General features: G+C 40.5%; 1 protein-coding gene across 3 annotated transcripts; it reads right to left on the bottom strand.

Moving 5' to 3' along the window:
• Window positions 1-55,328: 55,328 nt before the first annotated feature.
• On the bottom strand, window positions 55,329-136,838 carry nfasca (neurofascin homolog (chicken) a). 3 transcript variants are annotated; one of them, XM_070837712.1, is made up of 32 exons: window positions 136,796-136,838; window positions 117,417-117,478; window positions 109,627-109,800; window positions 104,776-104,793; window positions 102,984-103,089; window positions 98,072-98,268; window positions 97,612-97,734; window positions 95,675-95,845; window positions 95,258-95,305; window positions 91,744-91,855; window positions 91,428-91,612; window positions 91,216-91,347; window positions 90,612-90,755; window positions 90,097-90,208; window positions 89,759-89,925; window positions 88,952-89,099; window positions 86,783-86,907; window positions 85,975-86,019; window positions 85,348-85,449; window positions 84,578-84,775; window positions 84,173-84,243; window positions 83,787-84,009; window positions 83,411-83,526; window positions 83,073-83,283; window positions 82,653-82,775; window positions 82,362-82,535; window positions 80,626-80,652; window positions 76,308-76,430; window positions 72,693-72,842; window positions 71,009-71,137; window positions 68,716-68,785; window positions 55,329-60,172 (listed from the first exon to the last, which is right to left on the bottom strand). In XM_070837712.1, exons 3-32 carry the CDS (start codon window positions 109,718-109,720, stop codon window positions 59,944-59,946), a joined length of 3,873 nt encoding a protein of 1,290 aa, XP_070693813.1. In that variant the 5' UTR covers window positions 109,721-109,800; window positions 117,417-117,478; window positions 136,796-136,838; the 3' UTR covers window positions 55,329-59,943. The 3 variants fall into 3 exon arrangements, with proteins under 3 accessions (XP_070693813.1, XP_070693821.1, XP_070693830.1); XM_070837720.1 differs by lacking the exons at window positions 72,693-72,842; window positions 76,308-76,430; window positions 80,626-80,652; XM_070837729.1 differs by lacking the exons at window positions 72,693-72,842; window positions 76,308-76,430; window positions 80,626-80,652; window positions 95,258-95,305.
• Between the last annotated feature and the right edge of the window lie 374 nt (window positions 136,839-137,212).

Here is a 137,212-nt window from a genome sequence, read left to right as displayed (position 1 = left end):
AAAGCAAGAGTTTTCCCAAAGTACACCTGGTTCTTAAAATCCTCACCATCTATCATAAAGTGCAATCTTGCTAGCTTGTACTTTGCTACTTTTTTTGTCATATCAGGCTTCTTTACAATCAGACTGGGTCACAAGAGAACCAGGCAACATCATTGCGCCTGTGTTAATGTTGCCAGTAACTATCACCTTTCATTTCTACAATTCATCATCCTGCCTCGACAGTATGTCATGCTATAACTATATAAACTATAAAACGCTGCCAAACTCCAACTCTAAGCTCATAACATCTCTCTCCATGTCCTCTGCTGCTTTGCATCTGTGTTCGGTTTATTACAGTGATTGTTTTTGTCGAGGCTCTGCCAACTCCCTGACAAGTCGGCGGCTGCAAAATGCGTATGTGATATCTTACTGATCTGTTCACTGAAATCATACGTGTGAATAATTCAATTAAGGATAAGAGCATTTACATAAAGTGGGTGTGATAAAGGAACGTCCATGATGAGTTAATGATTTCTAGACTGTGTAGATCTAGACGGCGATAAAGAATAAAATACAACCACTGTTAACATTTTAGATTCCACTGATGGTAGTTAAAAGGAACAACGTGGTAGTCAGTTTAGAGATGATTAAACTACAGTGCATCTACACATGACTTTATTACAGTAGGTGTAAAACTAAGTGGTGATCAAACTAAAGCATCAAATAAACTGCCTCATAAAACAAGAGTTTTTTACATATGTCATTTCTGTTTTTACAGTAATTGACGATAAAATAACATGTGTTTAGTCTTTAAACAGTCTTTCAACATACAACTATGCAGCTGAGTATTTAAAGCAGCACATGTATGCTCTCAGTAAGCCCCGTACAGTACAGACCTAAGTCCAGTGGAGTCGTACCAGCCTTGTCTGACGATGCCAGTGCGGTGCATCAGAACAAAGATGATGCGCACAAAATGAAGCATGACAACAACTGTTCAGAACCTGGAGCTTTTTGCCATCGCTGCTGTAGACCTCGCACTGCGGCAGAGGGCGACAGCAGGAGGAAAGTTAAAACGTTCAGCTTTAAAGCCTGGGGTAATTACTACTGGTTAGCTCAAGTTCCTCTGTGGGGTGAATCCCAAGGTGAACCAAGTTTGATAAATCTCTTGGAAAAAAGAAAAAAGAACGCTGGGAACACCAGTCAGGCTACTCATGATAACACTAAATCTGACATCCCGTTGGTACGTTCATACTTTACTATTAAAACAATATATAAGACATGTTGTAAATACACTAATGTAAATATAGTAAGTGCAGGACCCACTAGAGCAGTAGTTTAGGAAAGTGAGACTATGCAATTGTTATATGATTAATATATCCCATTAAATATGTAGTGCACATGTGCACTATAAGTAGAAGGAAAAGGTGTCACTGCAAGTAAGCGCACAACCTTCATTATCACAGCGTCAGTGCAGGCACATGATGTGATTAGTGAGCAATGACCTGATCTCACAACTCAAACCTTTTAGTGTCACAAGTCCAGACTCATTTATTTAGTCTTAAGAGTCCACATGAGTGGATTATATTATAATGGCTCTGAATCTAGCCGTGTCCCCATACAGTGGATAACACAAGTAGGGACCCAGAGGTTATGACAGTGATCAGAGTGTTATAGTGATACTATCATAAAAAGATTATTAAAGTGATAAATTCTTATGGTGATAAAGAAAAAAAAACTATTATAGCGTTAATGTTAAATAAAGTATCGGACATCACATGGGAAAATAGTTCATCACACAGTAGCATCATCAAATATTAAGAATCCAATATTGAGGACACACATGGAGGAACAGTGATGGATAATACTGAATCATCACCTGCTCATCTTCTTATTCTTAACCTTTATACTGACTTAAATTATAGTTAAATAAATGATTAGTAATTTTGCAGTGGTCTTCCTGTCCAGGACCTCCACACACACACACACACACACACTCAAAGACTCCCTGTGGCTCCTTTTTGGAAACCATAACTCAGACTGGTTCAGTTCCCTGAAGAGCTACAGCACAAACCCTCATTATCCACATTCACTTCAGCAGCACAGTATCCTGAAATGCTCCCAGCGCCCATATGCAGCTTTAACTGGTGAATAATTCTCTTGTATGGATGTCACACCAGCCTGGTTATCTTAACATGCTACACAGGTACTGCCTTCTATTACACAACAAGTACAGCTGTGTTTAAGCCAACATGGAAACAGTTACTGTGGTGTGTTGGACACATTCAGCCAGCCCCACCGTGCCTGATTCAACAACACGGTGTGTGGTTCATTCACCACACAAGCAGCCTGCACACATTAAGGACCGACAGAGCTGAAATGGAAGTAAAATAGATGCTGCTTGTTAGATCCACCTCGGACGGGCTACAGCAAAGCTCCACAGTCCTGCTCTGGGCTGCACGTCTGCAGAAATGCAAGCGGACGCTGAAGTGGCGGATTTAATGGGAACTTTGGCGCATCGTCCACCAGCTTCCACGGGAGAAAAGCGCGTTTTCTCCAGTTAGCTGTCGGTGTTCTGGGGCAGTCCGAGCTGCACTTGTGCTACTGCGTCAAAAAAACACACACACACATACAGACACAGACACACAGACACACACAGTAAGAAGCGGGATCACCGCTCACTCTGTGCGCTGTGAGCCCGCTCCTGCAGCCGGGACCAGCTCTCAGCATCATCCCGAAAAGCCGCATGTGCCGCTAGATTTTCCAGCGCATAGTGCGCAGCTGGAGAGCGGGACACGTAGGGACTAAGACGAGGGGGGGAAGGTGGAGGTGTCTGCTGGGAGCTCTGGGTTTGTTTACCTGCCTGAGATGCGGATAGTCTTCTCCCCGGGCAGCGGCGATGCGGAGCCGCGGATGATGACGCGCAGATGAAGCCAACGCGGTGTTTGAGAGGGACGAGGGAAGAGGGAAGAGGCGCCCCGGGCTCCTTTCACATGCAGCTTTGTTACTCTCCGTCTCTCCTCCTCCTCCTCTGGATGCTCCGTCCTCTCCTCTCCTCCTCTACGATACGAAATGTTGGTCGAGCAGCATTCAAGGACGGACCAGCTTCTCTCTCTCTCTCTCTCTCTCTCTCTCTCTCTCTCCGTCTCTCTAATTTCTTCCTCTCCTCCTCATCTCTGCTTTCTTTCCATCACCTTCTGGTCTCCTTTCATCACTGTCAAGCGCGCGAAAATACATTAAATTCACTTCCGGTGTCCTTATTACATAATTAAACTCCTCCCGATCATTAGTCAGTCTGTTCATTTGGAAAATTCCAGCTAGCATAACTTAGAGTATTAGTATTTTTTAAAGCTACGACTACGTGTAATGTGAAAATGAAAATGGTGACAAGCCCATAAACAATTGCCTATTGGTGTTTTATGTAGCACTTTGAGATTTGCTCATGTCAAGTGCACTACAAATAAAATGCATCATTATTATCATTAATTATCCTTATAATTCTTCACTCTTTTAGCCAATAGTCTTGTTGTGATGCCTGCTAACACAGTGTATACTCTATTACATGACATATTGTTACTTATTGTTTCTTAATTGTGCGAATTTTATTTTCTTTGTCATGTCACCATTGTCATATGTATGCCGACTGTATTCATTGAAATTTTGAATATAAGATAAGATAAACCTTTATTCATCCCACATTGGGGAAATTTGCAAACTTGCAGCAGCAAATAACAAGAACAACAGTGCAAAGATAAGTTAAACAGCAGGTGCCTATATAAGTAGAATATTATATATATATATATATATGCCAGCTGTGTGTGTCCCGCATTTTATTTTGGAGGTTGTCTTCCCCTGGATTAATGCAGCTTTAGGGAGGAATGTCAGAGGATCACTTCTATAATGTGCATTTTCAATATGAAATCTATACCTGTCAATACAGAGGCACATCACAACAATGAAAAGTTCCCCACCAGTTTCTACAATCAATAAGCCACACCCAAACCAGTGATATTCCTCGGATCCCAGTGGTAGCCCATCTGCCACTACAGTAAATATTTAACAACAGTGTTTCAGGTATCGATATGCAACATGCTTGAGTTTAAGTTCAAGTCCATCAACCTTATTTAAAGATGGATAAAGCATAAGCATAATAAAGTATAATAAAAACATTTCGATTGCCCCCTCCATGTTAACGAATAGGACATGGGCCAAAATAAAAAGTCAAAATACACAATAACTTTTCCCCAAAGATGCTTTCTGGTTGCTTTGAATTAGTTATTTGATGCTATAAAATGGGAGTGAAATATCATGGTCAGGTGGGTGTATTTGGAGCCCAAGTCTGACCCCAAACGATGTCACCAACACATGATGGCAGCGACCGTATCCAAGATATTTTAGCTGCATTTTTGCACGGTAGGAGGAAGCAGAGACACGGCGTCCATCTTTATATACAGTCAATGACCCATAAATAAGGGTGCAGCGAGGTCTTTTCAGTGATGTATTCCTTCTCACTGTGAAGTAATACTGGCAGCATTGTTTTGACATCCAATACTCATTCCATCCATTCATTATCTACACCGCTTATCCTCACAGGATCGTATGGGGGCTGGAGCCAATCGCAGCTGCCACTGGGCTACAGGTGGGGCACCAACCACCATTCACACTCACATTCACACCTACGGCCAATTGAGAGTCACCAGTTAACCGAACTGGGAGGAAGCCCGAGAATCCACACAAGCGCAGGAAGAACATGCAACATGTGACAGTGCTGAACACTGCACTGTGTTATGTTTGTATATTTTCCCCAATTTGAAATTGTTGTGAACAGCAAGTTAAAAAATTGTTTGCTACTTCTTTGCTTATGCCAGGACTATCGCACCGCTGTCTTCACATCTGTCTTCACATGTCTGCTATGGCATTTTCTTTAAAATAGATTAATAAATGGTCATTTTGTCGCCTCTCAACTCAATCAGTCCAACAATTGTTGTCCATGTGCATGTTTACTCTTTTCCAGTATACACGGTTGTGTTTCCAAATGAGCAAACATTGGGCACAGGGCGCCTCATTACCGTAACTCAAAGAAGGATAAGGCCTCCACCACAGAGCGTCAAAACAAAACCTTTTATTTTGAAGGCAGCATTGAGTAAGTTCCGGTACTTCTCTCGCTCTCCCCGCCAGCTTGACGCAGCATGTCCGCTGTGAGGTAAGCGGCGGGTTGCGTCTCCTTTTGTTGTCGACGCACGGCTGACTGGAAGTGAAGCACAGAGGGGGCAGGTGCTGCTCCCCGCCTCCCTCCACACCCCTGCTCCCCCGGGACCAGTGACGAGAAAGAGACCCCTCTAATTAAAAACTGCATGGAGACAGACTGTAATGAAATCACATCTACATATATCCTACTTCTAACACACACTAATTATATTGTGCTGAAAACTTAACACTTTTCATTTTTTGTTTTACTTTTCATCTTGAATATTCAAACAAAAGATAAAAATAATCCAATCCGAAAATTCACTGGAAAAAAGGGAGGAATAAATCGGCTTAATGAAGTGAGGAAGCAATTCATAATGTAATAAAGTAAGAATAGTAATGATGATAGATTCACTCTTAAAATTCAGTAAAGGGTCTTTGGGTTTATTTTCTATGGACTTAAGGTTTTTAAGATCTTTTTAGAACGTTTCCTTTAAGATTAATTCAAATGTATCAATCGACAAATCAAGAGCCTTCCTGGTTTCACTGTCTTTTACAAAAACAACAGACCTTATTATGAGTAATGACTGTTAATCTGGGTAATTCACTTCTATTCAGTTATCTATATACATGTTGTTGCGGTTTCTTTGGCTATAAGAGATAATGTTAAACATATTTTATTCATTCAGAGATGCTGTTGTAGTCCAAGTCCTTAAATGTGTGGTACCTTACTGAACTGTTCAGACTATAATTCATTAGTCAAGATACGGAGGAAGACCAATAATACCCAGCTCTGTTTCCCTTGTGAGGTCTTCTGTACCAGTTAATATTAAAAGGGGAGAACATGGGAAAACAGACACATTTGACTATGTTTTGGTGCAATATTAAAATATTTTGTTGAGAATCTGGTATGCCTATACATCAACAACGAAGCTGATCATTCACAGGAGAGAAAACTATAATGAATGAAACTGTTGAGTAATGGATAACTGGATAAGTAATTAACAACGATCTGGTTTAAGCATTTCATATTTCACCCTCAGGGTCATTAGAGCAGACCAGACAACATACAAAGTGCCACCAATTAGACAGACAGCATCATCTTAAGACAGCATACAGCAACAGACAGCATGCGGAGCCGGCGCGATCAGGTCCTGGCTAATTGGTAATTACTCAAGTCACAGTGTCACAGGGAAGACTGATATGTGCTTAATTAATCAGCACTCATTCAGTCTTTTTTCGCTGGCTAAATAATGAGTACGGGCTCCTCCCTGCATCCAAAAACACTGGGCTGGTGTGAACACTCCTGCTATGGTGTTGAAACAGTGGAAGAAAGCGGAGAAAATGCAGATTGGGAGAAACCGGCTCAAACTAATTCAGTGTGTCAACTCAGACAGTCAATGTAGTGCACACTGAGCAGCAGACAGAGGCAGCCAGTGGATCTCAGCGTTCAGAGAGGGACTGCATCACAAGGAGGAAAAGGGAATTATTAAATAAAGCATCCCAAGTGTCCCAGTAAGTCACGGCAGTGTGACAGAGAGCCAGCGTGAACAATAGCAGGACCCTGAAACTGAAGCATCCTTCATTTTATTGTTTATACCTGCGCTTTCCCTTCTGTGGCATGCAAACACATCTGCCGTGAAACAGGCCTGTGGAGAAGAAATTCCCATTAAGTTTCTTCAAAATATAAGTAGCCCAGTCCATCAAAGTAAAGCTCACTGAGCTCTTTGTATGGATAAACAGGCTGTCTTTTCTTCATCAGGGTGATGAAGAAGAAGAATTGAGCATAATAATTATACGTGTTGTAATAATTGTATTTTGTACCAGATGGAAACATATAAAAAAAATATCAAATGAACTGGCATAAAATTTTGTGCTGACATTCACGACATGGGATGAATAATGAATACTTTGATGATCCTGTTTTCATCTAATGCCATCATCAGGTTACGAGCCTAATGTGTCTAATTCTTACGTTTAGTCCGTTTTATGACCAAAAAACACTAATCACGCTCTCATCTACCTCGGCCGTCCTCTGTGTTCAGTGCTCACCAGCAAACGTTAACACTCGATATAGTGAAGGAAGATTAGACCTGCGAAACATTAGGATGTTAGCATTGTTACAATTAGCATGTTAGCCTGCTGCTGTTGGTACAGTATTTAGCTCAAAGCTACATTGTCCCTACATACAAGCTCACAGAGTTGCTGGCATGGCTGTAAGAGTCCACCCTTTTTAAAAATTAATTTATTGCAAATTTTACATTTTGCTTCTTGGATGGCAGAGAGAACTGTAAAGCACATCAAAGAGTGCTCCTGTGTATTTTCTAATACATCTGATATAATTTTTTCAGAAAGTTACAGTCATATTACCAAATGTTTTTTATCAAGTCACAGTCACGTTAGGTATAAAATGACAGCGCATGCTCTGAGTGGTTACCATTAAAGATAAGATAAGATAAGAGACACTTTATTGATCCCCCAGTGGGGAAAGCTCACTGTTCTAGCAGCTCAAGAAAAGAAAGAGAAATTAAATAAACATAATATATAAAACATTATATACACAGTAATACAATAATTATAAAGAAGCATTGTGTTGATTATTGCACAGTTGAAATAAAGTGCATCAGTAGCATCAGTCACACTGTGTTGAGTGGTGATTGGAGTTGATGCAGCAGGTTATAATGCAGCATCATACAGTCTGACTGCAGTGGGAATGAAAGACCTGCGGAAGCGCTCCTTCTTACACTTAGGGTTTCGCATTAATTTCTTTGGCTACGTTCCAGGAACTTTCATCTGCCCACTTCTCCTTTTACACTCGCATTTGATGTGAGTGGCATTTTGTTCTGTGAACCAATCCCCTCTGAGCCTCTTAGCTCTTAGATTTACTGATTGTTCAGGTCTCAACTTCCAAAACACCTTGAGAATCTGAAACCATGGTGTAACACACACGCACGCACACACACACACACTCACCCACACACACACACACACACACACACACAAAATGCTTTTTATCACAACCCTCCTCTTCCTTTCCTGCTGCTTTCAATGGTCTCCTCCAGAGTTTCACTGTGTTCAGGGTATTAATGACTAATTAAAGCTCATATCAATTAAAAACAGAATCCAAAAAACAAGGGCTCCAAAAAAAGATACTAACAGGCTCCACTAAATGACCTGATAACTTTAACTTTTAAGGAACACTTAAATGACAACTTGCTCTTCCCGGTCCTTCAGTTCCTTTAAAACAACTTTTATTGGAAGTTCAAAAACCAGACTGATCGATATCTCGGTTAAACAATAGCTTGTTGAGCTCAATTTTTGCCATAACCTACATTTGGAGTGGCCTCACTGTGTATCCTGCATGTTGTTGCCCTTTCCCTGCACATCATGCGGCTTTAAATGGTCCATTTACCCCACTAACATCATCAGAGGTTCATCATGTGATCAGTTCCACCATAAATATGTCACCAGTCTGTCAAAATGATTCAATCATCATGTCAAAGGCTAACCACACAGTGCAACCAAATATACTGTATAAGAGGAACTTATAGCTGGCTGAGGCAACAAGCAGAAACGTGATACAGGAGGGGAGAACAGACAGGTGATGGTATTGTGTGGTTGATAGGAGCAAATGACGAAGACACCTGCATTACTTTGACAACATGTCGCATTTTGAACAAAATGCTGAAAATTAAGTTACACATTCAGCAATTTCAAAAAGGGTACATAAAGAAATGCCAGCTTTAAAGTGGCAGCCAATGCCATGGCAGTCAGTGGCGTGATAACACAACGACACAACGCATTAGCATGCTTTAAACATAGCAGATTATAACCTGTTAAGATGCTGAGCATGTTCAGCATCCTCAGCATGTTAAGCTCTTAAGTAATAACATGCATGAAAAAGTGAATGTTTGTGCGGCTTGCAATGGCAACCACACGGAGTACGGACAAGTGCATATTCAGCAGTAATACCTGCCTACAGAGCCAGTCAAATCTGCCAGTGGGCTCGTTTTTGGACAAGAAAAGATGCTAAAAGTCACCAAATCTAGTAAGAAAGTCACAGCACTGAGAAATCAAACCTGCATGGGTTTATCTGCAAACTGTCAAAACATTTGTTTTCTCACATTATCTATTCCTGAAAACTAATGCATTAACTTTTTATGGTTCTGTTTGGGCAGCTCAAAGCACTCGTTTAAAGTTAGGGAAAGATTGTGGTTTTGGTCCAACAGACAGTCACCGCTGAGCATGAACATGACACTCGAGCATTCAGCCACAAATACCATTATTAGTCATATTCTGTAAATAAATTAAAAGAGTGACTAATTCTGTGCCCTTCACTGGCCCTCCTTTGGGTATTTGGTTACCCCAGACTCATCCCATCACCCCTGTCTGAGTGATTAGTCCCCCCAACACACAACTACCCAAGCACCACTCCACTGTCTGCCCTCTGTGCTCCCTGCTGTCCTATTCATTTTCATTTGGGCTCTGCATGCACACCAATCAGCCAACAGCGTCCACAAATCATCCAACTGTCACGTGTCATCTTCTCCCGGCTGCTTGTAGTGTGTGTGTGTGTGTGTGTGTGTGTGTGTGTGTGTGTGTGTCGCTGGTGTCAGCTATATCAAATGAGGTTTACAAAGAATGATGTGCAGCCCGAGAAAATGAATTGAATATGTTGCCTAATGAAATACCACAGTGACAAATGTATCAAGTGGCCATGATGAAATAAAGTTAGAAGACAGTGGTTTCTTTGTGTGACTCAATACAGAAATGTAATTCATCTTACGTGTTGCATTCTTTCAAGGACAAGAGCAGGGACTCCTATTGGCTGACATTTCAATCAATCAATCAATCAATCTTTATTTATATAACCAATTCATAACAGTGTTATCTCAAGATGTTTTCCATAAAGAGCAGATCTAGACCACATTCTTTAATCAAGAGAGAGACCCAACGATTCAAGAATTTGTTCTGCCAGAGAATGTAATTTACTGACGTTATAAGAATATGACCATTTTAATTGTACCCTGAGCTTTTAATAGCTGAATTTAAATTTGGGAAAGAAAAAAACATATGAAATGTCATTTTAGATTATTGTTAAAATTAGGAGAACCAATCCCACATCATTTGTGTTGCTCATTGTGGTCTGTTGGCAACATCATGGATGAATCAGCTTGAGACAAATCTCATTTCATTTAGGCCGAATAGTTCTCTCCTTCACTCAAACATCAAGATGAATTCTTAGGACATACACTCCCCTCCAAAAGTATTGGAACAGTGAGGCCAGTTCCTTTATTTTTGCTGTAGACTGAAAACATTTGGGTTTGACATCAAAAGATGAATGTGAGACAAGAGATCAACATTTCAGCTTTTATTTCCAGGTATTTACATCTGGATGTGATACACAACTTAGAAGATAACATTATTTGTAGCGGAACACCAAATCTTTAGGCGAGCAAAAGTATTGGAACAGATTTAAAGTACATTAACGTGAAGAGACTTAATATTTAGTTGCAAATCCTTTGCTTGCAATAACTGCATCAAGCCTGTGACCCATTGACATCACCAAACTTTTGCATTCTGCTTTTGTGATGCTTTTCCAGGCTTTCACCGCAGCCTCTTTCAGTTGTGGTTTGTTTAGGGGGGTTTCTCCCTTCAGTCTGCTCTTTAGCAGGTAAAATGCATGCTCTATAGGGTTGAAGTCTGGAGATTGACTTGGCCAGTCTAAAACCTCCCACTTCTTGCCACTGATGAACTCCTTTGTTGTTTTGGCCGTGTGTTTTGAATCATTATCTTGCTGCACCATGAAGGATCTACCAATCAGTTTGGTTGCATCTTTCTTTAAATTGGCAGACAAAATGTCTCTGTAGACTTCTGAGTTCATTTTGCTGCTGCCATCATGTGTTGCATCATCAATGAAGATGAATGAGCCCATCCCAGAAGAAGCCATGCAAGCCCAAGCCATGACATTACCTCCACTGTGTTTCACAGATGAGCTTGTATGTTTGGGATCATGAGCAGATCCTCTCTTTCTCCAAACTTTAGCCTTTCCATCACTTTGGTAAAGGTTCATCTTTGTCTCATCAGTCCATAAAACTTTGTCCCACAATTTTTAGGCTTGTCTCTGGACTTTTTGGCAAATTCCAGCCTGGCCTTCCTATTCTTCTTGCTAATGAGTGGTTTGCATCTTCTGGTGTGACCTCTGTACTTTTGTTCATGAAGTCTTCTGCGAACAGTAGACTGTGACACCTTCTCTCCTGCTCTCTGGAGGTTGATGCTGATGTCAACAGTTGTTTTAGGGTCTTTCTTTACAGCTCTCACAATGTTTCTGTCGTCAACTGCTGCTGTTTTCCTTGGTCTACCCGTTCGACGTCTGTTACTTAGTACACCAGTGGTTTCTTTCTTCTTCAGGACATTCCAAATGGTTGTACTGGCTATGGCCAATGTTTGTGCAATGACTGTGATTGATTTTCCATCTTCTCTCAGCTTCACAATTGCTTGTTTTTCACCCATGGACAGCTCTCTGGTTTTCCTGTTGGTTACGCCTCTAACTATAAATGCAGTCTGCACAGGCAAAACCCAAATCTGAAACTGAACGTAGACATTCAGCGCTATTTATTGTTTGAATAATCAATGTAACAGGACTCAACAGGGCAACAAAACACACCTGTCAGTCACATGTTCCAATACTTTTGCTCACATGAAAAATGGGTGGGTTCAAACAAAAGGTGCTAACTTCTAAGTTGTGTATCAGATCCAGATGTACCTGGAAATAAAAGCTGAAATGTTGATCTCTTGTCTCATATTCATCTTTTGATGTCAAACCCAAATGTTTTCAGTCTACAGCAAAAATAAAGGAATTGGCCTCACTGTTCCAATACTTTTGGAGGGGAGTGTACATAAAACTCTCTGCGACCTGTTGAGGGTCTCCTGGTGTGCTGCATGTTTATGCCCCGTTAAAATTAACATTAAATTTAATGACTGATGATCCATAAGGAAAGCTCTACATGTGACAACGCGTGTGGTTTCATGAACTATAAGTTCCTTTTGCAATAAAGCAACGAAGTTGAGAAATTGCAGGGAAACACTGAAACTGCAGCAAAAATACAGATTAGCTGTTTGTCACACCAAGAGGACAGAAATACCATCAGCCAGCAGCACCACTATGAGGGTTATGGAGGGTAAGGGAGCTGTAAAAAGTCTGGCTTGTGACATGTTTGTTTTGTAACACAACATGGTATTCAAGCCCAGCAGTACTAGAAAAATGTAACAAATTGTAGAATAAGCACATGGGAGTTTTCTCATGTAGTTATGTGGTGTAAAGCTTTCTCTCTGTCTTACTTTCTTGCAAGCCTTGACAGCTGGCCACATAACAGAAGACAAAAGAAGCATCAAAACATTGTGCATTCAAGTGACATATATTTCAAAATGTGACAAATCCCATCTTCTCCCAATGTTCACACTTGTCAGCCCTTCGCTGGTGAATCTTCTGAAAATGTGGAATACTCTAATTTTATGCTCCGAAGGTTTTGTGCTGGGAAAAGCATTAATTTTCACCTACTTGAGTACATTTTAGCACAATAACTACAGGCCAATTCTCTGTTAGGACAATGGGGCACTCATTACAGATCCTTTTCACAGTAATTAATAACATTAATGATGTGTCATTCCAGTTTTCCATAAGCCATCAGTGAGCCAACAGGAACAATACCAGAACCCTGGAGCTGGACCACTTAACTGGAATGCAGCCATTATTATGGTTCATTACACCTGTGCTTTTCCTATGGTTTGTCAAAGTGTGTTCCCTTTTCTCCATTTACAATAAAAAATGTCCCTTTCCATAGCTTTTCTATGCATCTGTTAAGTCAATCTCATATCCAAGGGTGGGTCTCATCACCATCATTGACACCTTGTATTGATTAGATGAGTCCACCATTGGTGATGCTTTACTGTATATCATACTCCCAAGTGGTGAATGACAGACAGGCCAGACTCTGCTCTCCCTTAAGGCCGCGTCCATCTGTTGCTCAGAGCAGCTCGATCAATATGGCTGATGTTAATGATGGCTAAAAGCCTGGCAAGAAACCTGAGAGGCTCCCTTAGCCCAGGGCTAGTGCCGTGACCATGGTGGGCCATCAGTCCTCACATCGTTCGACTGAAGACAGAGTCAGCTACCCTAAACAGGACTGATGGAGGAATAGAAGTGTTGGCTGAGATTCACCCCCAGTTTAATGCTTCTCATGTGATAATCACGCATCACACTTAATGGTTTTACCTGATTGCAATGATTGTGTTCAGAGAAATAAACCTCTACTAAAGTTTTAGTTTTGATTTGTCTGGAATGCAGCCATTATTATGGTTCATTACACCTTTGCTTTTCCTATGGTGTGTTCTAGTAAGAACAGACAAATCAAAACTAAAACTTTCTTAAAAAGCATATTGAAAATCAATAGTGTAATCAAATATGATAAGAACTTACTTGTCTGCTTGTCATCTTTATTTAAGCCAAGACATACTATTCAAAAAGGGCAAAATTCATAATAAATCACTATATTTCTAAGGCAGTAGAGTCCTCGGGGGGTTTGTGTTCATAGATAGAGTTTCTGTCACTCTAATGTAACTATCAGTACAAAGTTTTTAAGTGTGTAAGAAAGGCATTAATACACGCGGGGGCTGTGGGGAAAAAATGACAAGACGCATAGAGTAAGTATCCTTCAAGTAAAGAAATGTAACAGATTTAAATATACATCATGTGAGCACAATAATAGCAAATCAAGGTACTTCAGTTGTAAATGAGTCCTGGGGGTTTTTAGTCAATAAAATGTTGTTTACATTCTGTCTACATTCTGTCTGTCTTGTTTTCAGTTTGAGTCAAATGTTTCTTTGCTAGATTATCGACCAGGTTATATATTGCTGTTTCATAAGATTATGATTTCCCCCTATTGTGTGTGCGAGATGTTTTGGTCTACTGGGGTAGATCAGCTGCTCAATTAGGGAAAGTGAGAACAAGTTTGAGTCCTTCTGTCCTCTTAGCTGGGAGGGGATGGACACTGTTGGGATGTAGGAAGATGGCTAAGATAGTTCTGTTGTAAAGGACATTCTATTAAATTTGGTGCCGTTGTCAGTGTGTGTTGGTGCCCATGGAAAAATTGTGATCAGCTGAAACTGAAAATCTCACAATATTCTGTTAATTATCATGTTTGCTGTTGATATGAGCTCAGTTATGTCACCCTGTACCTGCCAGGTGGTAGGTTCCAATTAGGCAAGGCTGAGATGGCAAAAGGTGCTTCACTCCAGTTGAGGGTAGTGAGGAGTTGGCAGCTTGCGGTGAGGCTGCAGGTCTGAGTTCTTTTGTGTTTCAGCTTAATTTGGTTTTGTTAAAGTTTCATTTTGCCTTTGTTTTAGTAAACTTTTTGTTGCATCTTCTGCTTCTTGAATATCCTTTTTTAAGTTTTTGGTGTCCAATAACATCATCTGCCCTGTATATGGAGAGGGGACACTATATGGTCAAAAACTCAAAGGGGTACCATTTAAGCTGACAATGTATTTTATTGGTGCATAACTTTGGAATGAATTAAATTCACACAAACCATGTGAACAGTGAACATGGGGTCTGTTGAGGCCCCTGAGGGAATGGGGCCCTAGGACAGTTGCTAGGACATGCTCTGCCTGATCCATAAAACAGCCTTGAAGAGAAGCACTAACTTCTTATATCCCTCCATCTCAGTTATCACGGTGTCCTCGCCAAGGTTTAAGTTGTTGATTATATAACAATACTAATGTCAATGAGAAGAGACCTGAAGGTTGGATCAGACTGAGAAGGGATGTGAGAGAGCAGCTTTTGCCCCAGGTCCTGCTTGTTCTGAGAAGTTGTTTTGTAAATTAACATTTGAAGGTTCAATACCCTCAATAGTTCCTTAAATACAGTAAAAAGAACTCTGAAGTGTCCTTAAAAATCTGCCAATACAAATATTTGTGTCATAGCCACAGGCTTTAATTATTTCAATGTAATTTCTCATTAATGACATTTTTCAGTCACTTAGTGTGACTAACAGCTCTAAATACTTTGATACCCACGAGTCTCACAACCAAAATACATGGGGCACAGACGTGACATGTTGTTCCTGCCATAGCATGACCACAGCAGAGTGTGTCCAGTATATTCAACTGAAGCTGCTACACCACAGGCCATGGAAGCCGTGCACACCCACTTGGGCATTGCACTGTTCATCTCTGTCTTTACGTAGCTGGTCTATTTTTATTTTTTTATATGCTCTACGTGGCTCTCAAATAGAACTGTGTAAAAATGAGCACTATCGGTTCCAAAATGATTAAGATAAATACCTCATTGCATCAGAGTCAAAACGATGCAGCAGAACATCCTTGTGGGTGTTGATACATCGCACACTGAAATAAGAATCAGTCAATCAACGTATATCTATGATCATGAAGTTAAAACAATCTAGTTCAATTAGTTCAGTTGTAACTGTGCTTCCAAACTCTGCATAACCAACAGTATTAATCATTATTATATCCTATCAGGTTTGGTGATTGTTTCTTAACAAAATGTCTCTTGGGAGTCATGGCTGGCTTCACTTACTTCCTTACATTTTTATGGCCAAAGGATTGTACGTTTGACTTCTTTTCAAAGAACAAGATATTTCCAGCAGTCCAGCACATCTTTTTTTTTTTTTTTTAAAGAGGATTCAACTGGGAGAGGTTCATGTCCATCTTAACCTTGGAGATGCCCCAACTGTCAGAAAATGAACAGGTTTTACTGACTCACTTCCCAACCCCCGCAAGGCTGAAGGAACCCCTCTTTGTTGAGGACTCATTGAGCATGGCACTCCCAGACAATCATTTCTTTCTTTTCACATATCTGAAACAGCATTCATACCCAGATATATTCAGGAGCACAAAGATCCCACACACACACCCCCCTCCCTGCCTCTATCCAACTGTCTCAGCTCCCTGCTGTCTCAGCATGTTGTAAACAACATACAGGAACAGGCATATGGCTGCCACATCTTCATAAACACATTTTCTCCCGGTCCCCAGAGAGGCTTTCAGCACTTCATCACAATCCTAACCAACTGTCAGGCCTCGTGGCTTCTCTGCAGGGCTGTTTGTGATTCACAGATGTGAAATTCCTTAAATTTGAGATACTTCCTAGCACTCAGCTCCCTTCTCTCTCTCTCTCTCTCTCTCTCTCTCTCTCTCTCTCTGTGTTTTTAAAATCACCTTCTTGTGTGTCTGCTTAGACAGAGGATTTGAGAACGCTCGATCTGTCATGAGTTAACATAGCCTGAAATAATATTCACTGTAAAAAGGCAAATTGACAAGCACATCTGAAAGCCATCCACTGAATGCATGAGCTTTCAGTAACATTGTCTCGGTCCATTCACATTGTAGGAACCTGCTACTGCCAGGTTGCCTATCCCTTCCTTTCTTGCAGCGTGTTTTCCCCCATCTGGTGGGGGTAACTACACAATCACTTCTGTGGTTTTCAGTCTTGTTTGTGTGTGTCTGTTTCAGTCAGGTGTTTGTGTGTGTTTTGGTGGTTGTGCATAACTGGTAACTGTGATAACTGGTGTCAGTCTTTTGGTTCCCTCTGTGGGATATTGAGCCATGTTTTATATGACATGTTTTGTACTATGATGTCTGCCTTTCTAGCAGGTTAAGCACAGCAAATTTGGTCAGAAAAGATCTGGATGGTTCTAAATTGTGCACTTGTGTGTGGAGATGCGAGGGCCCGATCGTTAGTGCTTGCAGCTTTCATTGCTATTGAAGTTTTGTCAATGAAAACGACAATAAATCTGTTCATATTAGACTCGTTCACATTCAATTCGAAGCTCTGTCTTTCTTTTACAAGCCCACCTGAGTTCTTTGATAACTCAGCAACAAATTCTTCACTACATACCTATACCCTTATCCACATATGTCAAACATGTGGCTTGAACAGTTCACTCGTTTCATAGTTGGGTTGTGCTGCACTTGGTCTGAGAGTCCAGCCTACCTTGAATCTCAGCATTCAGCGATGTTAGCTCTTCACTCCTGAATGTTGGGGGCTTTACATGCCAGACAGAATGCTTGTTAACATTAACATATTTTCAGATGTCACATCCACATGTCATATCTACAATATGGGTCTAAAATGTCTTTATTGACCTACAGGTTTAGTTGTCTACATTTTTTAGGGTCATTGTGTAGAAATTTCAAGTCCAGTACTGTTGTCAAAAATGCTTTGGTGGTAGGAAGAGATGTTAATGACATGTATCTTTGTTTTGTGTCATTTGTATTTTTCACTGAAAAGTTGCCAGGGAAGCTGACTGCTGAGATACCAGCTCCCACTTGGCTAAAAGAGAGGAACAATAGTAAAAATCAAAAAAAAATAATAAGAAAATGTTTTTAAAAAAAGCAATCTCCACCTGTTTGTTTGAGAAAGCCTCCGTGTGCTTGAGTTACATTGCTAGCAGGGAGATTTGTTTGCAGCCAGTATTGCTCTTCCCATCTTAGAACGGTCAGCTGCTTTGTTTGTCTGCTTTGGAGATTGGAAAAACACAAAACATGTCATTTTCGCTGCAGGACAGAGAGAGAGGCTGCGGGATAAAACGGGGCCTTGAAGATGAAAGTTAAAATGGGTTTAAAATGGCCAGAAGAAACAAACCAGAGTGTGTTCTGTAGAGCAGAGTGTTTGGACAACAATAAGTGTGTCAGTCATATGTATCCTCAATGTCACTGTCTGCATTGGATAATATTCTTTCTTTCTCTCTCTTCTCTTTGCTGCCCTCCTGGGTTTCTCCCCTCTTAACATCCTCTGATTGTCTGAAGACAATTAGCATTTAGATGAGTTGTCCTGTTAACTCCCCCCACCCATGGGTGTCCAACAACTTGGGATGTTCCTGAGCATAACCCTTCTTGGTAGGTATGAGAATCATTCTGAGTTGGAAAGTGTTGTATTAGTGCTATATCCAAAAGATATAGTGCTGTCTTCAGCTTATGCTTGCTTAGAAACAGTCATCATTCAAGTAGGAGAAGCTGCTTTTGTTATAGACCCACTGTTTCTACAGTGAATTTGGAGTGTTACATTTACCAACAGTAGTTGAGGAGGGTGGGGCTTAGTAAAGGACTAGCAGTGCTGTCTAGCAATAATTTAATGGAAGGGACCCCATTTTGTTTGCATTGTGCACACACAGACAGAAGCATTCAGGCAGCATAATTCACATCCAGCCACTGGTTTCACACTATTGCACTGATTTACATTGATGCACTAAGAAATGTCAAAATGAATTTACAACAACAGTGAAGAAGAAGTCTGCAATTTAATACATACATTAAGTTTGGTGAGAAACACTGAATGCAATCATAAAAGAGAGAAGAAATCTATACGGAGCAGCAGTGCTGGAAGCAAAAATAGTCAGAGGTGTTTGGGGAGGCTATGGAGAGGGACTTTCAGTTGGCTTGAAGGAGGTTTAGGTGATTTGCTAGGGGGTGAGCTCCAGTTATCGGGGTATCACGCTGCTCAGCCTCCCTCAGAAAGTTTTCATCAAGGTGCTGGAAAGTAGGAATACAAACAAAGAGAGTTTTGTGCTCTGCCAGGGGTGTCTTTTGTCACATATTCTGTTAGTGATTTTCATGGATAGAATCGCAATGGCTTCTGTGCTCTTTGCAGATGATGTGATTTTGTTGGCTTCATCAGATCACAATGACCTTCAGCACGCACTGGAACGATATACAGTTGACTGTGAGGCTGTTTGGGATGAAGGTCAGTACCTCCAAGTCTGAGGCCATCCAACAGCAAGAGGTTACAAGTTTGTGTAAAATGAAAATGTGAGATCAACAGGTGGAATGGTGATGCATCAGCAGTAATTCATTGTATGCAGGCATTGTACTGCACTGCTGTAAAAAAGAGCTGAGCCAGAAGGCAAAGTATTTGTTTCTTAGTGTTGAAAAGGAACCATTTAAGGTTTGGTGCTGACTTTGGGAGGTCTCATATTCTGTTTGTGATTTTCAGAGGTTTTCTGGGATTTCAAACTGGTAGGAAATATAAGCATCAACAGGGGGTGCATTCATTAGTAGTTGAAAATTATTTAATTCAAACCAAATTTGCTTTTGATTGTTTTATAACATGAATATTCATCATTATATGACATGAATGTTTAATGTTTGTCTTCATTTTACTTTTTCAAGTAAACCTGGTGACCACTCACGTGTCAATTAATGCATTAACCTTGGCATTTAGCTAATCATACATTTTTTTCCCCATAATTCAATTCATATGATGACTCATCACCAAAATCTGTGTTGTGTTTTAATCATGATATGAATCATAATATGAATCATAACAAAGAGAACAACTCTGAGAACTGGTTAAAATATGTATTAAGTAATTTATCACAGTCACTGCATTACAAAATAGACAAGGACAAACACCTCAAGCTGTTTGTTAAAAAATAAATAAATAAACTCCTGCCAGGGACACCTTAAACAGGAAAAAAAATAAAGTGTTTTATCGATAACAAATGAAGGACCACCTTTCAAGGCTAAAGTGGAGGCAATAGAAAGTTAGTAATGGTGGAGCAGCTGAGGAGAAAACACATCTCAGTCTGACTCCTTGATCAACATTGGCCACATGCTTTTTTGTCTTTTGGATTCAGAGACTGATTTTGTCCCTGTTTTCACTTGCCAGATGGTTTCTGGTCCTTTGCTTCTCATCTTCACCCCTCAGACTAAAGAGATATTGTGCCAAGCCTGAATTTAATTTTGGCCAGATAACAGTGCAATCCACTTTTGCTCTTACTTTCTGCCTCAATCCTCCCAAGTAGCTTTCTGGCATTGCTTTACAATTAGGTTAAGTGGAGTTTGAAAAGCAGCTGACTGATGAGCATTTCTTTGTGCTCTTGAGCTTGGAGAAATCTACAGGGGAGGCTGCCAGTGGAGCAAGACATCAGGCGGTCCAAAATATGTTATGCCTGTTTGTGGATATCAATTATTGATGAATATCAGATTTATCCTGCCCTGCTTGCCTCCTCAGGTGTTTTCCAGAGACCTAGTTATGTATGTAGTGCTACATTGACTCCACAGTAGTTGACATAACTGATAAACTACATTCAAATAAAATTGATTTGATCATAGTTCCTGCTAGATTTTATTAGTTAATTGCAATAGTATGTGGTTTGTATGTAAGGCATAGAGCACATTTTCTTTTCTTTTGTTCTATTTCTCTGTCTGGAGCAGGAGCAAACCACCCTGTCAGCCAAATGGTTCTGTATGTGTCACAGACAAAGTGGCATGTTCCCCCAGTAAACACAAAATTCAACAAAGATTCAGATAAACTGCTGGAGTCAGTTCTGACTCGACTTGTTAAATGTGTGCCAGCCAACAAATTAAAGTTTTTAGTGAGGAGAGAAAAGCAAATGAGGTAGTTGGAAAATGAAAATGCTGTATTCAAAATAGAACTTTTCACACATCTCCTCTGTACCACTAGCATGAGCTTACACCCAACAGACGTTATAATGCTGTGAACAGACAAACTGTAGGACTGAAGAAACCAAGCAAAATAATAATCTATGTAGGTATAAGGCCTTGTATTGTAATACTATCAGAAATGATTTGTCAGGTGATCAAGTTGTGTTTATGACCAGCTTTGTTCCCTCTCTTGTAGAAGAGATCTTGACTAAAATGTTTTACGATCATCAAACATTTTTTTGATATGGTCCAATGTGTCTGGAATAAAATGATGATGATGATGATGATATGATAAATCTCTGAGTGCCTCCCACCTTCTTGTAGTTTGGATTTCTAGCAGCTTTACTCTTTGTTTGAATTTATACAATGACAAGTCAGTGAAAAACTTATATTTGGGATGAAAACAGTTTAGTTGGTGCTAAACAAAGTCAAAAATGAACGCATGACAAAATGATGTATATTTACCAAAATTAACTTCAAACCAATTTCTACACAAATGATTTGAATATTTGAGATTCAGATCATGTTCCCTGAAGAGTTCAATTATGCTGTAAAGTCTAAAGGTTCAATAATGATAATAATAATAACTCTATTTATATAGCGCCTTTCAAAAAGAAGTTACAAAATGCAAATCACCTTAAGAAAATATCACAAATGTTCCTTTTCATTTCACCTGGCTGCAGGTGTTACACTGTAGGGGAAAAGAGATGTTAACAGACTTGTACTGTAGCCTGCATGTCATGTGCAGACAGCGTGATATTGATATATTGACAAGTAAGGAGCACACCGGCATCAAAACAGACCCAAGTCACATTCACAAGTACGTATACGTGCTGTTTATGTGCTGTTAGCTGAGCAGTTAATTAGCTATCCAGCCTGTAAACTAAAGTTAGCAGTCCACTTTTCCTCTGTGAATATTTGTTTGGTGGCTTGTCCAACAAGCTGAGGTGCAGAAAAAAGACGTGTGTTCATGTTTGTAAGTTAGATAAGAAGGAAGCTAATGTGGCTGTTGTTCACACTGGCATTACTGCTGTATGTATAGTTTGATTGGCAGGATCATATTCCAGATTGGTATTCTAATTCATTATTGCCATCATGAAAACTGACTCAAAGGAGAGCACAGGACAAGTGATTTACAGAGGAGATCTGCGCTATAGCGGACAAAAACAATGCCATTTAATTTCCGTTGAACTTCAGGATAAAATGAGTACTGCCATTGTGTTTAAAGAGAGTTCAGTTTTATGGTGATGTTCTAATGTAAGAGTGAAGACACCCTGTCTGTCCATTGACTAGAGTGCATATTGATTTCCTCTAAGGAGCGATAGAGATGGAGACCTCACTCACTTTTGGTCCATGTGCAGATGGTCTGCAGTGTAACCTTATTCTGATTAATACCGCAATGTGACCCCGTCAATCAAATATGCTAATTAAATTGTGACAGAGGTTCTTCCACAAAACTAACACATGGCAGACACTCCACCTCCATCCCTGAGCAACCTCCCCAAATCTTATACTGGATAGGTCTCTGGGGACCAGCCCCATTAAACCCCATTATCTGGACAGAGAGAAGATGAGGGGCACAGGCATTGATCTGTCAGAGCGAGCACATCTTCTAATGTCACGCACAGAAATGGATGAAGTGTGTTAGAGTCACTAATCTATCAGGCAGAAAACTGAGGATTTAGGAAAAGTCATTCATGCTTTTTATCACATCAGCTCAATTCCAACTGGTCCAGAACTAAGAACGACTGTGATCACAAAACACATCACTTTCATCCTTACTGCATCAGCCACCTGCTAACCTAACGATTGATTTCAGGTTTTAGTTGTACATTCTTACGACTGTAAGGAGCCTCAGATCCTAAGATCAGATCTGTCTGCCATTTAGAGATCACGCTTTTGCTGCCATGGCTCTTCGACTTCGGAACAAAACTCAGCGAACCTGAATTACAGCAAAAGTATCTTAATACACTTGAAATTCCCCAAAGAAGAAATCATTTTCTGTTTTCTTGTTTGTGTGACACTTCATCTTCCATGTTTTCTGGTCTCTTTTTTTCTTCCTATTTTTTAAACCATGTATTTATGTAGTTTTTATGTACTTTTCGAGTTAGTCTGAGGTCAGTGTAATCGAGTTTGATTGTTAAGTTGCTTAGTTAAGTAACCATACAAAAATATAAAAGAATAACTCTAATAGATCCAATAAAAACATTGGCTTTGAAGAATATTCTATACAGTCTCGGCACTAAAACATCAAGATCAGACGTGGACTCAAATTTTCCCACATTTCAGGCAAGTGTCTGTGCAAATGAGTCATTTCAGTTATGCCATGACATGTTATTCAATGCCACATGCCACTGTGTGTCAAAGCCACTGTATCTTCCAAGTTCAATGTGCAATACTCCAAAGATCTTCAGTGTAAGACACCAAACCCCATTAGGAGCCCACTGACCAGGTCCAGTCAGCACAGACACACTGTTAGAACATGTTAAATAAGGTGCACAACATGTGAAATAAGTATCAAATAAAGTGCCCCCTGTTCTATATTTATTTTGATCTCGTCCCACATTTGACCTCCAACGCTGTAGCGAGCATGTGATCTATTACGTAATGACACGCTCACCAACCAACAGTCAACCAAAAAGAAAGTCATCAGTTCAAATCTGACTGGACTGATAAGTTGTGTTTTATGTTACCGGAGCAATGCTAACCCGACATGCTTGATATGCAGACAGACCGTAGCCGTCTGCAGAGCAGTGAACCTGAAGCGGCACTTCATGCACTATGCATGCTGACAGTTTTATTGCCACCTACTCTGCAGTCATTGCCTCATCCCATCGCTGTCATTTCTCGCTGATTGGTGGGTGAACATCCATTTATTTTTGTTGATTTGTCAGTGTTATTGTGGTATGATAACAATTACAACAATAACACTAAATAATCCCTTCATTTGGATAGCGTACTTAAAATGCAACAAAGCCTAATTAAAAAGAATGAATAGATGAAACGAGACCTCTACTAAAACAACAGCAAAGTATATTGGCAAAATTGAATAAAACAACTAAATAATAATAATATTGTTTACCATAAGAAAAGCAAATAATAGTATTTGGTATTTCTAATCTGATTTTTGATAAACTCACATTATAAAAGTGACAAGAGTTTGACTTCCTGTCTCTGTCTCTGTCTCTGTCTCTGTCTGTGTGTGCGTGTGAGACTGCGAGAGAGACAGACTAGTGGTGTGTGTAACTGTGTGTGAGACTAAGGGAAAAAAATCAGGGAGAAGGAACAAGGGCGACAGAAGGAGGAGATGAGTTTCAGTGTGTGTTTACCACTGGCTGCTGTGTATAAAGCTGCATTACTCCTCAAGCAAACTGTAACCACCATGTCGTGCAGAATCCAGAACGTGCTTCAATTAAAAGGTTGGTTTTGGGAATACTTTGTTTTTACAGTGTCTTTTTCCTTGTGCAATCCTCAGTATAGGATTTGATAATCTCAGGCCTAAATTAGACTACCACCACCACTACTACTGCTACCTGAACCCCGGATGTTTTGGACCTTGACATAATTTGCCCCCCCGTCTATGTCCATGTTCTTGTCCATGTCCTTTAGAACCAGGTCCATGACGGGCATTCACAGTCCCCAGAGGATAAACCTTTAACCTCCACATACTTTGTTTTAGTTTAGTGTTTTAGGTTCAAATGAAAACATGGATGACTAATGCAGATTCATGTCTGTGTCAGATTTCAGAGGCTTTAAATACTGTTTCAGAAATTTCCACTTTGAGAAGAATTAAACTGTGGAGTAAACTCTAGATATACATCAGTATTATAGCACTACAAATACCAATATTGTGTTTGCAAACACTTGAACAGAGAAACTCTTTAATCTATAGCCACTCTCCAACTTCAGCACCGCTACCTGACTTCACTTCTTACTCTGTGACTGAATGGGACTACAGTATCTTATCTCCCAAATGAGCAACAGCTTCTGAGAGCGTCACATCCTGAGCTCTGGCGGGATGAAAGAAAGGCAGGGCAGAGGCCTGTGGAGGAGCGATGAGGAGAGGGGAGAGTAGGAGAAGAAGTCATCTATGATGAAAGAGAGACCCAACAAGGGGGTGATATTGACGGTTGTTTGGTGCTGGATTGTTCTTTTTTCTTTAAAGGAAGACGTTTCTTTGAACTCTGTACAGCTTAAAAAGGGATGACAGCTTGGTAATGAAAATGTCATTGTCATTATAACATCCAGTTTGACAGTATAGCTCCCTGTAGAGGAGCTGTTGAAGAAATGGATCTCAGAGCTAAACCAGCATTGAAACCTGGTGTTTCTCTATAGATCTAGTGAGAGTTGCTAACTTGACATGTAGATCTAAGATGGGGTATCAAACTGGAGGTACTTCCTCTTAACAGTCACAGTAATATTGAAGACACTGAGTAGAGGTTGGCATCATTTACTTTTGTTCAACGTTAAAGGGGACAGCATGTGTGTTAAACATTTATTAAAATACAATGGGAGAACTCTGCTTATGTTGACCTGCGGATGTCCAGGATCATGTGCCTCACATTGACCAATGATGGCCTGAAAGCTGGGTCGAGTGGTGCGTTTAGCACATAGGTGCGAAACTTAAAGACTCTGGGAAACTTAGCTCAGAAAGGGAGCTCTTGGTCCAAAGGAAAGAACAAAGTTGTAACCCTCACCATTTTGGTGGGGCCCCACAAAAAAGGCTATGGGAGGGCATCGCTGTCAACCCTTGTGAAGCCAGCAGTATCAAAGCTCAAAATTTCTTTGCAGAGAATGTGTTTCCATCTTTAAAAAAAACAATACTTTTTTGCAATTTCGCATAAGGGCAAGAAAAGTTGTTATTACATGACATCCAGGCAGTGATCAAGATTACATCTTAAAATGAATAATGGAATGGAATAATGAAAAAAGTTAAAAGAGAGATCTTTTTTTAATCAGTACAGTGAAGTATTCATCCACGTACTGTCTATCTACATTGATTCAACAGACATCAAGCTTATTTTCAGATGATGTCCAATGCAAAACTTCGGGGCAAGGAACATGTTGTTTCTTTAGGTGCCACCCTTTGCACATATGAACAAGGTGAACTTCATCCAGGGCCAGGGAAGAAAGACAATTGACATGCCTCCTGTCTCCACAGTTATCTACATATCAAAGAGCCCAATTTACAAAAGCTCTGAATGCATTACATACTATGGTTTTGCTATATTTTTCCTAAGCCAACACTTAGGTATGCACTGTACTGTCCACTTGTATGTTATTCATGGTGATGGGGATTTTGGCAAAATAGTTGTGCTTGGGGGACCAACGAAGGAGGTGGAGACAAATCTCTCAGAACATGGAGGAGATGCAAGCCAGGAGCACCGTGCTAATTATTTGTATTGCTGAAAAGACTGTTTTCTATGAGAATAATTTAAGAGGTATGAGAGGGATTCTCATCATTTTCAGTTTTAAGTGGATTGTGACTGAAATTTCTGATTCATGGACAGCCTTCATACATATTTGCTGTAAACAAGCCAAATGAAATCCACAAGAGGGGCTTGTGGAAACACAGCAGGACTTTGATGAGGACATAATACCCCTGCAGCTATGTCTAAAATTATTATTTCTACAATGACTTCACATCATCAGTCAACATGATAGATATATGCATAGGGGCGACATCACACACATTAACATGCATAAATGTATATGACATTGGTTATTCAGTAGTTTCTCTTTACCCTCTAGTGATGTATTAATGGCCCTGAAGATACAGTGGATCTCCTTTTCACTCACAGGAGTGAATTGTGAACAGTAGTGAAGACTTTTAAATAAAGGTATACTTCTAACAAGTCCTCACGGAGAGATGTCAAGGATGATATTCAACACTTCATTGAAGTATGTAACAGTAACAACAGAAACATTTGTTATATATTAAATAATGCTATGATGTAGACATGCCTTCCTGTTTTAGCTTCAGTCCTATGATTTTTACAGGCAGTTTTTACATTTGTATTTCAGATGCCCTCAACCTGGCATTCCACTGGCATAGCTTATGTAATGTTTAAAAAGTTATATATTTTTTGAATCTATATTCTGTTTTTCTTTTCAATAGACCATGGAGGTGATCTTTTGACAGTTTCCCCTTATCGGCCCTTCAACTAAAGATGACCAGTGAGGCAGTGAGGAGTGTGAACTTCTTCTACATCTACATTTACTGCTTTTGTCATGAAAAAGAGAGATGATCTAGTGCACATTTGGCGAGGATATGGACCTTCAGCTCATGGCTGCTGGAATTGGGAGCTACAGTATGTGTCCCCACAGTCAATCTCCAGTTCATCAAATAAACAAAGGCAAAGACCTGATGTAGCACAGTTTGTGTCTGAGTATGGATGGCTTGTTTGCATACCTCCCAGGAAGGTTCCGTCAAGCATTTACAAGCTTAATATTTCTAAGAAACACGAGGGATCCAGGAATGAGGATGAGACATGAGGATGAGTCTTGCTGAGTGCATGGATCTATGGAGGGTTAACCAGTAGAGCAGGTGATAATAAAAAACTTTTTTATTTTCTTCAGTCTATCATCATAATGTACATTATTTACATTTCTTTTCTTTCTTTTTTTTTTACTTTTTATTTATTTGTTTTTTTGCAATAAACAGCAGCAAAAGCAACAAAAAAAAAAAAAAACACAAACAGATGAGGGCCAGGAAAAAATGAATTACATTAAGCCAGGACAAGAGGGTACAGGTACAAAATTTCACATAGAGAACCAAAGATATGATTGCTAAGAGTCTATATGGTTACAGTAGTCCCATTTTTCCCAGTATTTATCCCCCTTCTCCTTCTGGAGTCGAAGTGAGAATGTCATCTTTTCCATTGAGCGGATGGAGTTGATTATATTAATAAGAAGGGCAGTGGTGGGGGGTAACTTCTGAAGCCAGCACTTTGTTATCGCTTTCTTGCTTGCAGCCATAAAGATCTTCAGGAGGTATTTGTCACTTTTACAGAGGTCACTGGGGATTTTGCCCAGGTAGAGGAAAGCAAAAGAAAAGTCTGGTTTTAAGTCCAGAGTCTCTGATATTAAATGCCCCACTCCTCTCCAGAAAGGCTGAATATGTGGACATGACCAAAAGACATGAGCATGGTCTGCTGAGGCCGATCCACACTACAACACAGGGATCCACTTGACTTGGATTTTTGGTAGGGTGTTATAAAAAACCGGATCAGATTTTTCCAACAAAAATCTCTCCAAAAGAAGGAGTTGGTGGTGGAACACTGGGTTAACCAGACTTGATGCCATTCTTCTTCTGCTAATACTATGTTAATTTCTTTTTCCCAACGTTGCTTTATATAGACAGTTGAGTTTTTGTTCATTGAAGTGAGACCCTTATATAGTTTGCCTACAATGGCTTTAGAGTTTTTTAAGTTATATGCATCAATTAGTATGTGTTATTCTTGAGGGTTCAACTGAATCAATGCTCCCTATTTCCTGCAAAAAGAAGTGGCGAATCTGTAGATACCGGTAAAAGTCCTCTTTGCCTAACTCAAATGATTGGCATAAACCCTCAAAAGTATTAAATTTCCCCTTTGTAATCATTTGGCATAGGGACGCGATTCCGCGTTGAGCCCATAGTTTAAATCTATGGTCCTGTGATACCGGGAGGAAGTGCGGGTCATATGCCGGCCAGCTCAACAACCTGATCTCCTTCTGCAGTCCAAATCTCCTGACCACCTGCAACCATGTCCTTATAGAGAAAACAACAAATTGATTATGTAACTGAAATACCTCATTAGTTCTGCTAGGGCATCCCAGTACTGACTGTATGGGTATATCCATTAAAGATAATTCGATGTCTTTCCATTTTGCCACATAGGCTGGGTTGCACCAACATACCAGAGGCCTCAGCTGGGCTGATAGGTAGTAATCTCTAAAACAAGGCAGGGACATGCCCCCCCTCTCCCCAGGCAGCTGTAATGTTGAGTATCTCACTCTGGGTCTTTTATTATTCCAAATGAATCTAGACAGGTGCTTATCCCAGTCCCTAAATTGTTTAAGATGTACCTCTATTGGAAGAGCTGTAAATAAGTATAATAGTCTGGGTAAAATATTCATTTTGATTGTCCTTACTCTGCTGCCAAGGTCAAGGGGGAGCAAGTCCCATCTATCCAGGTCCTCGTATACTTTCCTATTAATGTACTTATAGTTGGTGTCATGCAGCTGTGATGGGTCCTTTGTTAAGAAAATACCCAGGTACCTAATGTGTGGCTGAAGCCAGTCAAATTTATGCTTATCCATAAGTTCCTGTGAGGGGACATAATTAAAACTTGGGTTTTCTGAACATTAAGTACATAGCCAGAGTATCGTCCATATATCTTCAAGAAGTTCATTAACAGTGGGACACCGGATTCAGGTTTTTGGAGTGTTATCAATACATCATCCGCATATAGACAAATTTTGTTTTCAACACTTCCTATATGTATGCCCTCTAGAGCATTATCTTCTTTAATAGCTTGGGCCAATGGTTCGATGAAAAGATTGAAAAGTGATGGGCTGAGTGGACAACCCTGTCTACATCCTCGTTGCAATCTTATCGGATTTGAGAGGCTTCCATTAATTTTAATCCTTACTGTTGGGGAAAAATAGAGAGTTCTTATACATTGTATGAATGATTTACAAAATCCAAATCTGGCCATAACTTCAAATAAGAAATCCCAGCCAACTGAATCAAAGGCCTTCTCAGCATCAAGGAGAGGGCAGAGAGGGCATTACTGTTTCCAGTCGTTTAGCTAATATGGTTGCGTATATTTTGTAGTTAGTGTTTAGGACGCTAATTGGTCTATAGTTTTTACAGTCCATTCTATCTTTGCCCTCCTTAGGTATCACTGAAATAAACGCCTCTTTCCATGATGGTGGGGGGACCCCGTCTTTCAGAGTATAGTTGAATGAATGAAGGGAGTAGTGGTTCTCTCATGGCCTTATACCATTCTGATGGGAATCCATCACAGCCTGTGGATTTATTCACACTGAGACCTGAAATTACATGACCTATTTCTTCTGTTGAGATTTCAGATATAAGTTTTTCATTTTGGATTTTACCAAGACAAGGGAGGTCTAATGAGTTAAGAAAGTCTTGGATTGTTAGTTCGTCTGCCTTATCTTGTTGTGTATATAATGATTTGTAGTATGATACAAAAGCTTCCTGGATTCCTTCCAATCTGGCAGTTATCTTATTTGTTTTAGGGTCTCTAAGTTTATGAATAGAAGATTCTGCTTGTTCTTTCCTAAGTCGCGAGTAATTTGGATGCTTTGGGCCCCGCTTCATGATACCTCTGTTTCATATGTCTAAGCTGTTTTTCAATTTCTTCACTATAGATTTTGTCAAGCTCCTGTTTAACTGGCCTCATTTGTTCAAGTAAAGTAGGGTCCTTATTGATGCTATGAGTTTGCTCCAGTTTCTTTAGTTGATCTTGCAAATCTAGCAGCTTTTTAGCTTTTATCTTTTTCAAACTTGCGGATTTGGATATAGTTTCCCCTCTAAAATAAGCCTTAGCCGCATCCCATAGGATGGCGGGACTGACTTCTCCATTATCATTATATTCCAAATATGTTTTCAATTTGACCCTCATTTCGTTTTTAAATGTGTCACTGTTCAGTAGACCTGTGTTCAATCTCCAAAGTGTTATTTTTGGTCTCTCCTCCAGGTGTAATCTCAGGTTTAGTCCAGAATGATCAGAGATATCCCTCTGTCCAATTTTGCAGCCCTTCACTTTATGATAGTCTTTTTTAAACATGAGGAAATAATAAATTCTTGAGTAAATGTTATGTCTCGCGGAGTAAAAAGTGAAATCTCAATCAGATCGGTGTAAATGCCGCCATATATCAATTAATCCTAATTCCTCCAGTAATCTTTTTACTTGTTTTTCAATAGAATTCCTCTTTCTCAGTCTGTTAGTTGTGTCTAATTTAGGGTTCAAAAGTATGTTAAGGTCCCCTGCACATATAAGGGTACCATATATTTCAGTGGCCATCAGACTGAATATTTTGTTAAAAAAGGTGAAATCACTGCCTGGGGGAGCGTATATGTTGCATAAAGTGACCTCTTTGTGTTCCAATTTGCCCTTTACTAAGACAAATCTACCCTCTTTGTCTTTGTGTTCGGAAATAAGTTCAAAACAGACAGAATTTGAGATCAAAATAGCGGTTCCTCTTTTCTTTCCTGTTCTATCAGAAGAGAAAAAGGAATTTCTGAAGCCCATCTTCTTCAGCTTCTCATGTTCTGCATTGGACAAATGTGTTTCTTGCCAGAACGCCACATGTATTTTTTCCCGTTTTAGCTTGGCAATCAGCTTACTTCTTTTAATGGGACTGTTAACACCATTGACATTCAATGACTGTATATTATAGTTCTGCATATGTAATACACTTCCTGAACATTTCTCCCTGTACCAATAAAATCCCAGGACCAGGCCTCAAATAACAAAAGAAACCAAGTAGAACTTTCACAGAACCTAGAAACAAAACCGTGAGAAAACATAACAGAGCTTCCAAACCAGAGAGTTCCCTGTTATCTCTCTGCGTGGAGGGGGAGATAGCCACAAAGTGGGGCCCCTCAGAGATCCAAAAGAAAAAAGAGGTGGTAAATTGTTAGCATCGGCTCATTATTATATCAATATATATGGGGGGGTGACTTTCGGAGAGCCATTAGATTTATGTTAAGTCAGAAAAGAGGAAAACATGACTGATTCCAATAAGTGTAGGAGACAAAAGACACCACTCATCCATCACTCTGCATCCTCTCCGGTGAGCCTCTGAAATCCTCTAAGCTTCTCCCGTATGTTTTCCTGGTAGTCGTGCGCGCTCCCGGTACGCCGTTTACTCACTGTGGTCCAGGGCAGGAGTTTGCTGATGGTTTCCGCCGTGATGTCCTTGGATCTGCTCGCTGGCACAGGTCCCACGGTGAAGCCCCGCTTTTTTAGATCTGCCGCTGCTTCCTCTGGACTATTGTACGTGACTGTACCCACTGTAAGTGCACGCGCATTCGGGTCAGAGGGGTCTGGAAGCGGATCCCTTTTCCTTTAAGTGCTTGTTTAATCGGGATGTATTCCTTCCTCCTCCGCTGTACAGCTTCAGCATAGTCGTGATCAAAGAACATTTGCCTCTCCTGAACGTGAATCTTTTTCTTCCAAGCAGCTTGTAGGAACTTCTCTTTAACTGTAAACCGTGAGAACCGTACCACCGTCGAGCGGGGTTGGGGGCCCCGGGAGGCGGCGGTGGGCCCAGTGCCCTGTGCGCTCTCTCAATTCCCAGCCTCTTCTCTGTGCATGGACCCAAAATGTCCCCCAGCTCTGACTGGATCAAGTTTTCCACAAAGCACTGCATGGAGGAGCCCTCCGTGTTTTCCGGGATGCCATAAACCCGAATGTTGTTGCGTTGGGAGCGCCCCTCCAAATCGGTGATCTTGGCCTGAAGTGACTTTTGATTATTAAGCAGCTGGATGAGAGTGTCCTTCACTCCAGTATCCCATTTCTCTCTCCCTGCCATGCTCTCCTCCCAAACGTTCGGCGACCTCTTCAATCTTGTCCGTGGCGACTTTGATTTTTTGGTTGATTTCGGTAGTTAGCTCGTCCATGTGGGCTTTCATGTCGTCTCGTAAACTGAGTCGGATCTGCACCAGTTCTTTTTTCATTTCTAATTTAAGGTCCAGCATCCTCACCCACTACCAGGCGAAGAGAAACGAGAGAAGCAGTAAAGGGCCCATCCACTGCGCCGTCGCCATTTTCACTGGTGTTAGCTTTGGTTGGGTCGTCTTCTTTTTGTGTTTCTGGCTCCTCATTACTCCGTGTCATGACTTTCATCTTCTTTTTTACCTTATCCCCGCTCATTATGTTTTATTTCAATCACTTTCAGCCTGTTAAGAAATCGAGTTAAGGTATGCAGGATGCAGGAGCAACTTTCTATGCTGCCATATTCGTCGCAGAGCCACCGGAAGTCCACATTATTTACATTTCTGTCATAATAGATGCATCGATGGGAGACTGTGTGGGGCCCTGACCTATGCATACAAAAATACTTTGGAAGCAGTTGAAACTGTGTATATAGATGGTAAGGTAGTGAATTGAAGCCAGATTTGAAGCCATTCACAAGCCACATCTGTGATTTGCTCTTGGACCATTAGTTTGTCCACTCTGCAGCTGTAAGTGATGCTTCCATCAGTGAGCCAACTGCTTGCAGGAAACGCCAAGGATGATGCCAGGATGGCTCATTTCAGGCCTCTGAAAAGCCTGGCTCGCCTGTTGATGATATTTACCCTGGATATTCTATAACACTTGTGTGTTGCATTTTGGAGGCAGATCCAGTGTTTGTTTTGTGTGATGTTGAGTATTATCATCAGGCATGTACAAAAACCACTGTGCGCTTATTCTTGGGAACTATCTTAGCATTTGAGAACAGCCTTTGTTGCTGGCCTGTGAGCTTAACTCCGAGCCTAACCTACCATGCTAGTTTAACCTCTAGTCACCCACAGCCAAAGCTACCTCACTAACTGTACTATGATGGTTTGGGTTGACTGTTTTTTCTGATCAGGTGTCTTTGAATCTTTGAGATGAGTCCGTCAGTTAGAACAGCTCATCCCTGCTAATGTTACCGTGACCTTAGATGCCACAAGCACCCCGTATAGCTGGTTTTACAGCAGGCCTGTTAAATGATAGCATTCATGATAGTATTCATGCACCTATGCACGGTACAGTAGGTTTCATGCTCAAAGAATGGTTTTGTTTCATGTCTCGACTTTTGTCCATATGCTCTCTTCCTCTCCCTCTTTCTCTCTCTCTCTCTCTCCCTGTCAGAAAAAGTGTTTCAAAGGTTACAGCACTGATGCCCTTCACTCCCTCAACAGTGTCTTTTCCATGGCTCTACTTCTGTGTTTTTGCTATACCAGTGACCACTTGAGCACAAACAAACACAGCATAAGACTTGGTGACGCAACGACTTCCTGCCCTGATGAATTGATGAGTCATCCGAACAAACCATTAAAAAATTGACTGATGCACCGTGAAGTGCAGAATACTGAAGGATTCAGAGAAAGTGTTTGCATCCTCTGAATTCGTGCAAAAGGCAACCAGATTTATCCTATCTTCGAGCTTTGTTGATCCAGTATGTCTTATTTGGTCTTGACACAGACACTTTGAAAACTGCTGCCCCTGAAATAGGACACAGCATGTGTATCTTTGTTTTTTTTTTTTTTTAAATCACTTAGAAAGCTCCCCTAGATTTAAGAACTCAATGTAGGCCATCTTCATTAGGAATTAAAGAGCCAAACAAATACTTAGTGCCATAATCAATCACCCATCTACTGTCAGATATGTCTGTATCCATCCACTCATTTGCACAATGACAACTCTTAACTAGCAGCTAATCCTGTTAGCCCCTTGACCCCTGCAAAGGATACCTCCCCAGGGAAGGTGGACAAACAAGATTCTTTTACTTACAACTGAATGAACTGAGAAATGATGTAAGCTAATTTCTATCTGGGTTCATGCTTGCTTCATATACTAAAAGCCATCTATTTGTATTTTGGAGGAATAATTGGAGGAATAAATCTAATTTAGATTAGGCATTCTCTATAAATACTGCAAGCCAACATTTAGTTACAAAAAGGATGAAACGCTGTCTGTATATGCTTGCATTTCTTTTGTGTGTGTGTGTGTTTGAATCATTCAAGGGACTGCAGTCATATTTGTTTAGACGTCATTGGTCTTTTAGGCATAAGTCCCCCACAGAGTGACTGAAATGTCAAATATTTATTCAAAGGGAAAAGTAAGTGGATGCTGTAAGATGAAGCTGCAGTGGAAATAAATGAATATATTTTTATACTAAATATCAATACAAAGCGGATCTGGAAAACCAGGCTGTAAAGGTGTCTGTTTTCAACTTTTTTCTAAATGCCTAAATGCAACTTACTGTCATATGCTTTCTTTTAGATGTCAATTCCGGTACAGTTCCTATGCTGAATTTTAATGGCTGGACTGTGGTATCTTGGCAGTGATGCAACTTTTCACACATGCTGGGATATTGATAACGTGTTTTTTTAATTTTAAGAATTGTTACAGAGCCTGTTTTAAACTTTGCTCTTGCCTGCGTATTCACCAAGGTTTAAATGTGTCTGAGTTTTGTGGTAATGCTGTGCTATTCTATTGTTATTTGAATTTACTTTTGCTTACTTAAGTTTATACTTAGTTGTTAATTCACATATTTTTTGCAATCAGAGTGAAAACTGTGCTCACCAGTGCCAGAAGATCCCTTGAGTTAAACCCAAAACACCAGCCAGTTCTATTCCTTCTCATGAGCTAACTGAAGGCTGGTCTGTTGTTGGCAAGCAGTCTGATCGGTCTAATCCAACCTAGGAGATTCATCTTAAAATGAAGAACATCCTGGATATACTAGATTTCCCCCCAATGAGCGGTCAGTTCCATGCAAAGCTAACAACAAGCTTTTTTTAATCATCCACCAGGGGAAGCATACAGCTTCACCACTGGTAGCTGGAAGCTTCTATCACACCTCAAGCAAGGTCCACAGTTCAGCTGCAGGGAAGCTGCTCCTTTTCGGAATCAGGGAGCACAGCACTCCCAACATTAAATGCTAAAAAAAAACTTTTTCCTTACTGGGTGCTATGGTCTCAGATCCCCCATCTGAAGTGCTCAAACAAGATTTCAGCAGACTTTCTAAGATTCCTGAATTCCGGTGTCTGCTCCAGCCAGATTCTTTATCAGCTACATTACTGGCTCCAGCTTCATTGCAGAGCGCAAAACATCTGTTTTTATTGACAATTAACATTTGTTCTGGGACTGAGATACACTTTTTAAATGGGACAGATTACATGCAAACTGAACGCATGTTTGCATGTTGTCGGGTAATATTCTTCACAACATTTAGCCCAGCTGTATGATTGTAGCAAACTACAGTGCATCTGTCACAAACTCTTCTTCCCTTCCCTCCCTCCCCCCTGTACCGTTTTACTGAAAACGGTACATGTCACAGCCATAAAGTGCAGACCAGTGGAGATAAGAGAACACGTATGTGGATTCTAAGGTCTCTATCTTGTGAAACGAGTGCTTGCTAGCAGGTAAGAGAAGTGTTTCTCTCTCCCTCCTTTGTCATTTTAACATGGCAGTCAATGAGGCGTTCAGTCGGCACTCCCGTCACTCCGAGGCTTGTACAACGCGCTGCATGCGTTTCTGTGTGTTCCGACCCACATGACTGCGTCCGCAAGGACTTAACCTACATTTTGAGTGATAAATTGTGACTGTGGGTGAAACGGTTCGGCCAAACCAGCGAGTTAAAGAGAAAAGTTTCATGTGATTTTTCCGCTCCTCCACACTCTAGCGATGACGATTCTCCCCATTCACCTCTATAGACTCATAACGCATCACGAGTGTGAATGCTCTGGAGCATTCACACTAACTAGTTTGTTCCACACTGTCTTGTATAATAGACCTCTTGCTGTCCTTGCATTTCTCATATCCCAGTTATCTGGAACTCAAGATCCAATATAACAGCGTTCATAACAAGAAGTCACTGCTCTTAATTAACTGTTCACCCCAAATCCCTGCTCTGTCACCTGTTCCATTTAAGTGTGGCTTTCCAATGAGTCCTTTACTCACAAGGATTTTACCACCGCTAATTGCCTGGATTTATTTATGGGCACTGAGACCTGGCTCACTCCTAATGATTCTGATCCCCTAACTGAAGTTAACCCTGTTAAATATTTTCATGTCTTTCCGCATTTGGGTCCAGGTATTGGCACTGCTGTCACTGTACAGTTGGGACTTACTTTGAGCCAGTTTCCCTCTCTAGAAACCAATGTCTCTTCTAAGCTCAGTATTATTCCCTCTAAAATTCTAAATTATGTTTTGCTCACTTTCAGAACCTGCATCATATAAGTTATTAATTGCTCTGTGGCTACTGGTATCTCTCCTTATTTTAAACAAGTTATTGTAGACTGCTTATACTGTATGGAGGGCTAATCACATTTTGACACACACAATGTGACAAATGACAAAATCCTTGCTGCAGATAAAGGTGAGTGTGCCACAACTGGACTCTCAAGCATTAACCAATATGCATGACACACACAGACGAGTTCAAAAAGTGCTTAATGAAAAGTTCTAGGGAAAAGCACAGCAGAAAAACACTATTGCGAGGAAAACTGCAAATAACAAAAAAGAAAAATCACTCTTGAAGAGGCAAAGTTCAACTAACACAAGAATCCAAAAACACAAAGTACAAAAACAGGAAGTCACAAGACAACATAGACACGAGACAAGACCAAAGTACATAAAACAGAATTTGCGAGACATGACAGAAAGCTCCATTCTGGTCTCCATTCCTAACCCTAACCCTACAGCGTTTGATACAGTAGACCATTCCATCCATCTACAGCATCCTGAGATGTGGGTTGGTCTAAATGAGTCTTCTCTTTCCTTTCAATAGAACCTTTTCTGTTGTAGTTGGAAATTTCCGGTCTTCTGCTGCCTACCTCACTCATAGCATTCCTCAAGGGTCAATCTTGGGTCCATTACTGTTCTCCATTTATATATATATGTTTCCCTTGTGTCAGGTCATTAATCAGCATAATGTACAGTACCATTGTTGTACTGACAACATCCGGTTTTATGTCCCATTACAATCCACTCACCATAGCAAACAAACCCAATTTACCGCCTTTCTTTCTAATATCAATAGCTGGACTTCTCAAAACTTATTCAAAATGAACAATGACAAAACAGAAATTATTTTCTTTGCTGCACCAAATTCTTTCAGTCAGTTAGCCTCCAAATTTGGAGCCCTATCTTATAACGTTGCGCAAACCGCAAGGAATTTGGGTGTATTATTTGATTCTGCCTTCAATTTTGACAAACAAGTGAAGAGAGTTCAGACATGTTTCTTTCAACCTAATTTAAATTGGACCCTTCTCATCCTTTGGGGGGGGGGTTGTCTATGCTTTTTCTATAATGTCCTCTACATAACTTCCCACTCATGTTTCGTAATGTTTTTGTTGTTGAACTTCAAGGTTTGACATGACCAAGCCACTTATCAAAGATCTAATTGCCCCTTATGAGCCCTTACATCAGCGGTTAGTAGCCTTCTAGTGATTCCCAGGACATGATTTGTGACTAAAGGCATTAGAGCTTTTGCAGTGTGGACCCCCAAACTCTGGAATGACTTGCCTGCTGAGATTAGGTTTGAAAAATGTATCACTGCTTTGAATTCTCCTTTTAAAACATTATTTTATTAAATAAATGATTGATTACTGTGTGATTCTTATTTGTTTCTGTTTTCTATTTGATTTTAATGTTGTTTTATTTGTTGTATCTTAGATTTCATACAAACACACTGTATTATTATTATTATTATTATGATAGACGATCAATGTCTAACCAAATCTTCACCACATCATTGTCACATCATTCGTTAATTTTTTCTTCTGCATCCTTCTGTGAGGAGTTCTCCCTGTGCTTGTGTGATGCTCTCCAGGTACTCCAGCTTCCTCCTGGTTGTCTGTCTCTGTGTGTTGGCCCTGTGATTGACTGGTGACCAGTCCAGGGTGTACCCCGCCTCTCGCCCAAAGTCAACTGGGATTGGCTCCAGCCTCCCCACGACCCTGAAGGATAAGCGGTATAGATAATGAAAAATACTATCCCCTGCCAAGATGTCAGGATGGAGAAGTGTATGTATCCATTTCCAGAAGGTTAGGGTCTCCTCATTGCTCCACTCCGATCTGATGCTTTTCTTCTGTCACAATTTTCATCTTTTGCCTCCGATGTCACATGCTTCATGTACGTCATGATGTATTCTGTAAGTCCAAGCCTAGAAGCTTTTTTGTGATAATTCCACTCAAATTCCAAACGTGCATTAAAACAGGTGGATGGAAACTCACCTGTGGTTGCGATAGTTATTTAAATGCATTTGGCTATATCTTTATGAGGCACAGAATATATCAGGACCATTTGTTCTGTAATCTTGGACCGAGTTTCCTCAATTTCTTGTGAGTCACTCAAGGAGGGGTATTGGCATATCTGTTCCACCATGTGTCAACAGCAATAGCAGTCATCATACAAACAATAAATAAACTGCTTGACTTTTGCCCCATCAATTAAGCAGGTTTGTAGGTTTTTGTGGCAATAATTGAATAAAATGAACTCTAAACAAAGAATTTGATGATCAAAGCCATGAACGTTAATTAACATGCCCCCTCGGCCCTCTCTTGACATTCAAACCAAGGCACAGTGACAGCGGCTGTAATGAAACGCACAATGTGAATGATTAATAAAGATCACTTAAAGGCTTCCCCCAATTAATAAAAGATGTGCTTGTTTTAACCTCCACCCCCTGCTGTGCCTTTTCTCCTCCAGCCCCTCCATCCTGTCCCAGCTAGTCAGCCAGTACACGCTGAAATCCCAGCTGGGACTCATTGTTTGGGCTGAGTGTCTGCTCAGTGAGGCACTTCTAGCCATGCAGCGCTGAGGATCTCGACAGAGGATGCAAGGGGGGGTGGGAGGACAAGATGGATGGAGGTGAGAGGAACAGAGGGTAGTGATTTGACTTTTTAAAGACCAGATCCAGCTCATATGTGGCATTAGTTTGGATTCTTTATTGTCAGCAAATACCATGAAAGGACCAAAACCAACCACGTGTGAGTCCATCTCTCAGTACTTTCTTACTTCCCCACCCTGTCTGTGGCTGTTGGCCACAAACTGAAGGGTTCAAACTGAAGATGTAAATCTTTAATAAAAGTTCACTTCTAAAAAAGGCTCAGTGATTTCCTAAAACAGCTTGTCCCTGTGGTTTTAGCAAACTTTTCTCAAACAGGGTAAAATAGTGTGTGTTAATGTTTACCGTTAACACACACACTGTAGTTTATTTTGTAGGAGGAGTGTGTCACCAACAGTGTGGCTCACCCTTTCAATAACTATTAGACAACAGTGGAGCTCTATGGCACAGAGGAACAAGGTGTATCAGGATTTGTTAACACATGATACTTCTAAGTGTTATATATTCAGCACTGAATTGGATCTGCACATGTGATAAGTTGAGAATATGGAGTATTGCTACCCCCCAGTATATATTTCATCAGAAATATTTTAATATTTCAGCATGTCGGTTAAGGAAAATACTGGTTCTTTCAAATACATTGGTTCATTCTGATGATTCATTTGTCATAACTTCAAATTTACAATCATTTATTAGTTCCAGTTCTCAGATGGAAGGAGTTGCTGCTTTTTTGCTAATGTTGTGTGTCTTTTGAAACTGATTTTTTAGTTGTTGGCTTACTATTTTCCTTTGCCTTTTTTGTACACACAGAGGTAGCAACGTAGTCAACGACACTTTGACTAAGCAGTCAAGGCCAAGGCCATGGTCACTAATATGGTCACTAGATTTAAAATTTAGGTGAAGTTATTATTTTAGATTTGTTTTTGTTAGAAAAATGAATTTTCAAGAATTGAATTATACAGAATACAGTATAGAAATATCTACACTGTCTATGGAGTTGGAGTGAACCCTACTGAGTGTATACATAGACTGGATCATCTCTAACCAGCAGCGGTATAGTAAAACTTAATTATTTATAATTTATTTACTTATTTATCAGACCTCAGGAATTGCCTCGAGGGCCCCTGAAGGTCCACTGAGGCCACAAGATGTTTCACTGATTCAGATCTGTTTGGTTTTTCTTGGCTAGATAGGTTATATTTTGTCTCACAAGTATTGATCGTGATTCAATTTTAAACCATCATTAGGAAGTAAAACTCCATCGGAGGGCCTGGTGATGCAAACTTTTGCTCAGCAGCTTTGCAGAAGCAGGTTTTCTTGCAGGTTGTATAACACTTAAGAAAACCGTGAAGTACACTGAAACATTGTCTGTGGTCAGCAGAATGAAATAGAAAGTTATTATTGCAGTTACTGTTCATCGCTATCCCATCTAAAACCATCCACTGGTCCCACATACTGCGGGAGGCAGTGGGAAGGAGGAGGGAGGGACGGGGGATTGGGACAGACTGATGTTGTGGTGTGTGTGTGTCTGTGTGTTGGGGGGGGTATGGGGGGGTTCCCACTCTGTGATATGAGCTAATGGCTCTCCGCTGGCATCTGGCTACTGACGTTACATGCAGCTCATTAAAAAGTCACTGTGTAACCCCTGAGAGAGAACCAGAGAGAGGAGGGAGGGAATGGCATAATGCAGGGTGAAGCATCACACTACGATGACAGCAGCATCACATTAGCTCCATTTCCTTCTACAGTGGGACATTGTCTCACATTGATTTTTGTCACACTGTGTTTTCTGCTGTACCCGGTAGTAAGGATTCTGCTTGTTCTCTCTTACTCGTGTTGCTGGGGACTCACAGGGCCAGACAAGTGCAAGCTGCACTGTGTCACTGGAATCATTAAAGACTTTTTCACTGGTGAATTATAATCAATTATCTATAATTGATTGGCTGGTCAATGGGAGAGGCTCTTCTTAAAGGGCTAAGAGGACTTACAATATAATGGCTGCCTAATGAAAGCAAATGTTTCAACTATATTTACAAAAAAAACCACAAAAAAAAAACATTTAATTAGGAATGGACTAAATGGAAAGTGTAAACATTAAAGAGGAAATTAATTCATGCAAGAGTATGAAGGTAAGACATGTTATTGGCTGCTATTATGGCCCTAAATAGGAGTTCAAATAGAAAAACAAAACATTCAAATGTCAAATCCTTTTCATTTTGTAAACCAAAAAATTTATTCATCATTCAAAGAAATAAAAAAGACCCTAGAGACACACATATTGCCATTTACTTGGTACTCACTCTATTAATGTGTCAGTCCCTAGACCTTAGATGAGGAAAATGTAAATGTAGAAAAAGCAGACAGGGGTAGTGGTGGGGGTGTAGCTACGTGAATGGGTGGAAGAAAGGGAACAGATGGACAATGGACGGGACAACGTTCACAACAAAAGGAAGATCTCAGCATCCATCCAGATTTTTTCAAAGAGATGACAACATGATAAGAGAAAGGATGGAAGCCAAAGCCAAGGGTGTTGAGAGAAAGATGGATGAGAAGAGGATGAGCTGAAGATGATGGATGAGAGAGCTGGAACCTGCTGCCCCAAAAAAAGTGTTAAGATGGCCCATGATGCATAGCTTCTCACCAGAGGCTGGAGAGGTTAAGTGCAGAATGCTGTGGAGCCTCATGGTGACAGAGAGATGAAGTGGTTCACACTTCAGCACAGGTTTCTGAGGTAATTCACATTTCCACCTCACTTACCTCGACTACATCTTCATCAACATATGTATAGACAAATAGTTTGACGCTTCAGTGGAATAGCATGTGGATCTGGAGCTGTAACAGGGCCAGACACAACAGGGGACAGAGTGGATTCCACATCTGACCACAGCGTGGTCCAGCATGGAGGTGACTGCAACAACATAAAAGGATTATGTCCCCTTCTGTGGATAGTACTCAGGCATTCTAAATCTCATTCTTATTCTTAATCTTGTTTGCTTTGCTTTGAGAAAGGGAAAAATACAACAAAGAGAACTGAGAAATATTGGTACTTTCATCTTAATTTGCAGCTTTAACACTCAGTAGAGTGATTAAGTGCATTTCATTTCAAGGTTGAACAACCAGTATGAAACACTGGGCTAAAGACTATACACTAGAACAAATGTATTTCCATCATTTTTCTCTACAAAAATGGGGTTTAAAACAAAGGGAGGTTGTTCAGGGTGGCAGTCACCTTGTTGGTCACTACAATTTCAAACGGCCTTGGCGAGACTGCTCTCACCACAAAAATGGCAGCATAGGTTTTCAGTTTGACAACCTACAACAACCTATTTTTACTTTGTGGTTGTATGAATAACGACTGTTGTCTCCCAGAAGCAAAGGTGGAGTCGAGGAAGTTGTTGTTGGAGGGTAAAACTACAAACTATGGACTTTTTGGCTTGTTCCCATCTGTTGGCAAGCTAACGGCTATCATTCTTAGCATCCCATCCCATTTTTTGCAGCGCAACAGAACAACAACAGTATATTTTCATGTCGAACAACCCTAGGGAGAGTGATAAAAACCAAGCTAAAACAAGAGGGAACCTCATTCACTCGATGGAGAGAGCTCTGGGACTTGAGTGGATTCAAAACCAACATTCAGTTGGCATTCTTTCCACTTGATCAATAAGTAACACAACCTTGTTAATACTACCAGAAGCTTTACTTTTACCTTTGTGTCTATTATTTAATTACTGTCAAGTTAAAGTCATTCAGCAGGCTTACAGTTCTGCACTGGGTTAGCAAGAGGTCAGTACAGGCAAACAAGTCCAAAAGGGCAGAGACAACAAAGCTCACAGATAGAAAGCAGGTCAGAGACCGGAGCAGAAAGAGAGCATGGTGTCACCATGACAGTTCAGAGCGGTTCTTTCACCTCTCTCATGCTGGACTGCGGTTTAAATAGTAGTACTGTATTAATAGTTACTTTTTGTTTGGGTTGAAGCCATTAACAGTAATTGCAGTTGTTTTTGGACCTCACTTCCCAGAGATTTGGTAGTTAGCTTCATCTGAATGTCAATTTTCTTTCTTTTTCTTCGGATTTGCACTTGTTCTTAAAGTGTCGTCATCCGTTGTCAAAAATCTTACTTCCTTTGATCTGCCATAATAACCTAACGCTAGGTGGAGACCAGAGAAAAATTGGTACATCACTACAGACTTTTATTCAAATAAAAACCTTTAATATTATTACTTCTCCTGCATCAGTTCAGGTTCTTTATCACTTATCTACGTGTTATGTTGAAGAAATGTAGCATCTTCATTATATTACCCAGACAACACTTAAAAACAGTAGGCAATTAGCTCGAGACATTCTTTTCTCTTCCTTTTTTTTTTTTTTACTTTCCACGCTTGTAAGAACTCTGCAGACTCACTGGGGATCAAAATTATAGATGCTAATTAATTCTACAGACATTTCAATCCCAATTACAGCAGCAGTTAAAGTGAGACAGTCTGACTTCAGCTTCAGTGCAGCAGTGAAGCAGAATGTCTGCTGTATGTGTCTGCTCAGTCAAAATAAAGATAAACCGAATAAAAGACCTTGAAATACATAAAAAGGAAGGTCATCTTCCTCTCTGTCCGTCTTCTTTCTCGCCTTTCCACCTTTGTCTGGTTCCGTTTCATAATTTACTCTTTGCACTTGGCTTGAGTTTAGAAAAATGAAACTTAAATCAATCACACAGATGCAAAGAAGTAGCAGTGGCTGCCATACAAATAAAACGGAATGAGCAGAAGGTATTAAGACATAGGAATGGTAGATAACTGATACAACTGATCAAGTTTTAACATAACAATGCACATAAGAGACCAAAAATTATTCTATCTGAATCGACACTATGTGAAAATGTGAATTAACGTGCAGCATACATATACTGTTGTCCTTATTCAGTTTACTAGGACCTTGAAAAGCGATGTTAAAGCTGATAATGTACCCCAGAAGTTCTTAAAATGAAACAGCTCGACATCGACTGAATGTGACCTCACCTCCAACTCTACTGAACATCAATTATAATAATATAATCATATATCATTCTCATGTATGCTCAATAAAAAATGTCCAATCTTTAGCATTCTAAGGTAAAATCTTTAATATCCAGGGTTGTAAGTCTAACCACCTTTTACAAGATAAAAGTTCAGTCATGAGGACCCTCGTAGCAAACGCCAAATTAGACTTTGTGGTTTGTCACAATCTGTAAAGTTTTTCAACAAATGAATAGATTACCCACTGTTAGTATGGCAGAGAGTTGTCAAACACTAAAAAATGAGAATTACTTGTTCTTCAAGAAAGCCCATATTACCTGTCATAGCTAGGAAATTAATCATGCAAATGTCATCAGTATTCTATGCGTCAGTCCATCTCATTTCCACCACATACCAGAAACAACAAGGTGAAACAACTTCAAACAACAAATGGCTCGACAATATCGTGCATATGTGTTTGCTTGTTTACTTGTTCAAGGACTTTGCATAAGTTATACGGTGCTTAACATATCTTCGTCTCCAACAAATTAACTGATTTGCAATGAGGATTTACATTCAGTGGTACGGTCTGACTTTACCTCCGCCACATCACTTCTTTTCAATGCAGGAACTAATGTGTCATTTAAAAAGAGGACAAAGAGATGGGGTTAAGAGGGTTGGAGTGAAAATATTAAATGTCAAATAAATAAGTGCATCGTTTTACATACCTTTCCTCAGAATTCAGCCTGACACTTTGGATATCGGATATTCACTGCAATTTGAAATAAAGGTCTGTTTGAAGAGACAGAATCGACTCTGAATCTCGATGAAAAAGAACTTTGTCTCTTAACACAAGTTGTTCTTTGGTTTCTTAAAAGCCTGAACACACTTCTCCAAATGTAAATGAGCAGACATACAGTACAGTACGTTTTCCTGCCTGGCCTGTCTTACCTCTCTCCCCTTGTCTGTGGGCAGACATCTTAAGCAACATAAATAATTTAGTCCTGACAGACTGAGCCTGTGGCGGCTTAGTGCCTTTTAAGGCCTGCTAGGGCTGCCACTGCACCACCTTTAAATAGCTCCCTGCAATGATAAATGAACATTAATGGCATTACATGCGGCGCTGTGAGACGTTTTATTATTCTCCCCCTGACTAATGAACAACACATGACAAATAACACAGATTGATGGCTAAAAGGTGGGCAGCTGTATTCATAACCAGGAAGGAGCTCAAGTCCTGCTAATCAAGTTTGCTAACACATGAAAAAGTGTCTCATTGGGCCAGGATGGAAAGAGATGTAGTGGCCTTGCAACAGATGCATGACACAAGCCAGCTAATTGACTGAAATGAAACAGAGATGGATGATCTGCTGGGTGGAGATTAATAGAAACATTCCACAGATTAAAAAAATGACATGAGATCATGGCAGCAGCAAACAGGAGACACAGACAGGAAAAACTGAGGAGGAAGAAGAGGATGATGAGGCCACTTTTATAAAACCCAATTACTGCCTTTATTAAACTAAAATCCTCAAAGACACACAGATGCTGCCGGTTTGTTCAGGAAGCTAAATAAATCATGATGAATGTGGAATGGAGACGTAAACAAGTTTTATGTTGTCACCACGCTGCTGTTTTTTGCAGCATGGCAGAGCATCCACTTTTTACTGACTTTTATCCATCAACATTATGCGCGGTCACAGAACTGCTCCCAGAACAGCAACACAACACTGATGTAGACATCAGATAGTCAGTCCACTCTTTATGAAAACTTTTCTATCTGAAACAACTTGCTGAAGTCTGTTAACGTTTCCAAGTAACAACTCTGTATAAAATCATTTTCTTGTGGGTCCTAAATATTCCAGTGCTGGTCGGATGGGTCAGTTGCACCACAGACTACTGTTTCCAGTCCTCCCTGTTTTCTGTAGATGGCACAGATTTAAACATGACGTGCCTTGTTCAACCTTTTAATTTCAAATTCTAAAATGTTCCTTCTCACAGAAAAAAACATCTTCTGCTTCACAGAGTCAAAGCAGAAATACATTTGGGATGATGGGCAGAGCTGCTCCCTAACATTTGTCTATGAGAAGCAACAAGTTGAGTTGTGCATTTGGGTCCATGCCAAGTCCAGTCTTAACAACAGTGAAGGACAGGCAGGTACAATGGAGGACCAGGTTCAACGGCTGGGAAATCTCGGGGTAGAATAATCACATGAAATTAGTATTAGTATTACAGAACTGCATTTTTTTTATGATTCCTTATTTGATTTTTTTAATCAACCCAAGCCTTAAGGATAAGGGGGATAGATAATGGATGGATGGATGCATAGATCAATATTTTAGGCTATGCTGAGGTGGACAGAAGTTACTGCTTTTATTGCTGTACTCTATGATGTGAGACGTGATGTTATATCCACTTATAGAAAAACAAAACTGAAGACAGAAAGCATCGTCCCCCCACTGGATTAAATAAACACTAAATAAACTAGTGGCTCAGAAAAAGCTGAATGTTAGCTTACCCTTACACCTTATGGCACTGCTAATTCAATAACAAATAAACACTTTTTTTTCCCATGGTCGAGCGCTAACAAAGGAAACAACAATTGCAGTACAGTAGAATCACAATACATATCTAATTGGTACCCAAATATCGTTTCAGTATCATATCAGCAGGTGAGCATATTGTCTGAGCCCAACCTGAAATACCTGCACTGATCTGTAGAACTGTGTGTCGAATATCAACAGCAGTAAAGTGCATTTGGATTGGCAGCACAGCTTTGTAATGAACAGGTGACTGAATGCAGGAGGTATCAGCAGTTTCCAGAAGTCAATTAATAATATCAGACTAAATCCACTTCCTTGAGTAAATTATATGTATCGTCATGTATTACATTACAAATTGATCCAGGTCCTTTTCTATTCTGCTCTCAATTTCTTTTACTTTTTCCAGAGAAAATACAGAAACTCAAACATTGACGAGTTTTAAAGGGCAAAGATGTAGGTGTATCATTAAGACACCCATCCTTATGGGGTGCCATGCTATTGTTGAAAGAGCCATTATTCAGAAACAGTCTGAAACGCGTCCCATTGGACCGAAAACCTACAGCTACAGTTGTCAGCCCACATCTAACAACTCTGGTAATGGGGGTGCACACCAGCTAATGGATAAGTGGTACAGATAACATGGATGGATGGATGACACTTGACTTTACAATGTGCCACTGCTATTATGATTCACTGACTTTGTTAATGTTGAATGAAAAATCTACCAAACTTAATGTCAGCTGGTTAATTCTCCCTATTTTCTTTTTTGCTTTTGCTTGTTTGCCATCCTCTGCCTAAGGAGAAAATACCGTATGTGTTCTGTTGTGTATTTGGCCGTCATGACTTTGAGAGAGACTGACGTCCTGTCACTGGTCCAGTTGTCCATACTCAAAGTGGATGACCATTTGTTTGAGTTCAGTGGAGCGGAGAGCTCTGCAGGGTCCTATAATTGTGATTTCATGACATTTAATGAAATTCTGAAGCAGCAATGACAATCATTTTGGAGGGCAGGGCCGGAAACACTGAGATACTGAAAGATACCGTGAGAAGGAATATGGTGTAATACCACTCAGAACCATATATATATATATGTATATATGTATGGTTCTGTATATATACACACACATATATATATATATACACACACACACACACACACACACACATATATATATATATATATATATATATATATATATATACACACACACACACACATACCTATATATCTATATATATATATATATATATGAAGCTTTATAACTAGGTTCAGGAACAACAACACCGCCTCATTTTCATACCAAAGTATTTAAGCTCCACATGTCTGATTCTTCCCCCTGGTCATCACTCACCACCACCATGGACCAGGAGCTCTTCCTCAACCCTTCAGGCAGTGATCCCTTGGAAGATCAGCCACCTCCTGAAGTTTCAGAGTCTCCTCCATCCCACCCGCTGGGCTCAGCTGTCCACATTCCATCCTCCAACGACTCCAACGTTGTCGGACCTTCACCCGCCAACACCAGAGGAAGACCCTGGCTTCAGCGTCCAAGAGATGTCGCTCCCTCCAGACGCCTCTCTCCGACCCGCTCAACATCCGGGCACCGGGCACACCTGGCCGCCATTCCGACCGTCACTCACCCACAAACTTTTCCCAGCGGACAGTCGCTCGCCAGAAGCAAGCTGTCAATCCGCGCAGCATCCCTTTCCACCGTTCTGACAATAAGGCAAAACACCATCTAAACAAAACTCTCCCTCCACAAACATCTGGAGCACTTCCGATTCCCAGCGTCGCGTCCGCGGCAACGCCGGTGACGTCATGTCGCATCCCACCCGGGCCGAAGAAGCCTCCACATCAGGTGTCCCCGAGGGCCAGGTCTATCACACCCTACACAAGTTCTTCCTGTTCCAGAGCCTCTTCATCCCTCTGAGCACACAACATGCATCCCTCCATCCCAGCATCCTTCCTCTTCTGTTGCTTTTGCCCTTCCTATCCCTTCTTCCGTCGCCACTTCACTTGTGGCTGCCACCACCACACCAGCCTTCCTTCTCAGCAGCACCAACTGCCCCCCCCCCCCTCCGATGACTTTATCCCTTACATAGGTTTCAGTGGCTACTACGGTGGCAGGTGGTTCTCAGCCCAATGGCCCTCTGAGTCCTCTGCTCTCGCTCCCTCCTCTGCCATCTGTGAAATGTACCCAGTCGTCATAGCAGCCACTCTTTGGGGGCACGAATGGTCAAAAGAACCATTGCCATCCACTATGACATCAGCGCAGACATAGACAGTTTCCTGAACTGCTCAGATTTCACAACTTCAACCCACGTCTACGATCCATCGATTTCCATTTTTCCTCCGACACGCTCGTCTTCAGGCTTAATAGCAGCCTGACTAACTAGTCAAGTGCGCATCAACCCTTCTACCTATTTCAGCTCGACTCTTATCTCAGTCCATATGAACCCATATGAACGACCCGAATGACACCCGAAACGCTCATAAGGATCTCACTATCTGAAGTATTTATTTTGGGGATCTGAATACCTAGACGACAAGAAGAGACGGCTCCCCCACCCAGAGTCTCGACACCCTGGTTCACTCCAGTCTTCATTTTGCCAGCCAACACGCTCCATCTACTTACTCCATCCAACAGACTATCCCTCAACCCTTCATCCCTCAACCCTCCATCCATCCATCCATCCTACCTACTCCAGCTCAGCCGTACTTCCACACCATTTAATAAACCCTTTGAAATCGACAACTTTATTGCCGTGGTCTTTGTTAGTGAATCTAATAATAAACAAATCCACATGTTCAGTAAGCCCACCACTTCACTAACTGCCACTAAAACTGTTGAATGTCACATCTTTCTCTGACTCCTCCAGCTCAGTGCTAAAAATCGACCATAGTGAGGCTCTCAGTCTGTGCAGAATGCCTGTGAATGACTCATACAGACCCTACTGCAGGACACACTAACGAACACACCCATACTGATGCACCTCATTGCAGCTCATCACATTCCAGGTCTCTCCATCTGTCATCTCCATCACTCTGCTTAGATTCACTGCAGAGACTGTGTGCAATAAGCTGAGCTACAGCAAAGGCTGTGCTTTATTTTTCAACCAGTCATGTAGTTTTCAAAGTCACAAGTAACTCCAGTTTGTGTGTGTCTCATGTAATAATTATTTTTTTCTGATATGTACATGTGTGTCTTCATGCATGAGACCTGGTCACCAAAACATTGCTCAATCATGCCACTACTGTTCAAAAACTCTGCAGGGTAAATGCAACATTATTGACGCGTGGCCCCTGACTGTGCCTGAGGAAGCTTCATTTTCTCCGTTCACACTTTAATACAGTGCTTTTGGTGATGGGAGGACAAGGCAGAGAGGAATAATGCACCACATATGATGCTGTCATGGTGATGATATCATTGAAAGGTCAGTCTGCCTTGTGACAGGTTCATTAACTCTTCTCCTCTTCCATGTGCAGGGACTCTGGATGTATCAGGTTTTCTCAGTCTGCTTTTCTGAAAAAGTCACCATCAGACCTACAGTATCGTTCACTGTGGCACACTGAATCACACACTCTGGTTGAATCTGCACACTTCTCCAAACCACACAGAAATCTGTTTGACACGTGTTTTCAGTCAAATGTGTGTGTTATCCAAAAGCCATGTCAGTGAGCTCCAGTGTTGGACTAGACTTGTGTGCATTAGCTTTTCTCAACTCCAGCTCTTAAGTCTCATATAAAAATCCTCATTTTGTTTCAAATGTTGGCAGTGATAATTACATTTGAGTAAGATGCAGACAGCTATTTTTTAAATCAAAAATCAAAACATAATCATAATATTAATGCTCGAGATCGGATGGTAACCAGATGAGCAAACAGCTACCACTTCCTGTTGCCATCTTTGCTTTGACAGGTGAGACAGGTGATCTGGTCATACAACATACTGTATATATACACCCAATATTCTACACACTGACTGGTAGCACCTCAGCCAGAGGCCCCCATAATAAATCAAGCATCTATGCAGGATTCCTAGATGTCATTTTTCTTTTAGAGACCGTCTGGCTGAGGTAAGTTGTTTGGCCTCCAGACAGTGGCCTGTGGAGATAAAGCCAAAATCTGATTTTCATCCCCCCATGGGAAGTTCATTCAATCTTATGACAATGGACCATGTGAGCCTATTCATTCTCAATATGGTTGTCAGTGTTGTATGCAAACCATTGCAGGAGGATGCATTTGCAAAATGAGCAGGTCTGGGTATAAATAATACTTTCAGGACAGGGAAGAGAAGGAGGAGATTTCTGGCAATGAACCCACCCCCTAACCCCATGACTCAAATGAGATTCTGTCTTAAAGAGATTCATATCTGTAAGGAAACTAGGGAGTTGACCTTAGCACTTCACCAGATTAAATCAGAGGTCCCAATGGGGGAGTGTGTGAGTGTGTGTATGTGTGTGTGGTCCCAGAACAGGTAGTTGATTTGATTGGCTAACTGGCACGAGGCCTGTGCTGACTGCAGAGCATCTGTCAGTGTCTATGCTAACATTTCCAGGTGGAGACACTACAGCATCTGTGACCACAAGCAGAAAAGACAAACTGTTTGTCCAGCACTTTGTCTCACATCAGGCTGTGTTATGTTACAGAACACCAGAAGGCCATTTGTATCCCTGTGAGGGACATTGGGCTATTCTTGAGATTTTTCACCTTTATTGGATTACTGTAAAGTAAGGGAGAGACAGGAAGGACGGGGAAAGAGACAAAGTCTGTGGGCCCCTTGCATAGCTGACAAATCACATTGAAATATAAGGGTGGCTCACAGGTGAAGACCAAAATCAACAACGAATCCCAGTAATAAGTATTGTGTATGTATGAAAGCCTGACAAATCTTCTTCCTCTGTTGTCTAAAAATTTAACAATAAGCCACACTGTTGCACTGGATCACATCTTTCTGCATTATCATGAATTCACGCTGTAGTTTATTGTGACTCTATCCCACGTCTTAATGCCCCATATTCTCACTAGAGTACCACGTGTAGATGAATCTGCAACTGAAAATAGTCCCCAATAAATGCACTATTGTCTGTTTGAGTAACATTAGACAAATGACAGATTAGAGTGGTCAGGCAGTGATGAGAGATGGACTAACACATGTTATTAGTTTTGGTGTTTTTGTTACAACACCAGGAGTTCAGTGGAGCGGACACCATACCTTCAAGGTATTTGACACCTAACTATTTTTAGGATCGCCAATGAAGCAAGAGCTACTCCTCACTGGGGATTTCCAAAGTTTCCTTTTTTTTTATTAATAACAATTTTTTCTGAGTTTGTTGTTATATGGAATTAACATCTACACCAGAAGTGGAAAAAATCTTCAACGTCCAAGGTGGATATGTGATGTCCTACATTTGTTTGCATACTGGTAAATTTTTTAATGCAACAAAATACCTTAGAGTACAGCAGATTAGATTTTTATTGCAATTCTGTAAAGAATTATGTTGTGTGATAATCTGGTGACAATGACATTATTAATTAGGTGGTTCCAGTAAATGGAGGGTTTTACTTTAGATTTTAAATTGCTCTCCAGAGATCTGTTGGTACTGACAATAGATTTGATTTCAAGCATTGATTAGGTTGCTATGAGTCCATGACTTGATACACCCCTCTATGGCAAAGCATATAATTTCAGGGAGTTAACTAGGCAGTAGAGCAGCTCTAATTGACTGCACTTTCAGACTGAATACAAAGCAAATGTTCTACCCACGAGTAATTTTTTTTTGTAGGCTCACACTCTCTGTTGTGTTGTGTTCACACACACTGTGTGACTCTGTGTGTGTCTACGAAAGTGGGTAGTACAATAGTGGGTTTATGTGACAGCTCAAACAGACTTAATTTCAGAACTTTCAGGAACACCATTTTTCATGGTAAATGAGTCAAATCAAGTTGAAACATTTCTATTTGCAATTTAAAGTGAAAGCAAACAACTCTTTCAACTTTTGCCTGGTTGAGTTTCCAGTTACTTCAGTTGTTCCACTATCCACCAAGTTAAGTGGTAGTAAGTTGTTACTGACATTGGTGCCATCTACAGGGGGGCATTCAGTTTTATGCCCCCCCAAAGTTACTCCCCAGCTAATTACACCTCACACCACTAAATGATTGTAATGCATATGGTCTAGAGCTACAAACTACAGTCACCAATGGAGCAAGTATCGAATCACGAGGACAAGTCTGACAAATACTAGCCAATATGACCAAATCACAGCAGAGTAGGACTGGAATTCCTGCAAAACCAGTGGGAAAAAAAATGAACCCTCTTGAAAGATTACAAGCAGAAGAAGAGGAAAAACACCATCCTTGCTGTAGAAGGATGTCCACAGAGTTTGTTAGTTAGTAATAAATATGGAAGGGATAATGCCAGACAAGGTGTCCATTATTAGGAATCAACATTTTTGCTTTTATCGAAATATAGCACCCAAAATCCAGAAATAGAAATCATTTTTTGTGACTTTGTCTACGACCAGTCCAGTCAATGATAGGGCCAATCCTAAAAGATATATAGACGATGGACGGATGGACGGACGGACGGACGGATGGTAGAATGCTAGCATTAGCAAAAGCACCACAGTGTCTAAGAACAGCCTCAACAGGGCTGCTACCATGGCTGTAGACTCCTAGGGCTGGGTTATGCTCGACCAGAACTATTTTTTAAGATGTGCTTCTTGACCATGTCAGAATTTAAACACGCTTATACTGTAGTTGTTCTGAATGGCCACACTGGAGGCCACACTTGAGTGAAAAGAGTGATACTGTTTAACCTCTAAAACTTATTCAGACGCTGAACGCAGATGCTGAACGCTGTTCTACTGTATTACTTCACCTAATGTAAATGACTTCGAACTGCTTCTGCATTTGAAAGGTGTCACTCATATAAACTCGTCTTGCTTAATATATCAGTATAAAAAGTTACATTCTAATAGGACAGATTTGTAAAGTTACGTTAATTTGTATAACCATAGCTGAGTGAGTTATGAAAATAACAGCTCCAAGTATCTTTATCAAATCACAGAGCTCCAGATGCAGAGAATGGAAATTCAATACACTCTGAGCCAAAGGCTGAATAGTGTTCTGGCTATCCAGGAGATGATAACAAAATTCATATTTAACTTTGGCATTCACTCTGAATTTCATTAAAGAAATTAATATATGTCATCCTTTTACTAAACTGGGAAACCTGAAGAAGACATTGGTGCTCCCCATTGCCATCTCAGATCACACAGCAATCCTAATTTATTTTTTCAACCTTTGGCACAGTTGCTACAGAAACCTGAGTCTTTTATGTGAGGGGAGATGTCATAATTACCCAACACTTCCTCTGATAGCCGGGCCATGGCTGCTTACTTACTCCCAGTCCACGTATAGGGTTGCTAATGGCTTTTACCCGCTGATGTACGAGACGGCGAACGCAGTCGTCTACGGAGGGCTGAGACATTAATATTTACCAGCCTTGAGGGGGTCAAGGCAGAATGGATCGGGCCATCTTCAATAAAACATGTCACCACCAAAGCGACCACTCCCTCGTGCTCTCTCTCCAGCCCTGTCATACCCACAACAAGATTTACTGTCGGAGTGCATTTTTTTAAATCTTTGAGCTGGTTCTGTGCATGTTGTCTGTGTAAAACAAGTTCAGTGTTCATGGCAGTTTAATGGGAGTGGTGTAATCCACTTTATTCCAGGGAACTGGGGATAAATCAATAGACTATAAACTTCTGGTTTGGTTATTTTGTGGGCTTAAAAATGGCTGTAAAAATGATCAGTGTGGTGTCTGGGGGTGTAAAAGCTTTTAGGCAGAACACCTATGCAAGATATCAAAATTTTATAATGCAGGCTTTTAGACATGCATGCAAGGGTTAAAGCAGTGAGCTTCTGGATTTGTAGATGTGCTTGGCACCAGACATATAAAAGTGCTTGCCATTATCAAAATGTGATGTACTGCACAGGGACGTCTGGTAGAGCAGGTCATGGAGGTATTATCATTGATTTCTACTGGAGATGTGAGCAGATGATGTATAATGTAACAGTATAGTAACTGGAAGAGAGCGAGGTTGACCCTCGCACAGCAGATAAATATGGATGCAGCATCTGTGACATCACCAGTAGGTTTTCTGAAGGGGTGTTTTGATCATCTTTGTCTTCATTGATCAAGAGGGCAGAGGCTGGTTTCGGCTGGGGTGGGAGGAGAGATCTACAACACCGTGCTGCAGTGGTCGCCAAATCAGTTAGTAACATCGAGATAGTGATTGTTGGCTGATTGCAGAATTAGCAAAAGCTGATGCCTGAAGAGTAATTTTAAACAGTGAGATGTATCTATGATGAACAAATGATCAGTCTTCAGACAAACATGTCTGTTGAGATGGAAGCTGCGCATTAAGCATTATAATCAACCTTTCAGAGAAAACCAACAGCTGATGACATCCAAAGTAACTGCTGCAATTATACACAAGGTCAGACAGAACACTTTTCCTGTCCTTAAAACTACAATAAAATGTTGAATATGCTTTGAAAGCATGACTAAAGCTCAGAGATGAAAAGAGAAACAAGCAATCAGGAGGTAGAGAAAAGGAGATAGCTTTACTATAAAGAAGGCGTCGCTAGCAGAAGTTGCAACATCTCATCATACACGCATACATGGTGAATATATTTATGCCATTTTCTGTTGAGTATGTACCTTACAAAAGCTGTTATTTTGCGTGTTGAAGCAAGACTTTGACAAGCTGCTCTGTTACACATGGTAAAAACAAGAAGATGCTTACATGAGAATTTCTTAAAAAAAGCCAGACAGCATGTGATCAATCATTAAAAAAATCCAGTTGCAAATCTTTGTATGTGCACCAGTAAAATTCTAGACTTTGCAGCATTTTGAAATTAAGAAAACACAAAGCTGTAAAACTGCACATTGACACTTTCTTTTTTTCCAAGGAAAGGTGAGCTGAGGCGATGCAGACAGTAGAAAGAAACGCTCGGCTCAGTGCACACCTGAAATCAATGTGCACAAACAAAAGGACAAGAAAAAAAGCACTGTGTATCAGCAAATATGCATAATTCTCTTTTCTTTGTTATACAGCCAGTTTACAATATTCCCCCATCGTGATCCACTCAGGGGAAAAGAGAAAGGCCATGTGGGAAGGGGGGGGTGCAGGTTTCCAGGACAAATCTATAAGAAAACACTTAAATACACAAGTCTAGAGAGAAAGTTTGGACCTAAGTTCCAAACAAATGTTTGATCTCTCAGTGCTTTTTCTTCCTGTTTTCTTCTATTTTCGCACCCGTCTCCTGTTTTTGTCAAGGTGTCTGTGCTCGGTGCTCAAACTAACAACCTCCTGTGGTCAAAGTTAGGGGGAGCATACTGTAAAACAATGGCATCAGAGATAACACCCGACTGATTAAAACTCAGAGGATATTGCCTTGAGTTTTGGCAGAAAGACATAAGGGAAGATGAGTTTCTCAAAGAGGGAATAAGACAGAGATGTTGTGTTTTTGGAGAATCAGACACTTTGTTTTGAAAGGGGTGAGAAATACCAGGCCAGAACTGTTTTTCAAAATGGCCGCCTGTCAACAGGACATAAGCTGTGTTCCATTTTAGGAGCCTTCTCCTTGGAAGACTGCAGTGTAAAAATGTAATAATGTCCATGAGGTCACAAGGTTTGGCTCCTCCAAATGTGCAGAATTACAAGCCATCTTTTGCCCAAATTTGGTCAGTTGCGATGTTGTGAGTTGACTGTGGGCCAAGCTCATGTTTGATTGTGCATTTAGGAGATCCTTGTTGACTTGAAATTGTATCAGATAAAGCAAATATAAAGCCTAGAGGGTTTTTGTTCACAGCCTGAAAATGCACAGACAGAATAATTTGAGCTTTAGTTCTGGTCTGTGTGAGGTTTGGCGAGACGAGCACACTCAACCTTCAGTCCTCTGAGGTGACCCCTGAAATGGAACTATTATGCCACAACAGGCATGTTAGGTGAAAGGCATTATGGGAAGGAGAAGTTAATGCAGTCTCAGAGAGATGACAAAATGTATAACAGTTTAAAGGAGGGGAAATTGTTCCAATACTTCAGCAAATGCATGTTTTTAGGCCTACTAGCAGCATGTGCGTGACAATGCTACAAACAGTATATTGCAGGAGCACTTACATCTTATTTACATCATAGAGAATCTAACCTATTCCTCTTTCACAATATAGAATCCAAACCATCACCAAACAAGTGACTGATAGACTTGCTACAGTACCATGTTTCACAATGTCAAAGTGAAAAGGGCAACATAGAGTGAAGGATGATTCTTGTTACTTTTTCAGAGTGCAAATGTTAGTCAAAGCTTCATTACAAAGGTGCATGACAGACTAAAGATGCACCTGTCGCATTTGCTTGGTGGATACAGATTCGTGACTTTTTGTTTCCTTTTCAGATAAAGCATTTTTCTGGGGAAATCGACTTTTAAATATTTACAAAGATAAGAGATTTTTTCAGGACCTACATGTACAGAATATATGTCAAATAAATGATAAGCAACAACATTAAATTTCTGTGGTGGAAAAGTTATGTTACATAAATCTGAATAACAACACAGAGTAACAATAATACAACATGAGTACGAGAAGAGCAGCACAATGGACAGATAAACATGAGCTTTTTCATGTAAGATGACAGGTTTTTTTGTTGTTATTCTGATTACAGCAGAAAAGCTATCTGCTACAAAAATATCTTGAACATACTGTTGTGTTTAATGCCTCTCATGATGAGCAATAACAGATTCTGGAGACATCTTTATTTTGGCTAATTCTGGTGTGAAACAACAAAATAAGTTGCTCAGAAATGTGTATATAACAATTATTAAATTAAGGACTATTATATTAATACTATCCACATAATGTAATAAATAGAAATATAAAATAAATATTTAAAATACAATGTGAACTCCAGTCACTAACTGCAGTAAAGATCTATTTGATTTAGGGTTTAATAGTGCTGTTGAGTAACAGGTAACTACAGCATGAGTGCCAAAATAATGTGGTCAAACCAATAATCATTGACCGTCAGTCCGTCAGTCTGCTAACAGAATGACTGTGTGACAAATATGGTTGTAGGACAAGTGAAATACTGAACATATGTACTTCTAAAAACTTGTTTTCTTTTTTCATTCTTTCTCTGCAAAAACTAAAAGGTAAGCTGATACATTTCATTTTAAAGGTGGCTGTGAATTGAATGTATATATTTTCATGCTGTAAATCTTGTAATTTAATTCAAGTATTCTATGCGGCCTTAACGCAGTGTTTTTTTCTTTATCATGATTAGCAAATGGACGGAGTTTATAAAAGCTATAAGGAAGGAAAGGTTTAGATCCCTCTGTGAAGGTGAGTTCAGACTAGTCAGGTTGCATAAAAAAGACACAACCACAAAAACTCATGAATTGAGCTGCAGTTGAAAATGTTCAGTTGAAACTGTTTCAACTTGAGCAAAACATTTGTGCCTATTCCGAGGCTTTATGACGCCAATTCATGAACATACAGAGACAGGAGACAAAGCAGAGAGGCCTGGAGGAAAGCTACAGAATAAACTAGATGTTGGTATGTATGGTGTTAGCTAGCTAACGTCTGTGCATTGGCTGTTTAAGGCAAATAAACACAGACTGCAAAGTATTTCAGTGGTGAAATTTATGCACAAAACACAAGGCAAAGATTTAGTCTGAACACACCTTAAAGAGCCTCTCATGCTGCATTCATGTCCAAGAGAACATTATATATCTCAGCTTACAGGAGCTAAAAACTATGTGCAAACTTTTAGGTCGGGATCCCAAACTTCAAGAATCCTGGCGTCACAAGCCTTTCTCACTAGCCTTTCCCATCATAACAGTTCATTATGTGATCATCATGTTGGATTGACGTTGCAATGTTTGGTTTGGTATAAACATATTTTCTGCTCACTTATTCCTTGTCCTTTGTCACAAGAAATAAGAAACCAAAGTCAAAAGTAACACAGAACCATTGGAGCTTAACAGCTCCAAATAAGTCCACCTGTCAACATTTGAACTGTTAACTGACCGTTGTTCCCATTTGACATGAATGCAGCATTAGCCTGCATGCTAACAAGGGAACTCACTGGGTTTGGGGTTTTTCTCAAGCAAATCTAACTTTCTCTCTGTTGCCATCCCATTTCTCTTGCGCTAAGCTACTACCATGCTCCAAAATAATTTTTTTCATCTTTTAAAAAACGGGATTCATCAACAACATACTGTAGTAGAGCTCGTTGCTTGTGACAGAAATAGCTCTTCTTGTGGCGGCCATTTTGAATATCTGCACTGCAACATTGGATTAGAGGTAAGAAAGACATGTCTACCACATCGTACAAGGCAAAGTGAATAAAAGCATGTGATTTAGCCTGAAAGTGGTAAAAAAAGAAACTCAAAATGTGTACTTTTACTGACCAGATTAAACCCAAAATGGTATGGAGGAGGTGATAGTGCATAGTTTTGCAGGGCACTAAAATGTGTGCCAGGACTGTATACAGCACTCATTAAGATTCAATGACTCGTCTACCAGCTGTGGAAAAACTAAAATCTTTCATTGCGTAAATATCAATATGATAAACATATCTGCCGGCATCCTGTTGAGTTTGATGGTTAGAAGCTGATATGTTGCAGGACGGGGCCAGTGTTCGTGTGAGGGACCTCTTGTGTGTACTGTACTGGGATGCTACACGAGGTATGAGGGGTGTATCGGGAAGGAGAGCACGGACACTGAAAATGTTCGGAGCAGAAACGAACCAAAGTAAAATCTCTAAAGAACGCTTGTTGATGTGTCCAAGAGCTGAAAGCTGCCCCGAAGGCACACTTAAAGTCTGTGTGGGTGAAGGGCAGGCAGAACGCAGAGGAAAACCAGCACTGTCCACTTTGTCCAAACGTCACCTCCAAGGGGCCAATTTCTTAGAGTTGGAAACATAAAATAAAGGCTTGTGGTCTAATTCCACTCCCATGTTCCCCTGTTACTTTATCTGCAGAGGAAAGCCTACACAGTCTCCAGACAGGCCCTGCTGCATTTGTTCTGTGTTTAATGTGTTTCATATATTAATATATTCATGTGTTTGTGTTTGTGTCTGGTGTATGGTGTCGTGGTTGGTTGTAACGGCCTCAAATCAGAGGGTGCCACTGAGTTCCCCGTGTGCTGCTACAGTGCTACGCTAGCGAGTAGATGGCATTGACGGGCGAGGTGGCCTCGGAGCTCTCGTTGCCCTCCGTCTCGTCCTTGTCCTTCTTCACCGTGTACTGGCCGATGAAAGAGCCGTCCTCATTGAACTGGCCGTCACCGGCCTCACCGTATTCCCCCAGGCTGTCGTCGCTTTCCTTCACGTTGCCGTCCAGCGACGTCTGGCTGCCCTGCAGAGGCTTGTTGTCCTCGTCGCTGCTACAAAAGTAAATGAGGAGGAGATTGAAGGTTAAAATGAGAGCAGGATGTTGTCACTCAGGGTCAGCAGGAGTTCGGGATCCTGGCATAGGTTAAAAGGGGAAAGTAAGAGGTTATGGGGATTGCAGGTAAAGAAATGATGTTAATTCCATACTTCCAGCTTTTCTGTTCACAACTCTTGGTCAAGTGACTGAATGTTCAGGTCACCTTGTGAGACTAGAATTTTTATTTTTGAAATTCATTTCTTTTCCAGATTTTCCTTAAAGCATGGGTTCGAATATTGCAAATTCTATATTAATACAGTACTCACATGATATTTTTTATTTAGAAGATACACATATAGATCTCCGTGTTTATTCTTCCCAGTCATACACTGTGAGTGATGGGGGCAAAACCCACAGTCTTTGTTCTATGACAAGATACGATCTTAAGATCCACTGAAGCTAATATGGGACTAATATTGGGTCCATCAAATCAAATGAATATTGTCCTCTGTTGTGTGGTGGGTTGCAGGTGTTTTCTTGCAGTCCTAAATTTAAGGGAAATTTAGGAAAGCAACAAACTTGCTCGCATTGGGTTATTTTTTGTCAGTCTAATCTGGCAACACTGACACTGACACCAGGTGGAATTAGTCAGACCCTCAGACACGAGACTGCTGAATCCTCACATTAACTTCAGCTGAACTTCAGGTGGCCTTTTTAGACGAGGGAGAGATTTTGTCCCTCGTCCCTCATAATAAAGTCAAGCTTCAATCATGACCAGCGTGGACAGAAGAAATGATTACATTTCTTTCAATGTACATGTGGCATGTGAGTATTGTAACAAGACAGACATCACAAAATCCAGACCTATCCTTTAATAACATAGCTGCATTTGCCTTTTATGCCAAAGACACTTGTTGATTTATGGGTAAAAGTTGATTTTGCAGAACACTATGCAGTATTTGCCTCTACACTTTTAAAAGCAACCCTGTTTCCCGAAAATTATGTTCATATGAAACTGCTTTGCACTGACATGTTTTATAGGAAATGTAGTTCTGCCTTGAGTAAGCTCTTTCAGCATAACATTGAATGTATTTGCAAACTGTTCCCTGCAAATACAATCTATATTCACTAAGGTCACTGTCAATGTATTTCATTTGTTTTAGCCTCTCCCTAGTCTTAGCCAAACCCTAATCCTAACAACATGGACACAGGACAAGAACTCCAGCCTGTCGGTGCTTGAATTTTCCCTGACAACCTTGCCCTTATGACTGTACGTTGTAAGACCATCACACTTCCTGAACTGGAAATTATACTTATACTGGTGAAAATATTCCAGGCAGTAATTACATTTCCTCCAAAACGTATCAGGCGAAGCGAACAAGTACACAATATTTTGCAAGAAACAGGGGTGATAAAAAGAGATAAATACTGTCCTCAAAAATTCAAATAAGACATTTGCCATCACATGCTAAATGGTGGCCATATTTTGACATGAGACCTAAGCATGAAAACTCCACTGCGCCTCGTTTGTGGAGCTGTGCTTGATCTCAGTTCAGAGCATGGCTACAACTCTGATTTTAAGGGGAAGAGAACTTCATGCACAAGGAGAAAGAGCTACAGACTAGCATTAGCTTTGTTTCTCAGATCAAGCCAGTAGCACAAGAGCAAGAAATGCATGTGAAAAATGCAAAATTGAGATATTTTTCTTTGGAGCTTCTCTTCTCTGATCATGTCAGTGCATTGCCTTTCATGGTTACCAAGCATTCCGTATTCACATTCCCTTGGAGAGGACAGAATCTACATTTTAACTTAAGTACAAATGGACCGCAGCAGACACAGCACAAACAAAACCTGACACAATTCAAATCCAGTAAATTCAACTCTAATTGAACCTAAAATCCTGTATTTATTTTTTCAGTCCACAAAGAAATCATTCAGAGAGCAAGAGACAGTGAGAGAAGCAGATAGAGTGAAACAAAGGACACTGTCATAACGGGCTGACGTGTAATATGGTGAAGTGATGAAAAGATGTTACACATAAGATAAAAAGAGAGGGAGTTGAGGATATGGGAGTGGTGGATAGACGTGAGGGGAAGGGTGTCATCTTTTTATCAATTACAATGCCACATGAGAGGGAGAATCATTGGTGAAAGACATTTAACACTACACAGTGCAGTCTGTAAGTGTGAGGACTGTGACACCGTTTTTGCTGGGTTGGCTCCAGCATGCTGGATGTGAAAGTCTTTGATGGAAAAACATGAACAGTTTAACTCAGGTCTTGTGACTCACTTGGCTAGTCAACAGTGTCTTCGCTGTCTTGCTTCGCTGCTTCAGCTCAATGCTTAAGAGTCAGACAAAAGCAAAAGCATGCTGCATTTCCACTTGGTTCAGTTAATTTGCAGTAGTTTTCAGATATTCATCTTTGAGATTATTGCCTCAACCTCAAATCAATGGAGAACTGAGAGAAAAATCAACAGCGACTTTTGTGGGGAAAAAAATTGTTGTACAAGGTTTATATAGATCATTGGATTATGAAATACCTTGAAATTCAAGTTTAAAGTCAGTACCTCATACTCATTGTTTCCTTTTCACATCCAGTGTGCTGGTTTTCAGAGCCAACACAGCTAAACTGTGTCACTGCGTATCATCATATTTACAGACTACAGCGTAAATGTATTTGTAAAGAAAGAAAAGTGTTGCTCTTAAAAGCGGCCAGAGGGCCAGTAAGTTGTCGATTGAGGTGCGGATGCCCTCATGACTCATCAATACAACAGATGCAGTGAGCAGTAAGGTGAGCAGCACAGCCGCTGGCAGATAGGAAGTGGCTCTATGGATCGATGTCCTTTGAGTGTGCCAGGAGTAAATCAGAAGGACATCTCTTAATGCTCCAGTGCCACTGAAACGTTTCAAGATTACATCTTTAACAGCTAATTAAAGGAATGTGGCCAAGAGGCAGAGTCTTTTTCAAACTGTTTGCCCCAGTCGCATTTGCCAAGCTTGCTTTCATTTGTTGACCATACTGCACCAGCAACTTCAGTGAGCTGGGGGGAGCCTTTTATTTCAGTGACTTCAAAATGTCTTCAGAATGAAAGAGGGCAGAGACGGGAATGATTCAATTATCTGATTAGGTGATTTTTTTTTGAGTAGAAGAGCAAAGGTGGGGGAAGTAACTTAGAAAATGGAAGTGAGTTTCTGATAACCTTCCTTGCATAGCAAAACGTAAACCCGCCCATCTGCAGCATTCACAAAATCTCATGAAAATGACACAGATTAGTATGACTATAGAGTCAAGAAGTCACCTCTCTGTGTTTTCTGTTTTTTTGCTTCAGCTTAACTTGACAGATTTGTACTGGCAACTTTGTGTGACTTTGTTTATATCCAACATCGGATTAACCAAGCTTCGATATAGTTTAATTTGATGGATCAAATGTATTAGGATGTAATGTACAGACGTTTATCAATTCAAATGCACCGCAAATGAGTAACAGCAGATGAAATTTTCTAGAGCAGGATTAAGAGGACTAAGGTGGTGATACAGGGACACTGTTCCTTTCATACCTTTCAAGAGACCTTTGGACGAATGAGGAAAATAAGAGACAAAAAAACACAGACATAGAATGGGGTGAGTAGAACAGAAAGACAGTCATCAGACAGATGGATAACCAGACATGCTAAATAAACAGATACTGAAAAAGGATGTCTAACATTTTCAGTGTAGGGAGATGAGGATCAACATTAGCATTTATCTTTGCTAAGGCTGGAGGCAAGTCATTATAATTCTAATGATATAAAAGAAATCCAAGGGCCATCATTTCTATTAGTTATAATCACTCTAAAATCACTAATTCCTGCTATATTGAAACCTGCGACTTCACTATAGCAAGAGATTGACAGGGCAGGAACACAAGCAGTCAGACAATCAGACAGATTGTAGCAGAGCAGAATTCTAATTACTACAAACATCATGATTTATGTGATAAAATACCACTTTCTTGTCTGGATTGTGAGCAAGCCAACAATTTATCCAGATTATATTATATCACTTTAGGTGGAGGTTAAACTGGATTTATAATCCTTCATTACACAGGAAATCTGTGTCTGCACAGGTCCAAGTTGAAGCACAAAGTAAGTCTTCAAGCTGTGTCGACAGATCGGGTCATAATTTTACTGCTCACCTTTGTTTTCTCTTCCAAATAAATTTGGTTAACCTGAAGGTTTGTTTACAACCTGTATGACATTCGAAGTGCTTGTATTTCCTGCCTCATCTGCTTTTAAGCAATTAGCTTAATTAATTACAGTGCTGATGGCTAACTACGAAAATAAAGGTGTAATAAATCGTACAATACACTAAACTATAACATACCATGTGTTTTTTATGCAGGCTGACAAGTGAAACAATTATCAATCTTAGAAGTTAACTATTGGTATTATAGTTAATGATGTTTACTTCTTACACAGTAACCACTAAAGAGCTACTGAAAGTAGACAGAATGCAAAACAAGATGGAGAAAACAGGAGACGCTATGCACAGAAGAGATATTAAGTATTTTCTACTTTCAAGATTCATGGATCCATGGTCATAGTTATTTCTGATTGGATCTTTGAAGTGTTTTTTAGTCTTTTGTCCTCCAAATCTTCTCCAGTTGTTGCCTAAATCAGTTCCTTAGGGGTGTCAAATTGTGCCAGACATAGATCCTGCCCCCTGCACTCAGTACAACCCAAATTGATTTCCCTTGCCATCTCTCTGCCCATGCACCTGGTGGCGGATGCTTTTTAAATGTCAGCCAGTGGAGGAAAAACAATGCAATTAACCTCTAGAAGGGTGAAAAACATGTTAGTGCTTTAGCTGGAACAAAAAAGGTGCAAGACCTGACATACTGTTCACTCAGGCTGCTTTCTGGGATCACTACGCCTCCTCTTACTGTTGGAGCAGCTGATCCGTTAAGAGCCTGATGTGGTTATGGGGACGACTGCTTCTCTGCTCGTTTATTTACAGGATAAGGTTCGAGACGAGGTCTTCTAAGAAGTCAATACGCGAGGCACAGGCAACACTGCATAATATTACATTACCAGTTGATGTTATGTTAATGTTGCTCCGATGTTGAGCTCAATAAAGAGCAGCTTCAAGCCACAAAATAAAACAATAAATGAAATGCTCAGTGCGTTTTAATTGAGGTTTGCCTCCTAATGTGCTCTTTCCATGTGACTCCATGAGGCTGGCCCAAGGCTGTGATTAACCAGAGGCAGGTTTATATTTAGTCCTGAACCTTTGCACAGCCCCACAGAGCCTCAGAAGCTGCAATACTATGTTCTGGCAGATAATGCATCTTGCCTAGGATATAATTTCCCTTCACCTTGGCCTACCGTGAATTACTGTGTAATAATGTTATTTTCTATCAAGTAGCAAGTATGGAATTTTTAAAAAACAACATTTATCAGCTGGGTGATGGTAGATATTTTATTCTATTATAGAGTATGTCACCATAGTGTAAAATGTTAAAAGTTACACACAGCTCCATTACAAAAAAAAAAAAAATAGTGCTCTATTCGAACAACTGAGGGTCTCTAGCAGTGATCCAGCCAGGCCATCTCATAAAAAAAGAAAAGAAAAATAAATATAGCTGACTGATTAACCCATTGTATCTGTGCATATGTATATAAGTAAACAGAAACACTAAAGGGACAATTTCACAAGTTGTGCTAACTGACCGACACTATAGCTGCATTTATTGTGCGTCTTAAAATGTTTAATGCTCTCTTGTAAGTTTATCGTATTCATTCTGTTTAAGTGTTCAATGGTTTATTATTTTCTAAGTCAAGGTGTCCAGGTGTTCATGTCTATGAAGCGTTGCAATAAACATACACAGTGACTGATGCATGGCTCTATCATTTACTGTAACTCTGTGTGTGTCACTTGAATGTGACACACTCATTCAAGTGATGGAACCAGAACGCTCCGGAGCCAGAGAGCGCTGGCCTTGTTTTCAAATGAACAAGTCTGAAGGTTAGGTTGAAATGGAGATGGAGTTTGGTTGATTATTGGATTGACAGTTTGACACCCATAAAGGAGCCTGGCACTTATCTGGATCCTGTCCATCTCTCTGCTAAACATATTTAATCACTATGATGTCAGATACTTTCTATAAAAATTCTATCACATTGTTCAAATGGTGCTTTAAAACTAAAGCAGGCCAGTTGGACTGATATTGCTGACATCATGAATGAAAACTATGCACTCTTTGTAGACTGACCAAAGAGCCAGCAATGCGTCATTTAAGCAGATTGTCCTGCTTGATCTCTCCAAATAAGCTACACCTTATCCACCCCCCATCCTCCCCAGCTCAGGGGAAACATCTGCTCCCCCCAACATGCACAGGCCAAGAGAGATGCCGTGCCGAAACCAAAGTACCTGTTCTCGTTTTCGTTCCTGTCAGGGACAGATGACCCATTTCAGCGTGGGGGAAAGAGAGGGACGAGACGTAAGGACACAGGGGAGATAGCAAGACAGGAAGTGTAGAGAAAGAAAGAGGAAGGAGGGAGGACAAGCTCCACATGACACATGCATGTAAATCCTTGCATGCACACAAACGCAGATACACATATAGAGCTGAGTGGACTTGAGGGATTAGCACTGGGGATGGAGACTGGGTCAGAATCAAAGTAAAGCAATGACCTTGACTGTAAGAAAGGGGCTGGGTGTTAATGTTAGACTCATTACTGATTCAAAAACACAAAGATCTCACATACTGGAGATGGATTAATCACTCAGAATTAAGCACAACGGCACAGGACAACTCGGGTGATAATAAATGCTGATCACACCTGTTTTAAAAACTGGACACTGATATAGAGCCAACTTTTGAATTTGAATGTTATGAGATGCACTGCTGTGTCAATCAAAGACAGTCATTTCACACTTTTAGAAAAGGCATTTTGCATCAAAGCAGAGCTACATAGTGATAAGATACAGCCTGTGAGTACATTCTCTAGTGCTTTGGATGTGTATAACATAGATAGTCATAGTCTGGATACTATAGAAGATAGCTATGTGGATATGTGTGTGTATATAGAGAGAGAAATAGATATATGGCTCTTCCTGGAGTCATATAGTCTTTTCATCAAAAAGGTCCAATTTAGAGCTTTTTCTCATTGTAGTGTTTACAATTAAAGATAACATTTCAGTGCCACTCGCACACAGCTGAGTTAGAGCATATACATCTTAGATTTAAAAAGCAGGTTAAATTCAACATGTTTTTAGTCAAAGTGGACAGAAAAAGACAGAAAAAGAGTCATTCTTCACAAAGAAGAATGAAGCCACAGAGATCAGTGGGACCTGGAGGGAGCAAAAGACATATCACTTACCAAAAAATCTGTACAGACACTTTCCACAGTAGATAATGTACATGGCAGAATTATGGCCTACTCTATACGTCCAATTATTCTTCTAAAAGTCCACTGCACAACACAACTACTTCACACGTGGCAAGGTTTAAGAGCTGGTGTCCAAATTTACAAAGATGGTGTTTGAGTGGCAATTTGATCATTGGACAGCGGGGTGGCATCGTGTCCCAGTTGCTTGAGCTGGAAAGCTTTAATCTATGCAGCTCTGTCCACAGCCACATTTTCAAATGGGTCCACGAAAGTGTCAGTCGAATAGGAAAAGGATTCTACAAAAAAATTGCATTTGAATGGTTGCTAAGATGTTGGGACAACAAAGGATAGATAGACTATTTTGACAGATACATCTGGTCTTAACAGATTCTAACTCTTTCCTGTTGCCTCCACTGGTATAAATAGTAATATAAAATAGTAAATAGTCAAATTTAGTGCCTTTTTGAAAAGCTTCATTCTGTGGTAGAAAATAGAAGTGCTGAAGACGAAAAGATGTGTTTTCTAAATGTTTCCACATTAGTGTTGGAAAGAGCCCTTTTCACCAACATTCATTACCAATTATAATCACACCTGTGGGACTAATCGATCACGGCTGGCATCTCTGTGCTCAAAAACTCCTTCATAATCGAACCGTTGTCTCATCTGATTTGCATTTCTGAGATGAAAACCCTTCGCATGACTTGCCGGTAACAATGCTGCATCTCGCAACAATAATGGAGGACTTTCTTAACAGACAAAGTCTTTGAGTAAAGACTCTCCTCAAGAGATCTCATATCCGCTACAATATCTAAAGTTAGCTGGAAATGGACACCATCCCAATTAGACAATTCTAAATGAGTTTTTATTTGTCAAAAAGAGCTTGAAGCTTCCCTGCTGTGTCAAGAAATAGCAGGTTGTTGGGATTTAGTTGTTTAAAGGATATAATGTTCAACATGTTCTGTACTGCAGCTGAATTTTATGGTCTCTGCTACGTAGGTTTCATAAAACATACAGATGAGACATGGCAATACTAATGAGCAATTATACAACCTAATCCATTTAGCACATATTCCACAGACCACTAAAGACGTTTCATTTCCAAGGCCAGCATTCACACAAAGCTAGCCACTGATGTAAGGTGGTACAGCTGTAACGCAGGCTGAGGGGAGTCTGTCTGATTATACTTACTGGTAATCAAATGATCCATCCTGATCTTTCTGATCTACTGGGTCCAAGGGGAGATCTTTTTTGTCACGGACTGAGGAGACAAGAACAAAAGAAATATTTTCAGCACTTCACCGAGATCTCCACTGACACGTCATGGTTAGATTTTATAACCAAAACCATCCACAGGTTAAGGGGTTCCTGGAGTTAGTTTCCTCAAGTACGTCTGTTAGTCCTCATCTGGTTATTCCATTAGATATATTCGTATAATATACTGTAGATTTGTATATAGACTTCATTCATTAAAGTGTTAACCAACAGCTAATGCTGTGTCCCAGTTCCACAATTCCATATATATATATATATACAAATGTGTGTATGAATATATATATATATATGTGTGTGTGTGTGTGTGTGTGTGTGTGTGTGAGTGTGTGTATGTACGTATCACTGTGCACTAACAGAAGTGAAATGAAACTTGGAACACAGCACTCTTTTTAAGAGAGTCACAAGCCTGTTTTAGTAGCAGTTGTATAACATTGGGTTGGGCTGTGTCAACTGTGTCAGTGCTTCGGTCAGTACTTCAGTCTGGTATAATCCTTATTTGACTTAGTTCATCGCTGGTTGTTAGTTCTTAACTTTAACATCATTACAATTAGGCACCCACCTAGATACTTTGCAAAACCGGTCACGCAACCACCACCTAGACATTATAGAAACTGCAAAACATTAACATGACTCTAATTTCTGTTTTTTTACAAACCAATGAATTATCAAATACAGAAACTGAGCATCACTGTTGCATAAAGATTGTATAATTATCATCTGAACAAGGACAAGTAGTAATTTTTGCATATCAATAATTGTTGGGGATTACTAAATAGATTGACTGTGACTGTGTGTTAGACAAAATATTCAACAAAATCCATAAACACACAAACTTATATTCTGTTCTGTCAGACATCCTATTTGACATGTAAGTGCATCTTAACCTGGTAAATAGCAGACAATTGCTATTTTTCTTTGGCACTGTGATGACCTGCAGTTTTTATTTTCCAGCTCATTAAAAACAGACACTGACATTTAGAATAATCTGCTGTTTTCCATTTAAGCAGCCACACAGGTTTCTGCACTTCCACAGTTAGAAGAACATTTCTATACATTTTAACAACTTCTATTACTAACCAAACGTTACACTATTAACAGCTGTTTAGCACAGTGGCTAGTAACGGACTAAAGTATGAAACATATATCTTCAAAATTAATGACTAAAGCCTAAATATCACACTAAATATTATAACATATTATGATTTTGAGTTTTTGGATCAATTCAGTAAACTGAATCAATTCACTCGCTCAATTTTGCTCCTGATTAAAGTGCAAACTGCTAAAATTGACTCTGCCAAAGATTCACCACCTTATCGTGGTGAGGGAGTTTGCGTGCCCCTGTAACCCTCTGAGCTGTTGTCAGGGGCATAGCCGAGTGTAGGGTCTCCAAGGAAAAGTGGTTCTAGAGGAGGGACGAGACTGAGAGAGAGATTCAAAAAACCCTGTATGAAGCAGACCCAGAAGAACTGTGTTCCCTATCCCAGGTCAGGGAAACCAGGGACCTCTCCTGGAGCCAGGCATGGGAGTGGAACTATATGGTGAGCATCTGGTATCTGAGCTCAACAAGAAGTAGCAATGTGGAGCAGCTGCACCACATGCTAAGGCGGGTTCCTGGGCGTGCAGACCCAAGGCTTCACAGACTGGCTCTAAGGACATGCAATGTCCACTATCTGGTGGGGAAGGAGCCAGAGGTGCTGCAAGCAGTACGAGCAGTACGAGCTAGATTTAGTTGGGCTGCTGGTGGACACCAGCGGTGAAGAAGGCTGTCAGGCTGAAGGAGGAGGGGTTGGCCCAGGGGTCTCCTTGAGCAGCAGACCGGTACCAGGTCCAGTTAACAAAAGTGAGAGCTGTGTCTGTATTCCGGGCACAAACTCAAGCATGTTCTCTGCCAAGACTGTCCCTTGCCACCAATTCTGTTTGTGAAATTCAAGGACAGGATCTCAAGGCACAGCAAAAGTGAGGAGAGCATCCGTTTTGTGGTGGTCATGACATAGCATTCACATTGTTAAACAATCCACAAGATGCAAGTTTCTGTGTTAAAAACATCAAGTTCACTACTGAAATAAAACTTTTAAATAGAACTTTACAGTGGGAAAAATATTTCAGTGGCTCAACTTTCTACTCCATTGATGTTGTTCCTGTCCAACAGATGGCTCTGTAGGGCTAACATTGGTCGTCTAATGGGTATCAAAGCCATGTCAGGTCTTACCTGGATATTTGCCCCCACGACTCCTCTTAATGAAGCAGACGATGAGGAGGATCAGAATGATGAGGGCGATGGCACACATCAAGCCAATGAACCAGCCTTGAGTGGCTATATCCACCTGGTCTATGTAAGCTGGAGACATAATCACAACACACAAACACAGGGTGGGACAGGAGAAGAGAGAGAAGAGTGGTAACACAGTGAGTCACAGCCAGCACATCATACAATCTGCTTTCATCTCAGAGCGCTCAGCAGAAGTCAACAACTCAGAACCAACATCTCAGTATTTGCTCTCAGACTCATATCCAGGGAGATGTTGTTCAAATAAATACCATCCATAACAATAAGGTGTTTGTCTTCTTTTCCATTACACAGTGTGTGAATTTTAATCAGAATAGCGTGGGCGGTTAATTCCAATACACTCAGACAGATTTCAGCACAACCTGAGAGAACACACATGTTTTGACAGCTGCCAGAAATTGTCACTCTGATAGTTTATAGATATTAGCACTGGATTTGAACAAATGAGGACGGCAACACTTTTAATGTTCAATTACAAATGTGCAGATTCAAATCAAAACTCCAATGATTGATGTCCAATTATAGGAGGTCTCACGTGCCAGAACAGACAAAGAAAGTGAATCTTGTGATAGCAGCAAAGTGTTATTTCTGTTTGCTAGGAATTAGACAGGAAATGGTCCCAATAGCCAGCTAGCTAAAATAGGGTTTTAGCTCATGTAGCTGTGGCCATAGCTGATGGACAACACCTACAGTATAACAATCATCCTACATGTGTGGAACTATCACTGTTAAAGGCAAATTGTTCAGTTACTGATACATCTGATTGATTTTATGTTTAAGTAGTTAGGGTTAAACATAAGGATAAACTATTAAGCATTCAGAGTGCAAAATGTTGGATGTGCATAACAAGCGCTGAATCAGTTAATCTCCAAATTTTTGTCAGATCGTAAAGCAGCTACAAGGAAGCTTTTAAATGGTTATGAAACAGCCTTACTTAACACTGATGCCTCTACATGAAGTACATAAGCAAACAGCTTCTATTAAATTGAGTTCAGCAGGCCAAGTTAGCTTTATACTTCCCGCTGAACAGGGCCAAGATGGGTGCAATGACAGGGAATGTATTTTATGTGCATTCTGTGCAGATCTAGTTCATCACAATCATCTAAATATATTTGTATAAAACAAATGCAGAGCAACTGTCCATCATAATTACCATCTTAAGCTGCACAACAATATATATAACTTACACTCATTATGATACTTATCATGTCCATGCAAACTAACAAAAGAAGATCAAAGAAGAACCTTGACTTTTTTTCTCATCCTGTGAACAATCTGTGGGCATTTACTTGTCAGAACATGTGACGAGGACATTTGAGTTGTGTAGACAGTCACAAGGAGTCTGAATATTCACAAAGTTCCATCTCATCAAAATGTAACTTTCACTTGCACAAGACAGCCAAGTTTGAGTTTGATAACACAGAGGGGTGATGCCTTTTCCCCACTGAGTTTTCCTTTGGAAGAACATACATGGTAACAAAAAACAAACCATAAAAACTCACCCTGCTTTGACTGAGTTACCGTAGATACTATTACTGACAGACTTGCACCCAGAGTAGCCCACCTGGCTGGAAACGGGGTTCCACCTGGCCAGGTGGGGTCTCACCTGCTTTGGTCTTAAAGGTGATAGATTTGCTGCTGATGCTGTTGAGCTCATGGGAGTAAACCCTCAGATGGTACTTGGCGCCTGCGATCAGATCCGCCACTGTAATGGGGGGCTGTTGTTTCACTGGTACAACTTTCATCGTCTCGTCGCCTTGGAGAAACAAGAAAGGGGCCAATCACACTCCAGGGGGTGTGGCCTTTGTTCCACAGAAAATGCTGTGCTTACTAGCAAAGGTCACGGCATCACAATGCTTTGCAGGGAGACTGTTTCCTCTAAGTGATAGCAGGGTTACTGAAGTGAATTGAAACGGATAACAATGCAGTGCCAATCCCCATCGATTCATTAACCTCTTTACAGTATAGAAGCATACACATGATGCACTTTAGAACCATTATACGTAATGTATGAGGTGAAACACTTTGAAGCTCAGGTCAGCTGATGTATTCTGCTTCAGTTTTCCTATTTCATGGCTCCAAGACTACATTTTCTCTCAAGGGAATATAACAAGGGGCAGGTATTCCTTGATGCTAAACTACTATAAAATATACATCTCACATAACTAAACTGCCCCATGAATTCGCTGCTGTGCACCATGTTTCGATCAGGTTGAATTTAAATTGACCAGAAATTGACAGAACTTTCTTTGGTCTTGAGTAACATCAGGGTCTAAGGTGGCAGAGCATTGTTTGTCTCAATTATTCACACTCCCACACTTATCTCCATGAGGTCAAAACAAAAAACAGCGACAACAACCTGTGTCTTTCCAGGGGAAAGATACGTCAGTCGTGACACGGCCGAGCATGACTATAAGCATGGCTCTGAGATTGCAGTGAGAGGAAAGGGCAGCATGAGGTGGTGACATCATGCACCATGCTATCAACCATTTCAACACGTTGATCTCATCCAGCAGAGCTCATTCCTTAAACCAGCCAAACAAAATGCCTAATGCAGACAGAAGAGAAGACATGCCAGTCTATTTTACATATAGCATTATAAGTACAACAGTAAATGTCATTTAAGTACCTTACTAAGACAAAATTCTGCATCTTTAGACCACATACCATCACGCCATCAGTCCCATATGTTGTTATAATGTTTCTGTTGATCAAGTATACAGCACTCGTCTTTGCAGTGACTTACAATCTGCAGTATTTGCTGTAGCTTCAGGGATCAACACAAGTGACTACACCTAACCATTTCTACACATTTTCACAACAAAGAGAAGAAATGTGATTATTGGAGATTATTAATGTGGACTCATTCCTCTGTATTTGTATCCTTCTCTGACAAATTTCAAATTCCATTTTAAAAGACTTTGTATTTGTGATTTTGTGTAAAATAACCTGACCATGGTTACTGCTGGCTTTGGTGATGGCACAACAAAAGATTTAAGGTGGGAGCTTAATAACTTGACAGTCCGTGTGCTTATGTTCCACTGCATTGCTGAATTGTTAAATGTACAAGAAGAGCAGCAATTCTGAAATAACAAGTATACAAATAATGACAGTCTCAGCTAAAGGCAGGCTAAAAACAATGAGAAGGGATGGATTTACCTGTACTCTAATAGTTACTCTTACTCTTACAGTCACTTAAGATTAAATTTGAGCAGTTTATCCTCTCACTTTTACTACATGATGCAAGTTATTTGAAGACAACAACTCTTTTCACAAGCATTTTGTGAGAACAAGTTGGAATGTAAATCTGTGCATAATAGCTGAGTACACAGTACATGTACAAATTATAGCACTTTTGTCAAATCACACAAAGCATGTCCATTTATCTTCTAGTTTTCTTCTCTTATGCCACCAATCACCTAAACGCTCCTCTGACAGACATGCAGAGACTCCTGAGTCACAGTCAGGAAGACAGGGGGAGGATGAAGGGATGATGATGGGAGGTTGGGGAGTGTCAAGGGCTCCCTGCCACTCTTTCTTAGAGTCAAAGCTTTCAGATTTGACCTTGGAGAACAGGGGATGGGTGGGAGGGGTGGAGACCATTAGATCAGTCTCATCATCCCCCTCTCCTCCCTCCCTCTCTCCCTTTCTCTTTCTGTTCACATTCAGACATCATTAAGAATTAAAGCCACTGCCCAAGTACATGAAAAATACATCCTCCCTTCTTTCCGTCCATGATCAAAGATCCCAGACTGTTGCATTGATAGAGAACAATTACAGAGAGCCTAGAAATGCCACATTATACAATCTAAACCAGCTCCAGGATTCCAGAATAGGAGGGATGATGTGTTTAACAAATGCAGGATTCAATAGTGCTTAACACCCAATCAAAAGCAAAAGCAAGAGATCATGGAAGCATGGATAGCCAAAGAATTGACACATTCAAACAGCAATTCAGAGAAACCAAGCCAGATAGTCGATTCACAGTGCCGGTCACAGAGCCATTCAAAGCCAGGTAGCGTGGTGCAAAAGAAACATTGTGATGGTGCACTGCACAACAAGTTAGTAGCGACATGATGATGATCAACATTTCCAACATATAAACACCAAAAAGAGATAGAAGAGTGCAAGAGCAAAAGACAGACACAGACTGTTGTACCTTCTGCTTTTGTAACAAAGTTTAAAATGACCCATCAGCCATTGGGGGCAAATATCACATCTTTGAATAAAAAAAGATAAATAAAAAACAGGCCAACGGAGGAGCGGCTGATGCTGGAATTGAAGGTTATCTCTGGTGGGAAATGCATATTTTTAGATTTAATTTAAAAACTTAACACCAAAGAGATTTTTTCACTCTTGTCCTAATGTTTCCTTTCGTTTCGTTCAAACATCCGATTCCTTTTTTTTAAATACTTGCTTGTCAAAATGCAAATGGTTGCTAGAGCTCTTCATGAACGCTGTTTTGGGAATCACTGAGACAAGGACACATCAGAAAATACCACTGAGGTGTTACTGAAGTCTCTATGAAAAAGGCAGTGATTTAATGATCTGGCCACTGAACCACTCTGTAGTTCTCATAGTATGGGGAAAAGGACATTTTATCTCTGATGGAGATTTCTGTAAATAAAGATGATCAAGCATGTGTGGGGGGGGCAAAAACTCCACAACATGCTAAAAGTTACGCACGTCTGGCAAATTTGTTGCCTTGTAAAGTTGACATGGCGAGCATAAAACAGCACTGATCAAGCTGTAAGACTGAGCCAAACTGTAAATCTGAGGGTCTGAATACAAAAACAGTAAGTTGAAAAATGGCTGTTGGAAACTCCAGAGTTTAGTGATTACTCTCTGGAGTCATTTTTACAACCAAAAAACTACATTATACATAGTCATTTGGCCCATTGTTCATATAAAAGATACTGATAATGCAGCTTTGAAATGAGAGATGGTCAAGCCAAAATTGTGGAGTCAACTGGATTCTTATATAACGTCCCAATCATTTGATAAGTTGATTTTAGATCTATTTTGAAGCGTCTGCTTTGTCTAATCTCTGAAATAACACCCTCTGTCTGCTCCTACTCTTTGATGATATTTGATATTTAGTATCATCATGTAATGCCATTAATACATTACCACTGTGATTTCTTTTTTACTTTCTAATAATCCATTTCAGATCTAGCTTTAGATTCTGATAGCTCAGGCTGGGCTTGGTCTGGTTTCTTACTGTCCAGTGTGAACTCTAGCACAAACTCGCTGCTGCCGGCCGGGAAGTTGTGTCTCCAGCTGACGTTAGCGTAGTTACTGTTAGGCTCCACCGTCAGATTCCAGATCTCCCGCCCAGGGGCCACTACACAAAAGGGGGGGTCAGGGGTAGAGGGTTAAAGGTCAGGGGCAAGGGGCAGAGAGGGCACAGTTACAACAACCACACACAGGGCTCCATTTAGACCTATGCATGGTGCTACCACCAAGGGAGTCTTAGCCACTAAGAATGGTCATTTTGATCAGGATCGATCCAGATCGTGATCTACTCAAAACCAGATGTAAATGTCATATGTTCATGGAAAGAAAATTCCTCCACATGAAAATTCCAGAGGATTTTCCAATTCATGAAACACTCATTTGGAATGCTTACTTCTGATTTAGAGTGGACTCTCAATTTCTAATTGAACCTAAAAAATGATGAACTCTGCCATTATCACAATCCTTATGCATTGAAATAGGCAACCCTCATCACTCTTATGTGTTTAAGGGTACTCTTCCCAAGAACTTTACAATTATCAACATCCATTTGAAAAAAAGAAAGAAAAAAGAGTTTGGATTCTCACTTCCTGACCAGGAGGATAGTTTCTGGCTGCATGCCAATATTCTGCAGTAATTCCCCACTTTTTGTATCGCGGGTACAGCACAGCTTATTGGAATGCAGCCCTAATGTTGTTTCCTGTTTCGTCAGGTGGGAGAGTTCAATTGTCTTTTAATCCATGAAGTGCCATTCATGGTCAATTAAAAAAACTAGAAAGACAATAAAAACCACAATGGGACAACAGCATGTACCCAACACGTTCGGATCAGTATGCTTGGTGCTGATGGTAGTGGTCGCCTCAGTTGTAGTGGTGGTGGTAGTAGTAGAAGGAGTAGTAGTAGTAGTAGTAGTAGTAGTAGTGGTAGTTGTAGTTGTAGGAGTAGTAGAAGTTGTAGCACTAATGGTTGTAGGAGCGATGGTAGTAGGAGGAAGAGGAGCAAGAGGAGGAGGAGTAGGAGTGAAAGCTGAAGCCACAGAGGCGTCGGTAAGCTCGACTACAAAGGAGGAGGTGGAAGAGAGCAAAGGGTTAAAGACAAGGTAGCAGGAACATCAAACAGGTAGACACACACTGACACACTGAGGAGAAAGTCAATGAAGCCCTGAGCTGAAACACGAGAAGTTCCCCACGAGCGGTGATGACACATCTCACTAAGTCATCATGAGTCAATAAACGATCACGATGTTCATTTGAATGTTTCCCACTTCATCTCTGACGGAATCCACACATGCTTCATCATTGTCCTGCAGACTTACATGCCACTGCCACCAAGAGGACAAAGGCTAATACTGCAACATTACTGGCTTGCTCATTGTGGGGAGTACTACTCAGCCTTCTCTATGGAGGAGCAACAGAAAACTGACTCGACTTTGTAATGTCTGAGTGAATAACTCCTGACCAGGCCCTCAGGGCATTCTCACAGACATCTGTGATGATGATATCATCTGGGATGGATCAAAGAAATATGAAGCTACACATACTAGGAACTAAAAGCCTTCCTCTGCTGCTTCCAATTTCACCATCCTTTTCTTTTAATGCGTCCCTCACAAGTTGCCCAACTTATAGATGTGCAATACTACATTTCTGGAGGGCTACTTAAAGTATCCTTCCTCGCTGGTGTTAAGCTAAAGTTTCTTCTACTCTTCTCTACCTTGTGTAATATATTCACAGACACCTCTTTCACACACACAGTTTATGTAGAGTTACATTATTTCATCCAGTGTCTGTCCTTACAGTAGAAAATGCAATGACAGTCCTTCTTACCGCCTGTTACTCATTTTTGCATCTTAGACAGCTAACTAGAAATGTCAGAGCAGTTGTGGCAGCAGTTGTGTGCCACAGCTGAGTATCAGATCCCTGTACTTTTCAGCACCAAAATGTGTCAATAATGAATAACTGAATCAGTAATGATGAATAAGGGAGTCAATAAGGGAAACTTTCAGGTACTGACAGCTGGCATTAACTTCCTTTTCAGGCTCTTACTCTTTTTACTTCATTTACTTCATTGTTTGATTAGATAGTATCTGGTTTAACTTTTTACACATTGTAGACAGTTTTAAATAACAGAACACAATGATGCATTTTTTTCTTTTTTGTGAACAATGTGGTTTTGAGAGACAAAGTTGTGTGTATTCCTCAAAGCAGTAACAGACAAAACGTAGCAACACTCAGGCATTACACTGGCATGGTTACTTTCATGACACTACAGTGCCCCCTTGTGGGGATGGAGCCCCACCTCAGGTTAGGAAACGGCATAACCTTCTCTTATTTCCACTTGAAATCATTCTCACTCTTACTGTACCTTGAAGGTGAGGTCATCTCCAGCCAGTGAACGGTCCCACTACTGATGCTCCCACCCTAAACATTCCGCTCATATAACAACCCCAAATCCCAGCCAGCATGCTTGTATCACCAGGCTAGATGTCAAGCATGCCCTCCAACCCCCGTGCGAGGGAAAAAAGAAAACAGGACAGGATGATGGAAATATCAGCATGTTCAGGAGCCGTTAAAGCCCAGTGAGGTCGGCCAGATGAGCCCACAGCTTCAAGCCACCTTACCTGTAATCCTCAGTACTGTGTGTACAACTGACCAGGTGAACAGAAGCAATGGATAAAGATGGCAGAGTGACATCACTTTTGAAAAAAGCTCAGAAGCAAGACAATCAAGCCAGTGAATGAGTGCGCAAGCCAACTGCTGATTTGTCATCCCAAGTTGCATCATTCATCAAAATGTTTCCCGCTCTTGACATTCTGATGCAAGGAAGTGCATCCTCTCCCATCCCACACACACTCACAGAACAGCAGCGTCATCATGAAATTGTATTCAGTGATAATGACTGAAAAACTTTTGGCACATACAAGTTGGTACACAAGGTTAACTTGTGTCTTGTGGCAAACAGGAAGAGGCAGTGATGCTGTGAGATTGCGTTGTAAAGGTGCGCCATCAGGGATTGGTTCGAAAATCTGAGTTTTCTAGGTCAAAATACATATAAAGAGCTTGAAGGAGTTTCCTACGGCACATATCAGAGTGTGTGTCCTGATCATTAAGACCATTTAGAAGAATATGATACCAAAGATTTAGAATATGTAAAGCATGTAATGTGATGTATCTGATACGTTCAACTTTCATATAACTGGGCGGTATGTTCCGTTCACTGTGTGTGTGAGTATTCAAAGCCAATGAGAGGGCCTCTTCAATCCCTGACAGCACACAGCAGCAGACAAACAGCAGCTTTACGCACAGAGGGAAGATGGAGAGATGAGGAGAGGCAGACAGGCAGATGGACAGATGAGAAAAGAAAGAAAAAGTATAGGCAGCAGTTCAGTCCAATAGGAAAAAACAAAGATTGGTTGTTTTCACTTTGTTCTTTTAAGCTTTTTTTTTTCTGTTTCACGTCATTATGAAGATAATGATTTGGGGGTTTAGAGAGCTGCTTAGACAGAATGAGTGAACATTCCTTGTGGGCATTTATGATTATTTGAGGTTAAACTAATGGAAAGTGGAAACAACATATTCATCAATTACAAAAGCTAACAATTAGTTAGAGTCTTATGTGACTGATGATGGTCATTTTTATACCACGAAGAAGAACGTATCATATGGTTGAAAGCTCCACAGAGAGCTAGTCATGGACCTTAAATTGTTTTGTCAAATCTTTTACAGTTTCAGAAATCATTCATAATCGTAGCTATTGTGGCGTTAAGTTCTGTCACTCAATACAGTGATAGCAGGATTTAGATCACGGTTGTTTATTGTCAACAATAGCAAAGAGATAGAAATTGATTGTTGAAAAATGCAATTTCATAGCCCGGTCTCTGCTAACCTGCTGGATCGGTTGAATATCCAGTCATGGAACAGCTTCCTGTGGTGTTCCACACGCAGGTTTTGTATATGTACAGTAAACATACAGTATGTCTTAAGTTTCATGTGACAATAATTTATTGATTTTATTAAATGTGGTTGTCCACATGAAGCTAATCTATGTTTTGTTGAATATGAGAGCTGGAAACCCCCCCATCTACCCCACATCTACCCCACATGAGGTTAAAACTAGCTTAGCATCTCACACCATTGCCTACCAGTGGGAACTGCAGGCGTGGTAGAACTGCGCTTCAGTGGACAAAACAATGAAGGTGGACTGCACTGCTGCTTAGTGTTAAGAAGAACAGATAGAGAGACGGATATGGAGGCTGAGGGTGGGAAAAGGCGACAGGCAGACACGCTGTGCTTCTCATTCCCCATTACCTAGACCTGTAGCGTCAGTAAAGTTTTCTGCCAACGGAGAGAGAAGGGGAGACAGGAGAGAGGGGAGAGGTGTAAGAGAGACAGGGAGGGACAACAAGAACGAATGCGGCTGGAATGTCGGCTCAACAGATGTTCTCATGTACCACTCACGTGTACGTGTAGGAATCTAGCCATGTGATCTGTCCAAGCTTTGAGATATGTCTGCCTTTTCATCTAAACTATACTTTCTAATGTAGAATAAGTCCTGATGACAATTGTTCACAGTGACATCTGTGAGTAACAGGGACACTGTTTCTAGGCAACAAAATTCCATTCACCATTTTTGTTTTGGGTTGGAAAATTGAAAATTTAAGACAACGATATCTCAAAAACCTGGACATATAAAACCAAAAGTACCCGCATAGCCAGATACCACTACAAGTTATCTAGATTTGGGTGAACAAACCCTTTAAAAAAAACCTGTCAGTTGTTCTTTTATTCATGACAGCAAAATACCAGAACATTGCTAAACCTAGAATATATGCAAAAGTTGTGGCTAGAAAGAAACTAACTTCTAGTCTGCCTCTTCTGAGCTGTTGTGTGTGGATGTCTACGTGTGTGTGTGTGTGTGTGTGTCAGTGTGTTGGTGTGCTGATAATGGCGTATATCAGAGAGGGACCACTTCTGTCTCCATCTGATACCCTAACAAAGAGGGTTGTGTTTGCTAAAGGACTACAGTGTCTCTCACATTCTATTTCTACGTCTCTCTGTCTCTCACACATACAGGTTCCACTGATTCACAAAACCAGACTCTCACAATGTGCTATAGACACACTATTGAACCAGCCTAGTTCCCATGCAGTGAAAAAGGCTGGAAGTGGTGTAATTACATGGTAAAAGACACAATGCAGCAGAGTAAAGGTTCAGTGTCCTGTGTCCTATTGGGAAATAGAATGCTTGATACAACTCCTGTACTTGTAATTATAAACTGGGTCGCAGATTAACCTGTTGAGTCTGGAATCACATATGTTAGACAAACTTCAAGCTCTGCAAGTTAATTAATTTGATTAAGGCTAGTTCTATTCTTGATTATTCATATTGTTCCTTAGAACTTACAATTGCCCTACTCTGTCTGCACCACTCCTCCTACGGGAGATGGAAGCCTTTAAAAACAGCTCACAGATGTAAAATATTTCAGAGCAATAAGCTATGCTATAGCTTATTCCCCTGCTTCCTCAAGCTACACACGCACAATACTTTTTGATGGCATCAATTCCTTCTAATTTTGGGTAATTTCATGGGATTTGTTGACAATGAGAATATCATAGATCATTGCCTTTAACCAATGGCTAAAACATACCATACAGTTGCAAGAAAAAGTATGTGAACCCTTTGGGATTACTTGGATTTCTGCATAAATTGGTCATAAAATATGTTCTGATCTTCATCTAAGTCACATCACCAGACAAACACAGTCTGCTTAAACTAATACCGCACAAAAAATTATACGTTTTCATGTTTTTATTGAACACAACATGTAAACATTCCCAGTGCATCCCAAATCCCAAAGGGTTCACATACTTTTTCTTGCAACTGTATATTGTAAGAAAATGTTGGGCAATCATTTATACTTTGATTGAGTCGGAGTGACTTTTCTGAACAAAATAAAATCAACTATCAAATAGGAATAGTAATAAAAATACTGAACTCAATCTGAGATTTTTTCGAAACAAATGGTCAAATGCAGAAACACTCACCTTCATTGGCGAAGTGTGGGGATTCCTCAGCATAGACCTCTCCCGCTCCCACCTGAGTGAGCGCTGACAGGTAGAACTTGTAGCGGGTAGATCGGTCCGGAAGACGGAGGGTGAATTGTGTCACATTAGGAAGGAACGTCTCCAACTGTGGACGACCTACCCTGGAGCCATTTACTACACTCACACACACACAAATACACACACAAATACACACACAAACATTGAGTAACTGACGTGTGCGTACTTGCATGTGTGTGAATATTTTTGGTTTGACAATTCAGAGCAGCTCACCTGTTTGGTACTTGAGCTGGTATCCAATCAGAATGCCGTTGGGCTCCAGAGGTTTGTCCCATTCAAGGTAAATGGTGTCGAAACTTCTACGGTTAATCCTGAAGAACCTGGGTGCATCTGGCACTAAACACACACACACACACGCACAAAATTATGTAAAAAATCAAAGGTTCATAGATCCATTCCAATAGTGCCAAAATATTTCTCAAAATGTGAAGTCGGTCCTTTTTCCTTTCATCGGTACAGTGATGTCTAAAAATCTAATTCTACTTCTACAGTGTGTCCCAGTGATGATTACATAGTTTCATTTCAAAGATTGATAGTGTTACAGTGTTTCCTTGATTGACAGGGTCAGTGTTGTTAGTGAGTTGTCAGCCTCTCCTGGATGTGACATTTTAGGTGCAAAAGGCACATCCTCACCTCCCTCTTTGGTGGTGAACTCCACCGTGTTGCTGGGTGGACCCTCAAAGCGGTTGTTGGCCACAACCATAAACATCTTGTATTTAGAGTGGGGCACCAGGTCGCTGAGGATGCCTGATGGCTCGGCCACAGTGCTGTAGAAACCCTTGGTCTTCTTCTCCTTACTGACCACCAGACCCGGAACCAGACTAGACTCGCGCCAGTAGTACAGCTGGGATGCACGGGGGGAAGAAACGGGGTTAATGGGTAAGAAGTGCACAGGAGGGTTAGCAGATTAAACTGTCTCATTTCAGGAGCAACTCTGCAGTCAGTTCTAATTACAAAAAAGCCAGTCTCACTCTGTACTCCTTGAACTCTCCCTGGACAGAGTCCAGGTCCACAGGTTTCCAGTGGATGTTCGCCTTGGTGCTGTCGACCTTTGACATCGACAGATCAGTGGGAGCATCTGTGGGCTCTGAACACATGCAAAGAGACATAGTTTGTGTAAATAATCGGAAAGGTTTGATTCTGCTTGTGCTGGAATGAGAACGAATTCCGTACAGTAATTGCACTTATGGCTTGAAATGTATGTGAAATGATTAACTGATGACATTGTGAGGATCTGAGTTTTCGTCATCCTAAAAGCCATCAATACAAAATTTAAAGCAGTCTTAGTCATAAAGTCAATGTTAGCATTTACTTTCACAAACTGACACCTAGTGTGTGTCTACTTACTGTCCTCTCCAGAGTATCCAACAACCACATTGGACTCAGGCCCAAGTCCAAACTCATTTTGGGACTGGATTTTGATCTCATAAGGCACATAGGTTTCTGTGTTGTGGACAACGTGTTTGGACCCCACTGTGGTCACATTACTCCACTCCTCCCCCGTGTCCTTCAGTCTCCACCATACGTTGTAGTGCAAGTTGCGGCCATTTCTCTCCAGATCAAGCAGTGGCTAGGAAAAACAAAAAGCTCACTGTGAATACACGCTGACTAAACAGTGGATACCAATTCTAATGAGATGTTGGTATGAATAACGAATAAGTTATATGTCACAGCTTGGATATTGGGATAAATGTGTATTAAACATGTTACATCTAAGCAGTAATGTCTTGTACCTCCCAGGTGATCTCCATGTTGTCCTTCTTGGAGCCCCATCCTCGAAGACCTCTGGGAATGGCATCTGGGGCTTGTTTCACAGAAAATACACTCATATCAACACAAAGACCTCAACATTTCTGGTTTGTGGCTTTTGGAATCTGCTACTGCTCCTACTGCTACTTAAATTCCCAAATCAAACATCCAGCACCTCAAAAAGGTCAAAGCTATTTCACCACCTTATAATATCTTTTTGATGGTAGCTATGATGGTGGTTTTTCATGCACACAAGACTGAAAGCAGGTAAATATATAGAGCCTACGAAGGAAAACAAGATATAAAAGCATTACTTTCAATCCAAACACATAATAATTAATCTTTAAGCACACATATAATTTCAGATGAGTGTGTGTGGTGCTCCTTACCAGCTCCACTGGTCTTGTATCGTGGCGAGGGGCGGCTAGGCTGACTCTGGCCCACTGAGTTGATGGCAATGACCCGGAACTGGTAATTGACAAAGGGGGAGAGCTGCAGGATGACAGAGTTGAGGTCTCCGGGGTAAGTGGACAGGTTCTGCCACCTGCCTGGCTCCCAGTGGTCCTCCTCAAACTGGACCAAGAACTCTGCAGAGACACACAACTGGCTTGAGAAAAGGTAGACAACTAATGTCAAAGCAGCTGGTTTTCATGGTTCTCTAGGCTCTCTTCCTGTGGTGGACAACCTGAAGTTGTGGTTTCATGTATTTTGGTATAATATCTTTTCATCCTCTCATCTCCTCTTATTGTTGTTAAATGATGCTAAGGCATTCATTTTACAAACCCTCATATAAAGACAGATTATGATTATCATTGTATGATAATAATAATCATAGTATGAATAATCAGTCCCCAATTATTAGCCTTATTACTGAAGACATTAGGTACATCTTAATGAATAAATCTATTTCAGCATCTCTACATTGTCATTCTCAGTCCTGATCTTAGTGACCCAAAACAAAGCACTTCACCTTTTTAGTTCTCCTTTACTTACACAATTGTAAGATTGTTAGATGAATAAAACCTGATACTGTTCCACACAAATATAGCTCAGACAAGACAACTTTTGAGATATGTAACAAAAAGGTCAATGTAATTTATCTGGGACGTCCAAGAGGGGTGAGAGAATGCAGGTATCTGAATAGTGTGTGTATACTGACGTGTGACTGGGCTCCTGTGGTCATTTCCAGGAATCCAGGTGAGCCGAACACTGCGGGCTGCTGGGTCCGATAGATCCAGATCCATTGGAGGGTCTGGATGGTCTGCAGAGAAGCAGGAAATAACCTCACCTTAGACAAGGCAGACACGTAATGTCTTGTACAAGCACACACATCCAAGAATTGGCATGCTGGAAAACTCTTGCCACTCATACTACATTCATTCTCATAATCAGCTGTATCAAATTGTAAAAAAAGAAAATGAGGAGAAATAAGAGAAATAATAACTCTAATAACATTCACAAACAGCTTGGAACAAGCGGAGTATTGTACCAAACTGGACATGATGGATTGTGTGCATGCATATAAAAACCCATTCTGCATTAATAACAGTCCCTTCTCTCAAACACACATTGAGAAAAAAAAATCATCTTTGGCACATAATAAAATAATATCACAGCATTTTGATATAATGTGTAATATTAAAATGATTATATTATATATATAAGAGAGGAAGAAGTTGAGACAGAAGCAGAGTACAAAAAATAAAACAATAAGAAGACGAAATAAACAGGAAAGAAAATCAGGCCAGAATAGAAAAGAAAAATTTCCACCCGAGCCATGTGTTACCTGGAGGCAAGGCACTAGAGACTGAGGGGTTGAGGGAGGCTTCCTCTGTGGGGCGGGGTCAAGGGCCAGGAAATGGGTATAAAGGTTAGAGTTTGCAGGTTAGTCTACCAGCCAATCAATAGCAAGGGAGCAGAAATGTTAATATATCATTTAGTACACATTGTATTAATGTAGTTTGAGGCAACAATGTAATCATCATATTTACATTTAAGACTTTTGCATTGACAATTCGATTTAAGACACTTAGCCAGTTTTCCTGTTGTGGCTGAAATGAATGCAAGCGTCTCAAATGTCAAAGCAATGGTCACACACGATGCTCAAACTGCCAGTATAGCTTCACTACAGTGCTTCCTACACAGCACTATGGTATCTCAATACGCTGCATGCAAACAGTTCAATCAGTAGGAGTAAGTAGAGTAAAAGCTAAGCCAGGTAAGTATTTTAGTAAACCACAGCAACAGTAAAACATGCATGATTTCCATTTGAAGGCATTGAGCTGAAAAATAGTACAATGTCAAGAAACAGTGCTGTAAACACATTTACAGTAAATATCTAAAGATGGTCTAAATGACAGAATGTAAAGCACCACCAAGAACAAGAAAAGAATCATAGACTATGTGACAGAGGAGAATAAATGTCATTCTTCAAATGGGTATATCACAACGTTTACTTCACTACATTTAACTGGTAGCTGTAAAAGGTTTACATGCAAAATACTTTTATTTTATTTCACTATTATTTAGAGTTTAAGAAAGATACTATGACATTTCTGGGTTCAGAGAAACTCTTGGTCTGTCTGTGAGTGTACCTAACACAGTGAGGCGGGCTGAGGCTGAGTCCTGGTCTATCTCAGATTTAACAGTGCAGGTATACATTCCCTCATCACCCTCATTCACATTGGGAATGGTCAGCGACTCCTCATCTTTCTTCAGCCTAGGACACAAAGAGAGGAGAGGATTGGTTTGTTACACATCATCATTCTGAGTTTATACTTTGATTCTTTTGGAGCTGACAGTAAAAAATTAAGTAATCATTCAAATCATTAACTGTAGAGTGCAAAAAGCCACTTCAAAGGTGAGATTTCTCATTGTCTGACATGTTTTAGCTCTGTTTCACTTACTTTGTTTACACTGGTGTTTTCAACATAATTTCCTAATCTGCATTGGCCACATACAACAAGAGGATCTGTACTAATGTCTCAAAAATGAATGCCAAATACTCTAACTTACCTTGATACTATACCTTACAGTATATTACTATATAATCCTGCCATATTGTATAGCCCATATAGCTAAAGCACATTTTAAACACATAGGCAATTCAAAGTGCTTCACAAAGGAAGGAAAAACATCAAAATGATATTCAAAACAATACGCAACAGACTCATTATTGTTCATGCAAGATAGAAATTCTGAAAACTGGATCAAATTAAAAGAAATGCAAAAGAAGTGCTGCAGAAACACTGACACACACTGACGTCAATCTGACATAAAATACAGAAATAAAATGCAGTTACAGTGCAGTAGCAAGGTGTAAGTTACCTCAAATGCAACAGAGGAAATAAAAGTGCAGCTGAGAAACCAATCATTCAAAGGCAACAACCAAGTTTTTAACTTTGATTTGAGAGTGCTTAGGTTTGGGGCACATTTGAAATCATCAGGAATTTGGCTCCATGTGTGCAATATAGTAGATAAAAGCAGTTTCCCCATGTTTGACCAGTTGACTGCACCCTAAGAATCAAAGGGCCCTCCCGGGTTTATATTCTTCGTGAAGATCAAAAATGTTTATTGGCTTGAATCATTAAGTGCACTTTAAAATCTGTTATATAAGTAACTGGAAGATTTAAGAACAGGTGAAATGCGCTTGGTTCTCCTTGCTCTCATTGTCTAATATAATATCTGATGCTTGCTCATGTGGGGATTCTTGAATCCTTAATTTTGAATTCCTGAATTGTTGGGTCTCTCTCTTAATTAAAGACTTTGGTGTAGACCTGCTCTTTATGGAAAGTATCTTGAGATAACGCTGTTGTGAATTGGCACTATATAAATAAAGATTGATTGATTGATTAAAACCTTATTTTTGGGAAGACTAGACAAGAGAGCATTACACTAGCTCATTCTGTTAGAAAAAGTCTTGTCTTTAAAAGAGATTTTTGTAATTCTTAGTAGTTGTTCAAGATGAAATAATGCTGATGCAGTTATTGCCTTGATGTGGCTGCTGAAGCAGCTCTCTAACTTGCGTTTTTGTCTTTATAGCTCTGGAATCCAGCTATGCATTTTTTCCTCCTTGTTGCCTTATACAGTGATTTCTATCTCCTCTTTACTTAATTGAAGGAGATTCAATTGCATCCAGCTATTTACTGGCTCAGAGGTACAGCATGTCGCCCACCAATCAATTTGCAAATTGCTCCCGAAGCTGTGCTTCTGTGTGAGTTTGTGCGAATTAGTAGTTTCCTCCTGATCACAGATTAGCAACCTCCCATCACTGTATGAATCATGTGTTAATGGGTGAATGTGAACGCAGTGCTAAAGCACTTTGAGTGGTCGATCAGCCTGGAAAACCGCTTTACAAGTATAGCGCTAAACAAGTACAAGTCCATTCCCTATCCATAGTGACTGTAAGGGATCATAATCACTTGATGAAAGAGCCACATAAATCTAAATGTCGTCTGCAAAGCTGTGATAACCAATGTTACTGTCATGTATGATTTGACCTAGAGGGAGCATGTACAGGATGAATAATAGAGGCCCAAGAATGGAACCTTGGGTGACTCCACAAGTCATGGTGATTATCTCACCAGATAATAATAAAAGACAACTAAAAAATAAACCACAATCAATTTTAAAAAACAAAGCAATTTCTTTGGAAAACCCGCTTCTCTGGGTGGAAGGACTGGGACATGGCAGTTGGTGTTTTGACAGATGCACGAGAGATGTTTTAGAGTCAGTTAGCTGTCAGGTAGAGTAGGTGCTGTTACCTCCATCCCAGGTAGAGAGGCTTGTCATCCTTCATCCAGGCCACAGTGATGGGCAAGCTGGGATCAGACTTCACTTTACAGTCAAAGCGAGCCGTAGAGCCCCTGATGGCTGACTGGTGCTCCGGGGCTCGAACTATTCGAGTTGGTTCTGAGATGGAGTGAGGTTGAAGACGAACACATACACACACATGCACATACTTCATGAACTTTCATATTTAGATGTATCAAGAAAAATCAGTGAAGGGTGAAACTGATGACTGACATCATACACCACGCATACATTAATATGACTCTAACGCCACATGACTGTTATGCATAGTGCATAGCATCTGCCCACGGTGAAATGACTTTACTCTCATCACAATCACCTAAAAATGTCATCCTTACATTTGCATTGGTAACTCTGTTGTAAGAGACGAGTGAAAAAAAATTTAGCTTTTTTGGTGATTTTTGAGGATTTCTACTTGCCATTGACATAAAATATATTAAAATATATAAAATATACTTAGTTCTGTTTCAGATATATCCATCCTAGCTGTTTCAGTTTGAATACAACTGTTACTCTAAGAAGATAAGGCAATTTAATTGGTATAAAGGCACAAGAGGTTTAAATACAATCCAACGGTGCAGGCTGTTTGGCACAAGGAAAGGAATAATTTCATATTTACCATGTTTCATCTTTCATACACAACTCTATGACATGTTTCACAGTCATAGAATGTTGTCAAAATCTCTTAGATCATTGTGAGTTTGGATGCAACAGGATGTTTTATATAGTCTGAGTCCAGTAGTGATGTAATGTCTGACCTTTGACCTCCAGGCGGACCTGGTTCTCAGCTTTTCCCAGGATGCTGCTGGCCACACAAGTGTAGGTGCCCTCATCCTCTGCTCGGGCCCGTTTGATCTCTAAGGTGCCGTTGATGTAAACACGATACTGACCACCGTCCAGTCCACTGCCCTGTCCGTTCTTAAACCTACACATGTAGACAAATGGACATGACCAAAAAACTGAAAATGTGCACTGACAAATTCCGTAGGTTTTGGTTTATGAATTCAGTGTCTTACTCAAGAACACATGGATGAAGTTTAAAGAGGATGATGCCAAAACCAGTATTTTTGGATATAAGAAAACATTAGATGCTCACCAGCGTAGCTCCGGCAGAGGGGAACCAAAGAAGGGACAGTCAAGGAAGGTGCGGTTGTTCTCAACGACTTTAATCAGCTGGTTTTTGGGTCCCAACATCCTCGGAGGCATGTCTGAAAAGAGAGGGACACCGAATCACATATTTAGTCCATCACTTTTGTAAACTGTTGCAAGATCTAAAGGTGTCAATCAAATCACGATAATCAAAAAGTGATCTGGTTTGATGAAGCCAACATTTGATGCGTCATAAAAACTTGCATTTTACCCCAACAGTTCTTTTTAACAGTGTAGATTTTGCAGTCAAGTAGCTGGAAAAGCACAGGTATTATTAACTTTTCTGACATGACATGTCAAAATGTCTTCTGGGAAATCACTTAACCAATAAAGAGATATGTGTGTAAAATTTCAACTTAGTTAGCAAGCTAATACATCAAAGAGTCAATTGGTAATATAGGTTCTGACAGTGGTAAATGCTCTGTTTGCATTTTGAAATCAACCTCCCCTTCTGTGTCTCACCGAGGACGCTGACGAAGGCGTTGGCCAGCAGATAGCCGTGCTGGTTGGATGCGTTGCACTGGTAGACAGAGCTGCCTCCTATCTGCACTGAGCGAAAGATGATGGTGTCACCCAGCACCTGTCTGCTCGGGTTGAGGGGAGAGCCTGGGGTCAGGGGAAGGGGAAGAGTGGTGAAAGAAGGGAAAGACAGTGATTAGAACAAAAGAAAAATAATCAAAATGAAACCATTTGCAAGTGGTGGGGGGCTAGAGTTTTGACTCTCAGTCTTGACTGGCACTTTAATAGTTAAAAGCCCCAAATATAGTAGATCAGTGTTATCTGTTATATCTGATTATCACTATTGATACTACAACATAAATATCTCCTACTTTTCCATTAGGCTGAGCCTGATGAATGGAAGCTGTTTATGAGGTCCGCATTCATGAGATTTGATCATGGTTACGAGAATCTTAAGGGTCACAATCAAAATGTCATGTTTAACGTAACATAACTTAAAAAACAGTTTCGCCTTCAGTTTAGCCAAACAAGCTTAGCTGACAAATGTTATAGCTCACAAACGTATTCGCTTGTTAGCAGCAAGAAAACAAGTATTAGCTATACATACTGTCTATAGGCTGTCCGTTGATCAGCCACTGGATGTTAGGTTTAGGGTTGCCGTTGGCCCGACACACTAGGCGCCCATTCTCATCTGGGGCCAGCACCAGGTTTGTAGGTTTGTCCAGCCAATAAGGAGCCGCTGTGAAACAGGGAGTCAGGTTAGCATGATAGACTCACATACACTGTTGTAGAAAAACATAGCTACTGTAGCTTTCTCACCTTTGACCTGAACAAAGATGGAGTGGCGTATGCTGCCAAAATGATTGTTGGCCATGCATACGTATTCCCCAGCATCCTCCTCTGACACGTTGACAATCTTCAGTGTCTTGTTGTAGTTCTCAAACTTCACTTTCCGTCCTGGCAAGTCCCCACCCTTCTTGAACCACTTGATGGTGGGTGTCGGACTGGAGCAGAGGGGCAGACAGAGGAGAGACATGACACCTATGAGTGGCTTTGAAATGACATATGTAGACTTAGCAGTAGTCACTACAATGAATGTTTTCATCTTATTGCGTGTGTGTGTGTGTGAGCTCACAGTCCAGCAGCAATACACTCCAGTAGCAGTTGCTCGTCTCGTAGCACCATTTTGGTGCTCTCGCTCCCTGAAGGTGAAAGGAAGGTTGGCGTGGACTCGGCTACTTTACGGCCTGCAGATGAGACACAATAAGGGGTTAATACACGCACGCGCACACCAGAAAAGATTCAGAATCAAATCCAGGAGCGCTGCAGTGTATCTTTGTACCATGACTCACTTCCTACAAGGAGCTAAACATCCTTTTTGTAGGCACTGCCACATAAATCTAACACTATTATTCTGATCATTTCCTTGTGGCTGTGTTCCATCTCCGCCAGGCTTTGGCTCACTCTGCAGGCTCCTGTGAGGCCAAAGTAGCCTGTAAACGGGTTTAACACCCTCTGGCTTCTCTCACAGGAAGACATTAAGAGATGCAGAAACAACAACAGGGTCATTGATCTTGTTTTATGTTTGCCAAGCGAACAGAGATAGCAAAGATTGCAAATGAAAGCTTAAATAAAGCAGCTGATAAAACTTGCCAAGATTTTCTGCTGTAATGAGATTAGTCTAACAATACACTGAAGTATATTTAAGGTCACATACTTGATGGCATTAGTCTTCAACCCCATGTTAAACCTTCCCTTAGGGTTTGGCTAAAGCAATAAGACACAGTAGCATTGCACAGTAGCAGTAGCACTGCCAAAACTAGAGCATTTAGAACAGACCCTAGTTTGGGCTTTCAGGTTGAAAGGCCTTTTATAAGACCACACATATAGCACAACGGCTCAGAGGGAGAAGGAATGATAAACATTTATTTTCAACCAAATTCAAATGAATCAAACAGTCAGTTCAGCTAAGCTGTCTGGGATGTGACCAAACTGCCAAGTGCTGTCTTTGTTTGCATACTACAACACCCACACGTATGTGGCATCTTAATCAGGCATGAAGTTGAGCATAAACTCACTTGTCCTGTTTTATGTACAGTAAAGAGTCAAACACCTTTTCTCACTTCCTCATAAGTGTTAAATATTCTGTTATCTGTCTTTTGGACATTTGGACATAAAGTGAAACTTGTTGAAAAATATATAGTATTGCTCAAGTTAGTTTATTTCAAGTGCTTTAATCCCGCCTACTGTAGCTGCAGTTCATTATTGTTCTGGACATTTGAATAATTTAAGGTTAATTTATAAACACTTAATTATTTTCATGGAATAAAAAATATTTTTTAAAACTTTCTTTATCCGGAGGTCAAATGAGAGTAAGCACACCTGACACGTAGCTAATAATCCCTTATTGCAAAGGAAAGCTGTGTGTGCACAACTAAGAATGTATGATAGGTCCAGGAAGTCAGTCTTAATGTAAACTGTGACGGATGTTACATGGAGCCATTCTCCTTCATCTTCTCTAAAACATTCAGTCAGACTTCATCATTTTCTGAATACATTGTTGTCATAACCAACAGCAGTGATGGCCAAACTTATGAAAATGAGTCTAAGTCTAAGGTTTAATAAAACACAAGTATCCTTTAAATGCTATACTGCAATACTAGTTTCAATGGCAAGAATTTGGAGTTGGTGTGTTCATTAATTCTGTGTCATTCTGCATAGAGTTCAAAAGGTCTAGGGCTGAATTGTACTACATCCACTTGTATGCAGCATTGGAAACAAATTGCAGATTGTTTGATCATTACTTAACAGATCTAGACTGCACATTTCTAGTCCGATCCAATCCCAACACAAATGCTGTTAACACAGTCAGCAGAGAGCTGCAGCCTGCTGAGCAGTGCGAGGGATTAAATTAGCATTAGCCTCCTTTGTGATGCAGATATATATGGAATTAAAGCATCTGTTAGCAGTTAGCTTCTCCTCTGGCCGGTAAACAGACAGGAGTGGGTCAGGAGGATCTGTTACTGTGGGGGAGAAGTAGAAGAACAAGAGGAGGAAGCATATCAAAGAAAAAGGCACTGAAGGTAAGTGGTAACAAAGGTCAAAGTTCTTATGTACCAAATCACTATGTAACGGCAGCTATGGCATGGCTATGGCTTCCTAGGATACACTGCAGCTTTGGACCCCCCTCCACCAACAATAAAGGTTTTTTATTTCTGTGTGCATTCATATGAGATTAGTGATACAGTAGCTACAGTAGCATGTGTGCATTAGAGTGTGTTGGAGTGGTTGTGTGTGAGCATTTGGACAGCCTTTACGCTACCTGTCACTCCCCCACACTCACACAGAGATGTGTTTGCAAGCAGAAGTAGGAGGCAGCCAACCTTATTTCCATGCATACATGACTATTAATGACCGCAGCATGAGTCCAGACTGAATATTCATCATGTGACCTAATCCTCCTGTGTGCTGGAGCCTCGGCAGGGTCTTCAGTCCCACTGGGCCTCAGAGCAGCCAGTCTGGTCTGTAACAAGGAGCATCTTTGCCCTTAGGGACATATCCCATCTTCCCAAGGGCTTCAATGCCTCCTCAGCTAAGCAAATGGCACATATGCTGCCATTTTGGCTAATCTGTTCCCTCCAGCTATGGGCTCAGTCAGTAGGTGTATTGCATGATGAATATACAGATGCAATTCTCTATGTGCAATATACTTGAATTAAGAGTTAATTACTGTATGTTTATTCATCACATGTGATCATTTAACACTGATTGAAAGGTGGAATAAACAGATTATGGACACAGTGTGTGTCAGGGTCAGAGACATGTTGGTTTGTCTTAGTTAGTCAAATCTGGTCCTTTTGATTTGATATTTAACAAACAGCTGACTGACTGACTGATTAGGATAAACTGGGTTGTGCTGCAACACTTCATACTGAATCGTTTCTGTTGTTGAGAGTTGTGTTAGGAAAAAACAAAAGATGTGATTAAGGAGGAATTTTGGACAAGGAATGGCGAAACCTAAATATGCTGCATGTAGACACAAAATAACAACAGCTCCAGTCAAAAGAAAAATCTGTATCCACTGCAAAAAAGGTGTAAACCATGGTCTGCAGGGTCCGACTATGCCTCACTAGTTTTTAAGAGTTAATACAATGTTCAACCATGAGCGATCATGACCACTTCTCAAGTCTTGAAATTCAATTCTCAGACACTGATAGAGGATAAACTGTGGTTTAAAGACAAATTCATCAATGTTGTGAAACAGCCAGTATGTTCTTCTAGTTTGAAAATGGGAAGGAAAGGCCACTGAAGGCCCGGTAACCAGTAAAATGTGTGACTGTGTGAATGACAGAAGCGAAAATAATCCTTTTCAGAGCCTTTCTATAATGATATTTTCATGGCATTAAAACCAATGCTTACTGAGCCATTATACTACTGAAAATAAACTTTCAGTCATGAACCCATACTCACTTTTCCACAGGAAACCACACAGCGAATTCTACAGCTGTAGAGAGCAGTTAGGAGGTTAAGTGTGCGTCTAAAGTCAGTCTGAGGTGAGTGGATGAGTTGAGCGTCACTGAGCTAGCAGGTTAGTGTGCTAGCCATGTTACTGTAGGACATGACTAAGGACCTGACAGGAAGTGACTCACCACCATAGGGGTCAGTGGCATTGTAAGATGTGTCATTATACGGCTCCTCTGAAAACACAGGCACACACAGTGGCTCATCAGTCCACACACAAACACATTCACAGACCCTTATGACACACAGGCGTGTTGAATATTGAATAAACCTGAAAGAAATGATTTGAAATTATTTTAAGATCATCCAACATTTCATTGTTTTCTCTATTCTGCAGAAACCTGAGGAAAAGTCACAAAAGGTTACAGCTTCACGCATCTCATGTCATATCATGACATCACCTCTAGATGGGGACAAGTCATGTGGCATGGATCGATGTGTGATCGAAACATGTAGAGCAGGATCATACACTGTTACCACGGTGGCTCCTATTGAATTCATTACTACATTAACTTGAATGTTTTTTGTGTGCATCGTCTACTCACTGGTCAGAACTTTGAGCGTGAAGGGGTTCTTCTGCTGGATGGTGTGTGTGAAGAGGAAGCGAGCGTTGCAGCTGTAATCATTGTGAGTGTCTTTGGCCAAAACGTTGGAGAAGTACAGGTCTCCGTTCAGACCCATGGATACTCTCTTATCCTGAAGGATTGGAGTCATTGCTGGAGGACACAGATGGCAGTGGGAAATGGAAAAAAGGAATGAGAGGAAGGTAATGAAAGTACATTACCACAGATGACTTGGACAGTAATTTTTAATGTTAGACTTAAATAGAAGCTTCACCTTGGATGAGTAATGAAACAAGACTTGTGCTGAACACGCATCATTATTGCTGGGAATATTATAGCTCTGATTTTGAAGTCACTTTATCGTATGGGTGTGTAATGCCCAAAATGTTTCCTAGAAAGTTACCTGTGTTTGGAGATTGATCCATACTAGGGACTAAAGATCTGGATATCTTGCCACAACCTTATGGAAGTACAATAGCAAACTGTAGTAACCCTTTTATTAAGCAGACCTATTTCGACTAAAGCTTACATAAAAATTATATATCATGATTAGAACCACGCCTCTGCAGTGTTCGTGTATCTTGACTTTAGTTGGCCACCGTATTCTTGTCTGAAACAGAGCCCAATTTTGTTCGTAAAATAATCTCATGCTACCATCACAAGCTCATTTCTCACATCTGGTGTCAAAGGCTAAAAAGGTCATGTTTTAAATACCGAAGCAAAGATCCCTTTAAGGCCAACAACTAGCTTGTGGATTGTTACACGCATATATCTTCACATACAAATCAGTTCAAGTTAGCTCTGGCGACCCGGCTGATGTGTCGTCCTACAGTCGCTACAGGCAAACGTTAACTTGCAGCACATCCACACACACATCCAGACAAACCGTCATCCACACTCCGCAACTGCACCAACTGACGCGAGCCGTATGGTTGTCGAGACAGTGCCCCGGGACCAATCAGCAGCTGGGCCAGCAGTCCCAATCATGCGATGGCGTGTCTGGGCTACTTGACACACTGATATGATGTACTGTGCTTGATATGAGTGTGTATGTTAGTGTGTGTGTGTGTCATATAGGCTTTCACTGGGAGGCTGAGGTTAACATAAGGTGTAAGGAGCTACAGCTGCATCTATGTTTTATAACTGGGAAGGAAATCAAGTAACTGAAATGTTTTCCTCAAACATGTTCAGGTACTAAACAGTCTTTGATATATTGAAATGAATTGCTTATTTTAACCAATGTTATGGTTGTTTAACTTAGGTGATTGTTACTTTGCTGTCTTGATATGGCTGTAAAACAGCTTCTGGTTGGATATGAGTTCTAACACATGCACACACATACCCACATGCACATATACATGTAATCCACTTTGGAGAAGTACAATGCAATGCAATGGTGAGAGGTGGTGAGAAGTCTCCTAAAAGCTTCTGAGAGGGACAAGAGCATGAGGGATAAAAGACTAAATCAATGCTTAGAGGTCCCCGGAGACAAGCTGCTATATAATAAAGTCTGCCTCTAGATAACATGAAAGATAGACCTCTACCCTATAATAAAAGTGAAATGTAATATATAAAATAAAACCTAGGCGTAATTCTTTGGGGATTGTCATCCCCAAAAATGATGCAGTCAGCTTCCAGTCTAATCAGGTGCTCGGTTAAAAGGCACAATTCATTTAAACAGAGCTGTATTTGTTTGAAATGCCAAAAGGGTCAAAATTTATGACATAAAGTCGTCACCCACTGTCACCATAAAAATATTCTCATATCTCCCAATCTCTCCACCAAAAGATGATTAAAAACTGCACCTGATAATGAACGATAGTGTCATTTTTACTGGCTAAAAAAACTCAGCAGGACCCACAGATAAAACACACAGAGAAATATACTCTTGTGTATAGACGTGTGTAATTGGTGCTCACCGCTGTTCATCCAGAAGATGAACGGAGGAGGCAGGCCTGGTGGGGGGTTGCAGGGTAGAACCAGCGGGGAGCCTTCAGTCACCATCACTGGCTCCAGCACCTCTTTAGGCCACAGGGGAGCCTCTGAAGGATGGGGACGGGGGGAGGACAAGGGGGAGGGACAAGAGTTTTAGTCAGACAAGGTTGAGACTTTGTTCACCAGACAAAATACATGCAAAATTCTCATTAACTGTTACTGTTAGTTCATCAAAGATGATTGATTGCATTGGCAAAATGTGACAAAATGTAGCACAGTCACATCACTAGATGCACTGAAGGAAAATGTCACCATAGTTTTCTGTTTCTTTTCATCTTTCCTATACAAGACTCTATAATGTTCTGAAAAGATTTCTTTGTAGCAAGTTATAATATCTTAGTTTGTCCAGATATTGTGTAATATCGTGTTCTTGTGTAGTCTTACTGGAGACCCGGAGCAGGATTTTGTTGGACAGAGCCACTCCAAATTCATTATTGGCAAAACACTGGTACTCTCCTTCGTAGTCCTCTGGTCGGCCGCCACTACGGAAACCGATCTCCAGAGTTCCCGAGCGTTTTCGCATGGTCACCCTGGGATCCTTCCCGATGTTGAAAAACTTTCCGTTCCTTCGCCATGAGAACCTAAGCCAGAAGAAAACAAATCAAAGTCCTCTTATTTTGAGTTTGATACAGTCTTTCTGGTGACATACAACTTTTAATGTCTTGTCAACAGCCTTCTTACCCCAGAATCCACTATAATCACAGGACATCTATATGAGGCAGCTAACAAACATCAGAGTTGGCACAATGGAAACTAGCTCCTTCCTCCCATTTGCATTACAACGAACCATCCAACTCAGCACATATGGATATCCAAAAGAGTTAACTAATGTCTGGAGGAAATTGGAATGGTGGTGTGAACTCAAGCAGGGGAAGGTTCTAAAAACATTTCCTGCTTACAAATATATTCCCAAGCAAAGATACTAACATGGCATTATAACAAAGGCAACAAACTCAGCACTTCCATTACAACAGCTATTTCACAATGAAACTCCCAGAGCTGCTCAATCCCTCCCATTCCTGGTGGGATTTTAATTTGAAACATCTGCAGGAAAAGAGTGAACTTGTGAGACAGAGTTTTAATGAAAACAGTGTTTCTGTTAAGAAGAAACTCAGAGCTGAGAGTAGTGAGCACGATATGACTCTGTTGTTTTGCTAATGTAATTAATCAATAATACAAAGGACATGTAGTTTCATGTTAATGGGCTTATACATGTTGTTTAAGAGGAGACAATAAAGGCAGAGGAAGCATGGCAAAGGTTTTCTTGGCATGAGCTTATGCCCACTGGGCTATCACAATGTTAACATGGACTCTTAATTGTCTCAACAACCGGAAAATGTGAAAGTCCCTTGCTTGTCATATGGTTGCCATCTTACATTACTCAACTGGCACATGACAGCAGCACAAAAATCTACCAGACCACATGCTCTCCATGTGCATGTAATAGTACTGTAGCTTAATCCTGTTCCATGTGGTGTTTCCAGAGGGCTCCCTGATTAGTGAAGAACACTGCACATGCTTACATAACCCGCCTCTATTTTTAGTGATGAGCGAGGATTTACAAAAGACGCTTCCTGTCATTTTTAGGAGTTACAGTGGAGCTGGGTTTGTTTGAGGTGCATTGCGGTCCAGAACCTGAACAATGGACCACTATTGAAGCAATGGAGGCCAGAGCTGTGTGTGTGTGTGTGTGTTGTGGCGTGTGTTGCGTAGTGAGAGACTGATTGCGAGTGAATAAGTGAGCGATCCCTTTCGCTGAATGTTTCATGAGCATGAATAGTCAACTGAGTGCATTATTGTAGCACAATGCCTGTCCTGGGAAGGGGAGAGCCAGTATGTGAGTGCCTTATTGTGAGGTTGTGTAAGTGTGTGTGTGTGTACACAAGAATCTGGGTGAGTGTGCGTGTGAATGTGAGTGTGTATCTTACGTAAAGCCAATCTGTCTCCAAATAAACAATGTACCACTGTCCTGAGCTGGTCATACCCCCAGTGATGTAACCACTGGAGACCCAGTGTGTGTGTGTGTGTGTGTGTGTGTGTGTGTACATGATTGGGTGTACATCACAGCAGGGTTTTTTTTACTGTGCCTTTGTGTGTGTGTGTGTGAATACATGTTTGTGTTTGTGTAGAGCCAGAAGAAGAAAGGAGGAAGAGGAGAGAGGGAAAAAGTCTGAGAATGAGAAAGATTAGCAAGAGAGGGAGAGAGAGAGATACAAAAGCAAAGCTATAGACTAATCCACCAGCTGATTTATGCTCTAGCTTTAGTGCCACTATTGCTGTGACAATAACCGTGAACACAGTTTCACTAACTGTGGAAATATAGATGTTTAGACTGACTACAGTCATTAATAACCTGATTCTTGTATTTGCTTCTCCAAAAAATCATGAACATATCACATTTGTCTGACCCCCGAAGGACACATACTCTGTAACGACACCGTGCTTTGTCGCCAGCAAAACTACATTTTTACACTATTTACACTAAATTTGCTAGATTCCAATTATACAATAAATGAACAAACTTGTAATCCTGGTTTCTTGCTTGTATCAGATGATATACGCAATGTAATAAAGATCTAAAACATGAAATCGTAAAGAGTAGAATTTACTACCCATTACTTGTTTTTGAAGGATCATTTCACAGATTAATTAGAATAAAAGTGACGCCATTAAGCAGAGACTTGTTTGATTTCATGTTCTGTTTGATAATTCAGGTTAGTTTAGGGTTTGATAATGTTGATAATAAGGTTGATAATGGTACATTCGAGGAAGCTGGTTTTGGTGATTCTCGTGCAAAAAAATGAATGTATTTTAGAACTTGGCTACATCTAGATTACATGTAGCCTATGATTCAATCAGGGCTTAGGGTGAGTCCAAGACACGCTCAAAAAGCATTTTTCCCATACACAATCATTGGAAAAGGAGCTGTTGTAGAATGGTAAACACATTGATTTGAGCATCAGACACCTCAGAAATTTCAGAGCAATCAACTGTATCTCCTGTAAGGTATTTCTGTATCACATTATAATACATTATATTTCAAAAACTGTGCAAAAGCAGTATTGGACTCCTTTACTACATTTTTTATAGCAGTTACTGCTACTGTTTTCTGATTTCTATGGGCACAACATCTTCCAGAAAACAAGAACAACAAATTAAGTTTAAACAAATTATGGGAAGACAGAGAGGGCTGATTGAATTCACAGCAGCTGGAGCAGACAGCCAGAAAGTGAGGAGTGATGGAGATAATGGAGGGATAATTTGGGGGGTAGTGGAGGATGAGAGAGAGAAAGAGAGCAGCAAAAAAGCACAGCAGACCACTTGTCAGGTTAAGGTTGGAGAGGGCAGGCAGACAGATGTCACACTGAGTTTATAGGGTTGTTAGAAGGCAGGAAAGAGGCTTTGGGGTAAGACTCCATTCAGCTGAAGGGGAAGAGGGTCATTGAAAAAGGAAGGGTTGGCTGAGGTGAAAATGTGTTATTGTGTGTGTGAGAGAGAGAAAAAGACAGACAGAAGGGGACAGAGTGGCAGTGGAACACATCTGAGTGGCACTGTCACTCCTCATAAGTCTCACTGCCGGAGAGAGAGAGACAGGGATGGATGGAGAAAGAGAGGGAGGCAGGAGGGCAAGGAGACACTAAAGACAGACAGATAAGGGTGACAAAAGGCAGCAGAGGAGAGAAAAGAAAGCGAAACCAGAGACAATGAGCCTGAGTGAAAAGAAAGAATGATAGGAGTAGGAGTGAGAAGAAGAGGAGGGTAGAAAAATGTGTCAGGACTGCTGCCCCCCCAATCAGCATCACATGAGTCTTCCCCTGGACTGCTTTGTCCTCAGCTGTGCTGCATTTTCCTGATGACTCTCCAGCTGTGTCTGATTGGTGCTCACAGTCTGCCGCCTGTCAGTTTGTCAAGGTGACATGTCAGTCTTAGTCTGTGTTTTCCACACTGGTTTCTAAGTTACGAGCAGAACTTTCTTACCGAGTGGTAAGCTATTTTACATTTATTAACTTTGCCATTCAAGTATCCTAATTTGATTTCCATTAATGGAAATGTAATGTCTTAAAATAACCTTGATGTCAGCAAGGTTATCTCGGTTTAGGCTGAGAGAGGACAACCTTTTCACAGACAGCCTGGGCTACAATGCACGGTGTGCATTTCCCAGGCAGGGTAGTTGAAAAAGATGCTACAGGGTTATGTTATGGGCAATTTTTGGATGTTTGACCCATATCATGGATAAAAAGTTGGGTTATCACACCATCAATTTTGACATTCTTCTATGTGTCAGGTACCCTTTAAAGGGTTGATTTACCTAGATTAAATAACCTGGTGGTATCTAGTCATACAGATGTTTTGGTGTTAATTTCCCTCCTTTGCCTCTTTTACTCTGGATTATCCACAGAACACACCGTCAACACTTGATATACACAGTGTTTACAGGTCTGTGTATTATCTAATTATGAGGACACTTTTCTGGGACAGAGATGTTGCTGTTGAATTTTTAGATGTTAGTTTTAACTTCTATGAGCACCACAAATGAACTTCACTTTCCTCCAGTGTATCAGGGTGGAGGCCCTTAAACAATCCGCAGGGACAAACCTTCAATATTAAATATGAAATAAAATGCCAAGTTTTGAGCTCCGAGTTTAACCCTTCAGAGTCTGGGGTAAAACGGCGTTTTTTTACTACTTTTCATTTTATTTTTTTCTTTGTGTCTTTCTTTTCAGCACAACCTCACCTATGTGATTCTACAAGTATTTATTTATTTTGACATAATATATGGACACACTATATGTAAAAGTGCAAAAGAAACACAAAATCCGAGTAGGAACTAGTTGGATCTTTGGAGGAGCGGGGGTCTGCGCGGACACCTCCTCTCGTTCGTCTTCACACGCAGCATCCACTTCATCCTCTGAAAGGCGTCTTCCTCAGAATCAGAACGTTCTTCCTCAGATTCAGCATCTTCTAACTCGTAGAAGAGCTGTAGTGCGCGACTTCGGCTCTTCATAAATTTAGTCTTAATAGGCTGATCGACAAAATTCAAACACTTGTAAAAAGTTTGAAGTGTCCGCTTTCCAACAGTCTTTGAATTGAGCACCTGCGTGCTTGTGTCACAGCTTTACATTTTCAAACGTGCGACATGTGACTTTGACACCGTGTGGCGGTCCTAGACTCTGAAGGGTTAAAATAAAATGTTGTGCAGAGGACAAACAAATGTATGCGTGTGTGTGTGTGTGTGTGTGTGTGTGTGTGTGTGTGTGTGTGTGTCTGCGTCTGCGTGTGCAAGTGTACTGCTTACGTTGGCACTGGGTTGCCCTTGGCCTCACACTCAATGATGATGTTATCTCTGGGGTCGACAATGTAGTCCTTCACTGACTGTTTGACTATAGTGGGGGGCTGCTTCACTGTGGGCGGAGGGAGGAGACAGAGAGAAGGTTACAGGACTCAGGTTATGTGGAGATAACAAATACACAAACGCGTGCACGCACACAAACACGATGCTTTGCATGACATCTCAGCGAGTTTACTTCCTCCCTCTTACTTACTTAGTGTACTTACGATTGTTGTATATGTACAGTTGTTCTGTGCAATGAGGAGTTATTACAGACATGTCTGGTGAGCTCACTTTTAGCTTGAGCTCTAACTGAACTGGGTCAGATAATGTGGATAAACTGACCTGTTTTTAGCGGTGCTGATGTGTTCCACAATCTGAGCATTTACTTTGGTGAGTATAATGTTCTTATAACCAATAAAACCAATGGTCACAACAATTGAAATATAACCTATGCTGTGATAAACTGGAGCTTTCCTTCATTAGTGTTAAGCTGATATCGGGGGACCATGCGTGATTAAAACCCATTTTATCTAAGAAGCTACTTAAAATTCAGGGATTTCCACAAAATTCTTTTCTTAGCAAGATGGAGGAAGCTCTAATTAAAGGATAAAGCTGGTGTTAGTCTTTGTTTTTCTTAATGTCAATAATCCCATGAAAAGACAAAAACCAACAATGTGTTAGCCTGTCACTTAATACTTCCACTTCCCCTAAACCTGCTTTACGTTCTAAAATAAATGAAAGAAATAACTAGATCATACTTTCCACCTCCCAGCTGTGCTCAGCCTACTATACATATTTAATGGCTCACTTAAGCCAAACCTCTCCACAGAGCAGAGGCACCACGCAGCCAACATTTCTCTGCCCTTTTGCATTTCTAGCTCACTGAGGCCTGCAGGGCTTTGAATCTAACACTGTTAACAAGCACACACACACACACACTCACACATGCTTTACACACAACACAAGATAACCAGCACTTCAGAGGAGTAGCTGCCTGCTAGATTAAAGGAGAAGCTCGATTCTTTAAAAAAAAAAAAAAAAAGCTCTATGAATGGACTATAAGGATAAATTCCCGTCTAACAGAGATGACAGAGATGAGAGAACAGCTCCCCTCTGTAATTGAGGGGAGCCATTCCAGCTAATCTCATCCACAACTGAAAGAGGACTGGATTATACATAGCCTTCATGTTGCTATGGCAACCATAAGAGTGTTTTTATAGTATGCTTTGGTTGTGAAGAAAGCCAGACTATGAGAGATAATTGGTATGGAAATAACTCTTCAGCTTATACCACATCCTCCAACACTCACTTTCTTTAGCCTCTGAATTACTACATGAATGCTATTACTCTGCTGTATGTAATGCTGGTGCATCTAAGTGTCAAGACATTACTGTATTTCAGATTCACATTAATTATTGTTTCTTACAATAATCTATTGTTCACCATCATTCATTAACAATTGTTATGGGGATTTGATACAAGTGCATGTTTCAAAAATTCACAGATTAAAGAGTGTGTCTTCCCAACATTAGACTGGTCAGAAAATGTGCGTCTCACAGTGTTAGGATGTTTCCTAAATCTATTGTACGAGTGTGTTTTTCTTGTATGGAGCCAGAGGAGACACAATAAATATCAGCTGTTCACTGTGTAATGTCCAGTCAAATTAGTGCTACTGCACCATTACTAGCTGCAGGCTATAAAAGGAGCTGATGGGACAGAAATATTAGCAGTGACATGTTACAAAGTAAGCACTTACGGTCTTGCAGGATCTTTGCTGTTAGTCCGACGTAAAGCCACAGAGAGACAGAGAGAAGGATGGACACATTGTTGTGTGACTGTTAATTGTATTAGAGACATATACATATTTACAATGTACTATACCAAGTACTATGTTACAACTTTGCATATCTATCATGTTAAACTTTGTGTTGTAGCTCAGTGGTTCCCAACTGGTGGGATGAGGTGGTTCACCTCAAAAACAAAAAAATGTTACTGTGAATTGAAGTGAATTTCATCTTGATTTACCATTTCCCTGTTCCTGGGGAGTATCACTGCTGCTGCAGTACAGGCAGACATCAGTATAATACTGAATACATTCAACTTTGTTTTACTCCCATTGCACATAAAAAAGATAAGAATTATGCAGTGAAGTAGTGACGAGTGTTGAAACCCAACTTAAACCACTTTAGTTTTCTTTATCATTTGTTGCGCTGCAGCTGTATCGCCTTGTTCCTTTCATTAGACCTGTTACGTAGATTGAACAATCACTCGCTTGCTGCAGAGCTTCCTGTTTCATTGAGTTTAAAGTTCAGTTGTAGTTAAGCTATTTTAGGTTTCATTTTGTGAAATGAAATTGAAATTGATTAGCATTGTCTCCCCACAGCAAGAAGATTTGTTTCCCATCACAGACAGAATAGATGGATGGAAATAAACTGGATGGGTATAAATAAATTTACATTATGGGATGACCTTGGGCCAGTTGAGAACCACTTTTATAGCTTATAGTTATGTTGTATTTAGTTTATGTAATAAAATTACTGCATTAGTTGTAAAAATGAGAGAGACTACTGTAATCTACAGAATGAAACAGACAAATGATGACTGGAGACTCACCTGTAAGGGGTTCCCACATCAGCAGAGGATGAGCAGTAAGGAGAAGAGAGACAACACACAAGGTATGTTTTAGACTGTACATCAAAGACTGCAACACAGTCACATACTATGTATTTCAACTCCAAATAAATGAGGGGAAGCTGACGCACTATTGTGCATATGATAAAACCACGAGAGTGCAACTTTAACTTCAAGCAGCATACTCGTTTTTTTTATTACCCGGCCAACCCGTGAAATCCCTGACAAAATATAAGACACTAAAGCATGGTGATGAAGCAGTTTGTATTTCCCTCCAGTGATAAGAGCATTTCACATGATAGGATCCACCAGATCTCACTGAGTGGGGGCAATGTGGAGGAGTTTATAAAGTGAGGAGTATACACTGAGGTGGTAACTGTGGTATGGGGAGTTAATTAAATGTGTGCGAGAAAAGATTTTTTTTCATTCTTTAGTATATAGATGTGCATAGTGTAAATGTGTATTACATGTATATTATGTATATACTAATGAGAAATGATTCAACTGGAGCACAAGGTATTTGATTTACATTTAACAGAATATTTTACCAACCAACCAAAATGCTATGTTCATTATGATGGAATGTCTTGTTCTGTTGCAGCTGCTTTGCATTCAGAAAAAGGAAAAAGGGACCAAATAGCTCTTCTGCAGAAATATATGTGCTACAGTAGACAACATTTTCATTCCTTATTACTCGTCTGATATCCTAATGCTGCCCTGTAAATGTACTAAATGCCTGTGCTTGTAGATATTTAGCACTATCAATTACTTGCCAGACCTTCTGTGATTTAAGCCCCCTCCCTGCTGACACACAGAAACACGCATGCACAATGATGACGTGACCCTGTGTCAGGAGCTTGACCTTGAGTTTGCATGACAGTTTCAGATGAGCCTTGATGCATGCTGCGTTCTGTGTGTCCACATGTATGTATGCATGCTCACATCCATGCTGCTATGCACTACGATGTGTTTTGCTTGCGTGAATTTTATATATCCAGTTAAAAATGATGAATTGTGTTTTGTCAGCTACAGTACAACTCATCATATGACCTTTAGATATCATTAAGTAGAGACAGTGTGTGTGCGTATGTTAATGTGTGTGTGTGTGTGTGTGTGTGTGTGTCCTGTAGGGAGAGCACTCATCAATAAAGGTCAAGAGTGCAGTTTGCCATGAAGCAGATAAGGAGACATAAGGCAAAGAGGGGGGGTGGGGTTGGGGGGGGGGGCTTCTCATTCTCTCGACTGAATTAAACCATCAACACAGTTAGGAGAGTGTGGTGCCTTAGTTAGCTCTGACAAAACGCTAGGGAAGAGTCACTAGGGGTTTAACATGTTACATAGCATCAGTTTGCGATTCTAAAATGTGGTGATGTGCATTTGAAAGCTGAAAGATTTATCTCTATCAACTAAATCTGATCAATACATCAACCAAAAAGACACCGGTGGAGTTTAAAATATATATGTAATTCCTAATGGTGCATTTCAAAGACAAACATTAACACTGTTCTTGTCACTGTGTGCAGATACACTGAGAGCTACTTGAATGCGAAAGTCAAGTCAAATGGCTTGAATGTGTAAATATATCTGGCCTAATTCTGCACATCCTAGGTTTGCTTTTTGCTCTGTTTTTCATTAAGAGATTCTGTCATTTCCATTTTGCACCAAAGCCTATGAGAAAAACATAACAAATAAACTGTGTGTTTACACATTTCTATGGTTTGTATTTATTCAAATCTTTGCATGCAATATTACTCATCAAATGCGAAGCACACTGAACAATGAGTTGAATCTACGTAGTGACCAATGTGAGAATATATTTCTGAGAAATAAATAAAATCCCTGCCTGTCAGTTTATCACAGTGTGGCGAATACATCAAGGAGAGGTCACTGGGTTATAAGGGTCTTATCCAAATGGTTTCTGTTGGGCCGGGTGTGTGCATGTGTGTGTGTGCATCAGATCAATAGAGCATCATAAGTCCAGAGTTGAAAGGTCAGGCTTATAAAAAAAACAGAGGGACAGAGAGATGGCGCAATGGGGGGGCAGAGAAATAGAAGACAGAGCAGCTGACAGCTGACTGCTGCGTGTGTGTGTGTGTGTGTGTGTACACCAGGTGTCCTTGGGGTTCCCTCAGTATAAAATCATTTTTCATTGTGCAATTGTGAAACATTCATCTTAGCTGTGAAAAAGGAGATTGTATGTGTGTGTGTGTGTGTGTGTGTGTGTGCGCGTGTGTGTGTGTGTGTGTAAAGAGGAGTGTGTAGTGCGGGTGAGAAAAGAGGAAGGGCATGATTTCTCCCTCTCTCTTTTGTGCTTTTGTTCCAAATTCCCTAAGGAAACCATTTAACAGCAGAATCCAGTCAGGCTTTTATACTTGTCATGATGGACAGGTGTGTGTGTGTGTGTGTGTGTGTGTGTGTGTGTGTTGCAGTATATCTATATGCTATATTAATGTGTGGAATCAATGAATCAATGAAGACCTATCATCTTTGAATTTGCAGTGAGGGAGCCACCCAGGGATATGAAGCAGACAGTTCTCATGATTATCACATGTTAGTGCGATCACTAAATCGTGGCTCTTTATTGTATGATATGAAGTTTAACACTGGCCTATAATGACATTTCTTTTTGTTTACTTTAATTTGAGGTGAAGTTTATTCTTTGAAGGAGGCCTTGAATGAATAGTTGATACCCACAGTTTCCAGTGGCCCATTTAGATTCAGCAGTGCTTAAAAGTGTTATCATTTGTATGTAAAAACGTAGAACTTAAAGAGTTAATTCCAGCAATTTAGTACTGCACTTCCATAAAGTTAAGGGACTATGAAAAAAAGACTGGGAAATATGCACAGCCAGAACGGGTAACTGTTATGCTCACAGAGTAGAGATCCACTGAGTGACCATGTTGATTTCATTGATTAACAATTCCAACAAAGTTTATTAAAACAACAATGTCGTCAGCAAAAGAGAGAAAATCAGCTTTTCTTGTTCTATTATGAATGAAAAGCAAAAAGCAAAATACTGTATGGAGCTGCAGATGCCTGGAGGATACATATAATATATTGCTGATGTAGTTTTATATCACAGCAGTCTCAAAACTACAGTTTTAGCCAATAAAAAATATTACTCCAATAATATTCAATAATAATGACAGTTTCTGACCTGATAGAAATAAAAGTGTTTGTCCTAGAGCTGGATCAGTTATTGTTCAGGTGATTACTCAGATGTCAAGATGTCCCCCCTCAAAAAGCACCTCAAACTACAATCAATCTGTCAGAAATTCAGCCTGATCCTAAAATTAGTCAGTCGGCCAATATAAGGCTACAATCAGGCTTCATTTGCACAGTCTGCCATCTTAAAAAGATGTTATAAATTGGTATTACAGGTGTTGATTCGTTTTTCCTGTGGCATCCGACAGAGCTCCACTGACTGCTTTGCTGCACATTCTCTCTATTTCACAAAGTGTTAGATTCAACAAAACATTTTTAGCTCACATTTTAAAGGATCAAAGTCTCTCAACTGTACACTGACAGGAAAAGCTGCCACAGAAAGAGACTGCATTCACCACTACCTTGTCAAATAAAGGTCAGAGCACAAATATTTGCAGAAACTATTACAAGCAGTGTTTTCTGGGGGCCTGCTCGAGTCTAGCCTTTGTTGTTTGTCATGTGCCTCTCTCCCCCCGCCATGTTTCCTGTTTCCTCATCACTGTAACCTCTCAATGGCTAAAAACATGGTCTAACACACTTGCCACAATTAAATCTACTAAAAGGCAATGACTTTTAACTTGACGAGACAAAGTGGAGCAGCTTCCTAGTTCTATATCAGCAGTACACTGTGACTGAGGACTATTGTGAATCTACAATTGCAAACTTTTTCTGAGCCTTCTATCTCGGCCAGCTTCCCTTTAGTAGTATTTGTATGATCATTTACTGTTACCATATTGGGTTGCGTAGATCTGATGATTGCTGAGTGACTTACGGTCTTGTGGGACTTCGATGGGTGCTGCTTCATGCCACAGTAGCAGCAGTAATGACATGAGAGTCAGGGCTGCATGCCCGCCCTGCCCCAACATCTCTCCCCCTCCGATTGGCCGACCTCGTCCCTCACCTCTCCTGATTGGCTAGAAGGTTCTCCTGACAGCTGGCTGAGGACCTGTGAGCGCAGACACAGAGACAGAGACAGATGGTTATGATGAGCATAGCGTAGTAGACCGTACAGTATGTACAGTATAAACTGTTCGCGTGAGTAGTTGTATATGTATTCTGGCACGAGACTGTGTGTTGACTCTGGCCTACATTCACAGCTGAGTCCCCGTGTGGCTCCTCAGAGAGCAGCCTCGAAACAAAGCCAAGGAGAAGCTATGAGGCATTAATTCTTCAAGTGAGATCAGGCTCTAATCACAAGCTGCCTCACAAAAAACGTGGAATGGTTTGAATTATTTACACCAGAAATGACAATGATAGAGAATGGATCACCGAGATCACATCATCATTCAAATGTCTTTGCTACTACTGCTATTGTTTAAACTTTCAGTTACAAAAGGGCATCTAGAGACTCCACAAGAATTTCGACGAAAAAAGCAGCTGATGCTTCAACATTCATTTGTTTCATGGCGTTAACATCTACAGTGACAAACACAGTTATTACTGTCTTTGGTCAAATACTTGTTGGTCAAAATGTCCTTTCTATTGTGTGTCTTTTTATAGGTTTTTAATTGTGTGTGCCTTTTGGTCTTGATATCTGTCTTCCCAGTATTCTTCCCACATGATCTCTGTGAACATTTAAATGCTGCATTCATATTCAGAAATGGTAAACGGACTACAGCTTTATAGCTCCTTTCTAGTCTTTTCAGCCGCTCGAGGCGCTTTAACACTACGTTCTCCCATTCACATACTGCTGGGAGGTTGCCAAGCCTGTCACCAGGAGGGAACTGCTCATCCACACACACTCAAACACTGAAGCAGTTTGGGGTTCAGCGCCTTGCTCACGGACACTTAAACAGACTAGAGGAGCCGGGGATCGAACCGCCGATCTTCCAATTGATGGATGAGTCTCAAGTTCTTAACTTATCTTGTCAATTTCCTGCTGTCAAACTACAAATTGCATTAGACATAAGGGGAAGCATTCTACCTGTAGCGGTAGCTTCTTGTTTGTGCCATCCCAACTCCACCAATTACATACTTCCTTGTCTTTTGCCCAAATTAGGGCATTTCTGGCTTCAGTAACTGGCAAAGAGGACACTAAGTGGTAACTCTGTACAGAGGCTTTGGATTGACCCTGCAGAAACTTGTAGGCCAGTGACAACATGGGCACTTCATGTTTTTCTACCCTCAGTTATCTAAACTCTTCCTCTTGCCACATTATTCAGCAGCCCACAAGCCAAAGATTTCTAATTTACTCCCCACCAGCTACACATGACAGCCAGGTCTGTGTACTGGCAACCATACCAGGACCACCTGCCCACTGTTAATCCCTGCCCCTCATGCTGCTATCCCCCACCAGGATCAATCCTTCAGTCTGCTTCAAATCACACCAGAGCTCAAAGCTATGTCAACAGGATAGGTTTTTAAAAATCAGGGGGTAGTATGGGGGTGGGTGTTTACCATAAGGTTGTCATTTCAAATCTGGGAAAATGAGGGAGGAGAATGTGACATAACACAAAAGACTGTAGGGGTGCTGAGGAGGATTCTGGCTCTCTTTTTAAACTACGAGTTGTGCAATAAGAGACTGATTTCACAACAGAGGGGACACAACAGCTTTTTGGCTTGAGGGCAGTAGTCAGATTTCCCTAAAACCTGCAAACACCTACCACACACACACACACGCACACACACACACACACACACACACATAAACACACACACATTATGCATAAACCATCTGGTGGTATGTTAATCCAACACTATTCAACTAAATAGCTAATCTGCCCCTGGGGAGCTGATACCCAACTATTGGCTGGCATGAGGTGCCAATCACACACACACACACACACACACACACACACACGCACACACACACACACAAACAACATGCATGGATGCAGATGCTCAGGGAGGTACACTACATGGTCACACATGGATGAAGACACACCCAATACACCCTCATTCCACGCAGCAAACATGCACACACACACACACACACGTACAACACACATATCTCTGCAGCCCAGCTGTTGTGACACCTGACCGACATCACCCCGTTTCTCTTAATTACTGAACTCTTTTCAGCACACACACAACACACACACACATACAGAGGGGAAAACAGTGGAGCGAAGGGATTAGGAAAAGAGCATGCCATACAGTCCAATATGAGCCTGAAGGCAGAAATCTGCTTTGAATTGTTGATCTATTACCAGCAGAAAAGTCATGGAGAGAGAGAAATCAAGATAAAGAGGAGCGAAAGAGAGAGACATGGACAGTAAAGAAAGAAAATGGCAGTGAAAGCACTGAAATAGGTCAGTGTTCCTCTCCACGTGTGGAACACTGTCTACACAGTGCAGTGCATTATAAATGATAGCGCACACTGATACACTGAGGCTGAGTGCACATGCAGGCAAGAAAAAGGGTCAGTGAACGTCACATACTACATACTACACATTACCTCACATGCCAGAGGAAAATAAGAGCTATGCTGCAGGCTGCAAAAACCTGTCGACCTGATGTCGATCACAAATGTTGGCAGAATTAAGTTCCACAAATGATTATCAAATGAAAACTGTACATAAATGTTCAAGTCCTGATGTTGTCTTAATGCTTACATATTTGTCTAGTTAAAATTTCAGGACATTTAGGGGATGTTGTAGGGAGCACACTTATTCCCTTTGAGGCACTTATGTAGGGGATCATTTCTTGGTTGGTACCAGGGAGACTTATTGCCACTGTGAGGTTGCCAGGCAACCAGCGGAGCTCAGGAGGGTCACTGCGTCTGGCAAAGAAATAGTCCCCCGTACAACCCACCCGTAAAACACCATCTTGTTTTTATTAGACTTTGATTTAATACAGATGAAACGAGATATAGCAAGCTAATGAGAGAGCTGCAGAGGACGGTACATGTGTACTATTAATCTTCTCCTCACCTAACTCTCAGCAAGAAAGAACATATGAGATGATTTTCCAAAATATTAAACTTGGGTATGATATTAGCTCTAGTAGCAAAACATTTCAAATGATACCCAGCACTAGACATGACATAGACTCATGGGAATGCCCAAGAGTCTGGCAAAGACAAACTAGCACGTACAGCAGACAGTGATCAGAAATCTGGGGGAAAGTATAATTAGGTAAAATTGCACAATCTAATGCAACACTACTTTGCAAAAAATACTAGGAGCCTCAAAGATATAGCACTGATAAGTATAGCACTGACAGGTTAGACTGCAAATAATCACAACACACTGCTTTGGAGATAATATACATAACAGGCTGAATATTAAATACTGTATTACTGAATTTTCCAGTAACAGCTCTGCTCATTATATCCAAAAGTTTTACCACACAGCTATAAATACATGTGAATAAAACTCATTTTAAGCAATATGCTGGAGATTTGAGTGAAACTGTGGGAACATTGAGGTAAGCGATGTGAAACAGGTATGTCAAGGCCTTTTGATTTATTGACTGTGATAGAAGCTTTAATTCTGAGGTTTATCTATTACAGAGAGAGAGAGAGAGAGAGAGAGAGACAAGGTCAAGGTACAAAGCACATTGACTTTCTGGCAGAAAGGAATATTGATAGACTGAGACAATTCTTGAATCGTTGGGTCTCTCTCTTAATTAAAGAGTTTGGTCTAGACCTGCTCTTTATGGAAAGCGTACTGGGATAGCATTTGTTACTGGCGCTATATAAATGAAGCTTGCTTGATTGATTGATTGATTGATTGATTGATTGAGGCTGCTCCTCATGAGGAGAGATATTTTCCAGATGGTTTAAACGGGGCAATCTTTCCTCCTACTAATTTAACTATTTTATTTTAGTCAGATTAAGGTGTTTATGGTGCCTTAAAGTTCTGGCCAATGGTGAACCCTGACCAATAATATATTTTGGTCTTCCCAAGCCTTCATGATGAGCATGATGCTGATTGATCAAGGAGGGACAGAGACTGACTTCCACATGGCAATGTGTCCTGCTCAACAGCTACTTTTATTCGTGATGCCCCTTTGTTGACAAAATTGGGACATTATTGGGCTGATATCTGGAAGTAGCTGATGACCCCCCACATACCATAGTACCAAATCAAGGAGGTTAACACGTGCTTTTAATCTGGCCCTAGCTGACATTGTTTCAAGGGCCCAGACATAGGGCAACAACAGCAGAGCAGTATTTTGCCCTGGCTTGGAGTCTGTCACGAGGAACTGGTGCAGCCCTGACCATGGCAGTAGCTCAGAGAAATGAAGGGTCAGTGTGTAGGTTAACAGTTTTGCAGGGTAGTCTGGGGGACACAAACATTCATGCACAAGCCCTGCACTGAGCTGGCAGGTTTTGGTTTGGCTGGCTGCACAGACAGTGTGGTAGTGTACTCCACTGTGGGTCATTTCATATTTCTAGTTGACCTAGCTAACATGGTTTGGTTGGGACACACACATACACAAGGTGACCTAATAGACTAGCCAAACCACAACCAGGTCGAGTCACCTTAGCTTAGCCTGAGGTCCACAACATCAAGCACACGTTATCATAGCACCCAGCACTTCTTCTAACATTACATTAATGGGTGCATCATAGACGCCATTAGAAAAATGGGCTCTAACAGAAACAGACTGGCCTGTTGCATATTATTTCTAAAATTAACATGTTAGTGTACATTATGTGTATACAGTATGCATTGTGTATCAGTGAGCACTGCTTAGTGACCTTCCATTAGTTTTGCCAGAAGCGTGCTCAGAGTGCAAAACATGACACAGAAAGATAAAAATGTTAACCTACTTCTAGACACTGCAGGGAATTAGAACTAATTTGCTAAATGAGACGGTTACGAAAACTGTTCTTTAAATATTGTATTGCTTCTTCCATCATTTAAGATGAAAGCGCATTTTCTATAAGAAAGCCCCCTGTCATTAAAACACGTTTAGGCCATTAATACCTTGGTATCTTATTGGAGTAAATTACATTTCCCAGTCTTGCCAGCTAAAAATGTAGAGTGAATCAATTAATCTTAATACTAATTTTCTTATCGTAGCCCTCACAGGTTTTATATTTCTTGAGAGAGGCCACACTTAAAACGCAAGATCTAAAAAAATCCTCATTGTGAAATGAACTGTGAAGGCAAGCATGATTAGGCTTGATTATAACAGCTCCAAACAAAAGGCCTAATCAGCTGTTGAAGGTTTTCATTTTGGCTAATTTTAGGATTATTCTCCTGGATTCAGAGACTTGTAAAGAATTAAGCATTTATAAAGATTAGTTTTACAGTTAGATTTAGAGTTAGGATCTGATCTTTGTGGGAGCTATTTTTCAGCAGGTTGCATGTTGCAGGCGCTGTAGTACATTGTGAAAAATAGAATTTATTCAAGCACAATTGTAAAGATGAGGCTTTTATTTTTACTTTTTGACAACTATTATCATCATTCCTTTTACCATGTGCAATTACACTTTGAGTTCATTGTTGTGCTTCCTCTTTGTCCTTGCAGAGAGAGCATTCATATTCAGTTATGCCCATCCCCAACCCAGTACACACAAACACTCACACAGTCTTTATACCAACTGCCACTATTCCTTTGTTTCCAGCACTGGGAGATTCCATTAGAGTTATCTGGATGATGCTGAGTGCTAATGGTGCTCTTCTGGGACAAACAGTAGGGACAGGGCTGAGGAGGTGAAATGAGATTTGTAGATTTTAGGTATGCCTTTTATAGTCTGTTTGTGTGTGTGTGTGTGTGTGTGTGTGTGTGTGTGTGTGTGTGTGTGTGTGTGTGTGTGTGTGTGTGTGTGTGTGTGTGTGTGTGTGTGTAAACATGTCCCAAAACTGGAAAACCCCTCATTTCACACTTGAATCTCATTCAGTAATTTTGTGTGCAATTGTGTGTGTAGGGAACATATGAATTTTCATGTCCACAGCTACAAACAGAGCAGGTTTATATCATTGTGTGAGCATGGATGTTCCTGTCTGTGTGTGCAGAGCCTAATCCTTCTTCTGTTTTGTATTAGGCAAAGCATCTGCTTTGCTACATCCATCTCCTAAACTCGGCTTTCAACTCTCCAAAAATTAAACAGCATAGGTTTTGCAATTTATTTATTGGATAAGGGCACTACACGCATTAACTTTGGCCACTAGTATTACCAATAGGCAGATTTCTCATAGCTGTACTTTACATAGAGGGACTATGCAATATGGCACGTGCATATATCAAGGGAATACAGACATCCACAAAATCAGTCTATATGCAGACGATGTGTAATTACTCCTACGCTACAGGACCCCTTCACTTATCCCTAAAATACACTTTATTACATTTTTAAACACTATTATTATTAAGTACTAAGTAAGTAGCAAAACACTTTACTCTTCTGTCTATAAAGGTTATGAAGCAATCATGTGCTGGTGGGACATAGAAAATCATTTCTAGAGGATAAACCATGGACAGCATAAACAAGCTTGGAGTTGCAACTCCGAGCAGAAGTTCAGTGGTGATGACACTGACCTTTTTCTCCACTTTCTATTATGACTTACATCCGACTTCTTATTCATTATATATTCATTGCATATACTATATGCACTGAATGTAGGTCATACAGATCTATGCTACTGTAAGTTGACGTGATGAAAAAGTCACTTTCACTTAATGCCTCATTAGCATATTTTATATCTATTTTTTTGAATGTTTCCTACTTAAAATAATTCCAAAAGGCAAACAGGGTCTGTGAAGAATCAACTTCTTTCCCCTCATGTTGAAAAAGCTTGTTCTTAATACGAAACCTTTACGTTTCTCCAGACAAATCTTGTTTTAATCTTTGCAAGACAGTGGCATGGCTGGAGGCGTTAACACATTAACTGCCCCTCAACCATTTCTCTGACCTCCATATATGCCTGCCAACACAACATCAACAGTTCTGTCCCACAAACACCCCAAAAATAGCCCTCCACCCATCACACACAATTACCCTCAGCAACATAATACTCAGCTCTGCATGCACACATGAATAAATACTGTAGGTACAAGCGAGCCACTAGTCATAGAAAACTGTAAACTGTTAAAAAAGCTATTGCAGGAAGTAACAACCACTTTCACTAAAAACATGGCTTAATTCTCATGAAATAATAACATGTAGTAAAGCTTGATGATCTTGTGCTCGTAATCACAAAAGATGAGTCAGTGATTGATCAGACTTCCACACTGCACAGTAGTCAGTCAAAGTTGAGTAAAGTAACAGTTCTGTGAGGTTAGTTTTAAATTTTATATCCACCACCTCAATGTTTCTAAGTATTGAAAATATTTGTTCAATTTTCCTCTTCCAGTGTAATACTCTCATAGCTCTGTGAGAAAAGACTTGTAAATGTTTATATCTGTTCATATGAGTGGAAAAATTGAAAAGCACAGGCTCTATTGTGTTGTCCAAGGCATATGCATCACTTATTTTGTACAAATTACATGAAGCAACTTTTACAATGTCATGCCAAATGAAAATATACTTTGCCTCATACACATGCTTGACATACAAGAATCAGGGTGGCGAAGGGGATTGCTTACATTACGAATATAGTAGTTTACAAAATCAATTCTGGTCAGTGTCTAACATGCAGCAATGACTTAACAGAAACACTGACTTACACACACAGATGTGGACACTTATCCCGTCTGTCCACCCACTCTGTCGTGACCACTTAGCAGACCTGATGAGACACAAAGAGAACAAACAGACAATATTACAACCTCTTGAATCCTGTTGAGCAAACAAATGATAAGAGTTCATATATCATATTCACACTGGAGATGAACAAATATGGAATCAGTGTCCACTTCTACTATATATCATTCCAAACAAGCAACATCTGTGATCATATCAGAAATTGTGCATCCCTCTGACTGGACCCCACGACAGGCCATGGTGTAATATTCAAGATGTTTACAGCTAAACAAGCTAAAGTTTGTTGTGAGAAGAGAGACAGTTTGCCATGAAATAAGTCTGAGGAGAAGACTCCAGTGAGATATGGTGACTGCTCATTAGGCTTTGTTAGTCTGAGTGCAAGAAGAAGAAGAAGCTACAGTAGAGCAGACAGCAGCACACACACACACACACGCCTCGGGACTGTCTGCAGCAGTGTTGTTTCTTCAACTGCATGTTTGTGCTTTCAAAGAGCATGTCTGTATGCCAGCAGCTGCCCTTAGGATCACAGGATGCTCTTTCCCTCTTTCTTTATGTCCTTCTTGTCTGTGTTGCTGATGTTGCACACACTCACACTTTCACGTAAACACACATTCACACACAGTCTGCCTCGAGGTCTGTGGAAAAGCCTCGATGGGAATATAAAACGCACACAAACACACACTGTATTTCCTGGACAATATGTGCTACAGTGATAAAACTGTTTCACTCAATACGATAAAACCATTGTGTGCTAACTGCACTTTTCACACACAACTGTCCTTTTACTCACACACACACACACACACACACACACACACACACACACGCACGCACGCGCACACACACGCGCACACACACACGCACGCACACACACACACACACACATTATTGATTTTCTTTTACTGTATGTTACATGGTGTTACGGGCTTGTTATTGATGATTTGTTAAATATCTGCCAGTTGAAAAAAATAGTATCTAGTATTATCTTAACTATCTTTGGACTGTATACATATATATATATATATATATATATATATATACACATATATATATATAAAACAGCAAATTTCACTCCCCAACACTGAACATCTACTGGATGTAAAAACTACATAACATTTTGTAAAAATACTTTACTTTTTAAATTCGCTTCCTCTGCAACAGCATCCTCCGAAGCTATGCTGTTGTTTATGTGAAATCCAGTGCAGCAAAATGCTGAGCTTTGGCTCCTGGCCTTGGTGGGGTACAACGTCTACTAGTTAGCTCACTTGCTCTAATGCTGACTAGTCTTAATGGGTTAACTGTGTTTTCTCTGCCTGATACGAGAACACTCTGAATTTGAATGTACTTATCATGAAACAAAAAAAAAAAAACCCATAATGTTCTCTGTATGATATTGGGGGCTATTTTGTGTCCTAATGTAAATAAGACTTTACAAATATGCCATTGCTATGATGTGGATATGGTTAAACATCAAATATACGTTGCTTTAATGGTATATACAGCACATCAATTATTCATGAGTAAGATTTCATTTTGTTTAGATCACTTAAATTTGATTTGAAATTCTTCATAATATATGAATGTAAGTGCATCTATCAATTTGCTCAGTTGTGTTATAAAAAAAAAAGTATATTTAGGGTGTTTAAATTTTAAAATATCGCTATTCATAAACTGTTACATCATCTTTAACTCGATCTGATGACTTAAGAGTTCACCCAATATGTGTTTAAGCAGTGCAACCCCCTCTGACTACAGTATGGCACATATTGAACATCTGGGGGAGAAATGTTTAACTGGGCTAAGTGCATTGCCAAAGGGTACAGTAGTAGTATGCCCTACTTGAGGAGACAGTATATGTGAATAAGGCTGCAGTGCTGTGTAACACGAGTGACATACACAGGAGAGGCTCTCCTCATCATTTTGTTTAGCAGCAGCACTGTCTTTGCTGTGCTTGGGAACACGCCTGAAGATCTAAACCCCAACAACATTCTCTTTGAGCTTAGACTGACCTGACTTCTGCAGCAGAATTACCATATCAAAAAATGCCAAATATATGTGTACAAGTGAGTACATTTGTCACTCTAGACCCTCTGCATGGTCCACATTCTGATTGCAGACTGTGTACTAAGTGTAAATTTGAATTTTTCTACTAAATTTCAAAGCCTCCTTCTGGTTTCTAAAATAAAAGGGTCACTAATCACATAAAAGCAAAGTCAGAACTAGAAGTGGAATGTAAGAACAACACTTTCACATCAGACCCTGATACTATTTTAAAATACACTGTAGTCTGTAGTTTTAGTTGAATATTTCCTTTTATTATTCATTTCCTCTTTTACACTTAAAGCAGATGATGATGAGGTCACTTGACCTGCCTATTATGTTATCTATGATGTGCTTTGATGCTTTTTGCTGGCTGACCAGCTATATCTAGCTTCAACTTCAATCAGCTTGATCATCACAGCCTGTAAGATCATCAGAGACCAAAAGCCAGCTGGTCTGTGGAGGTTCATCTTTCGCTTGATATTTCCACAGGACTGGACCCAGAGGTCTGTTTTATACAGTGCCCAACCCTAAGCCTGCTAATATGTTAGCCTTCTACCACTGAATGACGTCTGTACTACAAATTAGTGTGGAACGTAATTAGTCCTAAAAAATCTATTCACTTGTGCAATCATAATTTCATTCACTGTACTTTCGTATCTCATTCCATTAACATTCTTTTTCATAATTACATCTCAGCTGAGGATAAACACAATTGTCTGAAGGAGAGCTTTGATTGTAAAATAATGACTCTAAGAAACTTGCAGTGAATCTTTTGTTTTGGTCTTAATGTGACATTATTCAAGCTTTGCAAATCTACCCTCACATCTCGTCTTTAGTTCAGTCATCTATATTGAAAAGGCATAGAAATCCCTACAGACTACCGTAATTAATTTTATTGTACTTATTATTTATCCAGACCTTTTCTGCATAGTTTTATTCTCTAACACTGTGTTATCTGTGTCCTTTGAGTCTTAAGGGAGCACGCTGCCTTACTGCTGGCTTACTCACAACTAGGCAACATATGTCTCTATACCAAATTTACAGATATTGAATTGATCTTCTCATCTAACTCTGGTTAAGATAGCAAATATTATGTCCCAAAATTACAGAACAGAAGAAGCCAGAATACCAGCTCAGTCTAAATGAAACATCCAACAGGAAATAGGATTTGCTTTCACACAGATCATACATAGTAAAGTCTGCGCTGAATGTGTGAAGTGAATAAAGAAACGACTGATGTTGTTGATGCTCTCCATCAAACACACCCAAGTGTTACTCTCTCTGACCTGCTTTCAACAGCCTCAAGGGACAATAAGGAGTGTTTGTGAGTGTGTGTGTGTCAGTGTGGGCACTTTGATGTCCAGTCTATCACCTGCTATTCCCTGCTGATCTATAGCAGGTCTGGTACTCAGCAATTCACTAATGACTGTCCCAGAGGTGTGCGTGTGTGTATATGTGTGTGTATGTTACGTTCACCTCCATACATGCATATTAACATCCACCAACCTCCCATTTACCCTCCAGCTATGGCCTTTGAACCCACTCCATTACTGTGCCCCACAGACACACACACACACACTGAGAGGTCACTGCAATGGTAAATAGCTCATTCACACAGTACAGGGTCACGGGTCACATGCTAAAGAGGTTGTGGAGCAAATCTCTATGACAATGACATCATTTCCTTGGTATAGATGATCTTTAAAGAGGCTGCCATGACAAACATGCTCAGGAGCTGATAGGATAATTGGGGAAAGTGTGGTGTGTTGGGTTCACGTTTGTGTGTGGTGACATAGAATGTAGTAATGGTTCTTTCAGATTTAAGAAGTAGTAAAGCAGTAAAGCACCATGAAGCCAGCCAACGGCAGCCATTGGCTTCAGCTGATTTATGAGAATCGACGGGCAGAAACTTCCATCAATCCATCATGAAAATATTTTGTGATAACATCTGTGACAGCATTATCCCTGTGTGGAAATGCAATTGAAAGCGTGAACTCCGACTTGTAATGCATTTATGTGCTGGTGAGGGGCTCTGAAATCTGAGATATGAGAGTTGGCTGGTGAACAGCTGTGTTAATGAGGGCAAATCAAATCCAGAACACATTATGAGGAATTGCATTAAAATGCTGCTGCTGGTTGTTAAACACGCCTACCTCCGCTTCTCTGGGGAATATTAATAAAATACAAGAATTTTCTGGCTCATCAAATACAAAATACAGACACAGACCTCTTTCACTTTAAGTTGTACTCATAGAGGCAGACATAGCTTTATAATTGTATAAAATTGAAATATATTGGCATGCTAATGTTAACAGTATTGTAACTTGGCACAAAACATCATTCATCCATCATCTATACCGCTTATCCTTAAGGGCTAACTGGTCACCCATCAATCACAGGACTGCAAACATAGAGACAGACAACCATTCCAGCTCACATTTACACCACGTGTGGTTAAGAGTCACCTATGCGTGGTTTAAAGTCACCTTTTAATCTAACGTGCATGTCTTTGAACTGTAAGAGGAAGCCAGAGTACCCACAGAGAACCCATGCAGGCATGGGAGAACATCTCCACACAGAAAGACCCCAAGTTCAAACTGCCATCTTCTTGCTCGCTAAACTAATTGAATTAAATTAATCGAAACCTGATTTCAGCATCTCATCTCTTATTTCCCTTCAGAACTGTTAGATTAGATTCAGTGTTGTGTGCAGCGTTGTTGCTGAACCCCTCCACTGAACGATATTATGTATGCATGTGTGAAATTAACCCTCCTTTCCCCAACAAAGCCCTGCTCAATTAACCCTCAGCCTCTCTGTGGAAGCAGAGCAGGGACAAAACAAAGCGGTGTCAGATTGCAAAACCCAGCCCTCTGCACCACGCACAACCTCCAGGGAAGGTAAGATGGAGAAAACGAGGGTGGAGGATGGAGGGGGTGCGGGGTGAATGTGTGGTTGCCAGGCGATACGTGTGTATATGTGGATGTCATGCTTGGCAGGAGCTGTGGCTCAATGCTGCAGAATGACCTACTTTTAATCGAAAGGGAAAGAAAGAGCAATTTGAAAGAGAGAGTGGAGAGGAGAGGAGACAAAGTGGGGATGCAGTGGGAAGATAAGCAGGTTCACTGGTTTTATTTTATGAAAAGGCAGAAACGAGCAGATGAGGAGAACAGGGATGAATAGATAGAAGGGGAAGTGATGAATCTCTGAGGGCCTGTCCGAGGTTTCTTCCTGTTAAAGGGGATTTTTTCCTGGCTTACCCATGTGGGGATTCTTGAATCCTTAATTTTGAATTCTTGAATCATTGGGTCTCTCTTGATCAAACAGTTTGGTCTACATATGCTCTTTATGAAAAGTTCTTTGACATGACATTTGTTATGAATTGGAGGTATATAAAGATTGATTGATTGATTGATTGATTGATTGATTGATTGATAAAAAATGAAAACAAAACGATGTCCAAGAGAGCCAAGCAAGAGTGGAGTGACGTACAGAATGTATTTGTGTGTGTGTGTGTGTGTGTGTGTGTGTGTGTGTGTGTGTGTGTGTGTGTGTGTGTGTGTGTGTGTGTGTGTGTGTGTGTCTCCAGCCCTGAGAGGAAGTGCCCTGCAGCTTGATCCCAGATAAGTCAATCCCAGAATTCCCGGAGTGATGTGAGCTGGAGCACTTCCTGTGTCCACACAGCCTTTTTTATGAGGCTCCTTAATAAATTATGACTGCCACCTGCAGTAATGGGAATACCTGTAAGACTTGTCAGCACAGTTTAATTCACCTGGGCATGGAAGACAAATACAAATGGACTAAAGCAGATCATATTCAGTGTTTGTTACAGAATTGTATTTGTGTTGGGGTGGGAAAAGGGGAAAAAAATTCAACTGAAACTATGAAATTACTACTGCTAGTACTACTTCTACAGTATGCCCTAATTGAAATATTGGAATTGCCTGCATAGCTCCTTTAGTTCCTTCCCAGCAGCTTATACCAACAGTATACCATCTATACTGTAGATGTCTTATCTTATATTGTAACTATCATTAATACTGCTGCTAATTGAACAGCGCAGAGGGGGAGGATCTTGCCTCCCTTTGTCTGGTTTCCACGTTTGTTCTCCTTCCACCAACAGTAGTCAGGAACAACCTTGTCAGGCCAGCAGACAAAACACACATCTACTTTATATGAGGCATTAAAGGACAGCTCAAAATGCATCAGATCTATCAAACTGCACCATATCCATTTTATCAGATGTCGGTTTTTAATAAAAGACCAATATCAGCCGCAAGCTGTATCAGTATAGCCCCAACCAACACCATATATTTCCCATGATGCTAACTGGGTGGCCATATCCACAATAGCACTATACATTTATGAGTATAAACACACAGAAACACCTCCCACAAGAAAATACAAGCGCAGCAGACAGCAAGACACCACATCATGTCAGGCCGTCCAAATCCTCTGCAGCTTTTCCAGAAATGTGAACCAAAGTCAGCTCATACTGTCTGAACAGGAAATACGAGAGGGGGGGGGGGGCAATCAGTTCGTTACCCCCTGTCAGTTTCTACCCATCACAGGCAGGCAGACAGAAAGGGAGACTGGGGGAGGAGAGACAAGAGGGAAAGAGGTTAAAGATGTAGACAGCACAAGATCAGCACACAAGACCGGAGAATAGAAACAAACAAACGACAGGAAACATGTGGTGTTGGAGCCTGTTGGACTGACTGGTGATGTCATTTATTGTAGTAGTTACAGTTAAAACAACTTAAAGGTCATGTACTTAAGTGTATTTAGCAAACGTTTAAAGGGTTGCTTAGAAATAAAAGCTTCCCTGTGAGCTAGGGAAATGGACTGGATTTGGATTTGTGAATTTTGACAATGAGTCGGACAAAAATAAAGAGAAGAGAGAGAGAAATGTGAATAATGAACACAATAGAGCTGAAATGATTAACTGATCAGTCTATCAACAAAAAATTATTTTGAAAATCAAGCAATCAAGCAAAACTACTCGAGCAAAAACAGCAAAGAAAATCAGCTTCCAGCCCCTTCAGTGCAAGGATTTGCTGTTTTCCTCCTTTTTTTCTTTGTGAATTGAGTAACTTTGGGTTTTGGACTGTTGATCCAACAAAACAAGACATCTGGAGACCTCATGTTGAGCTCTGGGAAACTGAGAGAAACATTCGATATTCCAAACAAATAATCTATTGATGAACGAGCAAATAATCTGCAGATTTATCAATCATGTAAGCAATCATTAGTTGCTAGACCACAATACGTTTCTCAGTATACCAGTTTATCTGTCTGGCCATATTACAGTGAAAAATAGCTGCGGAAATAATCGAATGTGTTGTTCACACCCAACACACGAAGAATGAAGAATCTGTAACATCTTTAATTACTAGCCTCACCAAGACTGTGTTGTGATGCAAATCTTTGGATGAGGGCAGCAAAGTCAGTCACCAAGTAAAAGATGCTTGAGATCTTGATATCTCACACAGCAAAGGTTATTGATGCTCCACGGAGGAGAAGTGAGACAACAGCACTCAGCACGAGCACTGCCTGATGTCACCTCAGTTCTGCAAGGCTGCTTCTGCTTCTTCAGTCCTTTAACCCTGCTAGGCATGCCAAATTGACCTTATGTCCAAATATAGTCATTCTACGTGTACCACAAATATGTGTGAGTAGTCTATTGGCTCTCTGATATCCCTGACCATTCATGTTATCCCAGATCGTGTTGTATGAATCTCCTGATAACTGTGATCATGTGTGATGGACCGTTTGGGTTTTAATAAGGCAAATTAACGTGTGTTTTTTTTACTAAAATACAACTAACAAGATTATTATACATAATTACCATATGGTAACAGCACCATGGAATCACACCAAATATGTCTTTATATGGCTCAGTAAACTTCAGATACAGATCTTGATACATTACTTACTCTCTGAAGGAGGTAAATTTGACCTCCCTAATCAGTGACTTGCCACTTAATAACCCCTCATACAAATGCAGTTGAAGGACATGCTGACAAGTTAGACAGAGCATAAACAATGTCTAGATTTTTGTCTGTGTGTGTGTGTTAAAGTAATTCTCAGACTCTAGTAATTCCTATTCATATCTGATGTCCAGCTCAACAGCTCAAAAGCAATAAAAACAAAAAAAAGGGGACCTGTTTGCTTTCTCACAGTTTTTATGTTTGGTGTATTTCTACATGACTTAACAAAGAACCTTCCCCCCCCCGTACTTCATCTGAAATATTGAAGACCTCCTGCTGACATTCAAATCACTCTAAATACATCCCCTCTCACCTTTGTCACGACATCACGTATTCATGACATACAAAGAGGCCATTTAGTGATCCCTCCAGGCAAACTGCTCACAGTCAAAAACCACACCCACCTCCTGGTAGCTGCAGGCTTTCCAAAATAGTATTGAAAAATTGAAGAACAAAACACCCAAGTTAAGCTCTGCACACTATTTATACATGGCTTAACCGTTTGTTTCTATCATTGTAGTCAAAGTCATATTTCTGGGTTATTTTAATGTGACCATTCTCATGAAATAATGCTCATTATTTTGTTAGGTATTTCGCTTCAAATCCACATGACCAGAGAGGACTAGTAGTGAATCACCGAGCATGAACAGAGGTCTGCGTCCAGCTGGAGGTTAAATAAATGTTAGGTTGACTCTTAGGGCTCAGCCAGAGGCTTATGACAGGACTGCTGCAGCTCTGTTCCACTGGAAATAGCTTATTAAGGCTGAATCCTCACTGCAGCCTGCCCACCTGTGTGTGTGTGTGTGTGGTGTACTTGATGAGGAGTGAATGTCCTTACAAAGACACAAAGGACAACATTCTGTACAACAAGGAAACCACTGCACATGTAAAGGCTGATTATGATGCTGATATATCCTGACAAATGATTTTTAAGATCATGGTGAGTCTGGACAGGTCTGTGCTAAATAGGGCAGGTCAGCATAAATAAAATGTCACCATGAATGACATCATCCTGTTGAATACAGGCACAAAGGGTTAAAATATTAGCCAAACGCTCTCACAGCTGGAACTGTGTAGTCCGTGTCGATTTACCACTGAAACGTGAATAGAAGCAACTGTGACCTACAAACGTTAACTAATTCTGTGATGAATCAGAAGACTGATATTGGACGATTGTCCAAAACTATGCTCATAAATGATCAGTGCCAACTTTCTTTTTCATTCAACGCCTATATGTCTTTTAATTTCTACACAAACTCATGCATAGAGACCGCAGTTTAGTTAATACATGGTTATAGCTAGGTATGGTTAATCCATGGCTGAGTTTAGGAAACTGATATTTTGTTGGAGTTAGAGTACAACAGTATTAAAGTGAAAAAAATACTCAAATCCCTTAAATCATTAAATCAATCATCAGAACTGATACAATTTCTGTCAAGTTAGAAATCAATTGATCAACTAACTACACTACTTTAAGTGCTACAGAAAAATGGAAACGGATTGCTGCCTTGTTCTTTTAAAATGAAGCTTTGGGTTCAAGCTCAATGCCAGGCCCTCACATGTGTAGTAAGACAGGAATGTGTGTGAGTGTGTTTGTCTCCATAGGTAATGTTCCTTTGTGCCAGCAAAAATAAATTAGGGTACAGTCTGGCCCGCTCTCTCTCTCTCTCTCTCCCTCCATCTTTCTCTTCTTCTCCTTTTCTCTTGCTCGCCACACACACTCCCCATCTTGTTTTAAATGACCTCTCACTCACTCTTTGTTTATGTCTCCTCTTGTCTCCTCTTCTTTATCTCATCTCTTTTGTTCTCTTCGCTAACTAGATCTCATCATATCTGATTATTGTTCGTCTCCGTTTAGTGCAAAACTTACTCACTGTCTTTCTAACTGATTTCATCCCTCCATCTTTTATATTTTAGAATTTCTATCACATCCTGGTCCACATCCTATCACTCCTTCCCCCTGTTTCACTCCTCTCCTCTTATCTCTCCTCACTTTTTTCACTCCACCCATCCTATCTCTTCCTCCATGCCTCCATCACCCACTGTGGTGATGTCGTTTCACCACGCCACCTCATTAGCACATCTGGATCTCACTTTGTGTTCCTCCTCTAACCATCGGCCCCTCCAGCAACCCCCCTGCTCCTCCTTTCCTCCATCCCTCCTCCTTCTCTCCATCTCCATTCCTCCTCATCCAATGAGAAAACTCCCCAGTTACCAGGACTCCTTGGCAACAGCCCCACAAGGGGAAGAGGGATGGAGGTGTGTGTATGTGTGTTGGGGGGGGGGGGTATGATGGGGGGTAAGAAGGGAGGAAGATGAAGAGGAGGAGGAGGTGAATGGGGAGACCAACCCCAGCGGGAGTGGGAGGCTGGAGGTGTGTTTGCCATTATCAAAGCTTTGCATCTGAGGAGTGTGTGTGTCTGTGTGTGTGTTGGGGAGAGAGAGAGGAAGTACAAACAGGCCTGAAAGGGATGGAGCAAAAGTGCAATCACTGTGTTTTATCTCAGTGTGTGTATGTGTGTTTTAATGCCACAAAAGCTGAACTCACAGAATAAAAAAATCTGCATTGTATTGTGATCCAGGAGGCATCATTTCAAAGTCTGGCCACCAGCTGCATAATGTATGTGTATGAATGGGGATATCTGTACATGCATGCTTCCAAGACCTGCTTCAGGAACAAGGTGCACGCAACAATGATATCCTACAGTCATAATTCACTGCGTGACAAACACTCATCTCATTGTACACACAAAAACACAGTCCTTCTGGATAAAGCACAGTGTTACTACTTCATATTCTAATTAATGATAATAATTTTAAAAAAACAGCCTAATAACAAAGTCAAAGATGGGTATGAAAAACAAGCAGACAGCCTTGTAAGCTCCCAAGTGACTTACTAAAAGCATGAATGAATAAAAATTAATTTAGCATGGATTCTAGATAGGCTTGAGGGGCATGTGGTCTAAATACATCCCTTTATGCCCAAACACTAGCCTAAATAATTACAAACCTTAGCCTCTCACTCAGATTGCAAAATATCATTTTTAAAGAAAAGACTTATTCTGTTGATAATTCTTTCATGGCCTGCCTGTCCTTCTAGACAAAAGTCATTGAACAGGTCAGAGTTTTGGCTTTAATAATAGCCAGGCACCATCGCGGCATAAAGCTGAAAGCTAACGTGGACGAATCGCCAGCTTCAGTTTGGAACCAGCGAGACATTAAATAGAAATCCATTAAAAAATGACAACTTCCCTTGCAATTCAATGAATAATTCAAAACTTAGCGAACAATACATTGCATTTCTAAAAGTTGTTTCACAATAACAGCCTACAGCTGATTCACTAGTGGAAAATGTTTAATGTGAAATTTTGCATTAGCAGTAATTTAACAAAGCTCTAATATGGCTTTAACGTAAGCAGATGTCATTTTGGATCATTTAGTGAAACAGCTAATTCTTCATTTTTCTGGGGGGTGGAGCAGTCTCATAACTGCAGTGTTGAGGCCGCAGCGATACATACGTATAAAAGCTGATGACCTGTAGGCGAGCCCAAGCCTTGACACATCCACACTCTACGAGCAGAACAGTTTTCCTCATGCAAATCCCAACTACTTAAGCCATTGTAGCACACAGTACCATGTATTTTAGCATACCAAGTGTATCAAGTATGTCATTACAAAACATTACGCTAATATTCAGCAACAACTCAAGGACTTGGCACACTCAGACAGCACAATGCTGCACATCAATGTCACGTGTGCACGCGTGTGTGATTTCTCAGTGGTCTGCTGAGGTCATGTGTAGGACTTCCATTAATATGTCATGAAGAGGCTCCCTGTACCTCGTTCATGCAGGACATACAATGTATATCTACTATAAAGGGCAGTTTCTTTGTAAATGGGGTATTCCACAGTTGAACTGTAAATGTCATGTCACTCTTTTCTTGCATTTTAGTAATTTCTCCTCATCCTTATTCCTACTCTAAACAGAACATGTTTCATTTTCTTCTTTCTTTTTCTTAAATTCAACATAACACAACTTTGCCAAAAATAAAACAATGGCTAGACTAGCTGTTTGGCGCTAGATTTTTTTTAATATATCGCAGTATCATGGCATTGAAAATGCATTGAATGATGCCATTCTGCTTTGTACTGAGGCTTTGCTTCACCTTTTTAGTCTTTGGAATTTCTTCCAAAGAAAAATCTTCATTTTATATAAAATTTTGTAAAATTTCTTCATTTAATTTTTTCCTCATCTTACTTTGTTTTGTTCTTTTAGGGTTGTTTAACCTTTCAAAACCAAAGGAACTGAAACTAAAAAATAATAAGAAAAAGTTGAACCATATGGAAAGAGCTGTTTAACTCTGCTCCCTCCTCATTTGTCTGTGTATTACGCACCTGTGTGTGTGTGTGTGTGTGTGTGTGTGTGTTGCTCTGTAAGCTTGCCTACCAGGCCCAATTTGCCAGGATGGGCCCATCTGCCTTGAGGTTACCACGGTGATTTAAGTCATTCTGCCATTGGCTAGTCTGCCCTGAAACCTCACACACACATACAAAGCACAGGCTCGCACAGTTGTCCTTTCCAATTTCTCTGGCATAATCACTCCATTACCAAATTTAATTTTCCCAGGTCTCTTTCCCCCTCTCCAGTCTTTTTCTCCTCCTTTCTCTTGCACAGTCAATCTGTAAAAAGACATTAAGTCCATTATCGGGTGTCTGTGTCCACCTATAGGAACACTGAGCAGAAGCCTCCCTGTCCTCCATGTCCGCCTCTATTCATTCATTATGTAGGATGATATTACATCTATGCCTCCTATCTCTCCTTCATCTCTTCCTATGGAAAACACAGCTGGTCTGACTTCAGTCTCATATATTTTCTTGCCATCTGGAATTATAAGCAGATTTTCTGCTATTTCATTATACCCCTCTCTCTTTTGTTGGCATGTTGCCCTTTTAAGGGTGTTTAGTGTAAGTATAAAGATAATATCTATCTAAACTTTACTATAGTGAAGAGTCACGTGCGTGTTCTTTGTCTCAGCCCCTCTCAGCTCCTCATGTCCTTGTCTGGCTTTTTCTTGACAGCACAGCCCAGTCTGACTGTCTGTGTTCGTGTGCACGTGCTTGTGTATTGGTGAGATGCAGTGCATGTGCGCACATGCACGTTTAAACACTGTGAGGAAAGCCCTACCCCAGGGGACCATGGTGATAAAATGACTGACATGTCAGTGTGCAAGTGTGTGTAGTGATTACTGCTCTGGTGGAGTGGTTAAAAGGTGTGATAAAGTGTCTCTTTGTATGTCTGTGAATGTGTGTGTGTGTGTGTGTGTGTGTGTGTGTGTGTGTGTGCGCGCGCGCGTGTGGACACACATTTAAGGGGATTAGGCAGGATGACTGTGTGTTTGTGCATACGCACATTTTTGTAGGAGTGGCATTGTGCTTTTTTTTTTGCTGAGTCTGTAAGACAGTGTGTGTGTGTGTGGTTGCGCGGTTGGAGCTACTGACAAACCTAATTAACGCTTAGAGATATCTATCAAGTAGAAAATACATCCACACAGACATCAACACACATCCCTCAGAAGAGACAGTGGGCTGTTTCACAGGAGCAGTTTATACAAAAAGCACTGAGGATTACATACAGAGGTAAGTAGATAAATAACTACATTTACAAAACTGAGGACATTATATAAAAAAAACTTTGAGGAAACAGTAGTTTTTTAAAACAGTACTGTTAAGTGTACCAAGAACTGTATCCTGATGCACACCACATATTTCAGGAGGTAATAAGCAAACATAGAACACTTCCTTTTCTGACCGCTGTCTGAGCCAAACATACCATAGTAAACCATGTTAAATGTAGCACTCATATCCACGCATCTAATCTACTTTGTTATCTGAGGCCTTTTTTTTCTATGTAGCAAAGACAATAAACAGGAAACAAGTGAAAACAAATGGATGTAAAAAGCCATGCTGAAGCATGTATCACCTCTATTCAAATGTCATATCTTGCTCACTGGTTAAATTTAAATGAGAAAAGACCAAACAAAAGCTATCCCAGCAGCAGCATTGGTCACAAATTAAAGGGACCATTTCACGACTGAGTGGAGCGATGGCCAATGGCAAGCTGAGCCCTGAAACCTAACCAATCAAGAGAGTCATTGAGTGGAAAAATACATGAGACAGTCACCCCCAAATTGCATTTCTAGATCGAGGGCAGCCATCTCCCCTTTTACTACAGTAGATTTATGACACATTTTAAAAAGAGGGACGTGGAGACGTGATCGCACAGCTGAATCACTGTTTCATTATTTACAGTTGTGACCTTAAAGTTCCCTTACTATGGAAACACACCGCTACCATGGTGTGTTTTCTACTATTTGTCCCTGAGATTGTCTGTCATTGTGTCTTTTTCCAATCCATCACTACGTCCTAATGCATACCTGAACATTTTTTATTCATCTTTACTTTAACCTGTGTTCTTTTAGTGCTACTGGCACATTGCTGGTGATCATATATGGGCTCCCAGCCATCGAGCAGTTTCAGTCTCAGGATCATTATTTCCTTGCAGAGATGTTATTTCCTGACATAGAATGATGGGGCAGGACATTGTATGTCATATTTTAGCATTCATCTTTACATCTTCAACTAAAAATGTATACCAACAACTTCCACTCACTGTCGCAAATAAAGAGTTGTGTCATCTGAAAATACAAGCAGCAGCACACAGTCCTGGACTGACAGCACACACATGCCCAAACACTCAGTACGATGGTGGTTTTTGTAGGCTACCACCTCTCATACAGCAGCATTTGTGTTTGAGTGTTAATCTTTGATGGTGTGACACAGTGTAACAGACATACCTGCCCCCGGACACACACACACACAGATGGATGACTGTGTGGTAATGTAGGTTAAGTACCTGGCTCGTGGGCACAACATCTGTATTTTACATCTGTGGAATCAAGAAAGTCCGGGTTGTGACCCTCTTTAACATCTTTCTCCTCTTTCCACCTCTCGCACGTCTAACTCCCTTTCTAACTTCCTTTCTTTTGGACATGTTTTTTGCAATCGCAGCATATTGACATGCAGACTTGCAGATTATGTTATAAAACACCTTTTGTAAGACAGCAAGTGCACCATAAACATGTCACTGTATCACCTGATTATTAAATCACACAAATCCTGTTTCTCATATTTCTCACTTTTCTTACCTTGATGGAGCAACACATCTATTATTACTTGATTGCCTCCTGTTGTCAGTATATCTATTTCCTGCACAAGCTTTATTTTGATGTGATCATAGGAACACAAAACGTGTGAGATCAAAAAAAAAAACCATTCTGTGATCACAAGAGTGAAACAATAATGCAATTCCTTGCATTGAAACCTGTGATCTATTTTGTTCCTGTAAGATGGACCATCAGCACAGAAGATAATCTTTAGCTCTTTGGTTCCTGCTGAACTTAACACAGACAGAATATTTCATGACAGGAACACGCTTTCTGCTGCATGCAATGTTTTTTTTATTTGAATATTCTGCTGATGACGGCTTATCCGGTGCAATCTGGCTACACGCACTTACACATGTGCAGGAGACACACACACACGCACACACACACGCACACACACCCTTTGAGTCAAGAGATTAACTGGACATGGCAGAAGAGGAGTCATCTACCGCTAAATCACTACGGTTACGTAAATATAACAGTCCAAGCCTGCTTTTAGCTGTATTCTGTCACTGTTTGCTATTCTAAGACATCAAAGACATGCATATCACTTCATCTCAAAGTGAGGGAAACACAATTTCAGTATCTGCGTAGCAAACCAAATTATAATATCAACTCTGTGCTATTTAAAGTGCTGGTATCACGTCATGTGGCCTTAGGTGAGATAACGCTGGGAGATGATTCTACAATGAAGTTATACTTTCATATACAAACAAGAATTTAATGGAGACATAGCAATCTAACATGCAGCCTTCTGATTATTATTTATGTAGTATTTTACTGAATAATGGGAGTGCTCTAGGTGCTAAAGCAAAATCTCAGAGCATCATTAAGGATTATTGTATATGAGATAAATTAATGTTGTTACCTTGGGCTTTTTGCCAAGTGTGTGGCCGCAATCATATCTTTGAAATTACAATTTATTACTAAATGAGTTAGTATCATTCACTTTTATTTACTAGTCTAATTGTACCTCAATATGACAACATACAATTGATTTGCTCACTCTTTGGTATATAAAATGTCAGGAAATGTCCATCATAAGTACCCAGAGCCCAAAGGCCCCTGACTGTACCCTGCAGTACGAAGGCAACACTACTAACTACCACACACTGACACTAAACGTAACTTACTGATGTTTAATATTTGTGTACAAGCATGTTCAGGAGTCAGGGCGGCTCGTGCAGCTGAGAGGCTGTCTGGTGGAGTCGTCTCAGCTTTAATCTTGTTTTTCCACATAATGTCTCTAAATTACTGTGGAAATAATTTACTGATGTCGAAATGATCCATGCGACAACTTCAAATCAAATTCACATCCGTTTCTCTGCTTCCCAACAGGATGATTGGCATCAGATATATGGCCTTGAGCATTGTTCTTTCTAGAAAAAAGCCATGTAATGTGGGTAGATCACAGTGACAATTTGTTCTGATCTTTTCCCTTTGGCCATGGAGGGAGGGGGAGGAAAGAGAGAGAAGAGAGAGAGAGAGAAAGGGGGATGGGATGGTTAGTATGAGACCTCTCGACCAAATATTTGCAGTGAAAGGCCCGTCGTTGTCCATTAGGGTCTCTCTCTCTCTCTCTCTCTCTCTCTCTCTCTCTCTTTCAGTTTTCTGGGTGCATTAACCTCCTCTTCACAACGCTCCCAAACAAAAGAAGTACTGTATTTGTGTGTGTGTATGTGTGCGTGTGTGTATGCATTCAATGCTCTGGCACTCCCACTGCTGTCCACCCTCCGACACACACCTGCATATGACAAAATGCAATAATCCTCCCACTTGCATGTGCCAAAGATAAAAACAAACACAGACACCCGGAATAAACATGTGTGAGAGAGCTGTCTGATAAATGTGTGTAACTAGTCAGTTGTTATAATCCTCCTACATGACAAGTAAACAGCATGTTCAGACAGCCCTGCATCACTACAGCCACTTAGGCCTCCCACACACACACACACACACACACACACTCACACTGACAGGTAGTGCATACAGCATGGTTGTACAGACAAGTCATACTAGAGAAGAGCAGCAGAACATCTCTTCTTACCCAATCATTTCCAATAAAGGGAACAATACATTCATTATTGATCTGACGTTTTGACCTCAGAAGAGGACAGAGGTCAAAGTAATGCCCTCATGGTGTTGGTACTATTGGAAAGGAGCAAGATAAAGAGTCTTGTTCTATTACAGCCAACCGCTGATAATAAGACACAGACATTGACACGATAAAATGACTTAGTTTACACCGTGTATTTTCTCCACCCCACATTAATTAATAAATGATTTTCAATGCTTTTCTCAATATAGACACAGCGTCAGCACTGATTTGCGCTGGATTTGTACTGAAACATCTCCAGTCTGGCCTTGCCAGATTCCACAATGTCAAGTAAAAACTGGACTACAGGCCTTCAGTAATGGTACACTAAATTAAACATGAATGTCTGATGTATAGCATACCTAGATGACATAATCAGCTCCAGTCTACGTGCTCAGGTTTGTACAGTTAAGTTGTAGCTTGAGATAACAGCTAGCGAGCAGGCTAAGTTCCTGAAGCGACTTTCTGCTAAGCAGAAAGCATTAACTGTTGGGCTTATCAAAGGAGTGACACTTCCACAAATACATTGGATACTTACACAGCTTCTGGTTAGCTTGCAAATAAGTGACAGGGTATAATTATACGCATTAGACACGAGTGATAGATGCAAAATCAATGAAAAAAGTTACAGACTGACTTCATGTCGCGAAATGTGTTCAGAAAGACAGTGTTTCGATCTAAGCAAGATTTTTTCATACTATATGCTATATCTATATATATATTCACATATACTCATATAAACACACACATACACACACACACCAATATGTCAGGCTCTGTGATGACACCTGGATCAAAACCTTAGCTAGCAAATAAGGCAATATTATCTAAATCAGTCAGCAATGTCAATACTGACAATGCTGTCTGTTCAAAACGACTACTATTAGCAGTCACCTAGAATAGGACAGCCAACAATTGGTATGAGACAATTAACTATTTTCAGCCACTGGTGATAAGAGCAGGGTACCTCCACTACGGGCAGCAGTGGTCTCATCACATCATACCTCGTGTGATGTTTGTTATACGGGAGCTGAAGCCAGCTCTGCTGCTGAGCTCATTGTAGATGTGCGAGAAAAAGGCAAATATATGTGTGATCATTTAATGTGGTGAATTAAGTGGAGGAAATAAGAAAAGACAGAAACAGCCAAAAGTGCAGACAGAGGGGCAGATTAAAGAGTAATAGTGGCCAATGGGGTAACATGCACACAAGACATAATCGATATTTTCCCAATTAACTGCGGCAGACACTGTGTGTGCGTACAAGCATGCATGTGTGTGTGTGTGTGTGTGTGTGTGTGTGTGTGTGTGTTTAGCAGAATAGACAGTTGCAACCACATTGCATCTCTCTTCATTTTAACAGCCTGAATAATCAATACAGCCATTTAAAAACAAAAAAAAGGGAAAAACAAGCCAAACAGGAGATGAAACATTTAACATCTTTTACCGATCAAACATTTAAAGTGATCTAATTGTGAAATAATTGGGAGCAACAGTACACATAGTGTTCTCAACCAAAACATCAACTCCAGTAAAGCACGCAGGATCACTCTTCTAAGAAGGAATTTAAGTTTCACAACTGCATTCACCTCTTTTCAGCGTGGACAAAACAAGGACGAAGGCAATGAGCTGTGAGGGATTCAAACCCGCTTAAGTAGAGTGTATTGTATTCTGTTTGATCCACATGGACAGTGCACTGTTGTCTTTGAAATGTAATTAGTGTTCTCAACAAAGAAGATTCTTTGTGGGGCTTAAAAGAACACAATCAAAATCAGTCATATTTTCATAAACATATTTTGCACATAGAGCTTAATTGCTACTTCATCTCAAAGTTAATTAAAATAGTGTTTACAGTAAATTTGACATTTTATTTTTTGCTTAAAAAGAAGCTTAAGTCTACTCCTGTAGTGAAAATAAAACCAGAAACTCAAAGTATGTTGGTTTATTCTCTCTTTCACAAACACACACACACTAAGTGTACAGACACACATTAGTACCTCTGTCAGTGCAGCTCTTACGTCCAGGTGTACAGCAGTGCTGGGTGACTGTGTTGTATCTCCATCCCCATCAATCCTTCAGCACCCAAGAAATCACAGATAAAACAGCAAACACAAAGACTGAGCGTCTGTCAGTCAAATCCACCACTGAGGCACAAAGACAAGAGATGTAACGACTGTAAAAATGGAGGAAAACACTACACTCTATCCATCTCTTACATTCAATCTATTTTCTTCTTCCTCACACTCTCTATCCCTTTCTCTCTCTCTCTGTTTGCTCTCGCTGTTACTCGGTCCGTACACTCTCTCCCTCTCACACACACTGATTCTCCATCTGTCACCGCCCCCTCTCCTTCACCCCTCCCACCTCATACATTATTAATGAGCCTCAGACACAAACGCACACACATGCTCCAC

The sequence above is a fragment of the Pempheris klunzingeri genome, chromosome 2, assembly GCF_042242105.1.
Source record: "Pempheris klunzingeri isolate RE-2024b chromosome 2, fPemKlu1.hap1, whole genome shotgun sequence".
NCBI lineage: Eukaryota > Metazoa > Chordata > Actinopteri > Acropomatiformes > Pempheridae > Pempheris > Pempheris klunzingeri.
The sequence above is the reverse complement of the archived record's forward strand: the minus strand, read 5'-3'. Positions and strand labels throughout refer to the sequence as shown.

Coding starts and splice junctions, on each gene's coding strand:
- nfasca (XM_070837712.1), bottom strand. CDS start 109,720: ATGTTGGGGCAGGGCGGGCATGCAGCCCTGACTCTCATGTCATTACTG. Junction 89,926..90,096: donor CCTCTGCCGGAGCTACGCTG/GTGAGCATCTAA, acceptor CTACATGTGTAG/GTTTAAGAACGGACAGGGCA. Junction 82,536..82,652: donor CCAGCTCAAGTACCAAACAG/GTGAGCTGCTCT, acceptor GTGTGAGTGTAG/TAAATGGCTCCAGGGTAGGT.